Genomic DNA, 144,179 nt, shown 5'->3' with positions numbered 1-144,179 from the left:
TGGACTGAATATGGCGGTGCTGATTATGACAAAAGTGAGTCCTGAGAAGTGTAAGGAGTTCAAAAAGACTATACTGGGATGTGCCAGAGAGGCATGGGCTTTGGGGACAATAAGTGTTTAGTGAGGAAATTCCTGGAGAGTGGTGAATGCAAATTCCACCACTCCAGTTATGCAAAACCCCAGCCTTTTGAAGCTATATCCTGAGGTGAGGGCCATTGACTGGTGATTACCTGTTCCCAGAGACAGGAGATCAAAGGCCCAAGCTGTATAAAGAAAAGAACTACAAGAATGATCTGAAATCTGGAAAACCTGCCTTACACTGAGAGACATAAGAAGCTCCATCTATTTAGTTTATCCAATAGACGGTTATGAGGTGACCTGCTATCAGGAGTGGTGGAAGCTCCCTAAAAGTGTGTGGGGGGGGCACCACCACTCCTTCCTCCTAAGGCCCTGCCCCCTTACCCCAGTGCTCACCCTTAAGGATGGCAAAAAGTGGGGGGTCCATGGCCCCCTGACTCCCTCATTCCGGCACCCCTGCCTGATATTCCCCATATGTAAAAGGGGAGAAGATTTCTGATAGTATAAGACTCTTTAATTTAGCATATTATTTGGAGTCGTGACTTGGAGTGGCTTGAATGCAGATTTGCCAGCTGGTTGAAGAAATGCAGCTCTTTCTGGGCTGGAGTCACAAAAGAACTTCAGTATCTAGTTGGCACTTTGGATGCCTATGTCCCACCCTGAGCAATGCAGTTAGACTGACCTAACCCCCCAGTGTAGATTCTTCCATTGACCTAGCTACTGCCTCTCAGGGATGCGGATTATCTATGCCAACAGGAGAACCCTTGCCCATGTCGTAGGTAGTTTCTACACTGAAGTGCTAGAGCAACACAGCTGCAGCTATGTTGTTAAAGCATTTCAAGTATAGACAAGCCCTGTGGTGCCTATATCTGTGAGAAGGGTAGGCCTTAGCACACATCTCTTACTCTGGCACCTCCTACTGGTTACCTTGGATGAGAAGCCTCCTAGGACGCTGGCTTTTATGAATCCCATTCTCAAGTGCCTCTTTCTCCCCATTCATTGTAGAGGGAACCTAGGGCCAAACCCAGGCTTTGTATATCCCAGTGATTTTCTAGGCACCTAAAAGTATGGTGTGGTGATGCTTAGGTTTCTTTTTAATCTAGCTCCTTGTCCTTCCACTGGGCAGAGTGGTGTTTTCAAGAAAATTTAGTTAGCTGGAGGTAGTTGATGCAATGGTTCAATAAGTGTGCCAAATACTTTTTGTTTTCATATCAGCAAAGGACAACATTAGGGAAGCAGTTTTCAAAAGAGGGTTGTTTAAATTTAGGCTCCTAAATCCATATTTTGGCTCCTAAATTAGTGGTCTGATTTTTCAAAATTGCTGAATACCCAGGACCTGCCAAACACTGCACTTCTGAAAATCAGGCCACTTACTTAGAAGCCAAAATATGGATTTAGGAGCCTAACTTTAGGGTCCCATTCTGAAAATAATGGTCAGAGATGTTCAAGTATTTTTCTATATGTGTGTGTGTATAACTTCTTAGCCCTATTAAAGCTACACTATACCCATTGAAGATAAATAATAATAACAATAAATATATACAATTACATAGCAAGTGGTATTAGAGAAACTCAGAATGCTTTACTAACAGTCATTAATTAATTAAGCCTCAAAACTGCCCTGTGGTGTAGGTGAATAGAAATATGACAGCACACATTTGCCAAAAAGGATTTGACATATACAAACTGGGCGTGTGATTCCCTGCTCGCATGTACATACTCGCATGAGCTCTCATCTGAGCTAGCATGCTAAAAATAGTAGTGTAACCATGGCTTGGGCAGCAGCAGCAGCTTGTGGGCCGCCATCCCAAGTACAGACCTGTCTGAACCCCGTGAGTGCATACTCGGGGAGGCTAGCCTGTGCTGCTGCAGCCTGTGGTACCATAGCTACACTACTATTTTTAGCATGCTTGCTCAGATGAGAGCTAGCACCGGTATGCGTATGTGAACTTGAAATCACGCCCCACCTCATAGTGCAGATGTAACCATATTGACTTTCTCCTGGCAGTAGGGGGGATTCCACTGAATTTAATGGAGGGTTTGCCATTGTCTCAAAGTGAGTGATTAGGAACTCAGTGGAATCATGTTCTATTATAATTGGTAGTACACATGAAAAGCACATTTTATAAACCTTTTATCTTAGAATAACAGTACTTTTGTCCTATATACTTGATATGCTACTGAATCACAAACTAAATGTGTCAGCTATTGTCAGGATTTCTGCTGTGTCCTTTTTACAGGAACATGTTTGTTTGTGTGTTTGTTTGTTTTACCAACAAAGAGCACTTGTGAAGGGTTGACACCCTCAACAGCCTTTTCAGAAGTTAAGTTTGATATGACAACTTTCCTGACATTTCACCCTCTTTGAGTATGCACATAGGAAACAACCATTTATTTAGCCCTGTCTTAAAGGTTTATATGCCCTATAATCTAAACCTCTGAAAGACCTGGTGGAAAATACAGATTTCTCCTTTAATATTCTTAGACACCCAAGTTTGCAGTCCTTGAAGACCCAAAGCTCCCAGCTATTTCAGTGGGAGTTCAGGATGTGTAAGGAGTGCCAGTGTCCCAATTTTGCACTAATCTGCCTGACACTGGCCTACACGGAGCTCACTGCACAATGGGCCTGGGTATGTATCTGGTGTGAATTTGACTCAGAAAACATGCTGGTGTGTGGTACTCAATTTGTGCCTCCGTCAAATAAAAGTTGCTTCTTAGTTTTATAAATAGTCTTTGTTTTAGAATATTATTTTGTATTTCAATATGGATCGTTACTATTTTACTTACATGCCGATGCAGGAAAATGTCTGTATGACAGAAACATTCACTAATATTTTAATGGACCAACATTTTTAAAACCATGTATGTCTCTTGTTTTCTAAACTGGAATCTCAGTCCTGTAAAATCTTCAGAATGTGCTTAATTTGATGCACTGCGAATAGTCACATTGATTATAGTGACCACTCACAAGATGACATTCACATTCAGTTCAGTGGGCACAGGATTTTATCTAAAATGCATCAAGTTAAACATGTGAATAAATCTTCTCCGGATTGGGCCTTAACTATCAAATTCAATTAAGGCTAATATGTTAAAATAATCAGAATAAAAGTCTGTTAATTCTCTCTCCCTTGCCGTTTGTTCAGAAAAGTTTCTAGATACCTGTCTATGACAAAATTCATTACAAATCAACGTTTTCTTGTAAGACATTTTTGTGTGTGAGTTTTCAATTATATTTTTGCATTTTGTAAAACTGTTCTGAAGAAGAAAAAATCATATTGATGCTTTGCTCCTTTAATTTACCACTCACACCCAAAGACCATTTTGTTATCCAAGGATCCCATTCTCCTGCTTCAGCGTATGAATAACTTCTGTTTACTTCAGGAATTACTTGTACCTTACAAGGTAGAAGATTATGATCCCATATTCAGAGGAAACAGAAAAACACCCTACACAGTAAATAGCTGTTTTTCAAAGAGATTACACCTTGTGTCCCTTTGTAATGGTCCATGGTCCTGAATCCAGAAAGCACTTAAACATAGTTCTGGATAGGTATACTTTCCTGAATCAGGGAGTATAAGATTCTCTATTTCTCTCTCTAACAGGGTGACCTGACTCATTAAGGGCCAGAGGACTCAGCCCTGTTCATTTACCTCCACCCCTCTATCCCTGTGCAGGATTCGATTTAAGAGGAAGGAAACCTAGCAGTGGGTGCAAGTAGAATATACAGGCTGTTCTGTGGTGGGCAGGATCCCACCTGGAGGATTCTGGGGGTAGCTACAGAGAGGGTTAGTACCGGGAAGTGCAGCTCCAATATACTAGCACTACCAGGGAACATGCAACGGCTGGTGACCAGAGCTAGCACAGAGGCACAGGTCTTCTGTGCAGAAGGTTTTAGCTTGCTGCCAGTCTATGGGAATTTGCGAGTTTTAGAGTAGGCTTGATGGCTTATTTCACAGTAGGGCAACTACTACCATCTGAACCCAATGATAAGAGCAATACTTTCCTGATATCCCCCAGGCAAGGGGATGATCTGGGACCCTCATGATCACACTTACCTGTCTTTGTTTGTCAGAGAGGCTTTGTAATTGGGGACAAATACATTAGGAAGGTTTTTATTTTTTAACTAATAAATGTTGTGAAAACAGTTGTAAAATAAAATAATAGTTTAAAAAATCCATTGATTGTTTCTTTATGACCATGACATTTCCCCTTTCTTGTTTATATCTAATAAATTGTCAGGATGACTACTTTTGCTACAGATATGAGGGCTAACTACGTGCTGCATGTGAAATCAGATTATAAATCTTTTTCAAGAGCTGCAAAATAAATGACAACCTTGCGTTTACAACAGCTGCTGTGGTTGAATAAACCATGAACTTTATGTTACCAGGCGAGTATCTCTGCTGAGGCTCTAGGCACATCTCAAAGATGTAGGATATTAAAATATAATTTGTTTTTTTTATTAACCATGGTATTCTACTGAATAAATTAAAAGTAACTTTTGATGGATACTGTAGTGTTTTGCTGTGCTTTAAGTTGTGTCCTATGTTTCTGGTAGATTGACAGGCTCAGATATGACATGGTTTCCATGCATTTCAAAGGGTTGGAAAGCTTCTTGTTTGCTCTATGAAAAAATGATTAAATGATTCCGAATCGGAGGATGTTATGTCTGCTTGTTTTCTGAGACTGCAGTACCCCATTCCTGGTTCACCTTTTCACACAACAGATAATCCACAGAATGATGGGGAGATTTGCATAAGGAGGCCGAAAAGAGGACTTGCTCAGTGAGTGAGAAAATGTTTGGTCTGCTGATGATGCAACTTCTACACTTAAATCAGTGAGAGAAAGATACTGATCATCCCAGGGAAAGCATATTTGTATTTTTATTTGTGCGTGATAACTGCACTTCACTTCTAAAAATATTCATAGCTGATGGATAAGGAAGATGAGGAAATGATTTGAGAAGGAGAATAAAGAGTGAAGAAGAGATCCCAGGGGAAGAAGATGCCTGTATTGTGTAGCTCATGAAAATGTTTCCTGAGTAGTAATCCAATGGGCAAATATCCAAAGGGATTTTACCAAGTCAGTAATGTTTGACATATTTATTTTTTTAGATGTATAAAAATCTCTTTAGGTCTGAATATCCATCTCATAAATTAAAATACACAGTAAAAAGTACAATGTACAAAACTACTCATACATAAATAAAATGTCCATCAAACCCTTTAGACCCTTACCCAAAAGTATTTGCATAAATTCTGCCTACTCTTTTGACTGATTCTTCCAGGCCTTCAACACAATCTAAATCCTTCTGGATTAAATTGCAGCCACTTCAAGCCCAAATGCATTACAGACACTGCATTTTTTGTTCCACAATTCTGATCAGGTTTGATCTGATGGAGAAAGAGCTGGTGTCACTATACTGAATTCAGCTCAGCCCATGTCTCCTCTGGAATACTTGGAATGAGACCATGTCTACACTACAAAGTTAAGTTGACTTCATGTAAGTCGACATCATACCTCCGATTTAAGTAAGTTGATCTTGCATGTCCACACTGCGCTCATTGTGTCGGCAGAGTGCATTCTCACTAGCAGGGCTTGCATCGACGCACTGCACATTGCAGAGTACCTTCATGAAAGCTGCCTAGAGATCTCCATGGAGGATTCCAGGGCCATCCCCATGCACATAAACAGTCTTTTTCGGAGAGCACCCTCTGCATAGCTGGAGTGGCTACCGATACCCACTACACCTACGTTTTTGTTCAGATTAAACATAAAAAATAAAAGCATGTAACCCCTACAGTTTGACTGGAAATGTGTACTCACCAGAGGTGCCTTCCCCAGCATCACGCTCCGCCACCAACTGGTCCTGTAAAAGGATGGGCTCCAGGATTAAAAACAGTTCTTGGCTGTCAGGGAGAATGGATCCTCTGCTTGCCTGTCTCACATTCTCCTCCTTCTCCTCCTCTTCCTCGTCAACAATGTTCTCCTCGTTGTTGCTCGAGATTTAAGTACCCATTGTTTATAAGGAAAACTTTGGACCAGATCCCAAGGATGTTATTCAAGCTTTCCTCAGTCCTCACTTGGCAAACTCCCATCAACATTAGAGCAGCTTGCTTGAGTAGGAACTGAGTAAAACCAGAATTAGTGAACTCAGAATTTTGTTCTGAGTTTGCTTTGGAATACTGAATATTCCAGCACCTGTGAAATACCTTAGTAGAAACTGCCCGTATGAGACATGGCAAGGACTCAATTTGAGACTTTCTTGCACAAAATCCTGGTATTAGTAGGCATGGTTTTCTACCCTGCTTGGAAATGGAACAGAGTACACACACACTACCTTACTTAAATCTTAACTTACCCTGTTCCATGATTTTTGCAGAGCATAAACCCCAGCTTAAACTTTTTTTCAGAAGCTTGATTGTTCAAAGGGTATCCCTAAAGAGCCTATCTGTCTTTTTTCCTATTTCAGAATGACTCAGCAATAAATACATTGCACCTTCATGAGGGATGCAACACCTGGATAACAGGTTGACTCTCTATGCTGGATCCTAGCTAGTTAGTATAGGTGACTCCCTGCTCATTGTGCTGGCATTTGTGGATCCCTTTCTTAGGCACCTAAATCTGCCATGCATTGTATAGGGAGACCGGGTGCCTAACTCAGGGCTGTGGAGCCTACTAGGCAGCTGAGCACCTAAAAGCCTTATGTTTATTAATATGTATACAGTGTCAGTATTAGTCACTCTTATCTGACAAACATTCTGCTCAGAGGGGGAGAATAATGTCTATGTGCTCTTATTCAAGTTCAGCATTAAGATTAATTGCAGCTGTGCACTTTTTAGTCCACTTCTACACTTCCTCGGTTCTCTATGGGCTTCCTTTCATACAAAGCCATAGTTTCTCTGTTTTATGTCTGATTCCCTTTCATATTGAACCAGAAAAGCAAATTCATATGCTGTACTATAAAGTAAAAAGGGTCTTGGAATTATTATTATTTTCAATATAGTACAAATGTTTGCTTTGTGTGCTATACCGTAAACTCTTTTAGAGATTTTTCTGGTTTTATTGGCCATATCTGCTACCCTTTTCATTCCTTCTGTATAATGTACATTATACAGAAATTTCTCTCCTCACCCTCAACGTTATCGAAAAGACTTATTTTTGTAGATTCATCAAAAGATTTATTTCCTCCACAAATTTCTTTTTGGAAAAGTAAAGTCGGTGTTTGCTTTGAAAATGGAAAAAGGAAGAAAATTCACAGTTTTCCCCAGATGACAGATTTTATAGTCCTCTGTTTTGGGGCAGAGTAGCAAAATTTCACACTTAGTCAAAATGCAAAGGTCCTTTCAAACCATCTTTATTCGCATGCATATTAAGTATATACATGAAATAAAAATAGTTCAAAGAATGAGAATAATGAGCTCTTTGTACTGAAATAATAGTAAAACAGGTGAATTTTAAAATGTATTAAAAACCTGTTTGTTATGCACTCAGGGGTAGCTTTCCCATAAGTCCTGAGGACAAGGCAGCAGACCAACAACTAGATTGTGACTCAGTGATACCATTGGGTATCTTTTCTCATATCCTTTCCCATAAGGAAGTTGTCCAGAATAAATGCTGAAGAGTTAGTACAGCCTCAGGCCTCAATAATTTTCCACTGGCTTTTCTATGAAGTTTGGAAGATGGGAGGAAAGGAGCATGTCTTCATCCGCCTTGCCACCTACTTCATGGAATGCTCATCTGAGGTACCAAATCTAGGGATACAGTGTTACTGAGGCTGCAGATCCCTTTCAGCACAGGTGGGTTGGCGAAATCTGTGCAGATGAAACCTTCCAAGTTTCTTTGACTAGATACTCATTTGGGCCCTTGAGTCCTCCCAATGTTTATATTACATAGAACAATTCATATGACATAGGGCAATCAGAAATGAGTTTGTGACATAACCAATGACTAAGGCTAGACTTTGTAAGAAATCTTGGTCTTTGGGACTCACTGAAAACAACTTTTGGCAGTATAGAAAAATCCAACAGAATTTAATGGAAATGTTAACTTTTCATTATATTTTTTTTTAACCCATCCCATAGAATTGCATAGAGGTATATATCCCTGCTATTCTTTTAATCTAAATTCTATGGAACTTTTCCATAAAGGGGAAAGCCAACCTAGAGAGGATTATAAGAAATGAATTCTCTTATAAAGAAAACAGGAGAATTATTCTCCATATCAGCTATCAGAAGAAAACACCTTGCCCTTTAACCATAGGGTGAGAACCTCAGCTGATGTAAATCAGCATAGCTCCAGTGAGGCCATAATCTATAAATGGTACCAGGAAGGTGGCAGCAATATGTCTGAATGCAGAAAGCTGAGGGTATTGCATTCATTCTTTATAGAATGAGAGGTGAAGAGGTCTAGCCTATCAAACTTTGAACCAGATATATTCATCCTTCTAGCCTCAGTTCCTAACTATAAATTCAATCCTAGGTGTCTTAAATTCAGCCCTATATCTATGCAAGAGTAAATCTCTGACAATTAGGCAGCAAAGAGATTGCCACAACAGGATCCAAATAAAAGGCTTTTGGATTTTATCCATGCAACAAAGAAATGCAAAATTCAGACTACAGACTTTGAAATTAGCAATATCTCAGGCTCATAGTTATAAACTGGAACCAGGATCACAGGTTTAATTGAAGGGCAGAAGAGCAAGACTTTCATATCATACATCATTATGTACATTAGCATTTGTATCAGTGCACTGTTCAGCCACATGAGGGCAGTAAACTATTGCCATATGATGACATTGCTGTTTAAAGGAAAGATTCCTTTTTTAGTAATGTATAAAATAGTTGCTTATGTTTAATATGCATCACTAGCCATAATTTTTATGTTCTAATCTAATCACTACTAATCATATCATAAATTTTACATTGTTGCACCCAGACTGTTCAGTAAATGTTTACAAATAGTTAATACTTTTACAGATATCAGTATCTGTTTGGAAACAATTCACTAGGACAGCACGGGGCTGAAAACATTGGATAATTTGTTTGCAGTGAATAATCTAACCACCTTTAATATTGTTATTTTTCATTTTAACCAACTAAAAATTGGTTCCAGAAGTAGTATGTAGATATTAATAAAATAATTGTCAGAATGGAATCTCCTGGAGAACCATATGAAAATGCATCAGAGATCATTCAGTAGCAACATGTAATATTAATAATTATTATGGGCCCTATTTGAACTGTGGGATAATTGTCAAAAAATTGCAACTGAGTTGAAGACAAGCCATGGGCAATTGTGAAAAAGTTATAATGGACCTTATTATTTGTGGTAATAAAGTCCATTATTACTTTTCTATGATTTTCTGCCGTTGGCTGCATGGGGCTGAGAGTGGGGGCTCCTGCTGTCAGCATCCCAGGGCTGAGAGCAGGGAGCCGAGGCTGACAGAGGCCACCTGGAGTTGACAGGTGGGTGTCTCGCTCTCCGCTCTGGAGTGGCCGGGGCTCCCACTATCAGCCCCAGGCACAGTGGGCCTCCTGCTTTCAAAATTGTGGCGGAAGCCTAATATTGTGGATTCCACAATTTCCGCAATATCACAAGTTAAGTAGGGCCTTCATAATAATAATAATTAATAAATATTGCAGTGCTTATTGGAGCATTTGGAGCAATCCCTAAGGGCACGAATGAGCAGCTCAAGTTAAGAGTGCAAGACTACATGATCAGAGACCTCTGGAAGACAGTGTTCTTAGGCACTGGAAGAATTTTAAGGAAAGTCAAAGGAGAAAGAGCACTAAAATGCAGGAATTCTGTGGAAGGTTTTCCAAAACTTCTGACTACCCAAACCTCTGGCATTGGTTCATGATCAGGATTTATTGGTGACTCACAGGGATAAGTTTTAGACAGTAACTTTCCCCTTTGTTTCTCAGAATGATTAGCAGCACCAGTCCTGCAAACCTCAGATGCCACCAAAACAAGGTTCATTAGACAGAGAAATTCTAAATAATTCAAGTTTCATGTAATAAAGTCAAACCCTGAAGAACATTCACACTATGTCTGAAGTAGGAAATAGGGACATTTGATTAAATGTGGTAAAAATACTCGTGATTTGTTCTGTCTCCCACTGAAGTCAGTAACAAAACTGCAAATGTCTTCAAGGCCCCAAATCAGTACATCTTTCAGATGAGGATCTTGGCATACTTTCCGACAATGTATTAGTCATGGATCTCTTTGATGATTATCCATTGGGGAGTGTGATGCTTACCGCACACTACAGAAACCTTTAAATGGCAAAGTGAAAACAGGACTAGGTCATTAGTTCATTCTTCTCATATGTTGTATCATATGCTAGATTCTAAAAGCTGACAATTTAAGACATGCCTGCACCCAGACTTATTATTAAGCAGCTATATTTCTCTGGGTGATGAAATGATCTGAGAAAGAATTTAAAGTTAATTATTTCTGAATAAAATACAGCCTCCTCTATTAAAAAAAGAAGAAAAGAAAAGAAAAGAAAAGAAAAGAAAAGAAAAGAACAAACAGACCCAGATTTCTGCGCCCTTCCACAAAAAAGTGTTGCTTAGCAGCATCATAATTTTAATGTGATTAAATATCCTAATTATTTTGTTTTAATGAATAAAATTAAGCTAAAATGTATAAATACACACATTAAAGTGATTCATTTGTCACTGATGTTTTATCGACGGAATTGTTTTGTACTTAAATAGTCATGTGTGGAGAATGCTTGGTGAGGAATTTGATACTTGTGTTTTTCTTCAACTTGTCTCCATGTATAAAGTGGAACAAATTCTGCACTCAGGGCCTGATTCTTCACAATTTTACATTTCAGTAATTCTTCTACTCATGTAAGTAGGCCTATTTACAATGGCACTGGACTTTTACGTCTAATACATATTATCATTTATACTATGATTGTTCCCAAAGACCCAGTTCAAGATCTGAGTTGCATTGTGCTAGGTCCTGAGCAATGTAAAGGGGCACATAATCCCCACCTGAAAGACTTTATAATCCAAGGCCCATCATGGAATGGACAAAACAGCCACAAATACCTTGTAGTGTAGGTCCGCATAAGCACAGAGGTCTGCACTAATGTATCCAGCTGCAGTGTCAGAACCTAAGAAGACAAGCAACATATAAAGGATGAAGGAAAGAGAGAGAAAATCAAATATCTGCAAATACAAATTTGAATATACTTGTATTATAAATTTGCTACTTTTAATTTGGACTTGTAGCTACCTAAGTAAATAGATATCAATATTTTAATATAAAGTATGTATTACCATATGCTGTTTTAAAATAATAATTATTGGTAATTATTAGTATATAATTCCTTTGAAACTCTGTATTTGACTATTATAATGCTCATATTTTTTATTACTACGTTCCCTGATTTTCATTCAGTGGTGCTAGTTTATGACTACAAGAGTTCTGGGAACTTGGAGGCGTATAAATCTTATCCAAACATTGGATTAGTAGTATGTTTGTAGTGCCCTTGGCTTTGTACAATCTTACCTCTGAGTACAATTTGTACTATGCAATATAGCTTACACAGTGTTCTAAGGAAATAATGAGATAGTCATGGTATATACAAAAATTGTCCTAGTGCAAAGCACTGTGGTACAAACTTTATTGAAGGAAAGAAACAAGAAGAAAAGAGGATTAATAAGGCAAACAGAACAACAGTTAGATGACCAAAAAAAATAGAAAATAAAAATTAAACACTGTCTTCCTGTCTTCCCATGCAGCTTGATTTAGCCATCATAGGCTCAAGAGAAAGACAGAGACAAGATTTTTTCCACTTTCAAAGGGTATTCCTTTGAGTCACAGTAGGGATTTTGTTTTTATGCAGCAGTTTCTCTCTTACACAGAAACTTCACCTTTCTTTAAATTGTGGCTCCCCACAGGATCCATATTAAGTACCCCAACGTAGGGAGACTACATATCTAGTTTCAGAGTAACAGCCGTGTTAGTCTGTATTCGTAAAAAGAAAAAAGAAAAGGAGTACTTGTGGCACCTTAGAGACTAACCAGTTTATTTGAGCATGAGCTTTCGTGAGCTACAGCTCACTTCATCGGATGCATAGCATATCGTGGAAACTGCAGAAGACATTATATACACACAGAGACCATGAAACAAAACTTCCTCCCACCCCACTGTCCTGCTGCTAACAGCTTATCTAAAGTGATCATCAAGTGATCATCAAGGAAGTGCTGGAAATGACCCACCTTGATTATCATGCGCATTATAAAGAGAGGTTTCAAAGAGGGATGGGCTATTACCAGCAGGAGAGTATGTGTATGTGTGTCTGTGTGTGTGTGTGTGGGGGGGGAAGAGTGAGAAAACATTGATTTGTGCTGGAAATGGCCTTCCTTGATGATCACTTGATGATCACTTTAGATAAGTTGTTAGCAGCAGGACAGTGGGGTGGGAGGAAGTTTTGTTTCATGGTCTCTGTGTGTATATAATGTCTTCTGCAGTTTCCACGATATGCTATGCATCCGATGAAGTGAGCTGTAGCTCACGAAAGCTCATGCTCAAATAAACTGGTTAGTCTCTAAGGTGCCACAAGTACTCCTTTTCTTTTTTCTTTTTACATATCTAGTGCCATTAAGCTTATTTATCGCTGGTTGTGAATAAGTGGAGGAGAAAATTTCTACACACTTAGATTCCCGAATCCCTATTTAGGCAATTGAGTAAGTAGCCTGTTATTCAAATATACTGAGCACTCAAAGTTCCCAATAAAGTTAGTTGGAGTTGTGAGTGTATATATATCTGATAGAAGAACTAAGACTTATAGCATATGGGTCTGTAACACCTGCTGGGGCTACCCGGAGCTGTCAGCCACTGTGTTACCTCTCTGCCTCAGCCAGAGGGAGTTTTGCTGGCTATTAGACAATGTGTCAGCTCCCAGCCACACCAGTCTCTCTTTCTCACCCGCTGACTTCTTATGGCTCTCCCAGCCCTAGCCTTGCCTAGCCTTGCCTACCACTGTGTATTCACAGATTATATTAATTTTGCTGCTCTGTTAAAGAGTCAGTACATCACAGTTTATTAATTTAATGGGGATAAATACACCCTTCCCTTCAAACAGTACTGAATTGGCTTATAGTAAGAGTAAAACAAGTTTATTAACAAAAGAGCATGGACTGAGTGATACCAAGTAAAAGAGAGAAAGATAGAGATGGTTACAAGCAAATAAAAGTGAAAACACACATATACAAGTATAAAACTCAGTCTAGCAAGGCACAGTTTCTTTTACACACAGTTTCCTTTCCAGCTTTTTATGGCCAGCCTGGCCAGAACCCATCAAATTGCTTGTTCTTTGTCTTCTTAAGGTGAAGGATAAAGATGGAGTCTCTCTCTTTGTTCCTTACGTCCCCAAAGGGACGTCTTTGTCTTACAAGTCAGAAAGGCCTCTTGGGGGTTCAGTCTCATGTGACTTTCTGTGGTGCACCATTATAGTTTTATTTACAGCTAATAGGTAAATTGAGGTTAAACAGACATTCTTTGACCAGGACAGGCCTGTTTATCACCTTTACCTAGGCTAGACTGTCTTGTCTTAAACATGTTCTAGTAACATCATACAGAGGGAATTCATAACTTCATACATAATGTTAATACATGTGTTTTGCAACTCTATTAATAACCAGTGGGTTATTAGCTTTCAGAGGATACCTCACAAGGCATATTTTGTACAAATATTACTGAAGCAGTATGTAGTAAGTATGTCAGGCCTGACGAGAGTTGCTGTCACAGAGTAATGAACCACAAATGGGCCTCTGTGTCCATTGTCCTTTAATATTTTTAAGTGCTGTATTTTGTGTCATACAGAAAGGCGAACGTGGAGATGTAGTGATAGTTCTTAAAGGAGGTAGAACCCAATCCTACAATTGATCAGGACTCAAAGCTCCCCTTGACTTCACTGAGAGCTCTTCATGTAAACTGATTGCACTGGGCACACAGAACATGTGCAATTTGCTTTTCAGACCCAGTTATACCCTTCTTTTCATTCTCAACCCATTTCTTAAATGTAATGCTTCCTCAGTTACATCTAGCACCGCAGAAAAGGAATAGGACTTTATAGGTAATAGGGAACCAATATTTAGTTTGCATAATATAAATGAGAGCCATTTCAAAATGCATAAGGTATAGACGGTCTCTGACATCTAAATTTCAATGATATCCACAATAGTATACCAAATACTGTGGTTATCACAATGGAAATGCCAATGAAGTTCACTTTGTGAACAATGTTTAAATTAAGTGATGTTAAAAAGTTTTTTTTTTTTAAAGCTGAAACTAGTGTTTCTTATAGGACATGCATAATTAAGGAAGCAGGAATAAATCAATGTATATGTATCAGACACAAGCACTAAACTTACAAGATGGCAAATACAGTAGACGAATGTATGGTGCTTTGTGCTTCAGGCTAGATATGTTTGACCCAATGCTGTACCTAACCAATTCAAAATAATTTCTTTTTAATGTTACTAAAATAGCACTTTGCACCATAATGTAACTTACTTTATTTACAATAGTAAGCTGTTGATCCTTTCTTTGATGGTGACTAATGTGGCAACACTCACCCTTTCACAGCAAGAGATTCTGAGACTGAGAAGTGAGAAAAAAGGGGCTAATGCACACCAATGAAAGCTGGTCCCAATAGCTTGGCGATAAAGTATTTTGACAGAATAGTTCAAAAGTCACATTGATGTAATTTTTCATTGCACATTTTATGTTTTATAACCCATCAACAAAAAGATAGAAATCTTTAAACCTATACATGATAAATTACTTTCAAGATATATAGTTAATCATCCAGTAAACTTTGAACTGTTTAATATATGTATGGATTAAGCAATGCAAGCCTTCAGGAAAACTTTCAAACCAATGAATTCTAAATTGGGTGGAAAGGAAAGTGCAAAGAAAATGATTGCATCCAAAGTACTGTTTCCCTCTGTGGAAAGTCTCTGCAATACCTTTTAAAAGCTTTTTTTGCTCTTTCCCCCCTGAGTTTCATTTAATTTTTAGTTCTCACACCAAAAACAAACGAACAAACAAACAACAAACAAACAAACAAATAAACTGATTTCAAGACTAATACAAAAGCTAAGGGAGAAGCAGCAATGGAAAAAATAGATTAAAAAATCCATTCACCAGAATTTACAAATAAAAAAGTAGTGGTCAGATTGGGCTTTTAAGACCCAGTCCTATGAGGGGGATGATGCAAACGAGTGTTGTGTCACAGGCCAATTGTAGGTAGCATCATCTCAAAGGCACAGTGCCTCCTGTAGCTCCTTGCCATGTGAGTGATGGGGTACAACACTGATCCCCTCTACATCTAACCAGCTATTTCAACCATTGTGGAGGAGGGAGTGGGGCTACACTCTTTGCTGGGGCTAGCACCCCTGTGGGCACTACGTGGTATTAAGGAAACCACAGGGAATGTTAGTCTGATAGCACTTGCACCTTTGCTCCCATTTATTCAGGCATACATTAGCCAGGCTTAGTCTGGCCCTTAGATTAATCATAAAGATAAAATTTTAAAAGCCCCAATGCAGTGTTTAAAAAAGTTGCCAGATTGACAGCATTAGAGACTGTAGTGCTCTGTTTATCCCTACTATAATTACAGGAGACGCAGCAGTAGTACAAGCTTCCCACCACCAAGCTACCTCAATCCTAACCCCTGTGTAGGGGAGAGAGGGTAATTCAGTCACTAAAGCTAATCTGCCTTGGTCTCTCTGATGAAATTTGTGGTAGTTTTAGCTTTGTGATCCAGATATCTGTCCCTGGGAATTGGACTCAGACTGCCAACTCACTTAACACATGATGCTGGTCAGGAGAAGGCAACTGGAAAATGAATGACTCTGTATCCCATGATCAATCCCTTTGTTAGAATGAAGAGTGCAAAACCACAGAGTGGGAGGAAATATTTCAGTGGATACAATGGGCATAACTAGGAAACACTATACAAATGGGTGATTTTCTCCTGGGGGAAGTGGTGAAAGCTAGTTAAAGCAAACCCTGAAGCCATGTGTATGTATGTGTGAGTGCAAGAGAGAAAGAGAAAGACTACTGCTCTCAGTCAGCATTCCCAAATTCATCATATGGTTATTTGAGATAGGTACTGAGTTTTTGGGTCAAGATTTGTCCAGTAAAGACTAAACTTAGAAGTAGCTGTGAGAAACTTGCTTACATATGAAGATCAGAAAAGAGACATAGAATACAAACACTCATTTATGGTGCAACAACATCTTGAATGAGATTCCATAGTGCAGCTCTAAGAGTTGTAGCACAAAGTTTGCAGCCCAGATGGCACGGGACAGGAGAGAAGCTGCAGAGGAGCTGCTGCACCAGCCCTACACCACATGGGGATTCACCTCTCTGGGGACTTCTCAGGTGACTGGATAAGCAGTCGTTATGGTTGCATTGTACTGCTAGAGTGACAGAAAGCAGCCAGAATGGATACCAGGATCTGGTCTTTCCTTTTGTTTCACCCGTCTCAAAGAAGAAAGACATTGTAGATGAATTTCCTTTACCAAAGGCTGATTTTCTAAAATGATGTTTTTGGCTCACATCTTAGTCCTTTTGGAGACAGTATGCTACCTTATCCTTGCACGACTCTGCAGTTGCACCCTGGAAAGGGTGCTTATCCTGATCCTCACCTAGCGTTGTCAAATAATCCATCTGTGCAGAGGTTCTGCATCAGTGATTAATGACATATGCCATTAGCACTCTAACACAGAGCAAAATTTATTTCAGAAGTGAAAACAGTATCTTCTGTGGCTCTGGAACATGTGTTTTACTTGTGAGATCTTTGGGTTATCAATTGTCTGTATGAGAGCTAACTATTCCAGTGAGGAATCTGGGAAACATGCTGTTATGATATGGAAACTTCTGTGGTCTGGGCCTCATTGGCTATAGTCATTGCATGATATCCATAAAATTCCACAGGATCAAAATCTGTTCATGTTTTTTGCTGACTGGGGGGTGATGCTGCAGATATATATTACCATCAGACTTATCTGAGTTAAGAAGTGTAATATCCAGCTCACCTAGACATACCTGTGTTAGCTCTGCTCAAGCTAGCATGCTAAAATAGCAATGTAGTTGGGGTAAAGCATTCTGTGGTTTGAGCTAGCCACCTGAGTATCAGAGTAACAGCCGTGTTAGTCTGTATTCGCAAAAAGAAAAGGAGTACTTGTGGCACCTTAGAGACTAACCAATTTATTTGAGCATAAGCTTTCGTGAGCTACAGCTCACTTCATGGGATGCATACGTACCAACACCGATCGCTCTCAGGTGTGTACTCGGGCAGCTAGCCTGAGCCGCTGCCTTTGCTGTCCCAGCTACACTGCAAGTGGGTATGCATACATAAGCTGGGAATCACACCTCCCAGGTCAAATGTAGGTGCACCAATAGTGCTTCTACATGATTGGGCCCCAGAATACACAATTAATCTACAATAGAGTGAGGAGTTATTTTTGCTTAAAAAAGAGTGGCGGATAAAGAGCACATTCTGTGGCATATATAACAAATGGAAAGTTAACAATGTCATACAATTCATACATGCAGATGTTGTGTACTGCTTGAAAATAAAATAATAATAGAAAAAAACTGATAGATTAATTCTCCTAAAAGTATCACCTAGAAACCAATTTGTGTATTTGGAAGTCAAAGTTTGATTAATAACTGTGGTGTCTCTTTCTGTGCTTTGAAAAGCACCTATAGCTATAAAACCTAAAGTTCAAGTAATTTTGACAGTTCATGGTTCTTTTAATTACTCAAAGAGATTGTATGGTTTCTTTGTTAAATCCATACTTTTGGTAAATTGCTTAGTACTGAGATCTGAAAAATGTGTGCTGATCTATTTTTATTGTCAGTATGTTAGTTTTTCAGGCCCTTGATTTAAAAAAACAACACAATATATCATTATTTCATTCTTGTTTTCAAATGGTCAGACTTACATAATGTATAGTGTGCTATAAAGAATAAGGAATTGTTCTCAGAGAAAGTCTCCAATTTCCTTTCAGAGCATTTTTGAAGAATTTCTTTCTACAACAATTTCACGTCTGTTGAGGTACCCTTGATTTTTCTATTCTAACTTTGCTTTCAATTTAACAGAATTTGACAAAAGCAAAATGTAACTTGAAAGCAGAGGCTGTTTAGCAAAGGCATATGCTAATGTGAACTTCCATTTTTGATTGGAATAGCAGCCATTTTTGAAAACGTGCTGTCACCTAGCAACCAACATAGATAGCTACACTGAACACACACAACACACAATTGCAAAAATATATACATCTGGTGTTTAGATTTCATATGCCACTTTCAAACAAAGGCATTACATAGTACTGCCAGTATTCCATAATCAATAGACAGTTGTGTTTAAGAAGAGGCTAAAAGCAAATAATATTAATACACTGTACTTATATAGCCTAGATCAAAGGGTCTGAAAGAGCATTTGGTCCTTGAACAGCCTTCCAGTAGGAGTAGTGGGGGCAAGAAAGCTTAATGCATTTAGAAAAGGGATTATATGATGTGATTGTCTGCTTTCGCAGGGGACTGGACTCCATGCCCCAGGAGGTCCCTTCCACTCCTATGTTCTTATGTTCTTAGCATCCCAAATATTTATGAACTAAACTTTACCTCACTCCTATGAGGGAAACTGAAGAAGAAAAAATTATCACAAAATGGAGGTATAAAGTCTGTCATTTGAATCCATATTTAGGCACCAGAATGAAGGTCTGTCTGATCTAGTCTATTGCAGTCTACAGGAGTTTTTCTTTGAATTCAATGGGCTTTAGATTGGCTCCTAAGTGGTCTGATTTTCAAATGTGTGAAGCACTCAGAGTCCTACTGAGTCATTGGGACCTTGACTTTGATGGAAGGAAGTGGTTGGCAAAAAGCACCTTAGAGCATTAGACTCATAGAGGTACTTAAATGTGCGCTAATGAGCCTAAAGTTAGCCGTCAAAATTTGAAAACTTTAGACTTACTCTGTAAAAGGATGCCTGAAACCTAAGTGTTTTCAAAAAAATAGCTCAACAGTTGTCCCACTGATGTGACCATATCTTCCTGTTTTTATTTAGCTTTGTTCCCAGACCTTTTCTATTTCCTACCCCCTGAGTCCTCGTCTATAAACAGCTTTTGCAGCAATTTCACTAGTTTGGTTAGTGTGTCATTTTAGATAAATCAGGACAATCCCTATTGTGGATGCACTTATACCACTATATAACTTAAAGTATAAGGCCCAAGGTACTCAGGTGCCTAACCCCAGATTCAGGCACCTAAATCCCAGTTTTAGGCTCCACTGCAATTCACAAAATTCCTGCTCAGCTGCACTGAATGCTGTTGGCACCTAAACTCAATCGGTGCCTAAATGTTTTCAGTAAAAGTTACCTAAGAACCTATGTTCCTGCCTCTGGGCATTCACTTTGCTGCTTGACTCTGGACATCCAGATGCCTATCTTCTGCCCAAGCCTCAGAGTGATCCTGGGGAAGATAGGTGTTTGTCCTCCTAACTCGCATGTTGGGCCCAATCCAATAGGCAGACTCAGAGGTTGCCCACCGGACTGAGGCCCATTCAAAATCAGGCATCAGGAGGAAGAGGAAGAAGTGCTGGTAGTTCTGCCCACCTTGTAACTTTTAGTCCAATGGTTAGAGAACTCACCTGGGATGTGAGAGACCCAGGTTGAATTGTCACCTCTGCCTTAAAGGCAGAAAACAGGGTTAAGTACCAGAGGGGGCACCTACATCTTTCCACAGAAAATAACTGGTGGAGATGCCTATTTTATAATTTCTATCTTGACATGGGAAACAAAGGTTCAGTCCCCCCCTTGCCCCCCCCCTCCGCTCTGTCTGGGGAGAGGAGGGGAATTTGAACAGGGATATCCCATACTTCTCAGGAGAATGCTCTAAGCACTGAGCTATGGGATATAGTGAGACTAGGGGATGGGGCGATTGAAGCTGTTCCACTGTGGCTAAATAATTAAATAGTAGGGGTTCCTACTCTCAGTATAGAGAGACATTTTAATTCTTTTGCTGGCCAGGTGACTCTATTTATACACAGTGGAACAGCTTCAACAGGAGAGACTGAGGTAGCATTGTATCAGGATATCCCATAGCTCAGTGGTTAGAGTATACACATAGGCCATGGGAGACCCCTGTTCAAATCCTTCCTTTCCCCCTTTGGTAAAGAGTCGGGGAATTGAACCTACACATCCCAGGTTCTCTAACCAGTGGAATAAAAGTTATAAGATAGACACCTTCACCAGCTGTTTTGTGTGGAGTGAGGCAGATACTTGACTCATTCTCACAAGAAACAACTTAGCTATCTGGCTCCAGGAGATGGGTTTCCAGGTTGAGGATCACAAGCAGAGATAGACTCCTCCTGGCAACCCAGACCTAGGGGCTTATTTCTGAGAGGAGGCGGAGCTTAGGACACCTCTCTCTTCTCTGCATCTCTCATTGGTCAGTTTGGGTGGCTCCCTGCCTAGCATACTGGATTTATGGATTCCATTCTCAGGAGTCTCTCTGTCCCCATTCATTGTATATGGATCCAAAGCACGTAACTCCAGCTTTTTGGATCACAGTGTTATACCTGTGATTTCCTGGGCACCTAAAAGTTAGGTGCTGTGATGCTCATCATTGCAATGCCTAAGTCCCCTTGTGGATCATTTATAGCAGTATTTGTGTATCCATTCTAGGGGGTTATGGTGCTTTATTGGTTTCTAAACTGATATAGTTAAAGGGGTACAAAAACTGTCCCATCTATTTTGAAATAATAAATAAAATAGCATTAGCATTTCATTTTAAGTGTCTTGTAATTGTGCATTCATTAGCTATTTTTTGTAGTTTTACTGGTCACGATGAGATCATTGATATTCACGTGGATGTAATATATAATAGATGTTACATTTTAATTCAGAATTCATACAAAATAATTAAACATAAATTAATATTGAAATTCAAGTCAACAAAATCTTTAAAAGAAAGTCTGAAGGAGAGTTAATGTATATTAATTGCTCCATGAAAACAGTGGCACAGAGGAAGCCATTCACAGTACATGCAATGAATGTATTGCGTGTCCCAGAAAAAACTGGTTGCTCATGGGCCAGATCCAGCCTGATTCCATCCGGCCCCCGAATGAGCATGGAATGTGCCATTTTAAAATGGGGTCCTCCATACAGCATGACTTCATCTCACCATACGTTTGAGGTCACACTGTATGGAGGATGCCATTTTAAAGTGGCATCCTTCATGCTCATTTGGAGCTCTTGCACTCTCCATATGGGGGATGCCATTTTGTGGAGCATCAGGAATGCAAGTGGATAATTGAATACACAAGGCATGAACTAGAGGGAGGGAGGGACCAAATTAAGCAAGAGTCAGTCAGTAGTGGCCACTGGCCAAGTGCCATTAAACTTATACACAGGAGAAAATAGAAATGTATAGAGCACACTATAGAGAGATTATATGGACACTATAATTGCCATTTTAAACAAAGCCTTCAGATAGCTACATGCATAATTAATTTATTTGAAACTTTACTGTTTTCTAAAACAAAAAAATCTATTTAAATATTTAAGGTACTTAAAACAGAATGTCTCCCCTGCTGTTTCCACTTCATTAGCACTCCTGACTATTTTCCTATTTTGAAGTGTATCCTTGAAAATTGCCTCTTTTTTATATAAAGAAAAGGAGTACTTGTGGCACCTTAGAGACTAACCAATTTATTTGAGCATAAGCTTTTGCGAGCTACAGCTCACTTCATCGGATGCTGTCATAAATATAAAGGGAAGGGTAAACCCCTTTAAAATCCCTCCTGGCCAGAGGAAATCTCCTCTCACCTGTAAAGGGTTAAGAAGCTAAAGGTAACCTCGCTGGCACCTGACCAAAATGACCAATGAGGAGACAAGATACTTTCAAAAGCTGGGAGGAGGGAGAGAAACAAAGGGTATGTGTGTCTATCTATATTCTGTCTTTGCCGGGGATAGACCAGGAATGAAGCCTTAGAACTTTTAGTAAGTAATCTAGCTAGGTACGTGTTAGATTATGATTTCTTTAAATGGCTGAGAAAAGAATTGTGCTGAATAGAATAACTATTTCTGTCTGTGTATCTTTTTTGTAACTTAAGGTTTTTGCCTAGAGGGGTTCTCTATGTTTTGAATCTAATTACCCTGTAAGGTATTTACCATCCTGATTTTACAGGGGGGATTTTTTTTTATTTCTATTTACTTCTATTTCTATTAAAAGTCTTTTTGTAAGAAAACTGAATGCTTTTTCATTGTTCTCAGATCCAAGGGTTTGGGTCTGTGGTCACCTATGCAAATTGGTGAGGCTTTTTATCCAACATTTCCCTGGAAAGGGGGGGTGCAAGTGTTGGGAGGATTGTTCATTGTTCTTAAGATCCAAGGGTCTGGGTCTGTAGTCACCTAGGCAAATTGGTGAGGCTTTTTACCAAACCTTGCCCAGGAAGTGGGGTGCAAGGTTTTGGGAAGTATTTTGGGGGGAAGGACGTGTCCAAACAGCTCTTCCCCAGTAACCAGTATTTGTTTGGTGGTGGTAGTGGCCAATCCAAGGACAAAAGGGTGGAATATTTTGTACCTTGGGGAAGTTTTGTCCTAAGCTGGTAAAGATAAGCTTAGGAGGTTTTTTATGCAGGTCCCCACATCTGTACCCTAGAGTTCAGAGTGGGGGAGGAACCTTGACAGATGCATACTGTGGAAACTGCAGAAGACTGTATGCAGTTTCCACAGTATGCATCCGATGAAGTGAGCTGTAGCTCACGAAAGCTTATGCTCAAATAAATTGGTTAGTCTCTAAGGTACCACAAGTGCTCCTTTTCTTTTTGCGAATACAGACTAACACGGCTGTTACTCTGAAACCTCTTTTTTATATGTTTCTCTTTCACGTTTTTCTGTTCTGTACCCTATATTCTCACACCAGCTGCTGCTTAAATTTGCAACACAATATTTCTCTGTAAAAGCTTAAGGCATAGATTCAAGTTTCAATATAGGCTGCGGTATAAAGCTCAGTTTGGAATAATGAAAGTCTCATTAATGGCCAAAAAGAAAAAAAGAAAAGAAAAGAAAAAAAGCATGTAAAAGTAAAGAGAATACCAAAGATGCCCAGGCAGGGGATGGCAGTGATCACAGTACCTGCGTTTTCCTCAGCAATGCTATTTTACTGCTGGAACCTAGCCAGAGAGAACTCCTGCTGCAAGTGTAGAATGGAATATACAAGGCATACAAGTGTATGATTGAATAGAACAGAGTTAGCAGCTTCAACTCTTCATTAAGATGGAAAGTTTAGTGAAAAAAATGTTAATTAATTCATTTAGCGCAAGAGACTAAAGAGACAGAATAATGGATTTTCAATTGCAGTAGAAATGTTAAGTAATGACATAGTTGTATATTCTCAGTTTTCATTTTTATAGACTACTAGTATTTACCAAAACTAATGTATTTGGTTCACTAATTGCTATGTGTACATTTAGACAGGGCTGGCCTTACCATGAGGCGAACTGCAGCGGCCACCTCATGTGCCAGACTGTGTGTGTGGGGAGGTGGCGGGGGGTGGGGGTGCCACGAGGACCCAGAGTGTAGAAAATTGTGTCTGTCGCTGGTGCATATGTATTCTCTCTGCTCTAGATGCACAGAGATGGTGGAGTGCTGTGCTGGAGGAAGGAGGGCACAAGAGTCATAACAGGCAGGCAGGAGAAAAGGTAAGAGGGAATATCAGAAAGCAGCAGGAGCTGCAGGGAGAGAGAGGAGGAGGAGCCTCTTATGTACCTCTGTAGCACCCCCAGAAGCCTGGACTGATTAACACCAGCTCTCAGGGAGCTTCCAGTTTCCTGCTGCTTCCCTGAACCCACTGGAGGAGAACAGGCAGTCAACTGAAGTAGTAGGAGCCAGTTAGGCCCTTAAGACGCTGATATCTTCCCTCACTCAGGCCCTGCTACCAGCCTGCTTATTTGTCCCCTTCAATTGGGTGTTGAGAACCACTATAGCTGGCACAGAACAGCAGTCATGAGTGAAAGAAGAAAACGCCCTTCTGGGGAAGCATTAGAAAAAGAAAGCAAGCAAAGGAAGCTTTTCTATTTAAGCAGGAAGGAGCTCTCCTGAGATACATAGACACAAATGTTCACAGCCCTAGTGAGGATGTGAGTGGTGAGGAGATGCCTGATCTTCCAGTTAGTCAGAGTGCAGGTGACCTAGCAGCTACTGCAGCATCCATATCTCCATCTCAAATGGATGTAACCATGCACGTTCCTGAAGAAAAGTGTAGATCAGAGAAGAGTGTGGTGGAGGCACAAGAAACCACTGTTTCTGAGTTTAGTTCCTTAAGTCTTGATGATCCAGGACTGGGGACCCACTTGAGCAGTAGCCTGAGGGACTTCCTTCTACTGCATGGGCCACAGCAAGTGAAAAACTTCATGTTCCCCAAAGACAATGAAAATAGAAGTTTCCATCCAACACATTACTGGTGTGAAATCCCCAATGGTGACAAAGTGGAGAGGCCATGGCTTATGTACTCAAAACCCCAGAATGCTGCATACTGTTTTTGTTGCAAACTCTTCCAGTCTAATGTTCCAGCCACACTGGGTTCTACAGGAACAAAGGACTGGAAAAATCTGGCTAGAAATCTGGCATGCCATGAGAAGGCAGCAAATCACCAGAGAGCATTCCATAGGTGGAAAGAACTTGAGATGAGACTAAGGTTAAAGGCCACCATAGATGATCAGCCTCAAGAGAAGATTGCATCAGAGTCTCTTTACTGGAAAAATGTTCTGAAAGGGCTCATTGACATTTTGAGAATGCTTGCTACCCAAACCTAGCACCGTGTGGCACTTCAGATCAGCTGTATGTGCCAAACAATGGAAACTTCCTTAAAATTAGGGAGCTGATGGCTGAGTTTGATGCTGTACTCCAGGAGCATCTAAGAAGAGTGACCACCCAAGAAATGTACACACACCACTACCTTGGAAAAATAATTCAAAATGAGATCATACAATTACTGGCAACAAAAGTCAAACAGAAGATTGTGGCAGATCTGAAGTCAGCAAAATATTACTCTGTTATTCTGGACTGCACACCTGACATCAGCCATATGGAACAAATTACTTTAATGGTGCATTTGGTAACAACAACAGAACCTAGTGAAAATATCCCTGCAGTGGTGACTGTGAGAGAACATTTTCTAGAATTTATTGACATTGATGATACTACAGGAGCTGGTCTGACAAATGTGCTTCTTAAAAAGCTGAAAGATACGGGAATTGCGATAGCTGACATGAGAGGTCAGAGCTACGATAATGGTGCCAAGATGAGAGGAAAGAACAGAGGAGTGCAGATACGGATCCAAGAGTTAAACCCCGAACTTTTTTTGTCCCGGGCAGTTCTCATTCATTGAACTTGGTGGTCAGTGATGCAGCATCAGCTTCTATTGAGGCGTCTGAATTTTTTAATGTAATTCAAAGCATCTATTATTTTTCTCTGCATCAACTCATCGATGGCAAATTTAGAAGCAACATCGGGGAACATCCTCTCGGACACTGAGACCACTGAGTGCCACATGATGGGAAAGTTGAGTGGAGGTGATAAAGCCTATCAAACAACAAATTGGGAAGATAGATGATGCCATAGTTGCCATTATGGAGGATAATGCTATGACAGGAACTGTTTGTGGGAGAACAGTGGCAGAGGGAAATGGAATCACCAGAAACATACATAACTTCAAATCTCTGTGTGGTTTAATGTTGTGGCATGACATACTGTTTGAAATAAATATTGTAAGCAAGAGACTCCAAGGTGTTGACCTTGATATGTCTGGAGCAATGGAAAAACTGGACAAAGCAAAGTCATACCTACAGTCTTACCGGTCAGATGAGGGATTTCAAAATGTTCTGAAGAGTGCACAGAAGTTGGCAGAGGAACTTCACACTGAAGCTATTTCCCCAGCCATTCAAGAATACAAGAGTCACTGAAGAAGAAGGCATTTTGATTACAAGGCACGGGATAATCCCATAAGAGACCCCAAACAACAATTCAAAGTTGAATTCTTTAACCAGGTGCGAGATTGTGCAATACAATCAGTTGAAGAAAGTTTCATGCAGCTCAAGGAACACAGCAGCATATTTAGGATGTTGTATGATATTCCAAAACTCCTCACTCTACCTGAAGAAAACCTACACAAGCAATGCAGAGCACTAGAGACAGTGTTGACACGTGATGACATGTGCGATATTGATGCGAGTGATTTAGGTGATGAACTGAAAACCCTTTCAAGATACATTTCAGCAGGATCAGCTCCACAGGCTGTTCTGGAATATATATGCACAAATAAGATGACCACCCTCTTTCCAAATGCTTTTGTTGCTCTGCGCATATTTCTAACACTTCCTGTAACAGTGGAGAACGCAGTTGCCAGTGGAGAATGCAGCTTCTCCAAGCTGAAGTTAATAAAAACACATCTATGCTCCACAATGACATGGTCAGCCTTGCAACCATCTCCATAGAGCATGAGCTGGCCCAGACTGTGGACCTTCAGGAAGCAGTTCAAATCTTTGCAACCAAGAAGGCACAGAAAGCACAACTTTGATTATTCAAACAGATAAAAATTCCAGTGTTTACTATGCAGATAAGAAAAGTTACATTTGTTGTTCAGGCGTTTGAAAGTTAAGTGTTACTTAAAATTTTTGAACAAGGCATTTTAAGTTGTTAGTTCTCTTTTATTGGGGTGGTAGCAGAGCAATACCATGAGAGGAGTAGAACAGGAAGAGGCAGAATTGAGACCTTTCAAAGTTTTGGCCCAAGCAAGGGGGCATGGGTGCGTCATTTGAGCTCCCCGCCTCAGGTGCCAAAATGTTGTGGGCTGGCCCTGGCCACGAGTAAAGAAATGTTTTACTAATAACATGAGAACCCTAAAATGGTCTTGTCAGATAGTTGTAATAACATATGGATCATAAAAATCTGTATAGTATCATACACTTCTCATCCCCTATTTTCTCACCGCAATGCGTACCATGAATATTTCTGCTGCATTCCCCTCCCTAGCCATGTTTTAAAAATGTATGTGCTATGTACCATGGAGAATGACTTGGAACTGATGTATATGAGCTCCAAACATGCCAGCTGGCCATGTCTTTGAATACCGTTTACCTATGGCTGCACTGGCTTTTCACTTGAGTGTTTATTAAGAAAGATTAATATAATGCTTCTAATTTACTTTTACTTTTCAATAAAAAGGCAAATAAATTATACACATAAACTCATGGGTAAGCAATATTGTCTTATAACTTGGCAGATTCAAATTTTAAAAATGAAATTTAATTAAAGAAACCCCTTATGTCATATGCTGATCAGACAAGAAATTTGATTAACAGAAGAGTTATATGTTGCCAGGATGCAGCCAAACAGTCTCATGAGTCCTTTTTTTTCCTGAATCCAAAAAGAACTGGTTCCAGGATGGAACTATCTGTTGTAGTTTTAATTATATACTTTTTTTAAAAAAAGCAGGCAAATAACCAACCAAAATAATGAAAGTAAATAGTTATCTCAAGTCCTTGAGGTCCTTGGCTACCTCTAAGCATCTTTCAGGTATGTCCGCCCTGTGGCCAAAATGAAGGTTGGTTCATTGTTGCAACTTCGGTGTAATTAATCTCCCCACTCCTTTTTCAATCCTTCACAAGTTGTTGTCGGCATTTGGAAATGTGAGTGCCAGATCATGTCTGGCTCTTGCATGTGCACAAAGAGTAGAACATAGGACGATGTGGAAGGCTATCTCCCTCATGTATGCCACACAAAGTTCACACACAATAGCAATCTTTGTGTTCTGGGAAATGGAAGAACTGCCCTTTCCTAGTGCCACATTGTGTGAAAGTCACACCAAAAGGGGCACAAAAATGAAATGGGCTTTGTCTCTTCCCTCTCCGCACTTGGTCATAGATCTGGCAGTGTGAACCCACAGGAGAAGGCAGTATCTGCACCCATCCCCTTGGATGTTTTTTTCAAAGACTTCTTTTAGTCATTGCCATCAGCAGTGTGAGGCTATTCAGCATGGCCATGAGCAGTGTGATCTCTACAACCCCACTGTAGCCTGTGTCCATATGGCATAATATGGCTTTTATGGAGTCAAATTCTGCCCTCAGTTATACCTGTGCTTTCCCATTGATATAAATGTGATTACTGGAAATGTTGCATAAATGAATAGTCAATATAGGGTGAAATGCACTGCAGTGCAGAGGAGTCACACAAAGCTCTATGGACTACTGAAACCCTATGTAAAATGACACAAAATTAGAGCCTGGATTGAGCTCTTTGCAAATTAATCAATTTAATAGATTATGCCTCAACATATCTCTTGATCTGAAGCAATTGAAACAAACAGTCAGAACAACAACCCTGTTGATGTTCTCTTTCACTTCAGTTTAGGAATCACCTAGTGAGTGTCATTCTGAATTCTACATTTTTAATCCTAAAGAATACTAACAATTTCTGCTTCATTTATTAATTTGTTTAATTTTAATAATGTTTCTATATAGAGCTGAGCTACAACAGGTTACTGAAATTGAACCTTCATTGAATATCAACTGAAAAAAACAAAAGCAAACCAATTCTTAGAGTTATTAAATTGACCCTTTATTCAATAGGTTACATGGTCTTTTGATCACAACGATGGAAATGCAGATATTTCTTAAAGCATTAGAAGTCTCCAAGATTTTTAAATGAAGGGTCAAATCCATCTGCTGCCACACAATACATTTTGAATGGGACCAACATTGTGGTTTGTAGAGGAAGTGTGGATTCCAGTTCCTATAGCCAACTTTTTGTTCCCTTGTTAACGAAACTGCCAGCATAGCTCTGACTGAGAATAAGGTTGTGGAAACTATATCTCCAATCTTACAAACTTTTGCATTGGGTACAGTTAATTATGAACATAAGTATTTGTAGGGTTGGGGCCTATCAGTTTACTTGACAGTTCAGTGAGTAAGCAGAAGGCTAGGAAGGGTATAGGCTAAGCTCACTGCCGTGAAAAAATCAGTAATGTAAGTAGAGATGCATATGCCAGAGGTACCTTTGTCATGGTCTGATACTTAATGCACACAACTGGGACTCTACAGATCTGGGTACAATGCCCAGTTCTGTTAATTGTTTCCTGTGTAGCCTTAAGAATATTGCTTCCCGTCTCTGAATATTCATTTTTTTACTCTGAAAAATGGGGATAATAATGTAACTCTCAGGGTTTAATTAATTAACATGTACAAAACACTTGCAGATTCTCAGACAGAAGCCAATATAGAAATGGAAAGTATTATTACACTATATTTCCATGATTAGATTACAAAAAGCAAATATTACAATAATTAACTTTGCCTTATGAATTGTATGTATTTTATCATTTATATATGACTAGTTTAAATTCTCCCTGTTAAAATCAATACATCTGGGTTTTAGAGAGGCTGAAAAAAATCCACCCCTCTGTCCATCTCAAAGGTTAAAATATCATGAAGTGGTATTTGACATGGTTGACTACAGAGTTATGAACATGAGTATGCATCACAAAATCTGGGGCTCTTGAAAGCATGAGGGGATCCGGTATTCATTGTGTATGATTAGTGATTCACTTGGGCCTAATCTGCATTTTTAAATGAAAATGAACTTTATAAAGAAATGTTTCCTGTTGGCTTTGAGGGAGAAAAAGAATCTACATCTGTGCTATATTTACAAATCTTTACATCAGCTAACAAGAAACACTATATCAACTAGTAAGACAAGCTGTTAATTTGTAATGTAATTAAAAATGCATATTTTGCAGTAGCTCAAAACTGTAAGCTTGTTTAATGAAATTTAAATGGCATATTTATTTTGCAACTTCAGATATGATATTAATAAACTACTTGATTTAGACCTCATTTGCATAGTAAGTGAATATAATTAAAATCAAACCTTCATTAAAAGATCACAGGGAAATATTTAATCTGCAGCATATTTGCAGGGAAACAACCAACAGAAATTATATCAGGAATAACTCAAACCGCAGCAGCAACTGTACATTGGACTAACTATGTTCATATTGTACATATGTTGAATTGTGTCCACAGTAATAAATCATTTGTAACGATTTTGGCACCATCTGAATATAATTTTGTTTTAATCTTGTTTGTATTCCTTTTTATCTGGTTTTCATAAACATCCCTGTGACTGAAGCTTATACAAATATTGATAAAAAAACAAATTTTGGATCTTCAACTGAGACACATTTAATCATGAGTCTGAATTAATTTCATAATAAAAAATTCATGTCGGGCAAAAATGAGAGCAATTTGTAATAGCTGTGTCATCCAGTCAGGGAACAGAAATAAGAGCATGTAACATATGTGACCAACCACACAACTCAAATAGCAAATCTTGAATATTGATTACACAACATACACAGTGATCAGCTGGCAAGTAATACATAGGCTGTGTCCACCCAAAACATCAAAAAGTACTGCCAACCCCAAATGTTCATGAGTCATGCCCCACAAATCAGGAGATAGAGTGCCTCTGTTTGATCGTTTAGATTCATGGCTTTAGGCTTTACTCTGCAACCATGGGGGTTGCAAGTCTACATGAAATAAAAAGATAAAAAAGTTGAAATTGTTATATAATCATGACTCCATGCACTTGTAATTTATGAAAAATACCATAGATAGTGACACTTGCAATAAAATTGTGAGTTGGTAACTCTGACATACCAAATTTCTAATGGTGATAAAATGTATAAAAGTCTTGCAGCCACCATGTGAGGAGGGGGAAAAGGGTATATTTGCTAAATAAATAGTTAATTGCAAAGCATTCTGCCAGATCTAATGAACAGTGAAGTGGAATGATATACACTGATCTGTGAGCAGAGGTATTAATGAAATTCTATCAGTCTTGCTTATGAGTCAGGCATGGCCAATAAATACTGAAAAACCACTCCCCCACCTCTAAAAGGGATGGTTCTGTATTATGAGCTACAGTGCACCTAGGTCTGCAAGGGGGAGAAAGATGTCTCTCACCTTCCCTGTGTTCCTGTGTAGGGACCTTGTGCTTCTACTTTGTGAACTCTGAGCTGGGGGGAAGGCAAGGCAAAGTTGGAGCTATGGCAGAACTGGGCTAACATGGGGCAAGGGGTCCTAACATGCAGACAGAAGTCACAGCTTGTAGTGCAGCACACGCTTACCAATTGCTAGCAGCTGTGCAAATCCATTAACATGCCCTATCAGGTAGGCAGGGCCTTCCTCAAAAACTGTGCCTCCCTGAGCCAATGAGATTGTTCAGCTCCTTCTCACTCCCACCTCACTCCAATAAAACCTACTGTTTAATAACACAGACTAGTTGTTTATTGCCTCTGCCAGATTCAAGGAAGATTTGGATAGGCTTGAACTTCCAGTCTCCTGCAGGCATTTTGGATCTGTGCTTCTCCAGCAAAATCACTGGGGACAGGTCTGATCCGAGTCCAAGAGTCTTACTATCTTCAAAGTTTTGGGTTGTTCAAATTTGCAATTTTGATTTGTGCTTATCTCTAGCATCAAGTATAATATCAGCATGGATAGCTAGCCAATTGCCTACAAGTGAGTTTTATCTAGTGGTTTAATTTCCTTCTCTTGTAGTCTTGCTATCAAATTTCCTTTTGAAATACAGTAGAAGCTTACATATATCAGATTAAATGGATTTATTTCAATTGCAATACCATTTGGCACTGTGTAAATTATTATTGAAAAGCACTAAAAGAAATATAGTCCAATAGCACCACTATACTTAAGTGTCTGTCAGCAATTCTATTATAAACCCTCTATTTGATGTTTTCTTAACGACATGAGCTTGAAAGATGAAACTCAGGGGTGTTAGCCCAGATTTGCTTTTGTAAAATCAGAGAGGAAAAAAGGGGATAATTGGTAAATTGATCTAGCTATTAATGATTCAGATATAGTAAAATTATAAAATGCAGAATACTAAATCTGTTCTCAGAAGACACTACCAGCAAAGACAAAATGTATCATTGTTTTAGCCCACTAGAATCCATTATCAGAACAGGTTTCAGTGAAGATAATGGGAAATCAGAAAGTGTTCAGAAACCAATCAGACTGACTCTATAGTTCCATATTAAGATTTGCATAGAAAGGCCCCACACTTGCAAACACTTCCACACGTGCTTAGCTTTAGTCCCCAATGGGTCTACTCACTGTAGTAAAATTAAGCACATGTGTAAGTGTTTGCAGGATAAAGAATGTAGTGAGAGGGAAGATTCAGAAAGTTCAGTTATTGCATATGAATTTCTAGATGCTTACACAAATTCTGAATCATGGCTTCTTTTGACTCTGAAGTCAACCATTTAAAAATTATTGGTCATATCTAGATGGTAAAATAAGATTAATTTATTTTGCCATAATAGTAGCCATTATTTCACGTATATAAAGTTTACAAGAGTAAGGGTTTCCCCCTTTTTGCCTACAGATATTATAGGAGCAGCTACTGAAAGTCATCATGCTAGGTGTGTTCCCTTAAGGTTCTCCTCCTTACAGCTACTAACACCTGTTACAAGGTGAAGATTTTGCTCTTTTTGGGTTAAACACTCAGATTTCTTGCTTATAGTTTTGAGCCCCAAACTGACCATAAAAAGGGGAACTATTTTTTATTATGTAGCGGATGAATTATAAAAAAAAATCCCAGGAGCCAAGAACTAAAATCACACACACACAGAGTGTCAGATACTCAGTTTGGTTTACCTTTATGATTTATTGGTAAATAATTATTTCCAATTCCATGTGCCTTTTCCAATTAATATTCATGAAAGTTTAAAATACATTTTGTTTGTACATTTTCATCTGACACTGTTAATTATCTAACATGACACATGTCATGCTTTGCATCCTCCAGAGTCAATCTGTCTCTGACTAACATTTGTGAAGTAGTGGCATTATATCATTTCAGTTCTTACTAGCTTACTATCTGACAGGGTGCTTACTTTATTTCAGCAAAACAAACAGAAACACACACAGAGACACAAATTCATGCACTAGCTGCACAACAAAGGTGACAAAAGGATGTAGTTAGAAAAAACAATGAGGGACGTCCAATTTCTGTGTGCATATGAAGCTCTGGATATTTTGGAGTCTGTCTTTTATTGTTCTAACTTCATATCATAAATGCTGGTCAAGATTTTCAAAAGTGATAAGTGGTTTTGGGTGCCTGACTTGAGACAACCTAAGAGGGATCTGATTTCCAGGGAGCAGGTAATTAGACCTTTCTAAAAAAACCCTATAAGGAGTCTTAAGTTGGGCACCCCAAAATTGAAGTGCCTACAATAACTAGTTGTATATAAAAATATTGGCCACTATTTTGGTCAAACTGTAAGTTACATTTTGACTCCCAAACATCCTCACTTTCACTGAATTTGATGGTTGCAGTGAACATTTACCTAGAAATAATGATACATCTGTGATTGAGCTATCCATCTGCCTTGTTTCCACAGTAGTTTCTGAGTTGTTGTTGAGGCGGAAGTATATTTTTAATTAAACCCTGTTAGCACCTAGTACTACTGTACTGACCAGATCAGTACACTCTTAGTCTTAAATGAAAATAATAACATGTAGCATAGACATAATGCTTTCATCATCAAATTTTAGAGAGTAAGCTCTTTGGGGCATGGACTGTGTCCTGTCTATGTTTTGTACTGTTCCCAGCAAATCATTCTGAAACATATTAATAAAGTAATCATACTTTGCATTGATATACTGTAACACTTTTCCATTTTCAAAATGACTAAGTAATCATCAATTAATTTTTCTTCACAAGACTATTCTAAGATAAGTATTATTAACCTTATTTCACAGAGGGAGAAATGTGTGCCGTGTATCTAATCAGGTAGCTTGAGACATTGAAACATATGGCACCATTTCAGTGAGTGTTAATTTTTTTCTTGGCAGTGTTGTACTCCACATATTTACAGATTCAGTTACGTTAATATTGGAATTTTAAGTGATCTCTTCTATTTGATGGTTTTCAAAACTATAAGCATATAGCTGATAATCTTTCTCTTGCAGAGGTTCTGGAAAAAAGTTGTTGCAACACAATTATCGACTCGCCTTAGTCTCTGTCACTTCTTGACTGCAATTCTGAATTGAAAGGGGAGTGTGCTACTGCAACTGCCCTTGAGAGAGTTTGTAATGACCTCCCTCTTCAGACTGTTAACAATGTCCTTTCATGGCTCATTTTACTCAATTTAATATCTTCTCTAGATATCATTGACCCTGGTATCATTTTACATCACTCTAAGCACCTTGTAGGCCTCCTTGGTTTTGTTCTGTCATGACTCACATCTTCATCTAACTTAAGCGATATTTCTTTGTTAATTAATTACGGTATGCATCCTATTTTCCTGTTCCAGTTTGCTTTAGGGTTTTAGATTATGATCTGTGCTATTCATTGCTCTCACGCTCCTATTTCCTCATATTTTCATTATGGTTAACTCATTAGTGCTGTGCTTATGGTACCACAATTTTCTCCTGCATTCTCTTTTGATGCCTCTTTAAGGTCCTTCAGTTTTACTATTTTGCTGCATAGACATTCAGAACTGAAGATATTTTTAAATTAATCCTAATCTGATGTTTATGACTGTCATAGAACTTTCTTAAGAAAAAAATTTCAGTGCCATTTGGTATCTGTAATCAGAAACACCGCATTAGTTTTTGTTTCTCTTCTTTGCATTCACTTTCTTAATTAGTGAACAGAACATTGGTAAGTGTGGGCTTGGATTCCTGTGTCACAAAAAGGGTACATTTTGTCATAGTGGGAATATAGCAAGGTTGTTGTTCATACATCCACCATTGGATGTTATCAGAATGGATTATGTTTCCATGACATCCAGATTCTGTTTCTTAATTGGTATGGCTTTTTCTTCGAATTTTTCTGTTTTTCAGATGACCTCTCAATTATGCAGATGGGTGCCTTTGTTCATGGATTTCCTGCTGTTACAAAACTCAGTCACTACTGAAGCAGGAAAATCCTGTGGTTGGTGCTTGGCTGTGTTTTTCTGAGGTCCAGTCACACTGATTCATACTCCTTTGCCCTCTCTCCCACAGGTGCTTCCACACAGCATTTCCCCCATCCAGTAGCACTGCCTGTTACTACAACGGTAAGGTGAAACCCTGTGAAGCATGGGGAGAGAAAGGAGCACAATAGTAAGAGCAGTAAAAGAAGCAGGCCTTGTAGGGAAAACTCCTTCAGATCTGAAGCAAGCCTGCTTGGGAAGGCATGGCTGAAAGGAGTTAGAATAGGAGGAGAGGAGTTCAGCTGGCTTGCGGTGCCTTGGGGAGCCTGACTAATTGGTCATAATATTAGCCACAGGAATAACCATGCTGATTATCTTGCCATTATCTAAATCACTGATGAATATATTGAAAGAACTGGACCCAGAACTGATCCTTGAGGGACCCCACTTGATATGCCTTTTCAGCCTGACTGGAATGGCACATTTCTGCATTATCGCTTGACAAATTTCAATTTCTCCTTATATATCTCTGCCCATACTGTTAGAGTCTCAGCAATATTCTACCTAAGTCTTCTAGGTGATCTGCATCTGTTTTCAGCATGATGATGATATCATCTAAAAAGGACTGAGTTCCATGGATTTGTTTTATAACACCTGCTCCATGGCACATTTCCATATCACACAAGTTGATGCTACTTCAAAGTGCAGCAACTGAAACAGTCCCTAATGGATATTCACTGTGAGTAATGCACAAGAGTAAGGACTTATTTGCATAAATAAGATGCACTGAAATCACCTTCATGAACTCCTACACACTTGCTAATGTAGTGCAAAAGTCCTTACAATGTGACACATTTTGCCTATTTTTAAAATAGGATTAATCATTAATGTAAAATCATCCCAAATCCTTACATTCTTCTTGACAGGTACATCTGGGGAGCTTCCCACTCACTGTGATCTACCACACTTATCATTCTTTCACAGTTTTATACTTCCAGTTCTAGTTCAACTTTTGACGTGAAAACATATGGAATTTGGATGGCATCTTTCTTCTAGTCTTGAATATCTTTTAATTTGTCTGGATTGGTATCAAAAACGGAAGCATGCTTTTCCAGAAGTTTTGTTGTCAGTCTTCTGTTCAATACATATTATATTGTTATACTATATTATCATAACAATACAAGATTATTTAGAATATTCTAAATTATATATTCTAAATTGTAGTATTACAAATTATATATTGTAATGGTGTTCTAATGTCATGTCAGTTTAACTTAACCTGTGGTCACTTGCATTTTGATATTTGTTTTCAGTTGCAATATGCACTGGCTTTATTTCTTCTCTTCTTTCCAAACATAAACCTTAATATACACAAGTGAGAGAGTGCTAAATAACAAGGTTGTTGAAACTTTCCCCAACCCAAAACAAGCCACTTTTATTTCCCCAGGGAAACAGTAAAAATATATATATAGCCTGTATTAAACAAAACATAAACTATATAATGTAATATATATATTACATCATAAGAATTTTTTGTCCTGACCATAAAAGGTTGATATTCTTGAAAATGAAAATGGCAGTAGTTCCATGGAGTAACCTGACAAGGTGGCTTCCCTCTTGCTCTTGTTGTGTTTGCTTTCGTCTGTCTTTTTAAAAGAAATTATTTTCCATTCCACATTATCAGTCTATATGAGGTGTATAGCCTACTGAACTTTAGAGGTCATGGCATTTCTCAGGTTTAACAACATCACCTAAACAGTCCTCAAATCAGCCTTTGCCTCCTTATTTGATGCTGTCCACACTGGGTAATGCCACTAGGAACAAGGGAGAAACTGAATCAACAACTGATCCTCCCTTCCCATCCAGCCAGATTTCAGTTGACTTGGATGCTGCCTGTCAAAGGAAAGACACCCATCTTGTCCTGAAGATGACTTCCCTCACATACCTTCTCTTTTATTTATGTTGTCTGATTGGGTTTGGTGGAGGAAATTGATTTGAAAAAAACCCACACCAGCTTTTGAGTAAGCTGAGAATGGTTTGGTTCACATTTTTATCACTGAAGAAAAAGGCTACCAGAGACAAGCTGGGTTTTGTAACTTTTTCCTCCTTAGTTATGTAGATAAGAATAGAAGCTTTAACATTATATCTGATGAAGAAGTCAAAAAGTTAAATCCTGGCATTTAAGTACTGGCTGTGGGGAGCACAAAACTTGTAATTAACCACAACAGATGGTTATCTTTTGCTATTTGCTATAGTATTACCATAAGAAAACTTCTGTGGTCTTTCAATATATTGTTCCCTGTCATCACAGTAATCCATGTGTCTAATAAACCAAGCCATTATGTTTAGGCCCAGACTTACCCCTGTTGTGTTCACTAATTAAGGAAGTGTTAAACCATATTGCCTATCCAGGAATCCCATTTTAATTCCCAATTCCAGGCATCTTGAGGCTTCCTTGGATAGAAACAGCAGTATGAGACAACACACACACAAACAGTTTTCTCCTCCTCTCCAAGACCTCACACACATGAAATGACTCCACAGAGTCCACTAGCTATTGCCACTCCTTTCTCCTTCCCATACTGGCTGCACAGTGCTTCCTCACCTCAGCTCTTCCCACACTGCCTCTGATTCTGCCATTTTGGGAGGAGTTGGGGCCAGGGCAGCCTAAATTGGTGGCAGATGGGAGAAACATAAAGAGTACCAATAAGTGTATTGCCCACCTCGGCTAGCTGTCAAAAACAAGTGGGAGGCCAGGGAGCTGAAATAAGGCCATGAACTAGCATCTCCATCCAAAAGCTGGATTTGGCACAGATCTGAATATCCTAAAGAGGCAATCTTTAACAATACAAGGGACGAAGGAACTACAATGTTTGATACCACTTTTTTCAATGAACATACAATTTCCCTTCTTTTGATTGTGTATATTAATGTAATTAGTTTTTAGTAATATGTATTTAATTGCCATAGCTGCTGTCTTGTGTTTTCCTTTCTTCTTTCCCCCATACACGTTCTTAATTTTCCATAAACAATACTTACACTTTATTGTTGTAGAAATCCAGCCATCTCGTCTCTTCACTGTTATAGATTTTTCCCCTCCTAAGTCTTTCCCTAATTTTTATTATTTCTTTCCTATTTCTCCTCCATTGTATTTTTCATATCCCCACTAGCCCCATCCTGGCTCATCACTTCGCAAAGGCAGTTGAAAAATTGAAGAGGATTCAGAGAAGAACTGATTGAGGTCTGGATAACATGCCTTACAATGAGAGACTAAGAGACTTATCCATAGCCCATTAATGTTAATGGGAGCCTTTCCACTGACTTCCATGGACTTCGGATCAGGCCCTAAAGGAAATCAATCTATTTAGCTTATTGAAGAGAAGTTTAAGAGGAAACTTGATTATGGTCTACAAGTACCTAGAGAGGTAGAAGAGATCTGATGTTACAGGGGTCTGTTTTAGCAGATGAAGACATAAATTCCAGCAACTGGAAGTTCAAGTTAAAAATATTGATACTGGAAATAAGCCATATTTTAAAGCACAAAGATAATTTAACAGTGTTTGTCTAACCTGCTCTTAAAAATCTCCAGTGATGGAGTTTCCACAACCTCCCTAAGCAATTTATTCCAGTGCTTAACCACCCTGTCAGTTAGAAAGCTTTTCCTAATATCCAACCTAAACTGCCCTTGTTGCAATTTAAGCCCACAAGAACAATTCCCCCCTCCTCCTTGTAACAACTTTTTATGTACTTGAAACCTGTTATCATGTCCCCCCTCAATCTTTTCTTCCCCAGACTTAACAAACACAATTTTTTCAATCTCCCCTCATAGGTCATGTTTTCTAAACCTTTAATTTTATGGCTCTCCTTTGGAGTTTCTCCAATTTGTCCACATCTTTCCCAAAGTGTGGTGCCCAGAACTGGACACAATATTCCAGGTGAGCTCCAATCAGCACAGAGTAGAGAGGAAGAATTACTTCTCATGTCTTGCTTACAACACTCCTGCTAATACAGCCCAGAATGATGTTTGCTTTTTTGCAACAGTGTTACACTGTTGTTTCATGTTTACCTTGTGATCCACTATGACCCCCAGAACCCTTTCCACAGTACTCCTTTCTAAGCGGTGATTTCCCATTTTGTATGTGTGCAATTGATTGTTCCTTCCTATGTGGAGTACTTTTCATTTGTCCTTATTGAACTTCATCCTATTTATTTCAGACCATTTCTCCAGTTTGTCCAGATCATTTTGAGTTTTAATTCTATCCCCGAAAGCACTTGCAACCCCTCCCAGCTTGGTATCATCCACAAACTTTATAAGTGTGCGCTCTATGCCAGGGGTACCCAAACTTGGTTCACAGCTTGTTCAGGGTAAGCCCCTGGAGGGCCACGAGATTCTTTGTTTACCTGCGGACACTCAGGTAAACAAAGTGTCTTGCGGCCCGCCAGGGGCTTACCCTGAACAAGCCACGAACCAAGTTTGGGAACCCCGATCTAGATAAGAGTCCCTACATTTGGTTCAGATCGTGAAGAATTTTCACCAGTATTTGCTGGAACAATTTTTTACCTTAGTGTTGGACTCTCAGCTTCTGATATCTGTATTCATCCCCAGAAAAGGTATTCCTTTGCTGACCACCACGCATTCACTATGCTGCACTGTGTCCCTCAGTGTAACAGCAAAAAACATCAATTTATAAAAAGTCCACTTTTTTGTTAAAAATTCAGTAATTTTAACAAGTGTTTGTATTATTCTTAATGAAGTTTTTTTTTAAAAAAAAATAGTACGGTATATAGATGCCTCACAATGCATCATATTCCCAAGGAAGACATACAGATGTTAGATGTTTTGGTTTTCCCACAAACATTCATACAATTTATAAATGTTTTTCTTCACAAAAAGGTACCAGAAAAAAAAAAAAACCTTGTGAATATCTGTTAGCGCAAAAGGTTTATGCCACAATTGAAATGTCTTTGATTTCCCTGCTCCTGCTTGTAAAAGATTCAGTCATCTAGTGAGGGAAACAAACAAAATCATGTGACTTAATCACAGAATGAATAATGAGAATAGTCAAAGAGAATAGTCAGTAATGCTCATAAGCTTAAATATGTTAATATAAAGTATTTGTCAATCATTTCTGAATAATGAACATATTGTAAAAATCCAAATCTGTGGAATTAATTAGAAAAAAATGGGCTACCTTTTTCAAATTATTTGCTATGAATAGTTCACCCATTAACTCACTCTACCTCTATATTGAAGCTGATAAAGAATGCAAAAAAAATCACCCATAGTTTTGAAACACAAGGATAAACACCTATTTTTTCATGTTCTGTGTGTATATAAATCTCCTTACTGTAATTTGCTTACTGAATGCATCCGATGAAGTGAGCTGTAGCTTGCGAAAGCTTATGCTCAAATAAATTGGTTAGTCTCTAAGGTGCCACTAGTACTCCTTTTCTTTTGGTGAAAACAGACTAACATGGCTGCTACTCTGAAACAAGGATAAACATTACTGTCATTGAATGAATTGCACCAAACCAGTACTCCTAGCTGAGGTTAGAGTGTTTTTCTTGAATTTTTATTCTAAAAAAAACCCTATCCTTTAATTGCATTGAATATAGCTTTAATTCACAGTTCAATATGCTGTTCCATAAATTCTTTTACCACTGACGTTTTCCTCTTTAGTGTAGTCCTTACTTGTCTCTGCATTGCTTACAATATAATGATTCATTTTTGTTCTTTTATCAATTGTTATAGACTTACAATGCTTTAAGGAATGGCTGATAAGAATAGGAAGCATAGCCTGTTTTAATTTTCCCTTTAAATAACAGAACGTGACATTATCTTAAATATAATCTTGGAAATGTACAGTGTAGTAGTAAAATGGATCTATTTTTTCAGTACAGGCACTCTATTGGAATATTATATGGAGACAAATTGGTAAACTAAATCTAATCTCCTCCTGAGAATTGAAATCTTCACCTTGTAGGCAGCGTAAAATGTTGCCACAGAATTTTAATAGGAAGTGATGATTTTTTTCAGAAATTCCTAAGATAGAGCAGCACAAACCACTCAAAGTTCAGCCATCTGTAGCACTACTCCTTGAAAAATTCTTCTACTGTCAGCAGATGTGAGTTAATCAATTTGTGATTTGTGCAGCAGTTATTGTTTGTAAGCTACAAATCTCCAATCTAGTAAAACACTTAAGCACATGCTTAACTCTTCACATGTGAATAGCTTCATGAAGTCAATAGGAAAACTCATATGCAGGAAGCGGTGGCATTTTCAAGGAGGCCTATAGGAGTTAGGCACCTAGTTCCCATTGAAAGTCCATGGGATTTGTCTGTCTAGCTCCTTTTGGACCTGGGAAGATCCTAGCCCACATTCTTTGATGGATTCTGACCTAAATTTGATAGTCTCAGTTGACAGTCAATGTACTGGATTTTTAAACTAGTAATCACAGTATCACAGAAGTGTAGAGCTGGAAGGGACCCTGAGAGGTCATCTAGTCCTTCCCATCCATGCTGAGGTAAGACAAAGTAAACCTAGAAACTTCCTGACAGGTATTTATCTAACCTGCTCTTAAAAAAAACAGTGATGGGGATTCCACAACCTTGCCTGGTAACCTAATCCAGTACTTAACGAATGAACACAAATAGGTGGAAATACCTTTTGACAATGCCTGAAAGTATTTAAATAAAAGGTCTTATAGTTTAACTAAAGACATGAAAAGACAAATGAAGAGTGAGCAGAAAGAATGGTTTGTGGAAGAGGACAAGGGCTACGTATAGAAGATTATGAGTTCTGCATGCATCCTTTTGTATTTTTTAAATATTTTTTAAGTGTGAATTTGTCAGAGTGGTATGAAAAGTCCCTTTAGCAGAACTGGTTGAAAAATGGGAACATTTTTTGTGAACACTTTTGTGAAGAACAATCTTTTTTAGTCAAAATTTTGATGAACATTTTCATGAAAAAATTAAATTTAAAAGCTTTAGAGCAGCTCCACCCATTAGCAAATACAGTTGTCACTAAAAATCAGCCATGGAATTTCTTCTGAGTTAATTGTATTGTTTCCTCAAAATATGGTAAAACATAATGCATAAGACCACAATAAGGCCAAATATCATAGCATGTTAAATGCTGCTTCCCCTGGTTAGAATGAAGAGAAGGAAGTGGTAATGCTACAGTGCTATAAATGACAACAATGTTTTGTGAATGCCTTCTTTTGAGAAACAAAACACCACAAATTTATGGTTAAGAGAAAAAAAAATCAGTAAAAGTCTTTGGATTATAGCCATAGAACAGGAGTCGGCAACCTTCAGTACGTGGCCATCAGGGTAATCCACTGGAGGGCCATGAGACATTTTGTTTACATTGACTGTCAGCAGACACAATGCCCCGCAGCTCCCAGTGGCTGTGGTTTGCTGTTCCCGGACAATGGGAGCTGTGGGAAGCCGCGGGTCACAGGGACTTGCTCGCCACCGCTTCCTGCAGCTCCCATTGGCCGGGAATGGCGAACCACAGCCACTACGAGCTGTGTGGGGCCGTACCTGCAGATGGTCAATGTAAACAAAATGTCTCTTGGCCCACCAGCAGATTACCCTGATGGGCCACATGCTGAAGGTTGCCGACCCCTGCCATAGAAACTGATTGGGATCCTTGCTTGAGGATGGTTTTAGTAATCGCTAAAAGATTGTTTTATAAAAATATTTAGGAAATTACAAATAAAGAAAAGAAAATGTGGCATTGGCTACATATATTTTTTCCTTGAAAGAAAATTTAATTGAAACTGTAGGCATTTCGGAACTCAGAGGTACTGCACACACACACAGCCTCATGGAAAAATATCAAGTATAGAGGAGGGGTTAAGGCAAAGCAAGGGATGAGAAGTTTGCTTGTGGGGAAGGAGAAAGGTGAATGTACAACAAACTAGTCAGATCCCTATTGTCACAGTTTCAGGGTAACTGCACGTGTATTTCCCCTCTGTGGTTCCTCCAGGACACTTAAGGTTTCAGACTCCCAGAGAAGAGACACATGTCTTTCTCCCGCCTGACTGTGGGTGTTAGGCTCCACAGGCACCTGCCATATACTGATGTCACCAGCATGCTTAAAGGCCAGTGTTTGTTCTTTGCTTTCTCTCTGAGAACAGTGGCAGAGTTTTTAAAGTGACCACACTGCTTTTCTAAAGCAAAGTACATTTATTCTTGGGGGGTGGGAATTACAGAGAAAACAAACAAACAAAAGCAATAAATGGCTTTAAATTCACACTAACCATACAAGAAATCACCCATAATGTTTATGGAGTCCTAGTAGCCCAAAGTTTTTCCAGCTTTTCAGCAAGGGTTGGGTTCCCGCCCTGCTCCCTTTTCAGTTCCTGGATGAGCTGTGGTAACCCTTCCCTCTTGGAGTTGAATACAATCCCTGGCCCACAATAATACATAAAACAGTCATAAACGTATTGCAGCATGGTCCCCAAAGATACTGTATGTGACTGCCATACCGGTCACACATATGACTGTACATTTCCTCCAGCTAAACTCAGGGAATTAATTTGTCACAATCGAGCTCTTGTTAAGAGACTGAAGAGAGTCTTAATCTCTGGCTTCTCGGCATATGTTATGATGGAGACAGCATTGTTCAGGGGGCCATTGCAGTAAAATTAAACAAGTAACATGTTATGCCGGGGAAATTAATAAACATTGTTAATGTGAATGATGCTATTACTTTGGCATGATCTTAGAAACTTAAAAATAGCCAGTGTTGAAGATAGATTCCTAATTCCAAAAAAAGGTTAATGAGACTTACAAAATTAATAGGTGTAGAGCTTTAAAATGCAGCACTTTGAAAGTATAAATATTCCAAGAAAACCAGCAATTGTCAGATATCTTTCTTGATTTATATTTTAGGAAGAGACAGATGAGTGTCAGCACACAGATTCCAGATATGTAATGCCCCAGAGAGTGTTATATACTGGCTCAAAAGCCATTAGAACAATTGAAAAGAAAGTATGCTAGATTTAGTACCTTGGTTTGTGCAGATCTAAATGTCTCTTTAAACTATGAAGAAGCAGATACACAATGCCCACTCCTGAAAAACTGCAGTGACGTTCACATTTTAGAAAAGACACCATAGTCATCAGAATTCTGAGCCTGCATTAAATGAGTGGTTTACTTAGGCAGTCAAGCTGTTCTCCTGTAGCAAAGCTTTTCAGTATGTCCAAAGTACTGCACTCTGGAGAGAAGTATTTGATGGAGAGATGTGCAAAAGGTAATTTCTGAAATAAAATTTAATGCACATATTTAGTCCATTTCATTTTGAGCAATTTTGTACCCCCAGGATTTTGCTTTTTCTGAACAGTTCATACAAGAGTTAATTTTTATATCTGATCATTTAAAAGTGCAAAAATCAAAAGGCTTGTTTTATATCAAATGTGCTTACACAATTTCAAGCAAAAGCATAAGGGGGAAAGAAGAGAGTGTTGGAGAGACAATCAGAAACACTCACAGGAAAACACACACACACACACATATATATATACATACACACATATATATATATATATATATACACACTACCTTTCTTGCCTTTATAAAATCAGTCCAAGTGTGTTCTTCTTGGGCACCTATACGCACTGGGCATGGTTCTCCATCAGCTTACACCTTGTGTAGCTATTTACCCCTAGGTACATTGTTTGAGAAATGCTACTGTTACCCTGGATTTGAGGAGTGTGTGTACCCCAGAATGTGATCAAGCTAATTGCAACCATATTATGTGCATTCAGCCATCATAATAGTAATAGTAAAATAGAACACCACATGCTAGAGGGTTAAATTAAAAGCAGTTTTTTTGGAGGCAAAGTCCAAACAAGCTGGAAGTTTCTGCTAATCAGGATGGGAGGAGGGGAAAGAAAAGTCAACAACTGAGACTGAAAACCTTGGTGGACAAGAACTTTGGATTTGTGTGCCTTTAATATAGAAGTATTGCTTTAAGACTGTTAGATATCTTTGTTGATAATTAGTGTATTGGAAGTTAGGAAAATACATAATTTAGCAGGGGTCACTGTGACCTATGTGTTTTGTAGAAATTAGTTATAAAAGACTAGCTAATAGAGTGTATTTTGGAGAAGTCCTCGGAAGCCATCTTGAGAGATGTTTTTCCTGACATCTTTACTCCTGGTGGGTGAGCAACTGGCCATTGCGAACCCGCTATTAATTACTCATTACCATTCCAAATTTTAGGTGAATATCTGGAATGTTCTAAACCTATTGCTTATGTCTAAGGCTACATTTTAATCACAGGTATTTTTAGTAAATGTCATGGATAGTCATGGGCAGTAAAAAAAATTCATGGCCTGTGAACTGTCCATGACTTGTACTATATACCCCTGACTAAATCTTGAGGGGAGGGGCAGCCCGGGGGTGCCATGGGTGCTCAGGGAGGGTGGCCCAGGGGGTGCTGCAGGTGCTGGAGGGGGAGAAGCCCGGGTCCTCTGCTGCTGCTGAGGTGGGGGGGTGGTGAGTGGAAGGGCAGCAGCGTGCAGCCCATGAATCCCACTGGTGCTGGGGAGGAGGGTTGGTGGGGCTGGCAGGCTCCACACCTCCCCAGAAGTGGCAACATCTCCCTCCCTCAGCTCCTAGGCAAAGGCATGGCGAGGCAGCTCAGCACACTGCCTCCACCCTGAGTACCAGCTCCCTGGGGACCGTGGTCAATGGGAGCTGCGGGTCAGTGCCTGCAAGAGGAGACAGCACACAGAGCCCCCTGGTCGTGCCTCCACCTAGCAGCCGAGGGGAGCCCCCCAAAGTAAGCACTGCCCACAGCCATCACCCTCTCTCGCACCCCAACCTCCAGCCCTGAGCCCCCTCCCATACCCAAAGTCCTGCTGCTTCTGGGGGAGGAGGGCATGGTGGCCCAAGACTGCCCTAGCAGTGTCCAGTGTGGCTGGCCCAAGGGCCACCTGAGCTACTCAGGTGGCCCCCAGACCAGCCACACTGGATGCTGAAGAAGTCACAGAGATCCCAGAAAGTCACAGAATCCATGACTTCCATGACCTCTGTGACAAACTCACAGTCTTACTTATGTCTAAACTGCAGTTTTAGATAGAGCACACTTACTTCCATTAATCTTTTATCAGATGGAATTGCTGTGTTCCCATTGATTTATTCCTGAGACTGACTGGAGCGAAACAACTAAGTTACCACTTCTGTGAGTTATGAAAACCCCGGGTAACACTAATAAATCAGAACAGTAGTGTTTTGTACCCACTTTGTCTACAAACATTTACACCCCTACATTTACAAAATATACAAGACAGTGGAGAATTAGGACTTGTGTTGGGAGGGCCTGATTTAACTCTTACTTGCAAATCAGTATTATTCATGAGTAATATGCTGAAACCAAAAGGATTCCACTGGTGCAAAAATGGCAAAATAGATCCTATTTCTGAACATTAGTTTGTATCTCAAAGGCTATGAGAGAGATTCTGATTTCAGTCACAGTGGCGTAAATCCAATTCCATCAACTCAATAGAGTTATCCCAAATTAACATCAGTGTGTTTGAGATAAAAGTTTGACTATATAACTCATTCTACAAGATATGTTCTTTACTTTCCATAGATCTATTATGCACTTTGGACCAGAGTTTTAAAGTTAGGTACCTAAATACCTTTAAAAATCTGGCCTTTTACCCTTGTCCTAGGTTTTCTTTTACAAAATTATCAAAATTATCAGAAGTTCATCCCCATTGCATTGAAAATGAATTTCACTGTTTCAACAAAAAGTTGGCTGATATTTTTTCAGTCCTCACTTAAACAGAAGGTAGTTATTTTGCCAGATAAACAGGCTTGCCCTTAGCAAAAGCTTATGCTTCAACTCACAGTCAAGAGCACAAATATACTTATATATTTGTTCTCTGAGTTTGTTTCATGTATTTAGTAGGAATTGCTGTCCCAACAGGGATAGTTTAGAAGGAACTAAGGAAGTCTGGGCACCTCAGGAGACAGGCACTTAGAGTAAGTTATAAGAAATTTACAGATAAACAGGGCAGTCTGCTAAATCACCTTTACTTTAGCTAGCTGATGTGGTTTTCTTTAGGGAGACAGATTCATAAATAATTTTCTCTGTTTTGTTACTTTGGAGAGAGAGGGCCCTATTCTCCAGTCCTTTAAATTAATTTTGTGTTGCTGATGTGATGCAAAGTGAATTTAAATGGCTGCAGATTCCGCCAAGAAAATTCCCCCTGTGTAGGAGCAATCTCCATTACTGTAAAACTGACAGAGGTGGCATATCACTTCCTATGCCAGCCCCCTGCATTCTGTTCAGCTGAGACATAGTGGAGAATTGGGGCAAGACATTACAAGAAACCAAGAAGATGGTAAAGGCTGAATGAGAGCATATTGGATGAGGGGGGAGGCGTATGGAATTAAAGGTGAAAGAAATGTGCTCATCACTTCTAGAATGACAATTCTCTTATAATGCTCTACTTAAGTTAAGCTAAAAGGTACTGAGTTTGGTAATGTCATTGCTCCAGAACATTGATGCAAATACCTTCACCACTGCCTTCCAGCTTTAAGCCCTTTAGAACTATGGATTTATTATGATTTGCATGCTGAAATATCCAGGGTCAGATGCAGGCTCAGCTAGCTAACAAGGGGAGTGGAGCATGCCTAGATCTTCTCCTGTAGTAGCTTCCCTGTATTATTAATGTAGAAAGAGAAGACAGCACTGCCAGTCTCACCTTCCAGCTAGGGAATAGCATGGTTGTTCACCTTTTTTCCAGGGTCTTTATAAGGGATAGAAACATTCTCTACTTATAATGCCAAGTACCTCTTCTTACAACTACAGCAATAATTCAGTCAATACTGGAAATGCAAACCCCTGTACTGGCAACAGGAGAATAGGTGATGTGATTACATTCTTTCAGAAAAGACTAGTGACAATACAGATGACAGTCTCATGTGTATATTTGATTATGATAAGAAAGTAACTTTATACATAGATAATGAGGAGAGGACATTTATTCATATTTGCCAGTCTGTATGGAAGAAAAAGAAATGGGCCAATGTAATACAGTTTGCATCCAAAAAATATGTTAAAAGATCTTTAAGACTGTGAAGACAAGTTAAGAAATGCCAAAATTAAGGTTGCCTGTGCCACCTAAATTCAACCTTCCTTGCATGAATGCATGACATGATCATGATTTTAGAAACAGTTCCTTTTTCTGTTCCATTCTATTGTACCAGCTTTTTTAAAATTATACCCATCCACATAATACCTGAATGCCTAATAAACCTTAAGAGAGAAGTATGTGTATCAATCTTGAGTGGTTATAACACTCTCCCACATAGAAAGTTAGCTTGTCATATAGTTGTTGACATCACCACAAGTCCGAATGGTACTGTAACTCAGTCCATATATTTATGCAGAAGATAGCCTCTTGATTTCCACCTGGTCTCAAATTCCCCAGCCAGTCCAGAGCACCTGAGAACACAGTAGATATGATTTGCTTCAGGGTACTGTGTAATTATGTAGGCAATGATAAAATTAACATCACAGATCTGTATGGCTAAGGAGTGTGTGTACTGTTTCTTTAGGTCTATATTAGGAAGCCAGCAAGGGCTCAGAGGAGGCAGAATCCTTGCAGTGAAGCAGAGAGAGACAGAATTGTTCTAAGCACTAACTCTTTGTGTGATTGTTTACCATTGTCCTGTGACAGAGTGAGGTATGTTTCACTTGTTGAAGGCACCCTTGCTGCCTGAGGTTGCCTTGAGGGGAACATTAATGCAATCAACAGCACCTGGGATGGATTGGGACTGGTGTAATATCAAAGGACTCTCATGACTTACTGTTGGTACATCTGTGAGGAAATCAATATAATTAACCCTCCTGAAAAATGACATTCAGAAATTGCTCAGTGCCATTGAAGATAGCAGACTGGTTTATCCTTGAGGCAGTCCCATTTACTATATGAAAAGCTCATGTTGCCAGGAATCCAGAGCAGTTGTAACTTTGACTAGCACAGATAAAATGGCTCCCCTACAGTTTGTATGTGCTGCCCCAATCCCTTAGTAACTTTCCACAGAATTGGGGAATGATTAGAATTAAAGGTTTTTTTTTTTTTACCTATGAGGTACTTCCTTCTCTAATAAGTCCATCAACCCACATTTCCCTCACTTACAGGCTGTTTCTACTGAGACTGTTTGCAGGCTGTGGTCTGACTGCAGTGTCCCCTAGGGCCTTCTTCCCTTCTCTCCCTACTTTTTTCCTTTTCCTTCTCATCCTCATTCTCCTCAATATCCCTGGGTTAGTGTCTGAAGTTGCCCAGAATGTTTATAAACTCTACGCTGCCTCCACACAACCCCGCCCCTCCCAATGTCTTTCAGGCAAGCAATAGTGATTGACTCTTTTCCTCTCTCTGTTTCATCCACCATGGTTAGCAAAGGAAAGCAGTGGTTCTGCTACGTGTGGGCCTTTCATCCAAGGCAGGTTGTATGTTCTGGTACAGAATATCGCAGCCCTACTTTTGCTGCATTGCAGCTGTTTGAGAAAGCCATGACAGATGTATTCTTCTGGCCTTCCCTGACTCCTCCATGTACATATACTCCTCCTCCTATCCCAGCAGGGCAACTTTCTATGGCCACAACTCATGGGCACCCCGTTTGTGCCTTCCTTTGAAAATAACTTATGAGCCCAAAGTCCACTTGTGCCTCTTATAACAAGTGCTGAAATTTAGTTTACTAACCCCTGGCACGAGCGGGGAGAATGGGAAACAATGGTATGGGGGGAGAGGAACATGGAGAACAGATACAGCCCCTGGCTTGTGGCAGAGGTGGGAAGAAGGGGCATGTAGAGAACCTGGCATAAAGGGGAAGGGGGGAGCAGAGGGCACACAGAGCCCATGGCATGAGGCGGGTGGGTGGGAGATGGTTGAAGGGAATCACAGTGGGGTTGGGTGGTACATAGGGAGCTGGTGGGGGGTGGGGGGAACAAACTGAGGAATACGAGGAACCCCTGGTGTGTGCAATGAATTCAGCCTACACAAGCAAGAACATGTGCATTTCTATTGACAGCAATAATAATTTTTAGTACATTCATAATGAAAGCTGCTAAATTCTCTAAAAGATGTAGGGGTATCATTACCTTTAGCGAGGCTGAAAATAGAATTTGCATGTGTATATTCATTCCATTAGTACAAATCACGTTACGCTGGTTTGTGTAATTAATTTAAAAATACTTCAGCACTATTAATCACATTTACCTTTAGAGAAGATATTGTAATCCTTTTAACAATATTTTACAGCCTATATTGAAACCATTGATTTTGAACCGATAACATTGTACTGTATATGGTAATAGAATCAGTCCACAAGGGGTCTCCCTTGCCTTAATTTTCTGTACTTCCTTGTACAGTAGAGATCCAAAAGAGTATGATATTCTTTGGAACTATTCAATGCCTTATATATTTTAAATACATAAGTAATTCAGCAATAACTCCAAGAAAGACTAATGGGTAGGTCGTGTTAACCTGAAAGGGAGAACTGCAGCCTCATTTACCAGGGCAGCTCATGTATCTTGATGAATGAAAAGTGTTGACCTAATGTCAGCTTGCCACATAGCAGTTACAGAATTGGGCTGCTGTGAATTGGTAGATTTAAAATCTTACTATATGGAGACACTCATTTCAGACTAATCCTCTGTAGCTGGTTAGGTGAGGTTACTCTGATTAATTTAAGCCACACAGTTATTTGAGGTGTATGGAGCTTCTTTGCATCATTCTATAATCTGGAAAACAACAGTCACCACCAAAATGAAGTAAATAAACCCACTTCACGTTCACTTGAGCAGGACTGAGATTTCATCCCATTTAGAAACAGGTAAGTTGTACTTTCTGAGGAAGATACTGCATTGTTTCACTTCATAGAATTACTTAAGTGAGGAAACAAGTCTGCTACTTTTGGTCTTTCTGATGATTGTCTGTATGATAAACCTAAGCTTCCTGACGCCTGGTAGTTGCAGAGGAAGATGCTTTCATGGTAAATTTAGGTCCTAAGTCTGTTCATTATTTTTCCCTGGTCTTTTGTGTCACCATACAAAGAACCCTGCATTTCTCTTTAATGCACTATAAAGCAAAGTTTTCTTTTGGTTCACATTCTCATCTGATGAAGTGGGTTCTAGCCCACAAAAGCTTATGCCCAAATAAATGTGTTAGTCTCTAAGGTGCCACAAGGACTCCTCGTTGTTTTTGCTGATACAGACTAACACGGCTACCACTCTGAAACCTATTCTCATCATATTGCTCTATCTCCTAATTGTGTTAATGTTTCCCATCTACAATGTTAATTTTTAAAATCCATTAACATTTGGATTTTAGCATTTAGCAAAAGGAACTAACCAGGTTTTGGCCCAAACTTTTTCCTACCTTAAAAATTGCAGATTATTCTATAGTTTGTGATTATGTCTGAGCTGTTGCTTTTGCAAGAAATATTAATAAAAATGTCATTTTTATTGGCTCAGCAAAAACAAGTTTTGTGTTCTCTCATCTGCTTCTTCCATATTAGTTAACAAGCACTATCCCAGATTTGTGCTGACATTTTCAATGGTGCTGAGGCATAAACAAAGATGTTTGGTCATGCTACGGTGCTGCAAAAATTTTTACAACAGACACAGTTATATCAATTTCAGTTGCATTAGAGGATAAGCAGAAAAATGAATTTATTTTTGCTAAATGGAAAGAGGCAAAATCAGTAGTAGAAAAAAAAATCTTTGCGAGTTTCTGAGTGTGTAAATTTGGCTCCGATAGTGAACTTGCAACATGATTCTAAATCGCTGGCACTTCTTGAAAGGTGAACTTCTGTTTGAGTTGAAGCACTTCAAACAACTTACTTGTTGAGTCAGTGTTTGGACTGAGGCATCTATTTTTCCAAAAGCTCGTAGTGGTTTGAAGCTCCCCTGAGATTTTAAAGCCTGTGGTGTGTTTATAAAATGCTTGCAATAGAAGAAAAAATCTACTCTGATAACACCAGTTACTAGGCAAAGCCATGATCCAAAGGAAAATAAACACTGGGAAAGTGTGGCTAGTGTATTAAAATAAGTGTAGTCCATTTTATTGTCCCATAAAACAAATTAACTCTGACAACTACCTACTCTGTAGGTACATCAGTTAGAAATAGCAGTTTATAATTTCAGCGCTTAATATTCTGACTTTGTCCATATCAGTAATAGGACTGATAGAAATAGGATTTCTGCATTCTCTGCTTTACCCAGACAGATAGGGTCCAATCATGTACTGTTTACTCAGACAATATTTCCAATGCCCTCATTAGGAGTTTTGCTGGAACAAGGAGTTCAGGATCTTTCTTGCCTGATGTTTCTTTTCTTCTGGGTCAAATGGCCTTTGAGAAGTACATTATATCCACATTTTAAATTTGGGACTCTTCTGTGAAATTTATTCTGGTTAAGGACTAAATCTTGAAACCCATAATCATATAGTGAATCCCATTGTGGTCACTGAGGACTTCCCTACTAAAGGTTGCACAACTGGACCCTTAATTTGTATGAATTAAGAAAAATAGACAATATTAACAATGGTCTAATCAAAACAATACTTACTGTACTATTAAATTACAGTCCTTGGCTTTCTTCTATAATTTCACTGGTTTATAAATACTGTACATGTGATGCTCATATAGTGACTGATATAAAACATGACAAAACAAAGAATAAATGGTACTTAAATTGTTGCATTCGTATGCATCAATACTTGGTCAGAAAAATGCCTGGTGGCAAGACAGCAGTAACATAGATTCAGTTCAAGAACCTTGTACAGTTAAAGTGGGCAATGATATGACTTTTAACTATACAAGGTACCCCTGGGATTTCCCCATCACACATGCTATATAGGCCATCAGATTCTTTCATGACACATAATAAATTCTTGAGCAGCCTGTAGACAGCCCAAAAGTAGTTTTATAAATGGCTTAGTGAAAATGAAATATGCATGCCAATGGGAAATGGAAAAGATTGAGGGATTCCTGCTTTCACTTTTTCTGATAACTTTAATTACTGGCATAATTTGACACAGAGATGACAATGTGACTGAGTGTCCTGCTAATTTAGTAATTACAGTCTAAATTGATTTTATGTATTCAGTCATTGGGCTCTCTTTTGTGAGATCAGAGGCTCAGGCAAAATCTAGATAATTGGATAATTTACCTGCTGGGTGAATAACAGTGTAGGTTATAGATAGCAAATAAATAAATAAATAAATCAGTCAAGTGCTTGTTTGTTTGAAATATACATGTTTGGTGAGCTGATGCAGCAGTGTCGAGAGAACCACGCATATCTGTGTTCGGGTCTCTGTAACAGAAAGGCTTTTTGTGCTGAGACCTTAGCTGCCACCTCCACCCCCCTGACACTGTGCTGAGCCATTCAATTACTGAGGATTCAGTAGAGTATCACTTAGCTCCCTGCACAGAAGACCCACCCCGCAGAGCTCAGCTTTCTCCCTTACCCTGATGCAAAAATCTTACTTCCTTCCCCACCCCCTCTATATTCCCCTTCCCCCTCACAGCTCTGTGTTGCACTGCTGCCAGCCTGTCTCCCCAGCGTCAAGGGCGCTGGAGCTGTATGTGCTGAGCAGAGCTGGTGAGGCAGGCTGTCAGTGTCAGGGAGCTGAAAGACCTAGTGGAACTTGACAGCTCTGTCAGCCTCTCACTGGGGAGCTAAAACAGGTTATAATGAGTAAGGAGAGTAACTATTTCTGAGGTTTAAAGATTAGTGTTTAAAAAGTGGCGTCTGTCTGGGAATAGTCTGCTAGGTTTGCCAATCCTCTAGGATTGTCCTGGAGTCTCCAAGAATTAAAGATTCATCTTTAACTAAAGATTATGTCATGTGATGAAACCTCCAGGAATATGTATGTGACATTCCCCAGGGTACAACTGGACAGTTGAGCAGCTGTATCCTCTCATCCTTCCAACCTGGGGTGCCTTTCACACTGCTTTGCTGTGAAAACAACCACTCCTGGCTTGTTGACAAACAGCCTCTAGCATGCAAAAATCGTTCCCAGCTGAATGATATGAGTGCTTCTAACCAGCCACTCCTGAATTATATTACAGAGTGACACCAGCAAATCTCCAGTCCCAGACTTGTCCCCAGAAATGTGTCTTGTACTGCCGAGCAACTGCCTTCTCTGCAGCACAAGCTGATAGAAAGTCCATCCTTTCATTAATAGAAAATTATATGAACAAACCTTGTTATCTCAAATGGAGGCTTCAAAACACTTAAATCCAGACACACACTGGTTTAGATAAAACAATAACACAAGTTTATTAACTACAGAAAGATAGATTTTAAGTGATTACAAGTAATGAGGCATAAAAGTCAGAGTTGGTTACAAATTAAAAAAGGGTAAAATGCAAACTAATACCTAACTTAACAAGCTAAGTGAACTTGAAACAAAAAGGTTTTTTTCACCACATGTTCACAACAGTCTGGCTGGAATTCTTCAGCCAGGACCACTCCCCAATTCAGTGATGCTTCTTTTGTCTTCCAAATATTGTTGATGCCTTGATTAGAGATGAGGGAAAAGAGGTGATTTGTGTCCTCTCTTCCCCTTTCTTAGAGCATTTCTGTTCTTTGAGAATCATCTCCAGATGGGGTTCAGGTGACAGCAAGTCTGTTTTGAATGGGAACCCCCAGCAGTAATGTAAATTTCTCACTTATACCATTCCTCCTGCCAAAGAATGGCTGCTTACCCAAGTGATCGTCTATCTGATTATGCTGACACCTGGCTGAGGTGCTGTCTACACTTTTGTTTCTAAGAAACTGGTTTGGACTGCTACCCCAGAAATGGAATATGCTTTAGTAACATCATACAGTAGAGTCTTATAACTTTACATAAAACTGTTGCCACACATTTTACCCAGATAATAATGAGCCGTGAATTATGAGTTTTCAAATAACTGACAAGCTATACTTTGTACAAAATTTATCATAGTTTTGTAAAAGTGGTGAACATAAGTGTATAGTCTATCACAACATCCAAACAAAACTGACCACCCTATAGAGTGCATGTGTGTGAAGTTTGGACTTTCTAAGGACTGAGGACTTTTAAAGGTACTTAGGCACCTAAAGATGCCAATAGCTGCCTAATGCGATTTTCAACAGCTCCATTGGGCATTAGTGCCTAGGCACTTCTTTGAAAATCCCACTAGATACCTATCTGCATCTTTAGGCATATAAATACCTTTAAAAATATGGCCCTGGAACCCTTGGCCACTGGAATCCATTTCTGCTGACCCTATCATGTGACAAGGGACTTGTCTACTCTAGGAAGTTAATATGTTGCAAGCTCAGGTGTGAATTTACAGTGTATTAGCTACCATGCACTAACTCCCTGTGTGGACTTACTGCACACTAAGAGTCCTCTCAGGGAGTTTAGATTAGTACAATTTAAGGAGGCTAAACTAAAGTGCACAAAGGCACCTTTAGTGCGCAGTAAGAGTGTCCACGCGAAGAAGCTAGTGTGCTGTACATTCCCTCCCTAGCTTGTTGTGAACTAACTTCCCATGTAGATGAGCCGAAGGGTACTAACCTTTGTAACTTTCATCCATATCAAGGGACTGAGGCCAGGAAATAAAGTTCAGTCATCTACCAGTACTTCTATATGTCACATCCTTGCTCCATGGATGGTAGTTCTTAAATTATAGGAGCCTAAAAATGTGTTGCAATCTCAGGGAAAATTTCAACAAAGATTAATTTTTAAATATTCTTTCTGCCAAAGTTAGTAAATCTTTGATCATAAAATATAATTGAAAATTAAATTGTCCCCTGAAGAGTGAATGCATTAAATTTGGAGACTAAATGTAATCATTAAAATGTGAAATAGAGGGATTTTATTTCTGCTTTGAGTGAAAGTCTCAGTGCAGCCTTTACTGAAGAGCTGGTAAGGCACTCCCACAATATCAGTAATGTAAGTAGAGTAGACTGGCAGCATTTCTCCAGATACAGATACCTAAATAAAAATTCTGTTGACAGCAATGGGAATTTAAAACAGCAGGTGGATTAGCAATACTGTACTACTAAACAGTTAGGGACTGATTCTCAGCGGGGATAAATTGGTCTAGGTCTGTTGATGTCAATAGAGCTATGGACTTAAGTTAACAAAGATATTAGGCCATATTGTTCCATTGATACCTACATTCAACTTCCATTGATGTCAAAGTGTATTGTTCATGTGGATTAAAAAGCATAATATAGCTAAAGTTCATAGGTATTTGTATATATGTATACATTATTATGAATATTATGAGCAGATGGCAAATAGCTAATAAAATGCCATGGAACAGATAATTTTAGAGAAACCAAAAAAGACAAATCCACATACCATATGTGCGATCTGCACCATATACTGTGGGTTGTGTACAGCTTAGAAAAACCTGACAAGCAGCACAATGTCCGAAACATATAAAAGTTAGCTAGATACATGGAAATGGGAATTATTGGGAAGTGATAAAGGAAAAGCTATTGAAAACATTCCAATAATGTAAAGGTTAAAACTGTCATTTTCAATTTGATGCAGTGGTCTGACATAATGCCTCAGTATTTACAATCCTTTGGAGATGTATCTGACATGATTTGGCAGGTTACCCAAGAACCAAGAAATGTCATGCATGTGTTCTTTTCCTGTGTTTCAATATGTAGATTCCGGAAAACTGCATTTTAAACCTTAACAGATATACTACAAACAAACATCCCCTATGTCTGCTGCGGCTTAGGAAAGATGTTTGTGGGTCAAGAAGCTTCTAAACAACTGAGGCTGGCATAGTCTACAGTGAATATCCTATAAAAAGTTAGTACAAAACTGTAAACAGTATTGCTCACTAGGTGGATTTCTTTACTTGCAGTGAATGTGCAACACAAAATGAGGACAAACTATTTTTTGGCAGATGCTGCATGATGTTAACTCCAATATATGAGTGATGCAACTTTTCTACCTGACTTTTGGGCTCCTTCACTCCAGAACTATTCCGAAAAAAATTCCCATTTAATTAATGTGATTAAATTCTAACAGTTATATTGTTTTGCTTTCTTGATGTCTCCCAATAATTCACTAATGAAATGTACAAGAAATATTTTTTTTTTTAATTTGGAGTTAAAGTGTAGTGATAAACAAATATAAAATATATAAATAAATTCACAATTATAACATTTGTAAATTTGGGCCAAACGTAGAAGTCATTTTTACTTGAGTTGTGAAATCCATGCAGAATCGCAAAGTTAATGGCAGATCTTTGCATAACATAAATTTGTTAGTCTCTAAGGTGCCACAAGTACTCCTTTTCTTTTTGCATAACATAATATCTGTAAAACTCCTCCAATGCTTTACTACCCTTTCGTATCCAAGAAACCACATTTACAGCTCAGACTCGAGAAAGAGTTTGATTAGCTCAACTCAAACGTTTTCATTGCCAAATTTTCCATCTAGCACTAATCACAATATATGCATCACCAGGTGGCACTGTTACAGATAGTCTTCCATTAATGTGTAAGTGAGGGATAGTTTTGGATGGGGAGTGTTGGTTTTGCAAGGCTTTTGTGTAGGTCAACATAGGGAGAAAGGAAGCTGTGTGAGATCCAGGAGAGCTTGTTCTCTGCCTTCAGCTCTGGTTAAAGTCAACTCTTGAGACAACTGATCCTTGGTAACTGAGCACTGATGTTGGGTTGAGATTATTGGAAGAAGGGATTGACCTGAATGCTGTTTGACCATCCCACATTTCAGGACTGCATGTAAATAAAGCAAGTTACACTTAAAATATATCTAGTTTCCATGTCACCAATTTCTCCTCCACTGTGTAGCCGACTTGCAAACCCCCAGATCAGTTTCCATTGGGCAAAGGGGTGACACTGGTGTCAGTAGAAGACACAGCAGTATAATACAAACACTTCTTCCATGATGGATTATCTCAGACACTGAGGTTTCACAAGTAAGACAAAACAATTTATTCAGGCCAAAATTTAGGAGTTTTAGGCTTTTCAACCTTAGCTCATTGCTTACAAAACTGACATTAAAAAGAGTCCAAAAGTCCTATTATTTTTTTCATGGGCTATGCTGGTTGTGTTGGTAGGAGGACATGAAATGGTAAAACTTAATTTTGTTCTTAGGGGCAGAGTCATTTATTGGTGCAAATAAATAGAAATGGAAGAAGTAAAACTACATCCTGCACGAAACAGACCCCACCCCCACCCCCGCCACCACCGCAAATGCTGCATGCAGTTATTCCTATGTGTAGTTCAAGCTCTGAGGACTAGAGATAGGAGCAGGAGCTCCACTTGTAGTGGTAAAAAAACAAAAGCAAAAACACCTGACTTAAGTTATATTGAAAGTGGTCGCTTTTGATTCAAAATAAGAGTGTCCACACACACAGAGATGCACTGAAACAACTGAAGATTGATTATAATCGATCTAATTATTTCAGGTGCAATTTCAATGTAAACAATCCCCAAGTGAGTCAGTAATCAGATTTACAAAATTAATTAGTCACATCCCTATTGTGGAACCTTCTAGAACACCAATACTATGACTATTCCACTTGTTGTGGCTTTTAGTTTGGTAATAATATTTATTGAAGAAAAAATGCAATTTTTTCCAGTGTGGCTTCCTTTCCTTATTAAGAACTGTTTTATTCTCAGTCCTATATTCAGCATGAGAAGTGTGTGCAGTGAGGCTCAGTAATGGATTTTTGACTCCCTGTGTGAATGGACACATTCTCCGTCTGGCCAGGAGGAGGCTAATGATCTCCTCTGGGCCTGTGCTGCGCTAATGAGGCACACCTGCACAGCTTGTTCCTCCTGGAGAAGAAGGGGCTTAAAAAGGGAAGCTTAGTATAGGAAGAGTATGGTGACCAGGAAGTAGGCTGCTTGATGCAGAGACTGCTAGTAACAAAGGCAGGTCAGCTGAGGAGGAGATAGCGACAGAACACACCACTTCCAGAACTGCACTCGCTGACAGCCAAGCAACATGCCCCAGGAAGAAAGGTGAAGGGGCAATAGATTTTCAGAGTCTGAGCCACTGAAGCCCTATCCAGTGGCTATCTGAGAGGTTGACTCCTGTTCCAGCCAGATTCTCCTCTCTTGCAAAGGGAAGAGAGGAAGAAGAATCAGTCCTCTGCCAGGGAGCGATTGCCTCAGAGAACTCCCCCCAAGTGCAGCCACTAGGGGACTACAGAGGGTAAATGAAGGAGAGTGGGGCGTATGGGAGGTCTAAGAAGCCCTGACTCTGCCTATTATTACTTTCAGTTTCCATTTCTGGGGATAATTTTGTATTGTCTTGCTCGATTTCCTTCATTTCTTGAAAGATTAACTAACATCAAAGAGTTCAAAGTTTGTGCTAGATAACTCACCTTCCATCTCTGTTCCCTTTGGGGAGTGGGACTGTATATTCTGATCTATTTGAAACCGAGGAAGGTAGATTACAACTGTTACCCTGAAAAATGGATTTTGGGATGCTCCTATAATAACCAGCCTATTGCCCCCTACCTGAGCTATGAGTTTCCAAGATTGTTAAGAAAACACTAAAGGACATGAATATATTCACCAAGAGGTGAATATAGCTGGACTGCTTGGTAATAGTGACCACAATATAATTAAATTTAAAATCTCTGTGGAGGGGAAAACACCACAGCAGCTGAACACTGTAGCATTTAATTTTAGAAAGGGGAACTATACAAAAATGAGGAGGGTAGTTAAACCAAAATTAAAAGGTACAGCACCAAAAGTAAAATCCCTGCAAGCTGCATGGAAACTTTTTAAAGACACCATAATAGATGCTCAACTTAAATGTATACCCCAAATTAAAAAAAACATAATAAGAGAACCAAAAAAGAGCCACAATGGCTAAACAACAAAGTAAAAGAAGCAGTGAGAGGCAAAAAGGCATCCTTTAAAAAGTGGAAGCTAAATCCTAGTGAGGAAAATAGAAAGAAGCAAATAAACTCCAGCAAATGAAGTGTAAAAATATAATTAGGAAGGCCAAAAAAAGAATTTGAAGAACAGCTAGCTAAACTCAAAAAATAATAGCAAAATTTTTTTAAAGTACATCAGAAGCAGGAAGCCTGCTAAACAACCAGTGGACCAGTGGGGCCAGTGGACGATCCAGATGCTAAACGAGCAACCAAGGACGATATGGCCATTGCAGAGAAACTAACTGAATTCTTTGCATCGGTCTTCACAGTTGAGGATGTGAGGGAGCCATTCTTTTTAGGTGACAAATCTGAGGAACTGTCCCAGATTGAGGTGTCATTAGAGGAGGTTTGGAACAAACTGATAAAATAAACAGTAATAAGTCACCAGGACCAGATGGTATTCACCCAAGAGTTGTGAAGATATGCAAATGTCAAACTGAAGGACTACTAACTGTAGTCTGTAATCTATCATTTAAATCAGCTTCTGTACCAAATGACTGGAGGATAGGTAATGTGATGCCAATTTTTTAAAAGGGCTCCCGAGGTGATTCCAGCAATGAGAGGCTGGTAAGCCTGACTTCAGTACTGGGCAAATTGGCTGAAACTATAGTAAAGTGCTAGGTGATCTTCCCAGCAGTGTTGCAAAAAGTAGTTCTAGATGTGGTTCATGAAGGACATTTGGGATTTGTGAAGATGAAGGAACTTCTGTGTAGTTATGCTTGGTAGCTAGGACTGAACTCAGACATTGAACATCTTATGAAGGCGTGATCAGCCTGCACAGTGCATAGAACTACTGTTCCTGCGGCCTCTTTGAAACCAGTGGTCATAGATAAACCATGGCAGAGAATTGCAGTGGATATTACTGGCCCCTTCATTGCACTGCATGGCTACACACTGACTGTTATACTCACATTACCCCTTTGCATTCATAATTTCACAAGGCACCTCAGAGGAGCTCATTTCTTGCCTAACCACTTTATTTACTACGTTTGGCCTACCAGAGAGCCTTTTCCCACCCCCTCAGATAATGGGATGCCTTTTGTGTCAAGAGAGCTTGAAGGCTTTCTGCTGCGTACTGATACATTATACATCGATACATTATAAATCTGCTATGTACCATCCCCAAGGAAATGGGATAGTGGGAAAACTGCATGGGACTCTGAAGAAGCATGTAGCTTGCACAGTGGAGGATCATTGAGCTACACTCTTGCCTACTGCATTAAGTTGTGCTTTATATTCTATTCAGAGCATATCTCATGAAGGTATTGGAAAAACCCATTTCTAGCTGCTCTTCAACCAAACTATGAGGACTATGATTGACAGTCTACCTGCAGGTCTGTCTCTAGTATTTTGTGTGTTTTGGGGATGAGTGTTCTCGGGTGCTTTGCTCTTTGGTGGGGATCTCTGTGCTTCAATCCCCACGCGATTGACGAGAGATTTGGTGGTACTGGTGTAAAATAGGGCCTGGCGGTGCACCAAGTTTTTTCGTTTAGGCAACGTCTGTCTGCAGTGGCACAGCAGTACGACTGCTCCGCTAGCAGCTCTTTCTTGGCACGTTAAGGCTGCAGCTAGGGTACAGCAGCACTTCAGCATGAGCGGCAGAGTAAGGCCCAAAGTCAGACTGGCACACACCATGGGCACTTCCCTTCAGACCAGTGTGTTCAGCAGTCCTTTGTCAAACTGCCTCCTCAAGATCCAGTGTCAATCAGAGATCACAGCAGAACTGGGCATTCCTGAGCAACGCCAGTTCTTTGCCAGCTCTGATCATGTCAGCAGCCATCATTTGAAGGCCACTGTCCCTGATATCTGGACTGTAGCTCAGTCTTCCCCAGTTTGATGTCAAAGCCTCACTTGGGAGCATTTGCATTTCCCTGGCTCCCCCATCTAGACAGCAGACCAGCCATAGCGGCGCTCCAGAAAAGGCCTTTTCATCTTCCTTTGCAACACTGCTGTGCAGATGCCTCTCACCTAGAGTTTGGAGTCAGGAAACTCATTCATGTGGACATCTCTTACTCAGGCTGTGATGTCTGGGGCCAGATGTCTGGATCACTCCACCATCTCCTCAGGTTTCTATGAATGACATCTCATATCTGAGCCCTTGTCTATGGGAACACACTCAAAAATTAATTACCCTTTCAGCTAAATGGACAAGATTCAGAAAAGAGAGAGAGAAAACTTGAGTAAGTCTGTCTGAACCAGAACCCATTCTCCCTGCTCCTTGCCGGCAGTCAGCACAAGAGCCATTGCGGGACCTGTTTAAAGGAAAGGTATTGTATTGCAAAGGAAAACTGAACATTAATATCAACAAGCATGCCAAGTATTGAGGAAAAAATAGACTCCATCGCATGGATGCACATGAGCTAATGGCAGTCACCTGTCTTAAAATGGAGAGCATACCAGGGCACTTTCCATGAGATGTCTCAATCCCTTATTTGGACCATCACAATCAAAGGAGCACATGGATTGCTCCATCCATAATCTCCTATAGATGCATGGCAATACAAAGCAGGTTAAAAAAAAGCCATCATCTTGCCTTCTTTACCTCCTCCATGCACTACCAGGAGGTAGTAAGCTACTCTTCCCTATAGCCAGTGCCTAAATGGTGCAATATATCTCTTACTTTAGACTTGATGAGATTTTATTTACAAGAATATTGAGAACAGCAAAATGGTCACAAATACTCTACACCAACAAATATTTGTGAGAGAGTTCACACCAGAGAGCGCTCCCACAGCTGTTTTGTGGAGAGAGGTGAAAAAGGAAGGGAGGAGTGACATTGTAGAGAGGAAAGAGGAAATAATTGATACAGCAAATAAAATAACATGAGTGGTGGTAGTGTTGAGGAGGACAGAAGGTGCCATCATTGCCATCACCAGAGGAAGCAAAAGAGAAGAGTTTAGTTTGGTGCCCTTCATTGGGCTGAATTCGTGAAGTGTGAGCAGGCAGTAAAGATGGAGAATGATTTCTCCATCATACAGGTACGTGAAGTATAACTAGACTAGATGAAGCAACTCCGCCATATCTCCTGGTGTGCTGATGTTGATGGGAGAGTTTGTACCCCACCTTTTTCATCCTTTTGCTATTGAGACTCCTTTTTTATTTTAGCCACAATCAGAAAAAGGGAGTGATAAGCCAAATTATTAGCTGCAATTCTAATTATTAGACCAAATTGGAATGAAGCATCTTGTAAAGCACCCATAAATTGCCAGCATTTACGTTCTCAGCTGCCTTGAAGCAGTGGCCATTTGCAGTGCCTACTTTTAAAAAAATCTGTTTAACTAATGTGCATATCTTGCATATATACTATAAATGCTTTGCTTTACTTCCCTTCATCTAACACTGTGCCTGAAGTTTATTACTTTCTAGTGCAGAAGTGAAAGGTCATCACTCATAAGTAGGAAAAAAATTGAAATTGGTGACCCACTGACATGTAATTTAAATGGAAGCAGCGCAACCAACCTAATTTCACACATTGCTTTGTAAATAATTAATGAACTTTGTAGACATAGTGCACAAGCTTTTTATGACATTTTGTAAGACCTAAAATTTTTATTACCATGAGTCCAATAGTGCTGTAGTTGTAAACTGCTATTGTGAATGTTTTAAAACATACAACTGGTAGGACAGTAAATATAGGGATCTTTGCCCCACAGTACACATTGCCTTAATTAGTGTTGTAGTCTCAGGCATATCTAATTAGCTGACACATTCCACTTTTACAGCATAAAACTAAATAGCTGCTATATTTGTTCAGTACCTGACTTACTAGGCATAAAAAGATATAAAGACAGAAATTTTGGGGGGGGAACAGTTTAGAGCTAATAGACCTGTACAAATAATTCACAAGGAGTAATGTATGCAATTTATTCAGATTATTCTTCTGCCTCGAGATGATCTGTGGCCAGATCATGATTTTTGCAAATTTATTCTATTTATTTTTTTAAAAAGATATTTTGCCTCTATGGACTGATCATGATCATTGAAAGTTCAGACTCTATTTCTCAGTTGTAATTGGTTAGATAAATCACATGGTATTTTTTCTGTTCCCTGAATGGATGAGCTCAAAAACACTTCTGCAGCAAATACTTATGCATGTGAATTTAAAATACAGTTTCTGAGAATAGCCTCAAATAGGGCTTTGAAACACACTGTCTGCAAAAAAAAAATTGCTAACAAAAATGGATCCCTTGAATGTTTTCAGAGGATGAACTTCAAAGGGTGCAAAGCAAAATCATTTAAAAATAAATATTTGTGGCTAGGTGGGGTTTTTTTTGTTTTGTTTTGTTTTTGCATTATTTGCCCAGCTCTAATTAACAGCAAGAAGGCAGTTGATTTGTCTGCAGAGACTGTCAGAATTATTAGCATCTCTGTAAGCAGCAGTATAAAGCACTCTAATAAGACTCTACTTAATAATTAATAACATAGCAGAATACACTCAGTTGGGACATGCTAAAATGAGAACTGCTTAATCAAGATATCTACCAGATAATTAATTTAGACATAAGGGTACTGTGATGTGTCGGATTTGCTGCAGTTGGGTTCATGAACAATACCCTAGTGTCTCAGCTAGTGCACTCACATTTTGAATCCTGCTCAAAATAATCAAAGAGCTTTTCACAGGCTTGGTTTCAGCTGAGATGTTAGAGAGACTTTTCTTTCTGCTTGTGTCACAGTTCTGACAAACTAAACAGACAAAACTTGCCATGTCGGGGATTAACAGGGAATTCACACAGATTATGTACAACCAGGATATGGCAGAAAGCTGTAAAAGCTGTCTACCATTTTTCTCCAAGGAGGTTCTGACTCCTAGTAGCTTGCTGCTTGTCACTTGTCAGCCTAACTTTCCACAGCACCTCCTTACTGTATTCAGATGACGTGTTACTTAATTCATGTTATCTATCTTGCTACTCTGACAATCCCTCTATTTAAGATATTCAGGATATATCTACATTGCAATGTAAGCCTTGGGCTAGTAGAACTCGAGTTAGCAAACCCTGGGTTTGTTAACATAGGGCGTGAGCATCTACACTCATTTGTAACCCTAGGTTAGAAACTGTTGAATCCTGGGTCCCAATCCGGGTCTCCAGCATCTACACTACATGATGCAGGCCTGAGTCCAACCAACCAAGCATATCCCAGACTTTCTAGATCCCTCCCAACATATGGCTGCTTTAATCCTCTGTTCATGGTGCAGTGTGGGAAAACTTTACTTTCCATCAAAGTAGACTATCCAGAAGGCAAAGGAAGTTGGCCCATGGCATTGTGAGATACTATTGGTGGAGTCCCAGAGCATGAATTCAGTGGGACTGCATCTACACTGCAAAACAATAGGGCTTGACCTCTGGGTCCCATCTTGACTCAGGTTTGGACCCTCCACTCCTATGGAGTCCTGGAACCTGGAGTCCAAGCTCTGGATTAGCACAAAATATGTGTAGATGGAAGAGGATTTAGACTTGAGTCTGAGTTCGAACCATGGACTTGCATTGCAGGGTAGACATACCCTCAACTGCATTTTTTTTTACTTTATTTACCGAGACAATGTGGTAGGGCAGATCTACACAGAGAGTGCATTCATCAGATGTGCTGCATTGGTGCAGGTATGCCACTGCAGCTGCACCGCTGCAGCACATCTGATGAAGACGCTCCATACCGATGGGAGAGAGCTCTCCCATCAGCATAATAAAGCCCGCTCCATGAGCGGTGGCAGTTATGTCAGCAGGAGAGCCTATGCTGACACAAATTATAGTGTAGACATAGCCTTAATCCTTCCCACCCCAGTTCCTAGACAAGATTTATACATCTATTGACATTTACTGAATGGAACTGACTGCTGCTTTCGACAGTCAATGGGACTGCTCACATGCTTAAGCACCTTGTTGAAATGAAGCCTCAGACCTTAATTCAGCAAAGTATTTAAACACATTCTTAAATCCATCTCTATTCAGCAAATTACTGAAGCATGCACTTAGATCCCATTGATTTGAATGGATTGAAATGCCTGCCTAAAGTTAAGAATATGCTTAAGTGCTTTGCAGAATAGTAATGGACTTCTGAATTGACATTGATGAGGGTGGCAATTCATTTTAATCAACTTTTCTGTAAGTAATTAGGGTGGTGTTTAGGTCTCTAAATCTCATGCTGGTTCTCAATTTGCTCCTCCTCAGTTGTTCCTCAGCTGTCATATATGCAGAAAAGGCACATGCTGGGCATCATGTAGATAGGTTCAATCCCTACTCAAGTGTATATAGACGTGCATCCTACAAATTCCATATGGGGTTCATCCATTAAGGTGACAGGCTTGCTCCCATTCTATAGCTCTGGGCTGTAGTATTCTTCTAGAAATGATCTCCTTAGTTGGTCGTACATTTCCAACTTTATTGGGATGAAAGGTTGGCCACTGGAGGATCTTGTCAGAATGGATTCTACCATATAAGTTCAGCTTGGAAAACCACCTGAATTATTAACAACACCTGTTAGGATGTTAACTGTAGTATATAAAATTGATGTCAAAAGCCATTATTAAAAGATCATTTAAAATGAGTAATAAGATAGCTGCATTGACTTCACGATTTGTTAATTACTCATAATGCATATAGTAAAAAGATGTAAGTTTAGCAGTATTTGCAACATTAATATCAAATTAATATACACATCAAACAAAAATTATTTATAAAATTTAATAATGTGGCACCATTTCCCAGAGTACAGTAATATTTTCATATGTTTAACCAACATACACATCAGTGTTTGTGATCTAATTAGATGTAAATTAAGATACATGGTAGTCATTTTAATCATCAGATTACTATGAAAAAATAAAATTAACTTTCTAGTTTCCCATTAAATGAACTGAGCCAAAATTATTAGTGATTTTTATTAAAGTGTTGTACAATACATAGATACAAAAACAGTCCCTTCCCAAGAGAACTTAGTCATGAAGACAGTCACAGAAAGGCAAGGCAAACTGGGTCATTCAGAGAAACATATTATAAATGTATGTATGTATTGTATCACTTAATCTAATATTTTTATGTGGCATCTCACAGAAGAAATGAGCCCTTAGGAGAGGCTTGAAGGGTGGCAGATTGAATCTAGTAGATTGGTTGATGATTCCATTCACAGTGCTAACAGGACAGAAGATGTGAAGATGGGAGTTGTAGAAGAAAATGAATGGCTTCCCTCAGCACTGAACAAAGGAAGTGAAGAGAACATGACAGGACATGAGATACGACATATAGGCTGGGCCTGAGCTGTTCAGTGTCTTGAAAGGTTGGATGAGAAGCTTAAACTTGATAACTTGGACAAGGAAAAGGCAATAGAGTGTTTCAGAGAGGAAAGTCCATGGTCTGCTGAACGGACGGATAAGACAATGTATGTTTGTGACATTTTGGATAAATTAGAGGGGAGCAATATAGGCATCAATGAAGCTGGACTGAGAAAAAGGTACAATAACCACTGTGGCTGGGGGCTTGTCCTCCGCCTTCCAGTCCTGACTGGGGGTGTGTCTCTGTTCTGTGGGTCCAGGACCACAGCCTCCCCCACATCTTGCACCCAGTTGTCTTGGGTCTGTCAGCCATGCAGAGAGACTCTTGAAGCCCCACTGTCATTGCTGGGAAACTCTGCAGCCCTACCATCAGAGATGCCCTGACCCCAACCCCAACCCTACCGTCCTTAATTTCCAGCAACTGTCAACACAAAAATGGTTAAAAATAAAAAAATCTTAAACATAATTGATATTAAATTAGAAAAAAAATAAAAATTGAATTCTAATTCAAGCCTATATGCATGCTATCAAGATGTCAACTCTCCTCCTCTGCACTGCCTTCATTACCCATTTGCTACATTTTCAGACAAACACCTCTGTGGTTTCTTCCATGCTTCCCCTTATGCTTACATCCCAGAGTTGCCTCACTGTCCTCCTTCAGATCCTCCCCAAAACTCTCTGTGCCATGATGGCTTTGAAAAACTTGAGAGTGATTAGGCAGCTAGTGTGTGGTGAGCAGTACTTTTCACGCTAATCAGTATAATCTCATTGTTACCTTATGCTCACCTTTCTGGTTGCAGTACTGTTGTCTCTTTACATATAGTTTGGTTTGAAACTCTTCACAGGAGGGCCAATCTTTTGGGGCTTGTCTATACTGCACACTAAATCAGCACTGCTGTGATCAGTGCAGTAGCATCGATTTGGCAGGTCTGGTGAAGACACGATGAGTCAATGGCAGAGCACTCTCCCGTCGACTTCAGTACTCCTCTTCCCCAAGAAGTGTAAGGTAAGTCGACAAGAAAGCATCTCCCACTGACATAGCATGGTGTAGACACTGCATTAGGTCGATGTAAGCTACATAGCTCAGGGGTGTGTGATTTTTTTTCACACCCTTGAGCAATGTAACTTTGACTTAAGCAGCAGTGTAGACCAGGCCTTTGTTATTAGTTTTTAATGCCCTAAGCACAATGTGTCCCTGATCCATGACTGAGGATCCTAAGTGCTACTGCTATAGAAATAATAATCTAAACTTAAATATCACAAACAGAAAGTTAGATTTGCAGAATTGGACAGAGAAGGTGCAGGTGAGATTTGTGCGCAATCACAATGGTGATATGGTAATATAAACTATTTAAATAGAAATCAAGAGTGGCTGAGGTTGGCTTTGGGTAATGTCATAGATTCATACAGACAGACAGACAAGGGGGATGAGGTAATACCTTTTACTGAACCAACTTCTGTTGGTGAAAGAGAGGAAAAACTTGTTTCTCTTTCAGCAACAGAAGTTGGTCCAATAAAAGATATCACCCACCTTGTCTCTCTCATATCCTGGGATCAACATGGCTACAACAACACTGCAAACAGATACATTCAATTTAAGGACCCCTTATATCATCTAGTCTGACTGCCTGTATATCACAGGCCATTAAATTTCATCCAGTTACCCTGGTATTGAGCCCAATAACTTGGGCCTGTCTAAAGCATAACTTGTATTTGTCTAAAGCATCTCTTCCAGAAAAGCATCCAGCCTTGATCTGAAGACAGCAAGAATCTACCACTTTCCTTGGTAGCTTGTTTAAGTGATTAATCACCCTCACTGTAAAACATTTCTGCCTAATTTCTAATTTGAATGTGTCTGACTTCAACTTCCAGCCATTGGGTCTTGCGATGCCTTTCGCTGCTAGATTAAAGAGCCCTTTAGTACCCACTATTTTCTCCCTAGGAAGATACTTATACACTTTAATCAAATCACATCTCAGTCTTTTTTTCTGATAAGCTAAACAGATTCAGCTTTTTAAGGGCATGTCTACATTGTCCTGCACTTCAGACTACAGAGGTGTTAATAGCATTACACGGCAACTGTGCTTTAACTCCAGTGTGTGGACACTGTGGGTGCAAATTAAAAGGTTCTTAGTTTGCATTAATGTACTCCTCTTCAAACAATTACACTGTAAGACATTTTTCTTTGGCCCTGAAACCTACTACTCAAAGTTAGAATGAGCTGTTTTTAAAGTGAACTAAAATTGAAAGGTTACATTGTAACAAGGGATAACTCTGTTCTACCAAGATGGTGCCTTTCAAAGGACTCACAGAAGCATGGCCAACCTGAAAAAGAAGAGACATAGTCCACCACAAGACTTCAACTGACACCTTTAATCTCTGTTATGGCTCCAAGATAAATTGTTGATAGGTGCAAGATACAGGGATGACAGATATGGAAAACAGGATCCAGTAAATTGTTAAGAAACAAAGAAATCATTTTCATGTAAATGTCCTGAACAATAAAGAATGAAAAAATGCCAAAACATTAATATTTAAGTGTTTTTAAAACAGAGTGTTTTTCAAAGTTTTCCATGAGGTATCAGCTTGTCTTTAAGAAATAACTGGAAAGGCTCCAACTGAAATGTATTCCAGAAAAGTCAAATGAAATAAAAGGACAATAGAGGCCACTTTCGTTCAGCAGGAATATAAAAAGTAATATAAAGCTGAAGACTTCTAAACAATTTAAAGGATTTGCTAGTTGGGAATACTACTGCACAAAGCAAAATAACCAAAAGAAAGTTCCATACAAAATCACAAATAGAAAAAAAAAAATGACTGTCACCCTGCACAAACACAGTATACCAAGTAATAATGTTTTTCCAATACAGTGATAGTAAACAGAGTATATATATCCCTCTTATGTTGGTAAAACAGAAAGAAAGGATGAAGAATATGTAAATATAAATCAGAAACAAGGAACTGTAGAAAACTGATAAGGAAAGCAAAGGGATGCACGGAGAAATCTCTGGCCAGCAGATATAAGTTTAATAAAAAGGAGTTTAAAATTATATTAGGAACAAAAAGAATCCTGACAATTGGTCCATTACTAGAGAGAAATGCAGAAAAGGCAGAAGTGTCCAATAAATATTTCTGTTCTCCTTTTAGAGTAAAAAAGCAGATGTATTCATATCATATGATGCTGAAATAGTTTCCACTCAACCAGTAACTAAGGATGATGTTAAACAGCAGCTACTAAAGCATCAGGTCCAGATAGCTTACACCAAAGTGTTTTAAAAGAGCTGGCTGAGGAGCTTGCTGGACAACATGTTGGTTTTCAATAAGCCTTGAACACCAGGGAAGTTCCAGAAGAAAGCTAATGTTGTGCCAATATTTTAAAAAATGGTAAATGGGATGACCAGGTAGTTGTAGGCCTCTCAGTCTGACATTGGTCCCAAGAAACAATTTGGAAGAATTTACTAAGGGTTTTGAACAGTTTACCAAGGGTTGTTGTGGATTCTCCATCACTGACAGTTTTTAAATCAGGATTGGCAGCTGTTCTAAAATATATGCTTTAGGAATTATTTTGGGGAAGTTATATGGCCTGTGCTAGATAGTATGTCAGACTCGACAATCACAATGGTCCCTTCTGGCCTTAAAAATCTGTGAATCTATGAAAGATAATGGAGTGGCTGATATCGAACTTGATTAATCAAGAATTAAAGGAGAGTGAAATATTTAATGCCAATGAACATGGGTTTATGTGAAACGAACATCTTTTTGGATAAGGTTAAGAGTTTTGGTTTATAAAGTTAACCAGTGCTAATGTAATATACTTAGACTTCTGTAAGGCATTTAACATGGTTACACTGCACAACATTTTAATTAAAAAAACTAGAATGATATCCGGTTAACATGGCACACATTAAAAACTGACTGATAGATCTCAAAATGTAATTGGAAACAGGAAAACATCACTGACTAAGTGTGTTTCTAGTGTTGTCCCACAGGGATTGGTTCTTGGTCCTGTGGTATTTAGCATTTTTCTCAATGATTTGGAAGAAAGCATAAAATCATCACTGACACAGTTCGTAGATGACACAAAATGGGGGAGGGGTAAATAATGAATAAGACAGGTCATTGATACAGCACATTCTGGATCAGTTGCATGCAAGCAAACAATATGTGTTTTAATATGGCTAAATGTAAATGTATACATGTAGGAACAAAGATATAGGCCATATTTACAGGATGGGGTAAATCTATCCTGGCAAGCTGTGACTCTGAAAAAGATTTGTGGGTCATTGTGGATAACAACTGAATATGAGCTCGCAGTGGGACCCTGTAGCCAAAAGGGCTAATGCGATCGTTGGATGCATGTGGGGAATTCGAGGAGAAGTAGAGGTTATTTGACCTCTATATTTGACATAACAGGTGTTATGGCTGCTGGAATATTGTGTCCAGTTCTGGTGTCCACAATTCAAAAAGGATGCTGATAAATTGGAGAAGGTCAGAGAAGAGCTACGAGAATAATTAAAGGATTAGAAAACATGCCTCAGAGTGACAGACTCAAGGAATTCAATTTACTTAGTTTAAGACAGAGAAGGTTAATGGATGATTTGATCACAGTTTATAAGTACCTGCAGAGGGAAAATATTTGATAATGGGCTCTTCAGTCTAGCAGAGAGAGGTATAATATGGTCCAATGACTGGAAGCTGAAGCTAGACAAATTCAGATTGGAAAAAGTTGTAAATTCTTAACATTGAGGGTCAGAACTGTAACTAAGCATTTTAGTGTCCAGGGTGAGCAATCATATTTGCACCCCCTGGAAGAGATGCATGGGAGGGAATGTGGGGTCACATGTCCCCCAGTTTATGCCTCCCATTTAGCACAGAAGTTTTCAAGCTGTGGGGCACACCTCCCTAAGGGAATGCACCCCACAGTTTGAAAACCATCACCTCCTGCCAGGAGCTGGCAGATCGGAAGCTGGTGGAAGCCACCCGGCCCACTTGGGCCACAGCTGTCTGTGCTGTGGGAGCTGGGGCACTGACTGGCTGCCCGGAAGCCCTCCCTGCTCTGCTCACTGAACCAGGATGCCTCTGCATGGCTGGGTGTTCCCTAGGCAGAGTGGGAGGCACAGCTCTGAGCTGTGCTCTTGTCATGCTCTTGCCCTTGCCCCAAAGGAGCCTGGCACTGGTTGGCAACACCCCCTACAGCTGGTCCCTACCTATAGAGCCTGGTTGCCATGGGATGCTCCCATAGGTGTTCCCTGTAGTACCTTGGGCACCTGCCTCTCAGCAGCCTGATCACACCCCAGTCACCACCTGGGCACTTGCCATTGCAGCCAGGTCACTCTCTCCACACTCCCTGTACACAGAGCTGTACCACGCCTTGCTGACCTTGGCTGTCCTGCCCCAACCCCATAGCCTCCAGACTCAGGGTCACACAGCCCAAGCTATGAGCTTGGCCACCTGAGCCCAGTGCTTAGCCCAGGCACTGGGGGCAGGTGCCTGCTGGTAGTGCAAACTCACTCCTGCCAGCTCCGGGAACCAAGGCTGTGAGGATGGAGTGACCTCTAGGGTTACCATATTTCAAGTTCTCAAATAAAGGACACTTCTGGGGTGAGGGGGGAGGAGCTGGAGGGGCATTTGGGGGGGGTGCTGGATGGGTGGAGGGAACTGGAGGGGATACCTGTGGCGGGGATACCTGTGGCAGGGGTACCCATTGGAGGTGAGCTGCCCATGCTGGGGGGGGGATGGGATGGGATAATGGAGGAGCCCTAGCTGCTGCTGCTGCTGCTGCTGAGGGAATGCTGCATGTGGGGCTCTCACATCCTCCTCATCCCCTTCTCCAGCCCTGCCCTAGCCCCTCCTGCTTCCTTTCCCACTGCCTCTTCCCCCACAACAAGCACTCACCATTGTACAGAAAACAGGATGGAGGCCATGTAGGGCACCCAGTACCTGTAGAAATTGATGTGGAGTGGCAGTAGGACCCAGGAAAACCGCGCTGGAGAAGCAGCTCCATACCACTCCATCCACTCCTGACCCAGGCCTCTGTTGGAGGGGCAACACCTGCCCCGCACCGCAAATTATGCACATGGACTGCAGCCAGCGCTGCTGGGCCCAGTCCTGCCGGGGGAGCTGAAGAGGCTGACACTGCTGGGCGCGATCCTGCATTGCTTGATTTTTACTCCCCCACCGGCTCTGCGCCCTGGGCAGCTACTCCTCTCACCCCACCCTAGTTACAACCCTGCTGAGGGTAATTAACCATTGAAGCAATTTACCAAGGCTGTGGAGGATTCTTCATCACTGGCAATTTTTAAATCAAGGCTGGATTTTTCTAGAAGATTTGCTCTCGGAATTATTTTGGGGAAGTTTTTGACCTGTTATACAGGAGGTCAGATTAGATTATCACAATGGTCCTTTCTGGAATCTGTGAATCTATGAATCTATAAGAACTGGCAGATTTGTTAACTAGTTATTTTATATCTTTACAGAATAAAGAGGAAACTTCTCCAGTTTACAGGCATATTCTTTTTTCATTCCATGTATGAATGTCCTGTTAAAGTCAATACATTTTCAAAGTCAAAGTCCTAAAACTATGTAAGATTCACAAACAAATCTGAGAGGAAATGGTAGAAATTAGTGAAGAGCTATATTTAAAACCTCACTAAATATTACAAGTCATATTTGTGAGCATTGGAAAGTCACAAAACATAAGTAAAAGTGACATGAAGTTTTATCAAGTAAGTATTGTCTGGTTACATTAAATCAGCAATGGAGAAAGTACTGAAGACAATTTTACAGTTTAGTGAGAGAGCACTTTGGAAAACATAACTTGATTAGAGACAGTCAGTAGTTGTTATGCACAGAGGGTCATGCCCATGTAGCTTACTAGAGATTTTTGAAGATACAACTGTCATAGTAGAAATGTTAAATGCAGTGCACATTGTATACGGTACTTGGGCTTCCAAAATGATCTGATAACTTTTCACCTCAGAGATACCTTGCTAATGTAAAAAGTAATAAATAAATAATAAATTCTCTTGGACAAGAAGGAGACTCAAAATGTTAGGTAGCTCGAATTTCTTTCTTTTGCTCTTTTTTCTCTTGTATAAATTTATCATACACATCATATAGACTATGAATCATCATAGACATCCCTATAAGAAATGACTAGTCTATGAATCATCATAGACATCCCTATAAGAAATGAGTCAATAAGTTATTGAATCAAATAATCATTATGTATAAATAAAAATGAACAAATTTATGCTCCATTCTGCTGTGCACTAGCCATTGCTGAGTAACTGTGCAATCTATTGTTATGACCTCAGTCCTTCCTTTCCCTATGTCTTTGTTGTATTCTTTATTTGTATTTTGATGCACCCAGCACACAGATGCATAGAAAATTATTATTAATAATAAGTACTTTCCCAATCCTCTAAGCTTTCCAGTCTCCCTATCTGCAACTTTTTTTCCTCATTTATAATACAGTATATCAAGATATTAAAAACATGTTCAGTGATTTAAGACTATAGCAACAAAATATAGTGGCACAAATTAAAGTTTACTGAATACTTTAAACATAGACTTTTCATGGCTATACATAGTAAATGTTAAACATTTGAGGTGACATCCTCCCCTTCATTCCAGCCACTTTATGCTGGGTAAAAGAGCTGGAGTGGCATAAAGGAGTTCTAAAAGCTCCATATCCAGCTGGCGGAGTATTCCCCTAAAGCACACAGATGTAAGACTGCCTCCTGAGAACCCTGACAGGTTTCAGAGTAGCAGCCGTGTTAGTTTGTATCCGTAAAAAGAAAAGGAGTACTTGTGGCACCTTAGAGACTAACAAATTTATTTGAGCATAAGCTTTCATGAGCTACAGCTCACTTCATCGGATACATTCAGTGGAAAATATAGTGGGGAGATTTTATATACACAGAGAACACGAAACAATGGGTGTTACCATACACACTGTAACAAGAGTGATCTGGAAAGGTGAGCTATTACCAGTAGGAGAGCGGGGGCGGGAGGGGAACCTTTTGTAGTGATAATCAAGGTGGGCATTTCCAGCAGTTGACAAGGACAGTAGGAGGGGAAATAAACAAGGGGAAATAGTTTTACTTTGTGTAATGACACATCCACTCCCAGTCTTTATTCAAGCCTAAGTTAATTGTATCCAGTTTGCAAATTAATTCCAATTCAGCAGTCTCTCGTTGGACTCTGTTTTTGAAGGTTTTTTGTTGAAGAATTGCCACTTTTAGGTCTGTAATCGAGTGACCAAAGAGATTGAAGTGTTCTCCAATTGGTTTTTGAATGTTATAATTCTTGACGTCTGATTTGTGTCCATTGATTCTTTTATGTAGAGACCATCCAGTTTGGCCAATGTACATGGCAGAGGGGCATTGCTGCCATATATCACATTGGTAGATGCGCAGGTGAACGAGCCTCTGATAGTGTGGCTGATGTGATTAGGCCCTATCATGGTGTCCCCTGAATAGATATGGCGTTCTGTTATTTTCTTTGTTGGGCCTGTCCTGTAGTAGGTAACTTCTGGGTACTCTTCTGGCTCTGTCAATCTGTTTCTTCACTTCACCAGGTGGGTACTGTAGTTGTAAGAACGCTTGATAGAGATCTTGTAGGTGTTTGTCTCTCTCTGAGGGGTTGGAGCAAATGCGGTTGTATCGTAGAGCTTAGCTGTAGAAAATGGATCGTTTGGTGTGGTCTGGATGAAAGCTGGAGGCATGTAGGTAAGTATAGCGGTCAGTAGGTTTCCAGTATAGGGTGGTGTTTATGTGACCATCGCTTATTAGCACAGTAGTGTCCAGGAAGTGGGTCTCTTGTGTGGACTGGTGCAGGCTGAGGTTGATGGTGGGATGGAAATTGTTGAAATCATGGTGGAATTCCTCAAGGGCTTCTTTTCTATGCATCCAGATGATGAAGATGTCATCAATGTAGCGCAAGTAGAGTAGGGGCATTAGGGAACGAGAGCTGAGGAAGCATTGTTCTAAGTCAGCCATAAAAATGTTGGCATACTTTTTATGGATACAGACTAACACGGCTGCTACTCTGAAACCTGTCATTATGCAAGGCACTGCATTTAGCCGTATGGAGTGGAAATCTATCAACTTCATGAAAAAACTCATACAGATACAGACAGACATCATCTTCCTTTCCAAATGCAAACAGATGGACATCATACTAAAAGGACTGAAGGTACAAAATCCATTACAATCTACATATCACACAGATTATGCTGACAGCTTGTGCCACACACTCTCAAAGAAACTGCGGAACCACCTGATCAACATCCTCTAAAGCAAACAGGGAAAGATTAAGAATAAGCTCTCAAAACTGGATACTCTCACAAAGAAAATAACAGAATGCCACTAGCCATCACCTTCAGCCACGAACTAAAACCTCTCCAATGCATCATCAAGGATCTACAACCTATCCTGAAGGATGACCCATCACTCTCACAGATCTTGGGAGACAGGCCAGTCCTTGCTACAGACAGCCTGAAGCAAATACTCACCAGCAACCACACACCACACAACAAAAACACTAACCCAGGAACCTATCCTTGCAACAGAGCCCGTTGCCAACTGTGTCCACATATCTATTCAGGGGACACCATGATAGGGCCTAATCATATCAGCCACACTATCAGCGGCTCGTTCACCTGCACATCTACCAATGTGATATATGCCATCATGTGCCAGCAATGCCCCTGTCATAAATATAAAGAGAAGGTTAACCACCTTTAAATTGCTCCTGGCCAGAGGAGAAACCCTTTCACCTATAAAGGGTTAAGAAGCTAAAGACAACCTCGCTGGCACCTGACCAAAATGACCAATGAGGAGACAAGATACTTTCAAAGCTGCGGGGGGGAGGGGTGGAACAAAGCGTTCTCTCTGTCTGTGTTGCTTTCACCTTGACCAGAGCAGGAATGCAGGTCAGAATTCCTGTAAAGGGTTAATAAGCAATCTAATTAGATATGCGTTAGATTCTGTTTTGTTTAAATGGCTGATAAAATAAGTTGTGCTGAATGGAATGTATATTCCCGTTTTTTGTGTCGTTTTGTAACTTAAGGTTTTGCCTAGAGGGATTCTCTATGTTTTGAATCTGATTACCCTGTAAGGTATTTACCATCCTGATTTTACAGAGGTGATTCTTTTACTTTTTCTTTAATTAAAAGTCTCTTTTAAGAACCTGATTGCTTTTCCATTGTTCTTAAGATCCAAGGGTTTGGGTCTATGTTCACCTATGCAAATTGGTGAGGATTTTTATCAAGCCTTCCCCAGGAAATGGGGTGTACTGCTTGGGGAGATGTTTCCAAGTGGGCACTTCTCCTTTTCTTTGTGTAACACTTTGGTGGTGGCAGCGTTTAAGCTAAGCTGGTAAGAATAAGCTTAGAGGGTCTTTCATGCAGGTCCCCACATCTGTACCCTAGAGTTCAGAGTGGGATAGGAACCTTGACAGTCCCTCTGCCATGTACATTGGTCAAACTGGACAGTCTCTACGTAAAAGAATCAATGGACACAAATCAGTCATCAAGAATTATAACATTCAAAAACCAGTCGGAGAACACTTCAATCTCTTTGGTCACTCGATTACCGACCTAAAAGTGGCAATTCTTCAACAAAAAACCTTCAAAAACAGACTCCTATGAGAGACTGCTGAATGAGAAAAAGACCCTGGAGACATGGGCACAAAATTACAAATGAGATTAAACTGAAAGAGTGCATCTAGAATAAAAATTAATAATCCAAAACACAGACATCCAACAGCAAAGAAAAACCCATGAAGCAGAAATGCTGAAAGAGACCTAGGTGTGGTAGGAGACAACATTTCAAGCATATGTCTGCAATGTGAAAGAGCCAGTGTGACTTTGGACAATATGCAAAGGTATTATTTCCCATCACAGAAGTAAGAGTCCGTCTCTTCGGGGCAACTACAGCTGAAATTGTGCTTTCAATTCTGAGCATCACCTTACCAGAAAGATACTAACAGATGCATGGAATTTAGAGAACACACTGCACATTATCAGGAAGCTGGAGAGAATGAGTTTTGAGGAAAGACTAAAAAAGTGAAGTATATATAATTTGTATAAGAAAAGACTAAAGTACAATAGCAGACTACAAATATTTGAAGGGTGTAAACACCCACAAGAGACATTATTTTGGGTGATAAATGAACCTGCAGCAATTAGGATCAATGGTCTGAAACTAAGATAAGGAAAATGTAGAGTAAATATCATGAAGCATTTCCTGATAGAGAGATGGTTTTGGGTGTGGGATAACTTCCCAGGGAAAATCATAGAAACTGAATTGCTTGGAACTTTTATAACCAGTTTGAACAACACTCTAGAAAAGATCTTGCAGGGAACAGCCCTGGACTGTCAGAGAGATAGATTAGGTAATTTACTATATCTCTTCCATCTCTAACATCTATGATTTTGTGATTCAGTATGTATTTACCAGGCAGTGTTTTCAAAAGCAAAATGTCCCTGAAAATTAAGCACTACATATATCCATAAATGATGCAGGAATAAAACTTCCAAGTTTGTAGATTTTGATTTGGTGGTTTAGACAATACAATAACACAAAGATTAGTTGTAAAGAAGGCTATTAAGAAGACGAGCCAACAGTGAAATGTAATGCAGACAACTAGAAATAATAGCTCTGAAGCCTCAGACCCAGTGGGGGACCAGGGTATTAAACAGAAAAAAAAAGGAGAAAATCGTTTGATAGTTATTAGATGTAGAAAAATAGTTGAAACATTTGTTCCAGCCCAAGAGTTGGAGTAAATCAAAGCAAGGTATTACGTTTTCTATTTTAATACTAATTAGGCATTTAGCTACTGACCTGAGTAGGGTGCAATATGGAGTTACACAACTTCATACGCATCAGGGAGATTGGATCTGTCCTAAGTGGCTTGGTACACAGGAAACTGCTCAACCTGCAGCATTATTTAGGGGTGAAACCAGCAATTCTCAGCACAGCTGGCTTGCTTTGCAGACCCATGTGGAGGAAGGAGGTGGGGTCACAGCCTGACCTCAATGCTCTGGGATTTGGCAGAGAATCCCTTGAGAAGACTCTGCACTGGGTCAGATACAGGATCTGCGACTGTGACAGGCCCTTATGCAGCCTGCATGTGTGGTTGTGTGTATGGCCGGGGGGGGAGAGGCTGTGTATTTTCCCCCTCCTTTGCACACCTGCTGGATGATTTGGCATAATCTGATCCAGGAGCTCATAGCTTTGTATGGCAAACTTATTTTAAAATTGGGGCAAAAAATACTGTGGAAAAATTACCACTAGAGAATTTATTCATGCTACCCCACCCAGGCTGAAGAGCAGTTCTTTCACTACAGAGATGTTAAGTGTTTCACTTGAAGAATATCAACAGGAGCATGAGAAAATGAAGTCGTTCAGTCTCTGGAGATCATCACTCATGCGGTAGCTCTTCCCCTCGGTGTTCATTTCAGTAACATGAACCATGAAGAACTCATTTGGTACAAATGTAAATGTTACAAAATGTGCACTTCCCTGGGAATTCCATTGCAATGCAGCAGTGTACCATTACATAAATACATTAAATCTTGTGCTACCTGATGCCTGAAGACAAATGGAGCATGTACTACATGTGTGTGTGTAAAACCCCCAAAGTATTTAACTTCATTCAAGAAAAACTAAACATGTTAGAAAATAAAATAATTATTCTAGATTTTATCGTAGTATTTGAGTGATTTTTTCCCAGAGAGATTTGTGGTAATGCTGTATTTTATTGGCCAGCTATGAATGGTTATGGTGAAACAGCTATAGAAGTATATGTGCCATCTCATTACTAGATTGTAATTTTATTATAATTGTTGGAATGAGGTAATTATTTGATAGTTACAAGCAGAGGGCCTGATCCTGCAGTCATTTTTCAGGCAAAACTTCCATTGACTTCAGCCATATGAATATGAAACCAGATGGGCTGCAAATCATTAGGCTCAAAATGTTATAAGACACCACAATCACTCTGTGTGTAATGCATCAATGGTTTCCACTCACCATGGATTCTTTGGTTTGGTCCATTAAAACTGTTAGATTGTTGTATAGTATTCTACGTTCTTTGACCATTGTAAAATTAATTATCTTTTTCACTGTGTTAAGAGAAGGCTGATGATTTTAATTACATGTAGTGCTCTAAGGACTTTCCATTACAGTACATACAATTCAATGTTCAATTCATCTAAAGGAAGCTCTTGTTCTATCTTTGGTTTGGCAAAAATGACTTTGTTAATTCTATTACAATAAAAAAACCTGACAGCAAAATGTGGGACCAGATTGTCCCTAGCAAGGAAAAATCCACAAGAAGAACCCTGCTGGGCTGAAAATTCTATGAGGTTTCCACTGCAAGACTTTCCTCTGAATTCTTCCATGGAGGCAGCAGGGGGAGGGAATAAGGTTCCCCCAGAGGAATAAGCAAGACATTTGGCTCCCAAATATACTGGATTTTCCCAGATCCATGTAGATCTCATGGGATTCACCAAAGACCAGGAACCCTATGCTGCATCCTAGCACTCTGAGGTTTTCCCCTGGATTCAGCACAGTTCTAACTGCTTCTCCTAGAGCTCCTGATCCCAGGCAAAGGGGGATATCTGTTATGTATAGGTGCCGGATTAACTCATGAGCAGAGTCTTTACTAGGTTGACAGAGAGGAAGGAAGAGGTCGTGCTCAGAAGATGCTAGGGGTTTCACTCTCTTAACAAACTCATATTGGGGGATACTCAGGAAGGAAGGAGCATCTGCACTGCCAAGAGGCCCTACTTTGCTTCACAGGAGTGTGACATTGTGCTCTATATGATGTTATGAAAATATGCTAGTGAGTGTGAATATAATGCAACTGGAATATGCTTCATGCAAAAGGTCTCTTGTAAGGTATCATTACAAAGCCTATAATCTACTGAGTGTGTTCATCCTATTTATATGAATGTATCATTCTTGTATCTGAAACTAGCAATATAAAATATAACTCTGAGGTCCTATTGTAGTTATGCAAAGTGTGGGCCATTAATGGTGGTTTAGAATCTTGACGGCTCCCATCAACTAGGACAAATGACTGTAGAAGTCTCTGTTTACTTGCAAGCCTTCCTGTGAGTCAGGCCTGGAAGAATGAAGGCTTATGGTCTCACAGGACATGTGACCATGTCACCTGGTACTGGAATCCATCTTAAACCTGGTGCTTTTCCATTTAGAAGGAGGGGTGGGGACCCAAAGAGACAAAAGATTCCTGCCATGTGCCAAAGCTATATAAGGGGGTGGAACAGAACAAAGGGGACTGCAGTCATGAGAAGTCCCCTAGCTATCACCTGAGCTGGAACAAGGACTATACCAGGGGAAAGGATTGGGCCCAGATTAGAAAGGATTCTAGTCTGTGAAAGAAGCTTATGGAAACACCTCTGTGGGTGAGATTTCATCTGTAATCAGTTTCTTAATGTATTAGGCTTAGACTTGCGTGTTTTTATTTTATTTTGCTTGGTAATTTACTTTGTTCTTTCTGTTATTACTTGGAACCACTGAAATCCTACTTTTTATATTTAATTAAAATCACTTTTTGCCTATTAATTAACCCAGAGCAAGTATTAATACCTGGGGGAGCAAACCGCTGTGCATATCTCTCTCTATCGGTGTTATAGAACGCGAACAATTTATGAGTCTACCCTGTATAAGCTTTATATGGGGTAAAATGAATTTATTTTGGGTTTGGATCCCATTGGGAACTGGGTATCTGGGTGCTCGAGACAGGAGCATTTTCTAAGCCATTTTCAGTTAAGTCTGCAGTTTTGGGGGGGACATGGTTCAGACCCTGGGTCAGTGTTGGAGCAGACTGGCATGTCTGGCTGAATAAGACAGGTACTGAAGGCTCAAACTGGCAGGGAAAACAGGCTCAGAGGTAGTCTCAGCACATCAGGTGGCAGTACCAAGGGGGTCTCTGTGACCCAACCCGTCACAAGTAGGAAACCAGATTTTCCCCTTTATGTGCATTTAAATGCACACTTTGTAAGAGCCATGTTTCCTCACTGCTCATTTCAACTGTTTCCAAAGGAGGCAAGGGTTTCATCAATGTGCACTTAAGAGGCTCTTACTGCGTTCCCTGAACAAGGGAGTGATCAATTAAATTCATGCTGCACAGATACTGCAAACCTCGCCTTTGGCTCCATGGAATGCAGCCCCCTCCTTTGTCGAGCAGAACTACTTCCTGGGGGATTGTCAATGGCCTTAGTTGTGGTAACTAGATTTAACCCTCTTAGATTTGACATAGCACATGTTCTACAGTGTGAACACTGTCTGAGGATAAAAAACAAGGCAATTTGGCTGATTTTTTCTGTATGCTCATCTGCAGTCTACTGCAGAGTATAATTATCCTCAATGCACAAAGGGTTAAGAAGCCTAATGAAGAAGTGACCGATACTGTAATTTCAGAAGACACATCTTGCATGGTCATCTGAATGGGAGTGAATATGGAGCCGACATTTTATGTTATTGCCTGGTGTAAAGGTATTATAGCCTCTCATTAACCTGCTTCTCCGACCTGTAACTGTGCTGTCTCTCCTTCTCTTTCAGTAGGCAGCAGGCTATAGTGGTGAAGCAGTTTTATCTTTTTTTGTCAGAACACCTTGCAGCTGCTTAACTGTCAAATTTCCTTTAAAATAGAAGAAAGAAGGCTATGAGATTCTTGGCAATACCTACTCATGGAGTTTTCAGTCAGTAAAAACAAATCAACTGAAATGCACTCCTGTACATTGAGAATTAAAGTGTAACTGAACTCAGTTGTCTTTTACTGGCTATCACTTTTCATGAAAATGAGGGTCAGACTGTGTAAATTGCCTTTTTTTTTTTGGTTAAAATAAATATTTTATCTGTATGGTATGTTGTGACATTCAGAGTTCCCTGACTGCTCATTTTCTTTTCTATTTTTGAGCCAAACCATGATTCCCCATAATTCCCTCTCCAACGCAGGTGGTCTCCTATATTATCTTCAGCTGCATCAGGTCTAAATTCTTTAGGGGGAGAAAAGAACAATTGTTCCTCCTCCTAAAAAGGAATATGTGGAATTTTAGGAGGACTAGCTTCCCTTCCCTCAAGCCTGAGGGGAGAGGGGCTGGGGTGGCACACCTGTATGGCAACCACTACCTCTCAGAATGGTGTCAGGGTGGAAAGGAGTGATCATGGGGGATATTTGTACTATTTATTTAACCATATAGTAAGAAGCAAGGAAGGAGTGTGGATGAGTAAGACTCTAGACAGAAACTCTACAGAAAAGCAGAGCCAGAAGGAGGCAGAGCTCCTTTAGGGATAATACTGTTTTCCTTATTCTAATAAAGTTCCTTTTTCAGTGTGAGAAGAATGTGACTCTCTGGGATTTTTTTACCATTACTGCATGACACCCCAAAGGGAGCTGGGGGAGTCTGGAGAATAGGGGGAAAAACCTCAACAGAAGAAGATGTGACAGCAGGGAAGGGGAATAACCTGCATAAACAGGGGAATCTTGAGTAGGATTAGAAAAAAAATATTTTACCTCTGTGTTTGGCATTGATGTAACCACTGCTGGAATACTGTGTCCAGTTTTGGCCTGCACAATTCAAGAATTATTGATAAATTGGAGAAAGTTCAGAGAAGAGCCATGAGAATGATTAAAGGATTAAAAAGCATGCCTTATAGTGATATACTCGAGGAACTCAGTCTATTTACCTTAACAAAGAGGTGGTTAAGGGTTGACTTGATTACCTACCTAGTTACATGAGGAACAAATATTTGACGAAAAGGAGTACTTGTGGCACCTTAGAGACTAACCAATTTATTTGAGCATAAGCTTTTGTGAGCCACATCTGATGAAGTGAGCTGTAGCTCACGAAAGCTTACGCTCAAATAAATTGGTTAGTCTCTAAGGTGCCACAAGTACTCCTTTTCTTTTTGCGAATACAGACTAACACGGCTGTTACTCTGAAACTGAATATTTGACAATGGGCTTTTCAATCTAGCAGAGAAAGGGCTAACACAATCCAATGGCCGGAAGTTGAAGCTAAACAAATTCAGACTGAAATAAAGCATAATTTTTTTGACATCGATGGTAATTACCTATTGGAACAATTTACCAAGGATCAAGGTGGATTCTCCATCACTAGCAATTTTTAAATCAACATTGGATGTTTTTCTAAAAGATCTGTTCTAGGAATTATTTTGGGGAAGTTCAGTGGTCTGTCTTATACAGTAGGGAAGACTAGGTGATTACAAAGGTCTCTTCTGGCTTAAAATCTATGAAGTTCTGTGGGGAAGTTCAATGGGCTGGTTACTGAAACCCTTACACTACATTTGCCAGCTCCTCACTGCAGAACTGTCAGTGACCCTCCCCTCCAGGTGACTCCTCAACGGGCCACTGGGAGGATGGGAAAAGAGATAGTACCTATATGTCTTCTCTACCCCGGGACCAAACTTTCAGAGCAATCAATTCACCAGCCCCAGTCTGGTTGGTTAGGGAGACTCCATCTCTTTGGACTGAAAATAGGACAGTCAGTTGGGAAGTCCGAAGTATAAAGAAAACAACATACAAATAATATACATGCTTAAAAATATCAAGGCCACTTGTTTGCCGGACTCCTAAGAAAAGAGATGTCAGTGAGATGAAAAGCACTTTAAATACTTCAGTTTTTTAACCTTATTGATTAAATTCTATCTATTTGTTTTAAAGAGGTGATGCCACAGTATAGGGCCATAAATAAAAAAAAATTCTGTGAGGTATTTAAAACACTTGAGGTATGTCTCTATTTAGTATACAACTCGAAATATGGCTACAGAACAAAAGTAAAAAATGAATACAAACCACCTATTGGCATCTAGATTCATTCAAACATATCTACATGCCCTGAGGTTGAAGTCATTCTTCCTAATTTATAAAGCATAGCATGGAAGAGGGATGTTTACATTCATCCAGCTTCTGAAAGAAAACAGGGGAATATATGGGACGTGAAATACTAAATCATTTTTAAGGCTAGAAAGGAATATTTTGCAATATAAACTAATAAGGGGCAGCATGGAGGTGGTTCCTTGTTTGTCCATGGGGGAGGCAAGGTGCACTGTCTCGTTTCCTGGCAAAGCTTACTTCCTGCTTCATGCTAAGTCAGCAGCGCTGGTTGGAGCATCAGGGGAGTGTGACCAAGGTTGTCCCCTGCCAGTCCACTCCTCATCTCCTGTGTACCCACCTGCATGAGAAGGGGAATAGTGGTTTCACGGTGGCAGCTTCCTCCACACCCTTGCTTTGTGGCCCATGAAGTGGGTAGCTTACACAGGGGATTAAGGTGTTCCATTGCTGTCTTAAAGATGACACAAAGATGCCCTGGATTCAGCATTACCAAACCTTGTCCGAGCATGACTAGAACTTTGCCACTACATATATCCTTATCTTCCTAGAAAGTGTTTGGTTTAGATTTATAAACATTACACCCAATTAAATGAGGCTAACCTCAGCATAACCATGTTGATCTGACTAATTTAAAAAGGAGAAGGATTTTTCAGTAAAAGTGATTGTGTTTGCCCATTTTTATGTGCTTTTGAAAAGTTCTTCAAACTTCAGATTTATTTAGTACTGTAACATAAATCAGGAAGAGGATTTGTGCTACATTGTTACTGTCATTTTACATACTGTTGGGGGTCCCAACAGAGTGCAGTTCAAATGCTGTCTTGTCACTCAGGTTCCTTTATTTGGCATATAGCAAAGCTACGCTGCATTGATCAGACTCAAACGTAGGGTGTGTACATCACAGACCCAATATTACCAGAAGCCCTCTTTCTTTATATACACTTACACATCTTATTGCATTTACTACACTGCACGACACATTATGGGATCGGCTTAATTACATTGTGGGAAACAAGCCCTATACAACATGCTTTGCCCACTCACTGTCTGTGTTTGACCAACTCTTTACCTAATTTTAACATTCCCAATTTATCTTGTCCATTGTTATCTTGTTCTTTGTAAATGGTTCCCTAGGTTTTTCCTCCCATTACAGTAGCTAGTTCAGACATTCTGTCTCTTAGCTCACTGATCCACTTACCTATTTTAATTAGCACAGACATTCTGTTTTCAGCCTGCTGATCTGTTTACCACCCTAATCCTGTCTTCCAAGAAATGAGGCCTTCCCCATTTTTAATTACTCATGTTAAGCTAGGCCTACTTTACACTGCCTTTGTTTTTCTTTTTCATATTAACATTCATTCCACTCATCTCATATTCCTGTCCTTCTGTGATTTCTTTTTTAAGTTCACTACCCAGCAACACATTCCCAAGACCGCAGTATTTGAAATCATTTGAATCACCATTAATACTAGACTCAAAGTATGAACTGGGAGGTGCAAGTTCACCTTGTCTGGTATAGCCCACCAGGGTGTAATTTCATATTATAAGTTTCTCTGCTTTTAAGGCATTCTTCTGTAATTCTAACTTTTGCTTTTATTACATAATAAAAAACTTGGTACAAAATATAAAAAACAATTCCATTTATCACCACAGGAAATTTAGGTGTGAAACAGAACATAGGCCAATTAAAATAATATTTCCTGGCTCCGAACGAGAAGTTGTACTCTTCAGCCACCAAATAATAGTCGTTATCACTAGCATAGATAGCATAGATTTTACCAACTTTACTTTACCAATGTCCCAACATCTCAACTACTCTGTGCAATTTGGAGACCGTTCCTCCAGAGTGAACCCACATGCCAGCAACTCTGTCTGTAAGACATTACACCTGCACATCCAGGCACTGTCTTCCTCTGGGCTTCAGGGAGTGCTCAACTGCTCCCCCACCTCACCCCAGGCTCTGTCTCTTCCCTCACCCCGGGCCCTGCCGCACCCCTTCTCCCAAACTGCCACCCTTGCCCTGCCTCCTCCCACTTCCACTAGACCCCTTGCCTCTTCCTGCCCAGTTATATCCCCTCCCCTGAACATGCATCATCCCCGACCCTCCCCCCTTCCCTAAGCTCCTCCTGCACACCACGAAACAGCTGATTGCAGTGGGTGGGAGGCACTGGGATGGAGGGGGAGGAGTTGATTGACAGGGCCACTGGCACTGTCTGAGGCACTGTGCGGGGTGGGGTGGTGCTGGCTGCTTGCTGCAGCACCCACGGAGTTAGCGCCTATGTCTGCACGTGTAAGTGTCCCCCATGCGCAAACAACAGTACAAGTCTTGGGCTTTCCAGAGCTAGCTTTGTCTAACAACTGTATTTGAGGAGGGAAAACAAACTTCTTCCACATCATATGGGTTGCAGTGGTTTAATGTTATTGGACCTTTGTTAACGTTCTTACCCTGCACCAACTGGTGTCACCTCTCTTCTACCAATTTTTTTAACTTTTCTGTGGTGATAAAAGAGGGCAAGTTTTTTTGCTCCATATCATTTAAGTCCTCTTTTACTTTCTATAGCATGTAACTCCCACATACTCCACCGGTTGTTATTATTAGAAAAACTTTCATACTTTCATGTGCATTATATGCAGTGAAAATCTTTATTAATTATTCTTAGTAATGCTCATTCAGTGGTTGCATTCTTCGGTTAAAATGCTTGGTCATGTTCCCACAGTATTTCTATGTTAGCAACATATCAATTTCAAACAATTCCAGTACCAGTACCAATCCTATTAACGTTCTTTCAGTGCAGTTGCCGCTTATCTAAACAGTTTTACACATTCTACAGTATACATTTTTTGTCCAGAAAGTCTTTTCAACAGTTCTTAACCATGTTCCATTATATTTTACTCGGCACAATTCTTTAGGTAACTGCAGACCGGTAAAATTCAGTCACACTGACATATAAATATATTGAACATCTTTGTAAAATATTTCCTTATTAGGTCTTAACCCAAAACTATTTGGACCTGTTTCCAGTCTAGGACATTTTAATCTCTTTTTTTTATTTATTTACAAAACTGCCATATAGTTTTTGTTTTTACTTCCTTTGTAACATTTATTTTACACCACAGTTAAACAGATTTTTTTGGATAGGATTTCAATGGTTGAAGAAGGAAAATAAATATTGATACTATATATTATATGTATAATACATAATTAAACTGATATGGCTAATATAATGTTGTCCCATTGACTTCAGGGGTCCTACTGACTTGTGTAAAGATAAGCACATTCATGAGTACATGATAAGGGCCCCAGACTTAAATTTGCTGGTAAAGGACTGTGTGTTTTATTTGACTGCAATGAACTGTCTAAATTATAGAATTGCATAAACATATAAAAAAATCTACAAATATCCATTATTTAAATTAATTGGCTTTGTCTGAGTTTATGCCTCTCTCCCATGTCCTCTTTAAACTAATATTTCAGTTCTCTCAGAAACGTTCACTGAAAGAGAACATTGTAAGGGAATATCAGAGAATACTGGTGAAACATGAATTTTTAGCTCATAAATGTGAGCATTCATAACAAGAAATTTCATTCCAAGAGATATGCTGTTCCAGTCAGGGAACTCAGATTATTACACACATGAAAACTTCCTTTAATTTCAAATTATTTATTCTCAGTGACTAAAACCCAGAATAAAGCTATCAGCAAGAGATACATCATCAGGTCACACATCTCCTTTAAAATTCTTCCTTGGCTTGATGACATTCACTTGAGCCAGGGAGAATATGTACTCACCACACCCACACACTGGAGTGAGGCATGCTCACTGTACATATTCCCTTGAACTCAGCTGTAAAAAGTTAAATGCATGAAATTGAGTCAAAGTCTCTACTTCCTGTAAAGGAATGATCACAGGCAGCTTGGTCATTATGTAGTCACTAACAAGACAGAAATGCCTGCAGAAAAGACAAAAGTCTCTACAACTGCCCAGTTCAGAAAGCCCCAGAGCTTCTGTAAGGAAGCAGCCACAAAGGATGCTATCTGCTGGATAAAGGTCTATAGCTGAGGAAGAAAATCATGCTATTTTTTTTTGTATTTCCAGAAGAAAGTTAGGGGAAGGTAAATCACTTACCTGGCCTGTCAATATTCCTTGGGGCATCATGAATTTGGTTCTGTTGGGTATGCTTTGAATGTGTTTACACAGCACCCTTTTCATAGTCACCATTGATTTCAAATGTGCACTTATCTTTTAAGATAGATACTTCTGTCATCACTGTTTGGAATTAATACAATAATTATTACTTTATCACATGTTAACATTGATCTCTTTAGAAAAGCTAAAACCCCAACATAGCTTTGGGAGAAATAGATGTAAAGATATATAAATGTGAAATATATCTATTTCCTGTGTAACATAGTTCTCTCAGTTCCAAGATTATACTAGAAACTTTTCTTTATTGCTTGCAAACTGTTTATAGCATAAGAGCAGTGTGTAGATGTCACCTGAAGCAGTGTTTTAATTTTAAAAAAAACTTTAGACATGTAACACACAAAATAAAGCTCTTATTAAAACATTTTTTCTTAAATCAAAATCTAAGGGAAAGAAGTATCAATACTAGTATCCCATTGACAAAGATGGGTGTCAGCCCTAGACACCTTAGTTGTCTGTACACAAATGCAAAGAATATAGGAAATAAACAGGAAGAACTGGAAGTATTAGTACATAAGATATGATTATGATTTACTTGGCATCACTGAGACTTGGTGGGATAAATATTATGATTGGAATATTGGTATAGAGGGGTAAAGGTTGCTCAGGAAAGACAAAGAGGGGAAAAAGGAAGAAGTGTTACATTATACTTAAGAATAAATATACTTGTTCTGAAGTCCAAAAGGAGGTGAGAGGCAGACCAGTTGAAGGTCTCTGGGTGAAGATAAAAGAGAAAAAGCCAGGCATGATGTCATGGCAGAGGTCTACTATAGACCACTACAACAGGAGGAGGAGATGAATTAGTAATTTCTAGTACAAATAAAAATATCCAAAACACAAGACTCGGTAGTAATGGGTGACTTTACTCAAACATCTGTTGGAAAAGTAATACATGAAAACACAAAATGTCCAATAAGTTCTTGGAATGTATTAAGATAACTTCATGTTTCAGAAGATGGAGGTAGTAACTGGCAAATCTGAAGGGACAAGGCAATTTGGGTGAAAGTGGTCATGAATTGACAAATTTCATGACTCTCAGGAAAAGAAGAAGTGAGAGCAGCAGACTAAGGACAATGGCATCACAGAAACCTGATGGAGTGAGGACAATCAATGGGACACAATCATTCCAGGGTACAAAATATATCGGAAGGACAGAACAGGTCATGCGGGGCCGGGGAGGCGGGGAGGGGAAGGGTGGCACAAAATGTGAAATAAAATGTAGAATCAAATGAACTAAAAATCTTAAATGAATCCACATGTTCCATAAAATCTCTATGGATAGTAATTCCATGCTCTAATAAGAATATAACAGTAGGGATCTATTACTGACTACCTGACCAGGACAGGGATAGTGACGATGAAATGCTAAGGGAGATTAGAAAGGCTATCAAAATAAAAAACTTAATAATAATGGGGGATTTCAATTATCCCCATATTGACTAGGTACATGTCACCTCAGGACAAAATGCAAAGACACAATTTATTGATACTTTAAATGACTGCTTCTTGGAGCAGCTGGTACAGGAACCCACAAGGGGAGAGGCAACTCTCTATCTAGTCCTGAGTGGAGCGCAGGATCTGGTCCAAGAGGTCCAAGGACCACTTGGAAATAGTGACCATAATTTAATAACATTTAACATTCCTGTGGTGGGAAGAACACCTCAACAACCCAACACTGTGACATTTAATTTCAGAAAGGGGAACCATGCAAAAATGAGGAGGTTAGTTAAACAGAAATTAAAAGGTATGGTGACTAGAGTGAAATCCCTGCAAGCTGCATGGACACCATAATAGAGGCTGAACTTAAATTTATACCCCAAATTAAAAAAAAAAAAACAGTAAAAGAACTAAAAAAGAGCCACCTTGGCTTAACAACCATGTAAAAGAAGCAGTGAGAGATAAAAAGACATCTTTTAAAAAGTGGAAGTCAAATCCTAGTGAGGTAAATAGAAAGGAGCATAAACACTGCCAAATTAAATGTAAAAACATAATAAGAAAAGTGAAAAAGGAGTTTGAAGAACAGCTAGCCAAAACTCAAAAGGTAATAACAAAATGTTTTTTAAGTACATCAGAAGCAGGACGCCTGCTAAACAACCAGTGGGGCCCCTGGACGATCGAGATACAAAAGGATCACTTAAAGATGATAAAATCATCATGGAGAAACTAATGAATTCTTAGCTTCAGTCTTCATGGCTGAGGATGTTAGGGAGATTCCCAAACTGAGCTGTCTTTTGTATGTGACAAATCTGAGGAACTGTCACAGATTGAAGCGTCACTAGAGGAGGTTTTGGAATTAATTGAGAAACTTAACAGTAACAAGTCACCGGGACCAGATAGCATTCACCCAAGAGTTCTGAAAGAACTCAAATGTGAAATTGTGGAACTATTAACTATGGTTTGTAACTTGTCGTTTAAATCAGCTACTGTACCCAATGACTGGAAGGATAGCTAATGTAATGCCAATATTTAAGAAGGGCTCTAGAGGTGATTCTGGCAAATACAGGCCAGTAAGTCTAATGTCAGTACCGGGCAAATGAGTTGAAACAATAGTAAATAATAAAATTGTCAGACACATAGAAGAGCATAAATTGTTGCGCAAACGTCAACATGGTTTCTGTAAAGGAAGATCATGTCTTACTAATCTATTAGAGTTCTTTGTGGGGGTCAACAAACATGTGGACAAGGGGGACTCCAGTGGACGTAGTGTACTTAGATTTCCAGAAAGCCTTTGACAAGGTCCCTCACCAAAGGCTCTTACATAAATTAAGTTGTCATGGGATAAGAGGGAAGATCCTTTCATGGATTGAGAACTGGTTAAAAGACAGGGGAAAAAGGGTAGGAATAAATGGTAAATTTTCAGAATGGAGAGGGGTAACTAGTGGTGTTCCTCAAGGGTCAGTCCTAGGACCAATCCTATTCAAGCTATTCATAGATGATCTGGAGAAAGGGGTAAACAGCGAGGTGGCAAAGTTTGCAGAGGATACTAAACTGCTCAAGATAGTTAAGACCAAAGCAGACTGTGAAGAACTTCAAAAAGATCTCACAAAACTAAGGGATTGGGCAACAAAATGGCAAATGAAATTTAATGTGGATAAATGTAAAGTAATGCACATTGGAAAAAATAACCCCAATTATTCATACAATATGCTGGAGGCTAATTTAGCTACAACTAATCAGGAGAAAGATCTTGGAGTCATCCTGGATAGTTCTTTGAAGACGTCCATGCAGTGTGCAGCGGCAGTCAAAAAAGCAAATGGGATGTTAGGAATCATTAAAAAAGGGATGGAGAATAAGACAGAGAATGTCTTATTGCCCTTATATAAATCCATGGTGTACCCACATCTTGAATACTGCATGCAGATGTGGTCCCCTCATCTCAAAAAAGATATACTGGCATTAGAAAAGGTTCAGAAAAGAGCAACTAAAATGATTAGGGATTTAGAACGGGTCCCATATGAGGAGAGATTAAAGAGGCTAGGACTTTTCAGCTTGGAAAAGAGGAGACTAAGGGGGGATATGATAGAGGTATATAAAATCATGAGTGGTGTGGAGAAAGTGAATAAGGAAAAGTTATTTACTTGTTCCCATAATATAAGAACTAGGGGCCACCAAATGAAATTAATGGGTAGCAGGTTTAAAACAAATAAAATGAAGTTCTTATTCACTCAGTGCACAGTCAACCTGTGGAACTCCTTGCCTGAGGAGTTTGTGAAGGCTAGGACTATAACTGGGTTTAAAAGAGAGCTGGATAAATTCATGGAGGTTAAGTCCATTAATGGCTATTAGCTAGGATAGGCAAGGAATTGTGTCCCTAGCCTCTGTTTGTCAGAGGGTGGAGATGGATGGCAGGAGAGAGATCACTAGATCATTACCTGTTAGGTTCACTCCCTCTGGGGCACCTGGCATTGGCCACTGTCGGCAGACAGGATACTGGGCTGGATGGACCTTTGATCTGTCCCAGTATGGCTGTTCTTATATTCTTATGCCTTCAAAAAAGCAGACTTTAACAAACTCAGAGAACTGGTAAGTAAGATCCCATGGGAATAAAACCAAATGAAAGAAAGTAGTTCAGGAGAACTGGCAGTTTCTTAAAAGACAATATTAAAGGCACAAAAGAAAACTATCTCGATGTGAAAGCAAGATAGGAAGAATAGTGAGAGACCAATATGATTCCATCAGGAGTTCTTTAACGACTGGAAAATCAGAAAGGACTCCTACAAAATATAGAAACTTGGACAAATTGCTAAGGATGAATACAAGAGAATAGCATGGCCATGCAGGGGAAAAATCAGAAAGGCTAAGGCCTTGTCTACATTAGGGAAGGAGATCAATCTTAGTTACGCAACTTCAGCTATGTGAATAACGTAGCTGAAGTTGACATACTTAGTTCTACTTACTGTGGGGTCCACACTATGCTATGTCAACTGGAGACGCTTTCCCATTGACTACCCTTGCACTTCTCATTCAGGTGAAGTACAGGAGTTGATGAGAGAGTGATCTGCAGTTGATTTAGTGGGTCTCTACTAGACCCACTAAATCAACCGCCAATGCATCGATCACCACACGTAAGTGTAGACAAGCCCTAAGACACAAAATGAATTACACTTATTAAGGAACATAAAAGGCAATAAAAGAGGTTTTATTAAGAGCATGAGAAAGATAGGAAAGTGTAGGTTCACCAGTTATTGAGACTGGAGAGCTAACAACCAATGACATCAATCTTAACTTAAAAGGTTGATTGTGACCAGATACTTAACACAATCAATGTTAATAACGGGGGGATGGGGGTGGAAGGAACATAAGCCAGAGTAGGGAAAGAGGTAAAGAATATTTGCATAAGTTGGATGCATTCAAGTCAGCAGGGCCTGAAGAAATTCATCCTAGAGTACTTAAAGAGCTATTTGAAGCAATTTCAGAACCATTAGTGATGATCTTTGAGAACTCATCAAGGACGAGTGAGATCCCAGAAGATTGGAGAACAGCAAATATTGTACCATAGAATCATAGAATATCAGGGTTGGAAGGGACCTAAACCCTTGCTCAAAGCAGGACCAATCCCCAACTAAATCATCCCAGCCACGGCTTTGTCAAGCCAGGCCTTAAAAACCTCAAAGGAAGTATATTCCACCACCTCCCTATGTAGCCCATTCCAGTGCTTCACCACCCTCCTAATGAAAACATTTTTCCTAATATCCAACGTAAACGTCCCCCACTGCAACTTGAGACCATTACTTCTTATTCGGTCATCTGCTACCACGGAGAAGAGTCTAGATACATCCACTTTGGAACCCTGTCATAAATATAAAGGGAAGGGTAACCATCTTTCTGTATACAGAACTATAAAATCCCTCCTGGCCAGAGGCAAAACCCTTTCACCTGTAAAGGGTTAAGAAGTTAAGATAACCTTGCTGGCACCTGACCAAAATGATCAATGAGGAGACAAGTTACTTTCAAAGCTGGAGCGGGGGGGAGAGGGGTGGGAACAAAGGGTCTGTCTGTCTGTGTGATGCTTTTGCCAGGAACAGAACAGGAATGGAGTATTAGAACTTGTTAGTAAGTAATCTAGCTAGAAATGCGTTAGATTTCCTTTTGTTTAAGTGGGTGAGAAAATACGTTGTGCTGAAAAGAATGGATATTCCTGTTTTTGTGTCTTTTTGTAACTTAAAGTTTTGCCTAAAAGGATTCTCTATGTTTGAATCTGATTACCCTGTAAGATATTTACCATCCTAATTTTACAGAGGTGATTCTTTTACTTTTTCTTTAATTAAAATTCGTCTTTTAAGATCTTGATTGCTTTTTCATTGTTCTTAAGATCCAAGGGTTTGGGTCTGTGTTCACCTGTACCAATTGGTGAGGATTATTATCAAGGCTTCCCCAGGAAAAGGGGGTGTAGGGTTTGGGGGGATATTTGGGGGGGAAGACATCTCCAAGTGGGCTCTTTCCCTATTCTTTGTTTAACACTCTTGGTGGTGGCAGCATAGGACAAGGCAAAGTTTGTACCTTCAGGAAGTTTTTAACCTAAGCTGGTAAGAATAAGCTTAGGGGGTCTTTCATGCTGGTCCCCACATCTGTACCCTAGAGTTCAGAGTGGGGAAGGAACCTTGACAACCCCCTTTCAGGTACTTGAAAGCTGCTATCAAATCCCCCATTCTTCTTGTCTGCAGACTAAATAATGCCAGTTCTCTCAGCCTCTCCGCATAAGTCATGGTCTGCAGCCCCCTAATCATTTTTGTTGCCCTCCGCTGGACTCTTACCAATTTTTCCACATCCTTCTTGCAGGGTTGGGCCCATTGACATTGACAGGGATACTGGCCTAGTAGATGGGGGGAGCAGTAGATATGATAAATCTTCATTTTATTAAGGCTTTTGACACAGTCCCACATGATATTCTCTTAAGAAAGCTATGAAAATGTGGTCTCATTGAAATTACTAAAAGGTGGGTGCACAACTGGTGAAAAACTACTCAAAGAGGAGTTATCAGTGGTTCACTGTCAAACTGGGAGGTTGTATTTATTGGGACCCTGTACGGTTCTGTCCTGGGTCTGGTACTATTCCAGGGATTGGCAACCTTTGGCACACAGCCCACCAAGGTAAGCCCCCTGGTGGGCCAGCCAGTTTGTTTACCTGCCACATCTGCAGGTTCATCTGATCGCAGCTCCCACTGGCCGTGGTTCACCGCTCCAGGCCAATGGGGGCTGCGGGAAGTGGCGCAGGCCGAGGGACGTGCTGGCTGCCACTTCCTGCAGCCCCCATTGGCCTGGAACTTGGTCCTGACTCAGCACTGGGGGCCAGATTAGATATGACCTCTTGAATTCCCTTCCAACCCTACACATATATGATTCTATGATTCTATATTTACTCTAGAAATATATATTGTCCTTTCATTTTTTCAAACCACAATACGCTTTTTCAGATCTTCTGAGCATTAGGGTCCATAAAAAAGAGCATTTTTAATGCTGGTATAATATTGTTGCCTCTTTTCATAACAGCAGTGTTCCATTTTGACATTGTTGCCCCTCTGCTGAGCAGTAGCAGATGCTGGGGCCTTGCAGGTCAGTTTCTTGGTAAGGGATAAATCAGTAACATGGCGTCTCTGTATAATAAGGGCTTGTCTTCATGGAGTGTTAGTCAACACTACAAAGATGTAAAATCCAGTGATCATGAGCATGTTGCACACTAATTAGGCTGTCTGGAGCCTGCTTGTACATACTAAAAGTTCCTAGTTTGTTTTAATGTAGTACTCTTAGGGGTCCACATGGACCAGTTAGTACATAATGTATGTGTGCACTAGAATGTACACCCCTCTGGTGCAGTCTAAAGCATTGTGTGGACAAGCCCTAAGTGTAAACTGCTTTGTTTACATATATACATGAGTTCTGAAATGAGATGTCAAACAGCATGCAGGGCAATCCTTTCTTTGAGAAGTCTCAGCCCAACACAAGTCTCAGCCCAGTTCCCAAGGGCAACTCTACCCCAAGGACTGACTCTATCAGAGACCAAAATAAAGAGCAAACTGCTACTAAAACAGCATTTTATACAGAGCCTATCACTGAAACTAATACCACCACAAGCATTTACTAAAAAATTCTTTGCATATGACAAAAAGAAATTTGAAGACTATGTGCCTCTTGGTGACTCCTGCTCTACCCATATGCACTGAGTGGAAATACTGGATAATCCCTTTAAAACTATCAATGCACAAATCTGAAAGTAAATGTATGCTAAAAGAAAAGGAGTACTTGTGGCACCTTAGAGACTAACAGATTTATTTGAGCATGAGCTTTCATGAGCTACAACTCACTTCATCGGATGCACCTCATGAAAGCTTATGCTCAAATACATTTGTTAGTCTCTAAGGTGCCACAAATACTCCTTTTCTTTCTGAGAATACAGACTAACACGGCTGCTACTCTGAAATGTATGCTAAGGAAGGGAAGTAGTTGAGTCAGAGAAGGGGAATTGACAAGTGGAATATAGATGGGGTGGTAAATGGCTTGACTGCTTATTTTTTTGCTTATTATGGTAGACTTTGGTATGATCTTCAGTCTAGCAACCATAATGAAAACTTAACAACATATCTGTATGAGAATTTCCTACCATTTTAATAAGCTTGTATCAATGCCGATGTAGGTTCACATGAATATCAGTTAATGCTGATATGTATTATCCCCTGCCTGTCCCCTTGCAAAATTCCAATATATCTCGGGACAAACTCTATAGCCTCATTTCCAAACCTTCAGTTCTCTCCCATGTCTGACCCTGATATCTCCCATGTGCCTAGACTGTCCTCATGCATCCCCTGCTCCCCTCAGCTGTGCCTTGTTCCAGGGATTGTCCTCATGCATCCCCTGTTCTCCTCAACCCCACTCACACACCACCACCACTTCCTTCTATCCCTCATTTTCTCTGGACTGTGTCCTAAGAAGGGTGTTTCCAATGAGTTAATGCACCCAAGAGCTGAGGCAGCAGCATTCAAGGAGCCAAACATCTCTCCAATGAAGCATAGACACCTGAAGGTCTTGGAATTGCTGCCTCACCTTACTGGGGAGCTAAGGCAGCTTCAGAGAAGGCTGCCTTTAAGTACTAATGCCTCAGTGCAGTATCTGTAGGTGCTGCATCACTCAAGCCAACCCCAACAGCAATTGCCACATTCTCCCTGCCCTCCACACACACAAACCTCCCCCCCCCCATTCTTCCCCTTTTTAGGCAATTGCACATCCCTGCAAAATGCTTTCCCTACCCAAGGCCCCATCTTACATCACCATATCCATCCCAATAACTGCTCGGTCTGTCTGCTCCCCTCAGCTCTATTCCTACTTCCCTGCTTGCCCCTCACCAGGACATCCAATAATCTCTCCCATAGCTGCCCTAGCCTGGCTACATGGTTCACTAGGGTCTAGGAAGCTTAATGTAGCTGCAGCAGCAGTTTCTTCCTTCTTCAGTGCCTGGTATGGTGCAGTCATGGACAGCCAATGAGCAATTCTCAACTTTTATTCCATATTCACTACCTACTGGATTTCAAGTTAGTCACAACTGGTATAATGGGTGGCAGACATATCAGAGACCAAGATGGTCTTTGATTTGAGCTGACCACAAGAGATGAAGGAGCTATTCAATGAGGTAATTTGGTGGTGTTCAATGAATGCTGGTATGATTTATAGCAATCAATAAGCTTCTTCTGCTCTCTGACTACTACCACTGCACTGTTGCACCTGAGTCGTAGCAGACAGGCCCAGGACGGTATAGGATATATAGATTGAATTCAGCTCTCAAACCTAGGGGTGACTCCAAGGCCACATTAGCACTGCTCTGTGAAGAAACGTGCACCACTGCTATCTATGCTATACCTGTTCTATGGATAAAGAGAGTATTTATGTCTCCAAGGTTGTTAATCCAAGAACTAAAATTAATTTGTTCTAATGAGATAGGATTAATGTCTTTATCATAAATAACATTTTCTATAATCCCTGTTTTAAGGTCCTACATGCCTAATGTAAATCATTCCTACAAACAAGTGCCAAATTTATGTGGAATAAAGTCTGTAATGGGGGACTTTTGAAAGTCATGCATGGAGTTCTCTTTACATTCTAGTTTTACAGTATTGCAGTTATTTTTGCAGCCAGAATCTTGTCTATCTAATGGAAGTCCACAACTAATGTCTCCCTCTAAACATGTTTTCTCTCCCTGGGGGAAAGTGATCCATAAAATACTTGTCAAGGTTACACCAATAAAACCCTAAGCTACTGTCCAAAATTTATGAGAAGAGGCCAAAGTATCAAACTAGAGTCATTAGGATTGTAGCTCTTTATCATATTTACTCATGAACACCATGAAATTAAAGAGAATGACAAAAAAATAAGAGGCAGACATATCTTAACAGAAATCAGGTATATCTTTTTACTATAGGTCATTCTCCATTTAGATATTTTTACTGCACAGAGTGGTCACTTATTTTGTTGCTCTTTTGACTGTTAGATTGACAGTTGACATTTGGTTGCCGGTTTGCTGACATTAGACATGGTTTCCCATTTAACAATGTGGACTGCATGAAGGTAATCATCTTTCACCCCAGAGAAAGTAGCCTCTAAACCAAAGACTTGCATAAACATTATTCAAATGTTATCAGGATCCAGCCTGGGATCAACTGCCTTGGTGCTGCGAACACTGTTCCTTGGTAATGGTGTACTCAGTTGCAGAGTGCTGTGAACCGGCATGGACAAGAAGCTAGCATAGACAACTTGGATATGCAGCTGAAACACACCATGAGAATCATCATGGGAACTTTAAAACCAAAGCCTCTACTGTAGCAAACTTTGAACGTCCAGTTATCCACTGAGCTGTATCCACAGGATGAGAACTTAAAGACACTGAAGACTACCCAGAACTTCCCATCTGACAGGTTATGGATAACCGACCCCTACAATCCCCAAAATCATGACAACCACTATGGACCATATGTCACCACCTCATGTGTCTGGATCCGACCAGGGAATGGCAAAAGGTCTGGACGTCATCTACCATTCTAGACAAGCACATTACTACTGACCCAACAAGCCAGCCTCCCAGTTTCAACCTGCCACACAGACTTTGGACCATATTGAACTGCATCTGAACAAACCATGGATGATGCAGCTACTTGATGCAAAAGTGGAAAATCAAAGACTCCCTTTCATGCGACCGTGGTGAGAATGATCAAACACATCATAACACATTGCCCGAAATATAGGTGAATTGGACGGTATGAACAGTGTTACAGAGGAGGCCTTGAAATGGCTTATGGACCTACAACTGCATCTATAGAATGTTGCTATGCAGATACCATATGAGAGAGAGAGAGAGAGAGAGAGAGAGAGAGACTGCACAGAGTTCACTTGAGTTTCTAAACAGGGTCCTAGTTATAGACTGACTCCAGAGGATTCAGAGAAATTTAATGATTCTAATATTGCCTACAAGCATGCCATTACAAACTTTAATCTTCTCAGATATCACAAACTAAGCTATGTTTGGCCTGATACTTGTATGAGAGATTCTCAAGGAAAACTTAGAATGTTCCCGCAGGAGGTGGACACAGCGTTCCATCAAGGTGCTTCAAGGAACAGTGTGCCACTAGAGTAGCCATCCCTGAAGTAAAACAAGGAGTTAATCTTAGGTTTTGACAATTTATACTTATTAGCTATTCTTTTTTCCAAAAGTAAGGGTTCTAGTCCTGGTGTCCAAGTCAAATTCCTGCCTAGGTAACTTCATTTGGTCTACCTTAAGTCCCTCATGATTTCAAATGGACATGGGATTCTTTGCTCCCTGTACTATAATGCTATGTAGTGTTGTTTTGCACTGTTAGCTTCCATGTTTCACTGTAAAATCCCTAATTTTTGTTTATATATTTTGTTAAGTACTTTGGCTTTGCAACAAGATATGATATTGTTATAGTTTATTTAACGATTATTATTCAGCCTGTTCAGTCATTTTCACTAAGCAAAACAACAAAACAAAACCCTTTATGTATGTCACTAAATGCACAGTGCTTTGTTGAAAACAGCTCACATTTGTTTTGTCACACACAACACTATTGTCTATAATTATGTGCAAATTACTGTAAAATTCTCAAGCATGTGGCTTAATGTACTTGCTGTCAGAATTGTTTTGCTTTTAAACATCTGAGCCAAGTGATTCTACGTATAACAAACCCTTTCAGCAAAAGCAGGAAACAGAGTATGAGAGAATTTTATTTAACAAAGTATTTTAAAATAAAAAAAGTTTTTATCTTGCTTGTTAAAGTAAAGTGAGAAGTTTTCTATTAACTAGGCTGGGAAGCCTTAGGGGATCGCTGAAAGCTTTTTAATTGCATATTTAAGTAGAAATTTGCTAGAGAGCTGGTGTTTAGCTTTACTGAAGCTCATGGGTCCTGACAAAATGTCTGCTTCTAACTCATTTTGTCTCTTTAGAAAATTTTCCTAAAAATTGGATTGAACAGAATAAGCTTTAATTTTATCATTGTTCACTTTAGTGGCATTATATCTATTTTACAGGAAAATGAAAATATCATGACACCTTAAAAGTACTGACTTTCAAGTAAAAATAAAAATGCTAAAACAGCAATCTTCAAAGTGTCGAACAATTTACTGTTTGTCTGAGTTGCTCACTGGGTGGAGGACGATTACAGAATGATGGAAAAGGAGGATTAGGTTTGGCTGCTACTGGTACACCATTTACAAAAGCTGCAGCTACCTAGCAAGCATTGGCTGAAAGTAGTGAAAAATACATGCATACATTTTTATTTTATATTCTGGGTAAAACAATGCTGACAACTCTGCACACTGTTGTCTGGAAAATCTGTATTTGCTCTATAGGTAGAAAAAAATGTGACAAGTGCATTATTTCTTCCACCAGTGCTCAGCTGTCCCATTTGTACCAAAAAGTCATTGGACAGAAGTTTGCTGGAAATGTAGGTTGCTTCAGCAGCACCAGCTTTCCCTGAGGTTATTTAATTGACATAGAAGGGCAGCCCCAACTAAAACTGACAACATTTTGAATCTCGGCTTTGCTGGTATGAATGCACATTGCTTCTGGATGGATAAAAATGCTTCAGAAACAAGAATAAAATGGGAAAATAAACAGATTTTAAAATAATACAAAATGATTTCTTATTGAAAAATAAAATCTTTTACGGGGAAAAAAAAGGAGAATCTATTCTATTGTTTTCTGAAACAGGCCAGATTTTTGCAATGTCTAACATATATGCAAATTTATTTATCGAAATTCCCATATTCATGTACTAAAAAAGGCATATATACACACAAAAAGTACTGAAAATATGTAAGCAGTCTGGTAGTACAGCTAATTAAACTGTACATACAAGTAAATACCTGCTTACACTCAAAAGAAAACTCCAGTGAATTGGCAGAGTAGCTCAAAGACCACAAGAATATTGTCTTTCAATGTCAATTCCCTGACAAATTACCTCCTAGACTCCAATTTTCAATTTACTGTTTCTGAAAGTCAATTAAAAGAAGGTGACAAGCTGACTCCAACAGAATCATATATCCTCTAATCAACTAGTCCACTTCAGACTTGGTTATGGCAAGATCTATTCTCATTAATTACCTACAAAGATAATGAAGAAAATAATCAAACAATCAGTTGGTAAGCACCTAGAAGATAATAAGGTGATAAGTAACAGTCAATATGGATTTGTCAGAACAAATCAAGTCAAACCAACCTAATAACCTTCTTTGACAGGGGAACAAGCCTTGTGGATGGGGGAAGCAGTAGTTGTGATATAGCTTGACTTTAGTAAGGCTTTTGTTACTTCTCACATGACCTTCCCATAAATAAAATAAAGAAATATAGCCTAGATGAACTGACAATTGTTTTGGAAAACCATACTCAGAGAGTTGCTATCACAGAGTTACTCACAGTCAAGCTGGAAGGACATGTTGATTAGGATCCTGCAGGGATCTGTCCTGACTCTGGTTCTATTCAATGGCTTCATAAATGTTTTGGATAATGAAATAGAGAGTACACTTATAAAGTTTGCAGACAGTACCACTCTGGAAGGGGTTGCAAGTGCTTTGGAGGACAGGATTACAAATCAAAATGATCTTGACAAACTGGAAAAATGGTCTGAAATAAGGAGGATAAAATTCAATAAGGACAAATGCAAAATACTACACTTAGGAAGGAATAATTAATTGACCAAACACAAAATGGGAAATTAATGCCTCAAAAGGAGTACTGCAGAAAAGGATCTGGGGGCTTATGGCTGATCACAAACTAAATATGACTCAACTATGTAATACTGTTGCAAAAAAAGTGAACTTCATTCTGGGATGTATTAGCAACAGTGTTGTAAGCAAGACACAAGAAGTAATTCTTCTCTTCTGCTCAGCATTGATAAGGCCTTGGTTTGAGTACTGTGTCTACTTCTGAGCACCACACTTTAGGAAAGATGTGAACAAATTGGAGAAAGTCCAGAGGAGAGCAACAGAAATTATTAAAGATCTAGAAAACATGGCCTCTGAGGAAAGATTGGAAAAACAAACAAACACCTGGGTTTGTTTAGTTTGGAGGAGAGAAGACTGAGGTGGGACATAACAGTCTTTGAGTCTGTAAAAGGTTGCTATAAAGAGGAGGGTGATAAATTATTCTCCTTAACGACTAAGGACAGGACAAGAAATAATGGACATAAATTTCAGCAAGGGAGATTTAGATTAGACATTAGGAAAAACTTCATTACTGTAAGGGTAGTTAAGCTCTGGGACAAATTTACCTAGGGAGGTTGTGAAATCTCTGTCATTGGAGGTTTTTAAGAAAAGGTTAGATAAACTCCTGTAAGGGATTGTCTATATAATACTTAGTCCTGCCTCAGTCCAGGGAACTGGACTACATTTCTATGATTCTATGATATCCTCAGGTCAGCATCCTTGTGGATACTATTATATATCAGCAGTGTTCTGTGCTGTTGATCATAAAGTATGCAGAATTAATTGCAGGACTGATAGAGGTGTACTGATGTACTTTAAGGTGGCTTCATTCACTCCTTTTGGTAAGAACTCGAAGGGTTATGGTGAGAAGAGTCATTATTCTTCCACTCTGAGGACTCTCCCATGTGGTATTTTACATGGTTCAGTCCTATCAGTTTTCTTCTATGTACATATGAAACACAATGAGGGAGACTGTGAGGTGCAATGAGCCTCAGTATTCTATTGATGCTGAGTTCTGTGTTTCCATATGAAACACAAACTGGGCTGACCCACTGTTAACCCGGTGCCTGGCAGAGATTGAGTCTTGAGGGAAGGCTAGCTGGTTTAGGATCTATCCTAATAAAACAGAAATTATGCTGACTGGAAAGAAAAACTCTTTGAAGAAGAGGTTGTTGGCTGGGAGGGCACCTCCTGCTAAGGGTATCTGCCAATGGATTGTAAAGGCTATTCACAGTCCCGGGGTCTTCCTGGAATCATTGTTGATCTTGAGTTCCCAGAGAGCCATAGTGACTGGAAAAAATTATATCTTCAGTTGTCCAAGAGGTTGTGCTCTTCTCAAATGTACCCTTGTCCACTGTTCTTCCCACCGTTTCCCCTCAATGCTAGGCTGCTACAACACTGTCTATATAACACAATCTATTATTTATTTATTTGCATATACAGTGCCAATAGTGTGTTTGATGCATTACAGACAGGAGCTGTAAGAAGATAAAGACCCAGATTATCTGATCCTTCTGAGTGGCATTTGGAGAAGAGAGGACAATAGAGTGTATTTATTGTATCTTTGTGTTCCTCCAGTCATTGGACCATCCAGTGGCTCTAATGCAAGTACAACTGCCAGCATTCCCCAAGGAACCATTCCAGCACCCAGGGATCAGCCAGGTGCAGCAATATCCATGCCATACACCCTTTTTTCTGGCTATGTCCCCTATATGAGGTTGTGAGAGAGGTGAAAAGTCTCTGCAGTAGTCCTTTGTCACCTAGAGTGTCACCCTATTTAGGGGTAACCTTGAGTCGTAAGGGGGGAGCTGGATGCTTTTCACCATTAGAGAAGACAAAGAATCAGGCTGAAGGTCTTTGTCTCAAATAGTTCACAATCCAGATAGGTGCTATGAATTATGTAGGGTGAGATATAATTAAAAGCAATATGATCAAATAATGAAATTTTGCTCACGACACCTTAGTGCTACACTTTTAAAAATAGCTTTAGTAACCTAATTAGTTGACAGTTCTCTGAACTGAGGTCTAGCATGTACAGGCTATTGTGAGAAGTACCTTTCACGGAGAAGGAGAGGGTGAAGGCCTGATATATTGAATCAAGGACTCGGAGAGCCCCTGGTGTTCCAGTTGTATGGGTATAGAGTGGTGATGTTCAAATTCACCAGCCAGGGATGGAAAAAAAACATCCAAGCTACAGATGTCTTCTGATCCTTTTCTCCAGGACTTGCTTTATTTCCAAAACAAAAACTCAAAACCAGAACAAATCAGATCAAACTAGTGGATACAAGCCACCTGCATCTTTTTCTGCTTCAGGCCCTCCTAAACTTAATTAATTTGCTTAACTAAGTCAAGGTAAAAGTGATGACAGGGCAGTTTTAGTTTTCAAATTAGCAGGTTGAGTTACAGACTATGGGGGAACCTGGCTACTATGGAGAGACCAACACTAGGGTATCCTTGACTCTGGATCTCCACTCTCTCCTGCCTCTGTCTAAGAGGCAGGAAACCTTATAACTGGCTTCTTGTTGGTAACATGCTTGGTTCTAGTCATGTGTATGAAACTACAGATTCCAGGTTTAAAAGGGTGTACTGGAATGTATGCAAGTGTCCCAAGGATCAGTGGCCTGTTACAATGTGGCTCAGATACAAGAATGGGTGAAAGATGCAAACAGGATATTTATTTATTAAGCTTGGGTGGAATTAAAGGGGGATAAGAGGAGCAAAAAGACGATAACAGCAGAGAGGTAGGAAGAACCTAGGTTGTACAGGTGACAAGAAGACCAGGGCAAGGAGCTGAAATCTGATGTGGAAGGTGAGGGGAAAACTGTGAAGTGATCTGAAGAAGGGGTACACACAGTGAAATTAACAGAACAAAAAAAACCCAAACAAACAATCCCCCCCCCCAACCCACATTATATCTATGTGGCCTGCTGTGCTATGATTCTCATTGCAATTCTGGTTATAACTGAAGGTGCTGGCTATAATCCATAAATCTCCTACATGGTATATTTGTCTATTAAATCCTTTTTGTACACCACCAGTACACATGCATTGAGCAGGAATAGTTAGGTTGCCAGTCTTTTCAGGGTGGAACTAAAAGGAGCCAGGAGCAGGGCTTTCTCACCAGTGGGAACTTCCTCTGAAAATCTGTGTGAGCCTGATCCACAGCTAAGGATCAGGCCCACTGTTCCAGTACTGTAGAAACATTCTAACTTATTGTTGAGAGTTTAGATATTATATTACTAATGGATTGTAATACTGCAACAAAGACCAAGAAGATGCAGAGGATTTTGGTTGAACTGCATCTTCTATGCTTTTTCAGTGCCTTTACTGTCTTTTTATCCTGTAATACAGTAATGAGATTTGCACAGAGCCATTTGTTCTTGATACATCCTGTGTCTTTGACAGTCAGGAGAACTTGTTTATATCTTTCTTTCTGGAGCTGCCCTAAGAATTGTGCATGTAGTTTTTGCTTGTTTTATTTATAACCACTCTTGACCCTTCCATAATACTTCAGTGAAGAAATTGGTGTCTGGGCCTGTCAAGGTTCCTTCCCCACTCTGAACTCTAGGGTACAGATGTGAGGACCTGCATGAAAAACCCCCTAAGCTTGTTTTTACCAGCTTAGGTTAAAACTTCCCCACGGTACAAACTATTTTTTCTTTTGTCCCTGGACTTTATTGCTGCCACTACCAAGCGTCTAACAAATATAACAGGGAAAGAGCCCACTTGGAAACATCTTTTCCCCGCAAATCCCCCCAAGCCCTACACCCCCTTTCCTGGGGGAAGGCTTGATAAAAATCCTCACCAGTTTGCATAGGTGAACACAGACCCAAATCCTTGGATCTTAAGAACAAGGAAAAAGCAATCAGGTTCTTAAAAGAAGAATTTTAATTAAAGAAAAAGTAAAAGAATCACCTCTGTAAAATCAGGATGGTAAATACCTTACAGGGTAATCAGATTCAAAACATAGAGAATCCTTCTGGGCAAAACCTTAAGTTACAAAAAGACACAAAAACAAGAATATACATTCCATTGAGCACAACTTATTTTATCAGCCATTTAAACAAAACAGAATCTAACGCATATCTAACTAGATTGCTTATTAACCCTTTACAGGAGTTCTGACCTGCATTCCTGTTCTGGTCCTGGCAAAAGACAACACAGACAGAGAGAAGCCTTTGTTTCCCCCCCCCCCTCCAGCTTTTGAAAGTATCTTGTCTCCTCATTTGTCATTTTGGTCAGGTGCCAGCGTGGTTGTCTTAGCTTCTTAACCCTTTAAAGGTGAAAGGGTTTTTCCTCTGGCCAGGAGGGATTTAAAGGTGTTTACCCTTCCCTTTGTATTTATGACAGGGACCATCTACATATTTATGGATTTTCAAATACTAAATTTCAGGCAAAAATTTCTGTGATGGCTGTGGAGCTGCTTTCTAATAATTTATAAATACTTAATGTTAACCTTGTTATTGGGTTGTTTACTGTATAACTGTAATGTGTTAAATATTGGGGTGTTTGCTGTGTGAATAAGTTGGTTTAGTTTAATAATGGAAATGTAAGGAAAACAAGAAGAATGATTCAAGGTAAGCCACCCCCAGTAAACACTTCAAGTTTTCAAGAGACAATGCCTAAGGTATTAGCTGTGAAAATCCTACCTCCATGCTCTAGCCAAGTTACTAAACTTGTTTTGCTACATGGGGCCAATGCTGTGAGCCAGCAGATCAAACAGACTATAAACACTTAAATGTCTTCGCAAAAAGAAAAGGAGTACTTGTGGCACCTTAGAGACTAACCAATTTATTTGAGCATGTCTCTCTCTGTCAAGGGAGAGCTGTTCAGGCTGACACCCAGGGCCTGCTGAAGTGTGCAAAGAAGCTAGATCACCATCACATGATGCTCAGGCTTTAAGTAAGATTGACGTATGTAGACTTGCTTATTGTTTTAAAATCCTTTTTCTCTTATGATATGCTTGTTTTCCTACTATTAAGATTAGACAATACTTTGGTTTAAGAAGGCTGTCTTGTCACTGTATTAACTTGTCACTGACTCCTAGATGTGGATTCTGTGAAAGTTATTCTCCCTACCTTCCCAGACTTTTTCTTTTGTTTTATAAGATTACACATACATGTATATGACAGTGATAATGATCTTACATTCATGTAGATCTTCTTCCTGAACAATGCCAAAGTGCTTTACAAGCAGATATGCAAACACCACACAGGATCACTTTAGCCACTACCAAAATACAGCCGTCTCTTCAGTAAAATGTGGTTACTGTTTACAACACACTATCAATATGTCACAGGTATTTAGGACAGGAAATGAAGAATGATTCCTTATGCAAATGAAACTCCATAGGGAGAAGGCTCAATTCTGGAGGGGGCTGAGAGTCCTAAACTCCCACTGACTTCCCTGGGGATTGAGGGCACTCAGCACCTTGAAGGAGCAAGCCAAAAGTAATTTCAGTTGTCAGTTGTTGGTTACATATGTGTTCTCTCAATGTGCTGTGCTGGCTCTGCGCAGATAGCTTATCCAGAAAATCTCGACAGAACTGCCTCAAAACACCACACACTTGGTTCAGTAGTGTAGGCACTCAGCCAGATTTATTGTCAATGAAACATGATAATAGAACCCCACGGACTCTACAGGGATACTAAGACATGTATGCCCGCTACAATGGACCAGCTCAGTGAGTGGCTGGTCTTCCTGCTCCACCCTTGGCCAGACAAAGACACCCATTCTGTGAGCCCTCTTTTATACACTGATAGAAACAAGTTATGTATTGCCCCTCTGACATGGTTAGTTACCAGCTTTTACCTTGTACATGTTGGGTCAATGAAAACATCTCTATCCATACCTTGTCATACTGACCTTATCTTTAGGAGGGATCTGTTTGTCCCTGTATCATCTTCAGGGAGTGTACACCATATCTTGGTAGCGGGGTGTTCTGGCACGATCCTTCTGAAATGTGTTTATGCAAGCATCCAGTGCCTAGCACTTCTTAGGAGTGTTTGTGTTTTTGCAACACTAGCCACGTTCTTGACAAGTTCATGTCCTGGACAGTGAACCTGAAAGAAGGCATGTTTTGTAATAGGGCCTGGCTTTTGCTGATAGCCTGTCTCTTGCTAACTTTGCTTTATATAGGCAGGGCCTGACTTTAGTTCAGGCCTTAGGCCTCACACCAGGCTCCTTGTACCATGCTTCATGTCTCAGGCTTTCTCTTTCTACTACAATTTCCTAACCTTAAAATTGTCCTTCAGGAGGCAGAAGATTTACTTTTGTAGTGCAAAAGTGTGCTTGGTGCTTAATAGACAGCATAAAGAAAAAGTCCTAGCAGTGAAGATTTTACAATCCAGTTACAAATAGCTTTGAAGGATGCATCTTCTGTGCAAGTCCCAAAGAGTAAAGGTCGGGACACACTAGGAAAGATTCAGAAAAAAAATAAAATATGGCAGCACACAGGGTAAAATCATGAGTTTATATTAGAAAACATGGAAACCTCTCTATCTGACTGGAAAAGAAAAATGCAATGGGAGAGGAGAGAGATATAGGGTCTGATCAAAGATTTGTGGAAATAAATCAGAATCTCTCCATTGATTTTTCTGGGCTTTGGAACAGGCCTATAGTTACCTTTTTGCTTAGATGCTAACCTAATAATTTGCTCTTTGTTTTACTCCCTCAACCCCTCCAGTTCCACATTTACTAACAGACCACTTTAGCACTACCTGCTTGATCAATATTTTCCTTGATAGTTGGAAAAATAAGACTTGCACAACTCAGCATATTAGGTTCCATACTCTCTTTGATCTCTACATTAAAAAATAGACCAAGGAAAAACACAACTGATATTCACCTATCAGTTAGGTGAATGCTAAATGCTCAAGACCCAGCTACTACATTCCTGATTTTGTCTTAAATAGCTTTATACTGATGATACACTAAGAATGTTTAATGCTTGTAAAACTGGTTGAAGTTTTAACTTTATTCTAAAGAGCTTAAACAGCTCCGAGATATTACTCTTGTTCAAATTTTTTCATCCTAAATGTTCTTTCTATGGCTTTATGTTAATTACAATCTAATATTGTTACCAAAAGCACAAGGTAGCTTAGAGATTAAAAAAAATATTCAAACAAACGGTCCCTGCCCAATTCATTTGTTTATTTTTAAAGACAGCATCTCTCACTTCTGGAAGAAGGGCTGTGATCTCTATAGGGCCCAATCCTGAAAGTTTCTGCACATGTCCTCAACTCCAATTAACTTCGGTGTGAGTGGAGGACAGTCTGCTATTGAAAGCCATTTGTCACTTGCAGTTGCTATTGTCAAATTATTTAGGAAAAAAGAGACTTTATCTTAATCTGGATACAGCTTAGATCAAAACATTCTGGATAGTGGGAGAAGTGTCTGATTCCATTTTCCCCCTCTGAATCCATATGACAAGTTTAAATAGCCTAAGGGTAGGTCTATAGTATAATTTCCAGATCCTGTGTAGACAGACCCTTAGTCTAGCTGTCAGGTTTCTCACAGATACAATCCTGACAGCAGAGTTCTGTACAAAGATTGTATGTGACTACATTGTGTGATCAATAATTTTTGGGTGCGGTGGAGAAATAAATATAAGTAGAGGGTGGAACACAAAACTGAAGATTAATGGCAAAATATTTTCCAGCTATGTTTGAATTATCTTTCCATTAAATACTGCATTAACTTGCCTAAAGAGCATCCCTCGGGTTTAATTTCAGGTTTAAGCCAGGAGAGGTATTTTATAATATCACCCCACTAAACTTATGACACTAACCTTGTGTTTGGCTAAACCTCTAAAAATTAAAACCTTACATTAATCAGAGCTTTATGTTTTACATTAGGAAGGAAATAATAGAAAAATATTGGTATCAAAAGCTTTGAATATTTTACTGTTCTACCAGGCAGTGCTCATGTGCTCACAATGCTGATAAAGAATTATCGGTTCGATAAGCAGTAGGAAACAGATTCTCAGACTAGAAGACCTTTCCTACAGGAGAGATTTAGCTTCATTATTTTTGAAATATGACCTTCCCAGCAGCATTTCTAATTATACTTCCAAATTAGAACAAATATACTCTCAAAACCAGACTCATCGGCATTGGCTGTACTACCCCCATCATACAGAAAAAGTGAGTATACCTTATAATATAATACTACAGAAAACTGTACATTGTAGAGAAATATAGATATTACTGAATCCTAAAAATAAATGTTATGCTACTCTGTTAGAAAGTAACACTGGCTATTAAATGCAGATTGATTATAGTATTAGACCTGAAAATAAGATGTAAAATCTGTTAGAAATCCCAGTTCAGTAACACACAGGATATTTTTACTCTTCTCCCCATTTCCATGTGTCAATACAATATCAGCAAAATGAAAATACCCATATTGTTCACAAGTTACCAAATATATGAAGCTCTCTGTTGTCAGATTCCTTTGGGTGAAAGGGGGAAACTGGCCTATACAACTGTACATTGTGTGGTACAGCGTTGGATCCTGCAACAAATAGCATTTGAGATCTAGAGTCCATAGAAAGAGGGGGTCTGAACTGAGCAGTGAGTCAGAGACAGAGCAGCGTGTGTGGCAGATCATTAGTGAACCACCTTCATCCTCCAGTGGAAGATCAAGGACTCAGTGTCAGGAGGAAGACAATTCATCCCTAGGGGGTTGGAATGGGAAATCTATCCTGCATAACTGAAATGATGGAAAATCCTGAAGTGAGAGGTTGAAAATTATTGTGAGGAGGAGGGTAAAATCTCCAAGCCCCATTTATAATCATCCCGTATTTTGTGGTATAACTAGGATCTGAACTTTTTTAATGGGGGAGAACAGCTCAGGAATTTTGTTCACATGGGTAGAGAATTGGGCAGAGATTCAGGATTGCTGGGTTCACTTCCTCGCTGTGTCTCTGATTTTTTTGTGCGAAGTTGGGCAAGTCATTTGGCTTCTGTGGGTTTTCCTATCCAGAAAATGACTGAAACAGTACTGGTTTTATCTACCTCACATGGATGTGAAAGAATGTATCTAAAATGCTTTGCGATCAGCAAACAAAAGTGCAATTTTTTTTAATGTTGCACAATTAGGATGCATGATATGCATGACTAAATGGCTAAAATTTTCGAATGTGCCTAAGTCTCTTGGTACACAGGATCCTATACATCCAAGTGACTTCTTAAAAATGGAACATTGGCTCCTAAACCACTTAGGCAATTTTGAAAAAAAATCCTTCACTATCTAAAACTGTGCATCTAGTAATATAAGTCATAGCGTCAGTAACATAGATATGTTTGTTATACACTTTCATTCTAAGCAGCTCTTTGTCAGAGCTTATAATTTCCAAAATAAATCCCCAAACCTTTCAACTAAATTTTCCCATGCTTATTTTCAACCTAAAGGTGAATTTTTGGAAAGTTCAGTAAAATGTACGTTTGCCACTTGGTGTTATCTGAGCATGACAGTTTGTTTTTACACTTTCAAAAAATTATTATGATGCCTTTTCCTCCCTCCTCAGATAGACAGTTTCATTTTAAATATTCAAACTCGATATATACTGTATGTAGTCATCAATAAGGAATGAATGTTTTGAAAGATTTTTAAAAAATAGCAGAGAAATAAAAAAGTTATAATTAAGTGTTGTCATAAATATAAAGAAAAGGGTAAACACCTTTAAATCCCTCCTGACCAGAGGAAAAACCCTTTCACCTGTAAAAGGTTAAGAAGCTAAGATAACCTCACTGGCACCTGACCAAAATGACCAATGAGGAGAAAAGATACTTTCAAAGCTGGAGGGGGGGAGCGGGGGAAACAAAGGGTTCTCTCAGTCTGTGTGTTGCTTTTGCCGGGACCAGAGCAGGAATGCAGGTCAGAACTTCTGTAAAAAGTCAGTAAGCAATCTAGTTAGATATGCGTTAGATTCTGTTTTGTTTAAATGGCTGATAAAATAAGTTGTGCTCAGTGGAATGTATATTCTTGTTTTTGTGTCTTTTTGTAACTTAAGGTTTTGCCCAGAGGGATTCTCTATGTTTTGAATCTGATTACCCTATAAGGTATTTACCATCCTGATTTTACAGAGGTGATTCTTTTACTTTTTCTTTAATTAAAATTCTTCTTTTAAGAACCTGATTGCTTTTTTCCTTGTTCTTAAGATCCAAGGGTTTGGGTCTGTGTTTACCTATGCAAATTGGTGAGGATTTTTATCAAGCCTTCCCCAGGAAAGGGGGTGTAGGGCTTGGGGGGATTTTGGGTGGAAACATGTTTCCAAGTGGGCTCTTTCCCTGTTATATTTGTTAGACGCTTGGTGATGGCAGCAATAAAGTCCAGAGACAAAAGGAAAAATAGTTTGTACCTTGGGGAAGTTTTAACCTAAGCTGGTAAAAATAAGCTTAGGGGGTTTTCCATGCAGGTCCTCACATCCGTACCCTAGAGTTCAGAGTGGGGAAGGAACCATGACAAGTGTAAACAGAGCTTTGTACATACACACAACATATTGGGTCTGATTTTCAAACATTGTTTTCTTTTTGTGGTGGGAATGGTCTATTTAAAAATAAGGTTCAATTTGTAAAAATCCTATACTGATGCAATGTTATTGAGGACAATTCACATGTACAAAAGGAGAGGAAACAAAACATATGTCTCTGACAACAATTGTAACTTGGTTACATTGGTGGTGTATTAAGATATAAAAGCATTCATAATACCTGGTAAGGGAAAATTTTACATATGTGCCAAGGAGCATATATATTGGTTGCTGAGTCAACTACTGCTTTCAATGGGTTGACATTTGCTTAGATAGTTTCTTGACCACAATATTGTATCAAGTTTTCTTCTTGTAAGGGTGGGTTGTTTAATAAAATAAACTAATTAAACAGTCATAAAACCATCCTAAAGCATTTTTACGGTCAAGCTATTTGAAAAAAAATAATGTTCATGTTATGTGACTAATTTGTTGTTTGGACTTTGATATAAAAATGGGCCAAATCCTAGTAGTTGGCAAGGTCATTAGCAAAGAATTTAAGGGCACAGTTAAGATACCCATAACTCTTTTAATTGGGCTCAGTTTGTCTCCCAGCAAGCTAAACCAGTAGTCATTAGACAGATATGACCATTTGGGTTGCATCTAGAAAGTGGCTAGTTCATTAACTGAAATGCAAACTGGAGCTTAGTCTGTCTAGTGAATGTCATAGCATTTAAAAAATTACATTCACATAACAATTAGCATCTATTTTATTTTCAAAGTAAGGAATTAAGAGAAAAGTTTAGATTAACTGGAACAAGAAAAATAAATCATAATTTTTAAAATATATTGATAGCATATTGAGAGCTGTAGGGAGACTGTGTTACTTATATAAACATCTTAATACATTTCTTTTTGCTGCAGTTAAATTTCAGAATGCTACATTTGTTTTGACTTCTCTTTGGTGGTTACAAATTCTATTGAAAGCAGGGAGCGGCAACCTTTGGCTTGCAGCCCGTAAGGGAAATCCGCTGATGGACTGGGACAGTTTGTTTACCTCCAGTATCCACAGGTTTGGCCGACCGCAGCTCCCACTGGCCGGAGTTCACTGTTCCAGGCCAATGGGGGCTGCGGGAAGCGGCGTGGGCTGAGGGATGTGCTGGCCACTGCTTCCTGCAGCCCCCATTGTCCTGGAACGGTGAACCACGGCCAGTGGGAGCTGCAATCGGCCAAACCTGTGGACACTGCAGGTAAACAAACTGTCCCGGCCTGCCAGCAGATTTCCCTGACAGGCCGCGTGCAAAAGCTTACCAATCCCTGGTTTAAAATATCAAAAGATCTGTCGGCCTGATGTTCTAAACGTAGTAATATATGCTGTCATAAGTTGGATCAGAATTCAAATTTCAGTATGGCAGTTGGTATGTGGCAGAATAATGGAGATACTATGTTAATAATGTCTCAAAACTGGGCCCAGGTGTACAGTACACTTATAGCTGGGCTGAGTTTCAAATTTGTCAAACGTAGGAACAGGTGAACTTCATGCACTTTTTACATAGGTTAAGTTTTGTTATGACTGGCTGGACGGAAGTGAGGAGGCATTGCAGCTCTGCTTGCTATTTGAAGTTTTACTGTTGTAATTATCCAAAAGAAGTTATATCACCATCCTCTCATGCTAGTTAGGCCTTTGGGGGGAATGAGCTAGAAATACATGGGTACCATTTGAATTTGGGCCATTATCATCTCATATTTAGTTATTATTTACCATGTTCTTTGTGATGCTTCTTGTGATGGGTTCAGTCACAGAAACCCCTTTGGGACTGTCACCTAATGTGCTGAGACTACTTCTGAGCCCGTTTTCTCTGCCAGTTTGGGCCTCCAGAACCCTGCCTTGTTGAGCCAGACCCGCTAGCCTGCTGCAACACAGACCCAGGGTCTGAACCACGCCCCCAAAAGCTGCAGACTTAACTGAAAACAGCTTAAGAAGTGCTCCTGTCTCCAGCACCCAGACACCCAGCTCCTAATGGGATCCAAACCCCAAATGAATCCATTTTACTCTGTATAAAGCTTATACAGGATAAACTAATAAATTGTCCGCTCTCTATTACACTGATAGAGAGATATGCACAGCTGTTTGCTCCCCCAGATATTAATTATTTACTCTGGGTTAATTAATAAGCAAAAGTGATTTTATGAATATAAAAAATAGGATTTAAGTGGTTCCAAATAATAATAGACACAACAAAGTAAGTTACCAAGCAAAATAAAACAAAACATGCAAGTCTAAGCCTAATACATTAAGAAACTGATTACAGATGAAATTTCATCCCCAGAAATGTTCCAATAATCTTCTTTCACAGACTGCACTCCTTCCTAGTCTGGGTCGAGCAATCACTCATCCCCCCCGTAGTTACCGTCCTTTGTTCCATTTTCTTTCAGGCATCTCTTGGGGGTGGAGAGGCCTTCTCTTGAGCCAGCTGAAGATAAAATGGAGGGGTTTCCAGGGCCTTTTATATTCTTTCTCTTGTGGGCAGAAACCCCTTTGTTCTCCTCTGCAAAATCACAGCAACAAGATGAAGTCTGTAGCCACCTGTGCAAGTCACATGTCCATGAATGATTCCGTTTTTTGCAGGCCGACATCATTGTTTACATGTTAGTTTGAATGTTCCCAGGAAAGCTCAGATGTGGATTGGCGTCTCCCAAAATCTGTTGTCAGTTAAGTGTTTATTGATTGGGCACTTACTGAGAATAGTTCTTTCTCAAGAAGCTGACCAAATGCTTGACTGAGGCTACTTAGAATCAAACACATTGAGATACAAGTACACAGCCAATATTCATAACTTCAAATACAAAAATGATACACACATACAGACAGCATAATCATAACCAGCAAACTACAAGCTTTCCATAGACACCCCACTTGACCTCCTCTGTACAAGACCTAGTGCAGCTATAGGACCGTGGTTGCAACAATGATCTATACAGTCACAGTTCATGTCAATAAAATCACACTTCTCATTCCAGTATTAGTATTTTCACATCAACACTACATTGTAGTAGTCTATTTTGAAATGGTACCCACCACAGGGGGTCATAGTGTGGTGGATGTAGTGAGGAGCCAAAATAATAAATAAATGACAGCTTAATTTCTCCAGCCCTGGGGGCCCCAGACCCTGAGTTCTCTGTATCCTTTGACAGGTCACTTGATGATTACCTGTTCTGATCATTCCCTCTGAAGTACCTGGCATTGGCCACTGTCAGAAGACAGGATACTGGGCTAGATGAACGTTTGGCTTGACCCAGTGTGGCCATTCTTATGTTGGTCCTACACTGACAGTATAAAGCATGATGGGCAAGATTTTCAAAGGTAATTGGTACCTAAAAATGCATATAGGCACTTAGTGGGATTTTCTAAAGTTCCTAAGCAGGTTAGGTGCCTATGACCCATCTTTAGGCACCTAAGTACCTTTGAAAATCTTGCCCAATAAACTGCATAGCAGTTATTGGAGAAGTCTCATGCTACAGTTACACATCATCTTAAAAGAAGACTAGTTTAAAAAAATACCTGATTCACAAACATTTTGAAAAGTAAAACCACTAAGTTGGGTTTGCTATAGTTCATGGGACCATATCATTTGTTACTCATGAGCATTGACAGTTACTGAGATTTCATGAAAATATTTCCAAATTCCAGAAGTTTCATGAATTCTAGCACTGATATCTATGCTTCTAACTACGTACAGCAGGAGTATGTTTATTGGATAGTCATGGTCTGTTATTAAGTAGTCTCCTTTTTAAAATGTTTCAGTCACCTAATCAGGTAGCAGAAAAAAATGCTTAAGTGAACAGCCCACACTGTAAAAGCAGCAAAGAGTCCTGTGGCACCTTATAGACTAACAGATGTATTGGAGCATAAGCTTTCGTGGGTGAATACCCACTTCATCAGATGCATGTAGTGGAAATTTCCAGAGGCAGGTATAAATATGCAAGCGAGAATCAGGCTAAGGATAACAAGGTTAGTTCAATCAGGGAGGATGAGGCCCTCTTCTAGCAGCTGAGGTGTGAACACCAAGGGAGGAGAAACTGCGTTTGTAGTTGGCTAGCCATTCACAGTCTTTGTTTAATCCTGAGCTGATGGTGTCAACTTTGCAAATGAACTGAAGCTCAGCAGTTTCTCTTTGAAGTCTGGTCCTGAAGGGATTTTTTGCTGCAGGATGGCTACCTTTAAATCTGCTATTGTGAGTCCAGGGAGATTGAAGTGTTCTCCTACAGGTTTTTGTGTATTGCCATTCCTAATATCTGATTTGTGTCTATTTATCCTTTTACGTAGGGACTGTCCAGTTTGGCCGATTTACATAGCAGAGGGGCATTGCTGGCACATGATGGCATATATTACATTGGTGGATGTGTAGGTAAATGAACCAGTGATGGTTCACCCACAGTGTTTGCAAAGAATCCATAGATTAAAAATGCTTCATCCAGACAATTGAGTGAACACTTATGAATGACAAAGATGTTCAAAGAACAAGAACAGTTTGTGAGAGATTTGCTAACCAAAAGAGGAGCTATATTTGTAACAAGAATATTTGTAATGAATGAATTGTTCAGCCAGCTCTGATAGATGGGCTCCTTGCTACTGCAAAGCAAAAACTACTATAGAGTGTGTAAACTGATTTTCTTTTCTTTAGTTGACCTTCCAATAACTGAAGATCACATCTGAGAGCAAAATGTGGTCTGAAAAATAAGCATGGCTCTTGAATTCTCATCAGGTTTTCTGCTCCACAAACAAATGCAATTTAATTACCTCATTTTAAAGCCTAAGATTAAAAGTTGATGATAATACACATCGATATAAACAGAACATTCAGCTACTTAACAAACATGTAAATTAATTAACTATTAGTTCCCTCTTAAGAAATTGCTTCTTAAAATCTGTTACTAGCAGTTAACAGCTGGCATGTTAACAAATAGGCAAAGAAAGTTCCAAGGACAAATATAATAGTATAAAAAAACAGCAACTAACTCTAGCAAAGACAAATTTTCAGAAGATTGTTGATGGTATGAGGGGTAACAAGCACTATACAAAACAGGTGCATTTTATAAGGAATATCAAAGTATGACTAAACAGTTGCATTAAAAATAAGTTTTTTTCAGAAAGAAAGAAAGAAAGAAAGAAAGAAAGAAAGAAAGAAAGAAAGAAAGAAAGAAAGAAAGAAAGAAAGAAAGAAAGAAAGAAAGAAATCTATTAGAGTTCAAATATCTTCTAATGCAAACATTTATATTTAAGTTAACTGCAGAATCTAGGACCATTTTTAAAGTTCCCAGTATAAATATTCAGCTATTTTACACACACAAAAAGATGATTATTGGTTTCCTTGAATGGCAAGTAGTAATTATATTAATATGGATGCTGTCAAAAGGGGGATTTGCTGACAGTAATTTCAGCAATGAAATCACAGCATGTTGTATTGAATGAACAGTGAAGCAAAGTGAATTAAAACTTGGTATATTGAATTCACAGTTTGGTGCATCTTTGTGAGTATAAGAAAATGTGTTTTATTTAAAATTAGAAATGCAGGAATGGGTTTCAAAGTGCACACGAAAAGCAGAATAAAGTGAAAGTAAACTTTGATGCTATGCGTACAGAAGTGTCTGATTTTGTTTTTGCTCTGTTTTCTGGGTTTTTTTATGTAGGAAAAGCTTTAAAACTGAACTATTTAAAATATTCAAAAGCAATGATATTACAGTCATGGAGTAAAGTCATTTTAAAAGAAAAGTGCACATGCCTATGGAAAAATTAAAGTTTAATTCCTATTTTGTTTCACATTTTTCTTAGAATGTAAATCAGAATAGCTTTTGGATACACTGAGAACGTAAACATAAATCTGATAAGTGAAAATGGATCTTGCCTAGCACAATCTCCTGTTAGATTCCAAATCAAATTCTGTCTTGAATTTTACCCATGAAATCCAATGGACAGACTTTAGCCCTCTTGTGGGCTAAAAGATTCCCCAAAGACTAGAACACTTGGATGTACACATGATTAGATACTCATTTATAAATTTCATGCCATGGTTTTTGTTTGCTTATTTTTTTATTCTATTGTTTTCAACAAGCACCTCTAGAGGGGAAATTCCAGCATGTCCCTCAGTGCATGTGTCTGTCAAGTCTTCAGTAGATCACAAATCTGTACTGGGAAGAGTAACATAGCATAAGACCAGTTTGTGCCTGGCCATAACAGGAGGGAACAGTAAGTGTAGGAGGGCGCAAGGAGCATTGTCTCCCCATATGCAGGCCTCATAAGGAAGAGACATTACTGCAGTCCCTACCTATTCTCATACAGTTCCCCTAAATGCATGGGGAAGAGTGTGAGGGAGGGAGGTAAAGATATCACATTGGCCCCACCTTCACAAGAGCTGAGAGAGCTAGACCAGCACGTTGTAGGGCACAGACTAAGGACGGATGGCTTCATGGTTAAGGGCTAGACTAGTTCTCAGAGATGTTGGTTCATTTCCCATCTCTACCTTAGAGGTCCTATGTGACCTTGGACAAGTTAATGTATCTCTTTGTGATCTCTGATGCAGACATTCTCTCTTACTATGAATATGCACAGTGCCTAGTATGATGAGATTGGGGGCTGTAGATAATTAATAATCATAGTGTACTGGGGAGCTTTTGAGGCATAATGTCTTCCAGTTTCCCCCTAGGGTTGGGTAGTTCTGCACTGCAGGTCACTGTATGTGTGGCCCTAAGAGACACAGTGTAGCCCAGAGTAACTGTCTTCAATAACAAGCAGTTGGTATGCATTGCAATATTTTGTTTGAAGGCAGCAGCATCAGTAATAAAAATAACCAGAGCTTGAACGTATTTATATAGCATCTTTCATCATGAAGGGTACTAATGGCCTTTCAAACTATATGCCTTATATAAAAATGATTTCATCTATCACTGAAATGCAGCTGCCTCTGGGGCAAAACATGGTACAATATCTATTTAACAGCACACAGAAATCTTATAAAATAGTTAGGAAAACTACTGGTGGAGTTTAGGTGGGCAGAATTCATTTAGAAGTTGTCAAGGACTCTTAGACTAAAACATCTATTATTGCAAAAAGTACCAAGGGATTCTTAATTTGCTTAGAGCCAATTTTACATTTCATCTGGTTTAGAAACTAGTAAAACTGAATAAAAAAAAAGTATTTTGCTTTTTCTATTTTATGCATTTTTATTTAAAAACTCAATTATGTAAGTAGTTGCAATGAGGTTATGATGTCACCAAACAGTGGAAATACCAGCAGTGATGAGGCAAACTTCAGGGTTTTGTGCCCAACCCCTGCCTAGGTACACAGTCATTCAATTTACCATTAACCATACCTTAGACAGCATGGCCAACAAAAACTGGAAAAAAAAGAAAGAGAAAAAAAGGTTGGAGAATCTAGACTTCAAAATGTGGGAGTTTCCCTTTAAATGGTAATAATTCTGAAGCGACATGCAATTTGTTACCTCACTGACAGGCTCAGCAGAGAGGTGCACCACAGAGAGCTGTCATGTGAGGAACTACTGAATAAAAGGAAGAAGCCATGCATTGTCTTCAAATGGGACTATTCAGATGTTTAAAGTTAAATATGTACTTAAGGGGCTTTGCTGGAGCAGAGCCTAAGCTAGTGTCTCACTGAGATGAATGGTAGGAGAAGTTGTAGAGTTGCTGTGAGAACACAAAGGGAGTGAGAGAGCTGTCTGCAGGAGAGGTAAAGCTTGGAGCAGGCTTGTTAAATGATCTAACCAGAGACATCTGGTGCAGGGAGGGATCTTCAAGTAGCTGGTTTCTTATAAGAGAACTGAAGCAGTTCTCTGAGAGAGCTGTCTCTGGGGAGTCAGGATCCTGAGCAGACAGCTGCAAGATGAACGTCAGGGTCACATCCTAAGAATTCATAAAAAAGGACTCTCTGAAGGAAACCTTTTGCTCACCCAGGCTCTGAGGTAAGAGCCATACCTTGGACAGATTTGGGGAACTTTCTGTTTTATTTTTGGTTTATTTGTCTGAATAAACCCAGACCCCAATAAGGAAGGTGATCAGAAAAAACACGTGTGTGAAATCTCTGTAAAAGGGCCTGGAAGAGGGGGAATAAAGGGCAGGGCAGTGCATAGGCATCCTGGCCACAAGAAGGTGCATGGGGGTGGCCATCTTGTTTAGTCCCCAGTTTTGTTAGGCATCTGTTATTTATTTCTAAAAGGCTACAACAACTGGTGGCTGACCATTCCTGCATTAGAAACTTAAGGCCAGATCCTCAGCTGATGTAAACTGGCATATCTCCACTGAAGTAATTGGTGCTACTCTGATTTACTCCAGCTGAGGAGATCTCATGAATGCTTCGATTCTGTTGAAAAACACAACAAAAACTACCAGAGAGACCCCTACACCATTTGGTCTACAGCCCCTTGGTATGCTGTGATAAGGTCTACAAATGACATACAAAATACAGACAGAGGGTTGTGATCAACCTGTCTCCAGGCAGCCAAACTAGCCATGCCCCAGCTCAGTGTGAGAAATGCCAATTATTGAGGAACACACCCAGACCCAGCAAGATGACATCTGAAGGTATGTCTGCATTAGAGACTGTGCATATGTCCATGTGCACGTTTGTGCCATAATCCCCATAATGGCCATGTCTAAACCCCAGAAGCACGTGTCTGAACGTGAGTACAGGGTGAGTAATCTAACATGCCTGAGAGGTGTGGGTATGCAGAGGCCTTAGGCTGTAGCACTACCCTGTATCTGCCAGTGTGCAATATGGATGGGGGCAAGGGAGTACCAAGTCTCAAGTTTGAATAGTCCTCCCCCAATATCTGAACACCCCCAGAAGATCCTGCAGGACTCCTGCAATCACACCCTCCATTGGCATCTGAAATCCCTTGCAGCAGGACCTGCCTGAGCATCCAGGAAGGGAACAATGAACTTGCGGAAGTCCCCAAAGCCCACCAAGCTTTCCCACCAAACCCTATGTGGGAGAGGTCCCTGGTTGTTCCCAGGAACAATTTCCCCCCGACGCTCTTGTCAGGGAGAGTGGGAGGGGAAGGGCAAGGAGATGAGCTCTGAGACATTGACATTTGGCCATTGTTCATAGATTCAGTCCTGTTATGTTTTCTTGATTTACATGGATATTTTAAAAATTATTTCTTCCAATAATACTCTTAATAAATGTTACAGTTTCCTTGACTTGTATGTGGACCCTCCTGCCTAAGTATGATGATTATGAGAACAGTGTTGGCCATGCTGGCATCCAGATGGGTACGTAGGCAGTGCCAACTAACTCTCAGCCTATGAATTCTGCAACTAATGAATTTTCTTTTTCATTGCTGTCATAGTATGGTTTCATGAGTCAAGTTAGGGGAGGGTATGTGGGGTTCCCCAAAGAACTATTGGCACAGACACACCCTAGAGAACCATATAATTTTTGAAGAAGTCCCTTCTTCCCCTCAATCTCTTCAGCACCGTGGCATCATGAAACTTTCCGGTGCTTCCCACTTTCATATCTTCTGCCTCTGTGATCCACTCACTCTTTGCAGAATGAGTGAATGGTACCCTTTTTGGCTCACGTACTTTGCCCATCAAAAACTAGACAAGTGTTATACAAATGTCTTTTACAGCATATTTACGTGCCAAAGGCTACTTTGCTACAGTAAAGTAGTTTTTGCTTTGCAGTAGCAAGGAGCCCATCTACTAGAGCTGGCTGAACAATTCATTCATTACAAATATTCTTGTTACAATTTCGTTTTGTTTTTTTTTATTTTGCACAGGAGAACAAAGGGGGTTTCCACCCACAAGAGAGAGAATTTCAGGCCAATGGGGGCAGCAGAAAGTGGCAGCCAGCACATCCCTGGGTCCATGCCACTTCCCACAGCTCCCATTGGCCTGGAACGGCGAACCACAGCCAGTGGGAGCTGCAATCAGCCAAACCTGCGGACACTGCAGGTAAACAAACCGTCCTGGCCCACCAGCGGATTTCCCTGACGGGCCATGTGCCAAATGTTGCCAATCCCTGATATAGAAGTATTCAAAACTCCCGTTTCCATCCCTTAGTCACAAGACTATATAGTAGACTATATTTCTTCCCAGAGCAGTTTTTCCTCCTTGAATGGTAAATTACTAAAAGTAAAATATGATCTTGAAATTAACTTTAACTTGAAAAACTTCTTCACTTTTCAGCAGTTTACTCTATATTAGTGGTTCACAGGCAACAACAACATAACATTTGACTAATATTGCTTCTCCATTTTTAACTGGCTATCATGGCAAAGTTCTGTCCACTCCTTTTATTTTGATAGAGAAGTTCTAAAAGTGGTTATCTTGGAGGTGCCCAAGATTGCATGGAGGTTTGCTGTAAATGGATGAATGGATTATATTGTTTTTTCCCTCTGAAACGTAAAGGCTTGTTCTCTTTTCTCTTTTTTTTTTTTTTTTAACCTCTGCATCAGATTCTACCAGAGCAAAGGAACTCTACAGATGTATACTGTTTTCCTCTTGGGATGTGACACTCTGGGAAGCAGAATGAATGGGAATTGTGTGCATGTGAGTGCGTTTGTGCAGAAGAACATAAAACAACTGCACAGGCAGAGTTATCTTTCGAAGGAAGCAGATGATTTGCACTGAGATGGATGTTTGCTTCTCTAAACCAGGTGCTCATAATATGGTATGACAATGGTATGCTGAAGTTGCTAATGTTACACTAATTCTGAGGGTCAAAATTCGCATTATTGGAACAAAATGTATATTTGTCATACAGATGAATTATGTTACAGTCATAGGTTTCAGAGTGGTAGCCATGTTAGTCTGTATCAGCAAAAACAACAAGGAGTCCTTGTGGCACCTTAAAGACTAACACACTTATTTGGGTATAAGCTTTTGTGGGCTAAAACCCACTTCATCAGAGGCATGGAGTGGAAAATACAGTAGCAGATATATATACACAGTATATGAAAAGGTGGAAGTTGCCTTACCAAGTGGTGGGTCAGTGCTAACAAGACAATTCAATTAACAGTAGAATACCAAGGGAGAGAGAAATCACTTTTGTAGTGGTAATGAGGGTGGCCCATTTCAAACAGTTGACAAGAAGGGGTAAGTAACAGTATGGGGAAATTAGTTTGTGTAATGGCCCATCCACTCCCAGTCTTTATTCAGGCCTAATTTGATGGTGTCCAGTTTGCAAATTAATTCCAGTTCTGCAATTTCTCATTGGAGTCTGTTTTTGTTGTTGAAGAATTGCCACTTTTAAGTCTGGTCTTGAGTGACAAGGGAGATTGAAGTTTTCTCCAACTGGTTTTTGAATGTTCTAATTCCTGATGTCACATTTGTGTGCATTTATTTTTTTGCGTCATAGTTAGTATATGTCAGGCTTTTGGACATCTAATTCTAGGTACAGGGCAGATCAACAACTATAGCATAATAGTATGATTTTTGGCAGTATTTTGCTTCTGCCTTGGCAAGGGGATTCTGTTGCATCCTGGCAGATGATGACTTAGACTCAGTAATTCATGCCTTTGTCACATCCTGGCTGGATTGCAGCCAGGCCTGCTGACGGGGGGTGGGGAGGACAAAGAGGGCCATTGCCCAGGGGCATGGGTGATTTAAAAGGGCCCGGGAGCACCCGGCCACCACCGGCAGTGCAGCGGGACATAGCCCCAGCCTAGAACCCGCACTCCCCCGTGCACCCAAACTCCCTCCCAGAGCCCATACTCCCTTCCTTCCGCACCCAAACTCCCTCCCAGAGTCTATGCCCCCTCCTGCACCGCAATGACCTGCCCCAGCCTGGTGAAAGTGAGCGAGCGATGGGGGAGTGGGGATGGAGTAAGCAGGATGAGGGGACTTGGCAAAGGGGCGGGACAGGGGCATGGTCTCAGTGAAGGGGTGGGGTAGAGGGCAGGGCAAGGGTCTTTGGGTTTGCGCGATTAGACAGTTGGCAACCCTACCGGGTGGGCATGTAGAAGCCCTGGCCATGCTGGAAGAGGGTGCCCAGCAACACAGCTGGCAGCTCGCTGGGCACTAGGCTGCATAGATGCAGCACCACCCAAATGTCAGGAGGTCCGTGTCCATGCAGCGCAGCTTGTGCGTGAGTGGGGGCCCATTGACTGTTCTGCCTTGGGGCCCGGAATTGCTGTCAGCGGGCCTGATTGCAGCAATGCATATACTTGGGCATTATGTAATTGGCCATCAGGAAACTCCTGCTAGTACAGAAAGCTACAGCATATCTCCTCAGCAACAGGGGCTACTAGGAGTATGTCGCACCTGTCCTCCAGTCTCTGCATTTGTTTCCCATTGACTATCAAGTAACGTTCAAGATCTCTGTTGTTATTTCAAGCTGCTAAATGGTCTGTGTCCAGGATATCTGAAAGATTGCCTGAGGCTCTAGGGAACATTGTGAGCAGCTCTCCTCTCCAGGCATAATGCAGCTTTCCATATCAAGGATAAAGCTTGTGTGTGTGCAGCAGCAGAATTTTCTCTGGAGTTTATCTATGGTGTTAGAGCTAACTCTCACAAGATCTAACCTCCGACCTCACCACTTTTCATTCCAAGTGCAAGGTGCAGTGCTTTGATCTTGCCTACTCTAATACACACACAACACAGTAGGCATCAGGATAAATACAAACATCTTTTTAAAACCTCACATAACTTTCCCATTGGAGTGAAACGAAAATGAAAGAGAATCACACATCACAGCTGTGAGTCATGTTGTTTTTACATTTCTGAAAGGTGCTCAGATGCTAAAGTGATGACACTAGAATAAGAATCTGAATAGAATACTTTACTTTGAGTCTGGGTTCTCTTGACCTAAGTAGGATTGGGCTATTACTTGCATGGCATGGTAGACTGACATGGAGCACAGGGATGCTACAGGAAATGATGATGATGACTCTAAAAATGGTATTCTTCCCACAGAGTAAAGAACTGAACAATTGCTACTTCATGGCATTAAAAGGCCTTGTGCTGCTAGAAGTGCTGTCTTTCAGAAGATATGTAAAACAAAGCATTAGATCACCTGTGGCTATTAAATACCCCACTTTTTCTCTTTTTGAAAGAGAGAATTTTACTCTTTATATCTTGGCCATAAATTCCAGCTCAGGTAATTGTTTTCTGTCTACAAAATCACCCCTGCAGTTGCAATTAGATGTAGTATTCTTTTTCACTCTCTATCTTAAACTATGTTAGAGTACACTGTTAAACACCTGCTGAGTCCCACACCTCAGGTGGTTACATTTCAATGTTGGGTGAAGTGACCTCTCTATATCACTCATATACCTCACAGGACAGGCATAATTAATTAATAGCTGGAAAGCACTTTGAGATCCTCAAGTGCAACACATACCAGTACTGTTTTCTGGTATGATAACAGTGGGTGACTGGGCAACAAAATGACAGATGAAATTCAATGCTGCTAAATGAAAATTAAAGCACATTGGAAAATATAATCCTAACTATACATACAAAATGATGGGGTCTAAATTAGCTGTTACCATTCAAGAAAGAGATCTTGGAGTCATTGTGAATAATTCTCTGAAGACATATGCTCAGTGTGCAGTGGGAGTCAAAAAGGTTAAAAGAAAGTTGGGAACCAATAGGAAAGGATAGATAATAAGACAGTGAATATTATAATGCCACTATATACATTGAATACTGAGTGCCGTTGTGGTTGCCCCATCTCAAAAAAGATATATTATAAATGGATAAAGTGCAGAAAAAGGCAACAAAAATGATCAAGGGCATGGAACAGCTTCCATATGAGGAGAGATCAAAAAGACTGGGACTGTTCATCTTGGAAAAGAGATGATTAAGGGGGGTTATACTACAGGTCTGTACAATCATGACTGGTGTGGAGAAAGTGAATAAGGAAGTGTTATTTACCATTTACCCCTTCATGGAACACAAGAACCAGGGGTCACCCAATGAAATTAATAGGTAGCAGGATTAAAACAAAATGAAATACTTCTTCACACAATGCACAGTCAACCAGTGGAACATGTTGGCAGAGGATGTTGTGAAGGCCAAAAGTATAACTGGGTTCAAAAAAGAATTAGAAGTTCAGAGGGGATAGGTCCATCAATGGCTATAGCCAACTTGCTCTGGGTGTCCTTAAGCTTCTAACTGCCAGGTGCTGGGACGAGATTACAAGGGATGGATCACTTGATAATTGCCCTGTTCTGTTCGCTCTCTTTGAAGCATCTGGCAACTGTTGGAAAAGGGGATACTGGACTAGATGGACCATGAGTCTGACCCATTCAAAAATTTGTATGTGAAATATAACTGACTAAACTTGAAAAAAAAACACATATGAAGTATGAGGGCATGATGTCTGTGTCCAGGTTTAATTTTGTCACACAGGATAATATTGATTAGAGGAAAAAAAGCCCTTGAAATTTTGCAAAATCCAGGCCACCCCTCATTCTGTAAATCTCTAATATTGATGACTAAATTATCTGGAAATTAAACTAATCTAAACTTTTAAGCGCCCTTATTGCCAGGTATGTAGGTGTAAGAAAACACAGTTGTGTTGGATCTAGGAGGAATTGGTTTCATTCTCTTTCCAATAACAATAGATATTTAGAGAAAATTTAGAAGAGCTGAGATAACACAGATGCTCTTCTAAATGTGAAAAACTTGATTGGACTGACATGGGGCTAATCAATATAAATGCAAAATCCATTAAGGAGAAGAGTGTGCTTAAGGAGAAAAGACAAAAGATGGAATGGAAAGCATAAACTGACAAGATGGCAGTTGTGTGCTGGAATCTGTCACTTGGAGAGTATTTTTCCAAGATATCAAAAAGGTAATAGCTATATACTTGCCTTCAAAATCTTTGGACTCAAGAACAACAAGAATTACTTAGTAAGCCTGCACACTGGCCATATGGATCAATGAAATGTGTAAACACCTATATGCTCATTGTACTTCAGTCTAGTGGGGTTTTGTTTTGTTTTTGTGTGTGTATTTAGGGGTATGCATATATCATTCCCCAGTTAGTGGTCCTGAATTTCTTTAGAATAGTTTCAGCCATGATCCAAATAAAAATGTAATTTTCTTTAGGGCCAGATTGTATACCCACTCTTGTCTACAGAAACAGGATTAAACCCTCTACAGGAGGGTTTACAGGATTAAATAATGTAATTTAACAATGATGCGCTAGTAAAAGTGCTCCCAGACCCACTAATAAAATTTGGCCAAATATATTAATTTATCTTTATTTTTAAGGATGATAGGTAAAATTCAGACTTGGTGTAAATAGGTGTAAGTTTACTGAGCACAATAGAATTGCACCAGGTTTAAATTTGTCCCACAGTCTCCTGGCAGAATGTAGGACCAGCTACAGAGTATGTTTGCTTAGCTCTGTGATAGGAGAAGCAGGGAAAAACAAAACAGATAATATTACTATGCATGTAACTCCCTTAGCATCTATAAAGTATACCTCTTGAGAGTGATGTGCAAATATAATAAGCAATCTTTTCTTGTACTGAAAGAACATTTTTTTTTCTCCCTGATTGGGTGACATCAAAAGTCTTTTGAGATATCTGAATGAACATTTCTCATAGGATACTAGTGTGAATCGCACATAAAAAATCATAGTTAAGGTAAAGTTATTGCTGCAGGCACAGATCCGTGCCTTCAGTGTTTATTTCCTTTCAAGAACATTACAGGTTTTGGGTTTTTTTTTAAATTACAAATTGGGAAATTCAAAGCTAAGGCTAATCTTACATGAATACCAAATATTAGACAGTATGTACATTTTCACAGGTAAGATGCCCAAATGACCTTATCCCAGGGAGATTCCCAAAACTCTATTCTCACTCTACAATCAAACAGATAAAACCAATACACTTAATTTGCAGTGTCTCCAACTCCCTTTCTCAGGTTAGGATTGCCAAAAATTGAAAAATTGTTTTAATTGTAACTATGACTTTTGTGTGTGTCTTTATTTACTAACTATTAGTCAGAATAACTATGACCGTTTGGGTTTTGCAATGATTATGATGAGTCTGAATAACTTCATTTTTGGTGGAAAAAAATCTCTCTATTGACAAGCTGCCTCTAGTGATTAGATAGCATTTTGGGGGTCAACGGGCTAGATTCACAAATAAACCAAAGTGCCTAGAAAACCAATGAGAAGTGAAGCTGGATCTTGCACAGCCATTGGGCTAAAGGCTATGAGAGAGCTCCTTCTTCTTGGCCTATTTGTGCAAACTCACCTATAGGGACCTGATCTGGTAGACAAGGTGGAGCACACTTACCAGATCAGGCCCCTCAGGTGAGTCATGGGGAGGAAAGCCTAACTTAACCCACTTCATAAATCACTCTGGGGCTTAGGCATCCCTTGCCTGATTTGGGACAGTAGTGTTCATGCTCATAGGTAGAAACATAGGTGCCCAGGGAACTTTCACAGTAAAAGTGTAGTGCTAAACAAGTGTAGATGTCTACAGGAATTGGGAGTGGGGGGCAGTCGAGCCAGGGTTTTGTGAATCCCAATGGGGCCTGATTCTCTGATTCAGGCCCCTAAAGTGGAAATTAGATGCCTAAGTCCTTTTGTGACTCTAGCTTCAGCTCTTCAAGGTAAAGGATAAGGCCCAGGTTCTCTGCTCACCATTGCAATGCCTAAGTGATTTAATAACCTACAACTTCTTAGGTATGTAGGTCATAAATGACCTTAGCAAAAGTTAAACAAAATAATTATGAGCATGTCATGAATTCATTAATGAACTATTAAAATATGTTTCAATTTTATAGATCTATAGAAAGCTATGCAGACTAACACTTAGGGCTTGTCTGCACTGGCACTTGACAGCACTGCAACTTTTACGCTCAGGGTTGTGAAAAAACACCCCCTTGAGCGCTGCAAGTTTCAGTGCTGTAAAGTGCAAGTGTAGACAGTGCACCAGTGCTGGGAGCCGCACTGGTAGCTATTCCCCTCCTAGAGGTGGGGTTTTTTATTGCTTTTTTTATAGCGACTACACAGCCACGTTAAAGCGCTGCCGTGGCCAGCGCTTTAACATTGCTGGTGAAGACGTGCTCTTTGTTTTAGCCTTCTCTAGAGTAAATATTTGATATTTCAATAAAACAGAATTTGGTACACCCACATATATAGAGATTTAACATTATTTTTTTCCTCATAAACATAATGAGAAAATAAATATCCATTGGACTATGGAATATTCTTTTGTGGGTCTCATTCAGTTTCTCCCATTGAAACTCTTCCACTCTGTATAAAAATGTGTGTGTGTGTGTATGTATGTGTGTATATATATATACATACATATATATACACACACACACACATCAGGCCAGCATCACCACAAACATCATTCTGTAGTGTACTGGATAGGGCACCTGTCTTAGAGGTGAAAAAATCCTGTTCAAATCCCTTTGCTTCCTGGGGTGTGAGTGTAGTTGAACTAGGATCTGCCATATCCTTTGTGAGTTCCCTAATCACTTGGCTAAAGGGAATAACTGAGTCAGTGTTGTTCTCCTCCTTGTCTTTCCCCTACAATCATAGGCTTTTTTATGTGAAGATAGGCATGTGCTGCTGTTGTGCTTTCAAGCAGCAGCTTAGGCACCTGATTCCAGCAGAGAGTTAGGCACCTCCTTCCAGCCTGGACTTAGGTACCTAACTACTTGAGAGGGGCAGAGCTTAGGACGGTTTTATTAATTTAGATGGAACACGTGGGCCTCAAGTGTTATTATAATCCACTCACTATTCAAGATGGTTAAACAAGATCTAGGGTTTGGTATACAGAGATCTCACCTGCTTAGTACCATGGTAAACCCACCATTAAAATCCTTTGAAAGTTTTGTAAACGGTACCAAAAAGAAGGAAAAATAGTAAAAGCATTTGAAATGTAAAATATTAAGTAAGGCTTTCATTTGAACAACATTTCTTGCCTCCTTTCCTTTAGCTGAGAGAGTTTTAGAAGGAAAAATACCATTGTTTGACAGTCTCTTTGGTGCTCTCAAAGATAGATAATAACTGTCTTACTGATGTTTGGGATTCAGTTGGAGCTGGTTGGGGTGGATCCCTGTCTCTGAGCTGATCTGGTTAGGACATCCTTCAGGATTAGGAAGAAGAAGGTCTGGGGTCCCAGGACACAAATGGGGTGGCAGCCATGATGGCAAAGTTTGGTTCAATACTCTGCTCTTCTGTATTCCCCCCCCACCCAAAATTTCTTTCTTTATGGATCCAAAAGGGTGAAATAGCACATCCCATCATCATTTCATCCACCAATTAGGCCTAATATCTGACACACCAATTTCAGTTCATTAATTTCCAGTTCTACATCTTCTGGTTTAACATAGTTCTTGAACCATACCAGTAAGACCTTTTGTTTAGACTAATTCAATCTTTCTGCATCTCTTCCCATCAACATTTGTTATTATTGATTACTGTGACATCTTATGAGCTTTTACCTACTTTTTACAGTTGAGCTCAAAATTAGAGTAAATTTGTAGGCCCAATTATCACAACAGGACCCACTCCTCTCAAACATTTGTTATTAGCTAGCTTAGGCAGCTCCCAGCCTTGTGAACTGGCTTTTGTGGAGCCCATTCTTAGGTGACTATCTCTTACCAAGCATGTTTTAGGGAAAAAAATGGTTACCTACCTCTAGTAACTGTTGTTCTTTGAGATGTGTTGCTCATGTCCATTCCAATAGGCATATGTGTGTGCTGCATGCATGATCATTGGAAGGTTTTTTCCCTAGTGGTACCCATCAGGTTGACTGTGGAGCCCCCTGGAGTGATGCTTTCATGGTGGTCTATATAGGTCAGTTCCTTCTTGCTGGAATACTCCAACAGAAGGGAGGTGGGTGGGATTTGGAATGGACATGAGCAACACATCTCGAAGAACAACAGTTACGAGAGGTAGGTTTTCCTTTTTTCGAATGATTGCTCATGTGCATTCCAATAGGTGATTCCCAAGCAGTTTCCCCAGAGGAGGGGTCAGAGTTCATCTGGTTTCTGAGTGCAGGACTGCCCTGCCAAAGGCTGCATTGTCCCTCCCCTGTTGGGTGATGGTGACGTGAAGGTGTGGATGGAAGACCACATCACTGCCTTGCATATGTCCTGAATAGGGACCTGCGCAATGAATGCTTTGGATGAAGCCTGTGCTCTTGTGGCGTGTGCCATTAACAGAGGGCTAGAATCTTTCCTAGGTCATAGAACGTTCTGATGCAGAATGTGATCCACGATGAAATGCGCTGGGATGGGATGGAAAGCCCCTTCATTCTCTCTGCAATTGCAATAAAGAGCTGTGGTGACTTACAGAATGGCTTTGTGTGCTTAATGTTGAAGGCTAGGGGACACCTGACACCCAGGGAATGGAGCATTCACTCTCTGTTACTGGCATGTGGCTTAGGGAAGAACACAGGTAAAAATATGTCATGGTTCACATGAAACTGGGAGATTACCTTTAGTAGAAACATGGGGTGAGGGCATAGCTGCACTTTGTCTTTATAAAAGACCATATAGGGAGGTTTGGAAGTCAGTGCTCTGAGCTTGGAGACCCTTCTGGCCAAGGCTATGGCCAACAGAAAGGCCACCTTCCAGGAAAGGTAGGACAGAGGGCAGGTCGCCATTGGCTCGAAAGGGGGCCTCATGAGCATGGACAGGGCCAAGTTGATGTCCCACTGAGGAATGGGCTGCCACACCTGGGGATAAAGGCTGTCCAAGCCCTTGAGAACTGGCCCACCATGGGATTGCGAAGACTGACCTACCTTCTGCCCTTGGATGGAAGGTTGAAATGGCAGCCAGGTGCACTTTGGTAGATGATATTACCAACTCCTGCTGCGTCATGTACAGTAGGTAGCCCAAAACATAGGGAATTGACACTTGCTGTAGAGGCTTACCCTTCTGCAGAGATCAGATGGAAAACCACTTCCACTTCACCAGGTACATGGCACAAGTGGAGGGTTTCCTACTTCCCAGCAGAATGTCCGTAACTGAGTCCGAACACTGGAGCTCTAGCAAGTTCAGCCATGGAGTTTCCACTCCATGAGGTGGAGGGACTCCAGGTTGTGGTGTTGTAGATGGTCGTGGTCCTGTTTGATGAGGACCGGGCACACGGGAAGGGCTACTGGTCTGTCCACTGATAGGTTCAACAGCATGGTGAACCAGTGCTGGTGGGGTCACGCTGGCACTATGAGGAAGCCCTGTCCCAGAATGCCATGAGGAGTACTTTGTGTATAAGAGGGAATGGTGGGAACCTGTACAGCAGGTGACTCATCCATGAAAGGTGAAAAGCATCTGCAGTGGAGCCCAGGCTATGGGTCAGAAAGAAGCAGAACCACGGGCACTTCCTGTTGCTCCACATTGCGAACAGGTCTATGAGGGAAAGCACCACCTCTGGAAAATCGAGAGACTCATGTCCGCCTTGAGGGACCATTTGTGACTGTGGAATGAGCAGCTGAGGTGATTGGCTAGCTCGTTTTGTGCTCCTGGAAGGTATGACGCCTCTAGGTGTATCGAGTGGGTGATGCAACAGTCCCACAGCCCAAGGGCTTCCTGGTACAGGGGAGAGGAGCGAGCAGCACCCTGTTTGTTTATATAGAACATCGCTGTGGTGTTGTCCGTCAGCACTGGCACACGTGCCCTGAAGGTAGGCCTGGAACATTTGGCATGCCAGATGAACCTCCCTCAGCTCTCTTACATTGATGCGTAGCGATAGTTATGCATGAGACCATCAGTCTTGGGTTCTGATGTTGCCCAGGTGTACTCCCCACCCCAGCACCAAGGCGTTCGTGACCAGTGATAGTGTAGGTTGAGATTTGGCAAAGGGTACTCCCACACAAACAACTTGTGGCTATAGTCACCAGCAGAGAGACTCAAGGGGGGAGGGTAACTATTCTGTCCAGTGGGTCCCTGCTGGGCCTGTACACTTGTGCCAACCATGCTTGGAGTGGCTGAAGATGCAAGGGACCACATATGTGAAAGCTGCCCCAGCAATTTCATGCAATTTCTGGCCATTGTTGTGGGGACTTGGCAAAGGTTCTCAATGATGTCCCTGAGGGCTTGGAAGCACTGCTAGGGGAGGAATACCCTGGCTTGCGTGGATTCCAAGAAAGCCCCTATGAATTCTATTCTCTGCATCGGGATTAGTGTGGATTTGGGCATGTTCAGTATGAGGGCCAGCCTGAGGAAGGTGGCATGAGCAAGAGACACATGTTCAGCAACCTGTGCCTGTGACTTGGCTTTGATGGGCCAGTCGTCCAGGTACAGGAAAACTTGCATCTGATGTTTGCAGAGGAAGGCTGCCATGATCATCATGCTCTTTGTGAATACCTGGGGGCCATCAAAAGCCCAAACAGGAGCACCCTGAACTAGTAGTGCTGGCCGCTGACCACAAAGTGCAGAAACTGTCTGTGGGCCGTGTCAAGGTTCCTCCCCCACTCTGAACTCTAGGGCACAGATGTGGGGACCTGCATGAAAACCTCCTAAGCTTACTTTCACCAGCTTAGGTTAAAACTTCCCCAAAGTACAAATTAATTTTATCCTTTGCCCCTGAATTTCCACTGCCACCACCAAACTTTAACTGGGTTTACTGGGAAATGTCATTTGGACACGTCTTTCCCCCCCAAAATCTTCCCAACCCTTGCACCCCACTTCCTGGGGAAGGTTTGGTAAAAATCCTCACCAATTTGCATAGGTGACCACAGACCCAAACCCTTGGATCTTAGAACAATGAAAAAGCATTCAGTTTTCTTACAAGAAGACTTTTAATAGAAGTAAAGGAATCACCTCTGTAAAATCAGGATGGTATATACCTTACAGGATAATTGGATTCAAAAACATAGAGAATCCCTCTAGGCAAAACCTTAAGTTACAAAAAAGACACACAGACAGGAATAGTCATTCTATTCAGCACAGTTCTTTTCTCAGCCATTTAAAGAAATCATAATCTAACCCATACCTAGCTAGATTACTTACAAAAAGTTCTAAGACTCCATTCCTGTTCTATCCCCAGCAAAAGCAGCATACAGACAGACTCAGACCCTTTGTTTCTCTCCCTCCTCCCAGTTTTTGAAAGTATCTTGTCTCCTCATTGGTCATTTTGATCAGGTGCCAGCGAAGTTACCTTTAGCTTCTTAACCCTTTACAGGTGAGAGGATTTTTCCTCTGGCCAGGAGGGATTTTAAAGGTGTTTACCCTTCCCTTCATATTTATGACAGGCTGGAATAATAGAAATATGAAAGTACGCATCTTTCAAGTCAAGGGCAGCATATCAGTCCCCTGGATCCAGGGAAGGAATGATGGAGGCCAGGGAGACCAAGCAAAACTTCACTTTCTTTATGAATGTGTTGAGGTCTCGCAGATCCAGGATAGGTCAGAGCCCACCGTTGGCCTTGGGGATGAGGAAATACCGGGAGTAGAATCCCTTACCCCTGAACTCCTGAGGAACCTCCTCTATCGTCCCTAGAGTGAGGAGCGATTGCACCTCCGGCAGGAGGAGTTGCTCATGAGAAGGATCCCTGAATAAGGACGGGGAAGGAGGGTGGGAGGGAACAGAATTGGATAGAATATCCTACGTCCACTGTGCTCAGAACCCAGTGATCTGATGTAATCTGGGACCAAGCATGGTAGAAGTGGGACAGTTGATTCATAAAGGTGGGGGTAAGCATACAAGCTCAATACTGGTGCTCCATCCTTGGGATCACCTTCAAAAGTTAGTCTTCAGACCAGGGGGCTATTTGGAAGAATCCTGGCTTTGGCCAGAGGACTGCGATGGGAGCCTCCTATTATTCCTGTCCCTTCTCCTGGATGAGTCCCACCTCGGGGGCCTGGAGTAGAAGCGGGAAGGGGGCAGAGGCTTAAATGGCTTTCTCTGAGGTTCAGGAATCTGAATACCCAAAGACTTTAGGGTCACCCGTGAGTCCTTAAGACTGTGCAAGCGGGAGTCTGTATTTTTGGCAAACAATCCTGCACAGTCAAAGGGCAGGTCCTGGGTTGTGTTCTGGACCTCTGATGGTATCCCTAACACCTGCAGCCACTTGCTGCATCTCATTGTAATGGTGGTGACCATAGTCTGAGCCACCGAGTCTGCCGAGTTTAACACAGCCTGGAGGGAGGTTCTTGAGATCACCCTTCCATCCTCTAGAAGTGCATTAAACTCCATGCATGAGTCAGCTGGAAGCAACTCCTGAAACTTTGCCAATGTACTCCAGGAATTAAAAGCATAGTGGCTGAGTACTGCTTGCTGGTTGGCAACTCGAAGCTGGAGCCCCCCGGTTGAGTAGACCTTCCGGCCAAAAAGGTCCAGCTTCTTAGTGTCCCATGACTTTGTAGAGGGGCCCGGCTCCCCCTGCCGCTCTTATGATTTGCCGCATCAATCACTAGAGTCCCCAGTTGGGGGTGGGCGAATAGGGGTTTATACCCTTTCTGCGGCACAAAGTACCTCCTCTCCACCCGTTTAGCGGTGGGTGGTTTTGAGGCAGAGGTCTGCCAGAGCACCTTAGTGGTGTTCTGGATAGTGCTTGTCAGGGGCAATAAGGTCCTGCACTGCCTCAAAGGTATCCGACGTGGAGGGGAGATCGAGTTTTTCCTCCAATTCCTCCTGAGGAATAATAGGGGAGTCCACCAGCACCAGACTTGACAGACCTCCCGCACCGAGACTGGGGCGCTGCACTCCGATGATGCCGATGACGTTTCTGGTACCAGCTGATTTCGGCGGGCCGACTCGATTAGGAGGAGCTTCAAATAATAGTCCTGCTCTCTCTTAGTCCTGGGTCTAAAGCTCCTGCAAATTGAGCACTTGTCTGTCTGATGACCTTCTCCGAGACACTTAAGACAAGCAACATGTGGATTGCCTCTGGGCATAGGTTTTATTTCTCACATGCCTTAAATCCCTATGACCGAAGCATGCCGTGGTGCCTGGGGAAAACTAGGAGGAGACCCCCCCCCCCAAAGTAAGCTTAACTAACTATAAAACTACAGCCTATTGTAACTACAACTCTATAAAATTATTTACAACTAAGAAAAGGGGAACCACTAGGTAGGCACTTGTGAATGCAAGAGACTGAACTGCTCCAATGACCGTCACTGGCGGTAAGAAGGAACTGAGCAGGTGGAGGGTCAGCAGGGACCTTATATACACTGCCATGAAGGCGCCACTCCAGGAGCCTCCACAGATGACCTGACAGGTACCAATAGGGGAAAAACTTTCCGATGATTGTGCATGCAGTGTGTGTATGCACCTATTGGAATGCACATGAGCAATCACTCAAAGAAGAACCTAAATACCTAACTCAGTGTTTCTGAATTCCATTGGGTGACTAAGGCTCAGATCCTTAAAGTTATTTAGATGCTTAACTCCCATAAACTTCAGTGAAAGTTAGATGTTGCAGTACTAATCTTTGCCACACCCAACTTTTAGGCATGTAGGCTGAGAACCTCAAACTTCCTATGGATCTGCATCATGATAGCTATCCTTATGAGGATAAGATTAAAGAAGCAACAAACATATTTTCTCTTCCAATTTATATCAGTGAAAGAGTTAGGGGAATTTGCTAATTGAACTGCTCTTTTATGAGTTTTGTAAAGAATTTCGGTGCCGGATGATGGGGCGGGAGGGTGGGGAGGAAATAAGGTCTATCAAGTGGAAAACTCACTATAGTATTTTAAAGGAAAATGGTGATTATTCATCTTTAAGTTTGAATGTCAACATAAACTTTTCAATCTTCCCTCTCACAGTTTATTTTATCACTAGACGCTCTGGATAGAATTATAGTCTTGTAATTCCCACTAGCCCATGTATTACGTGTCTTTGAATGGTTCGTAAATAAACTTCCTACAAAATGCAGGAGCACACAGGTATCTAAATGCTAAACAAAAGATATATAAAGTACTATTTATCTATCCTATCAAACAGACCATACAAATGTTGCTTCTATTTAGCTTTAGTTCCTGGGTAACAAAATTAGAGCATAGAAAGTATAGGAAGCTTGAACTCCTAAATATCTCTTATTTTTTATATAAATTTAGCTGGCAAATTCTTCCAGGACTGGACTTTATTCAGTACCATTTTTTTCATAGTGTTGATCTGTAGAATTCAAACTAGATTTTTTTAACTTCTATAACACCTTTGTATCTTTCCCTTTGTGGAATGAAAGACAACTCTGTATTCTGGGGGAAAAAAATCCAGTTTAATGACTTTGAGGTTGGTTAAAGTTTATGTTAGGTGTCACTTTTGAACTACTGTCAATAAAAGCTGTGGGCCTGATTCACCAGTCAATTGAATTAAAATATTATAAATCAACAGCATTATACCAGGCTAAAACTGATGTAATATAATGTGGAATCAGAAAATTTTTGTAATAAAGTATCGATAAGACTTCTAGTAGATTTATTGCAGACTTATTCAAAAAATAAAAGTTTGTTAATGTGTTGTGATAAATCTATACTAATATACATGAAAGGTTGTTCCAACATTAAAATGGAAACAACCCTCAAAATGTAAAATACTGTATTTAATTAGTTTTTCTACAAAATCAGTTCTTACTATTTTACTGATTATTTTTAAAGTGACATACTGAATTTTGATCTTTTAGAATTTGCTTGTCAAGCATGTCAAGTAAGCAGTAAATTATTCAGCATAAAGTATGATTTACAAGGTTATTCTCTGGGATATTTCTCTGACCACTCTCATTGGATGTAATTTATTAACTTTTTTTTTAACCAACCTGCCCAAAACAATTTATTAGAAGTACTTATAAGTACAAAAGTCAAGAATGAAATGTTGTAGAATAATTGTGAAGATTTCACATCTTACATGAGGGTAGTTAGAAGAAAAATGTGCATTTAAAAAAATGACCTTATCTTTTCACTTTGGATATTTTCTCAAAATTATTCAAAGTGATGATAGTTCTTTCTACATTTACAATCTCCTCTGTTCCTGTGCTTCAATTAAAATATAACATTTTACTTTTCTATTCTTTTTTTTTTATAAACTCACCTACCTTCAATTCTGAAAACACTCTTGCCAACTGTTCATATCTAGTGTATGAATTTTGAACAAGGTTCCTGAAAGTCTTAAACTCAATTTTAAATTTGATATTTTTTGATATTTTAAACGTTCTTACTATTCTTAATGTTTTTTAACCAGCATCTGGGTTTAGACTATTATGAACACGTGTTGACTGTAGGCCCAGTCCCTCTCTCAGTGAAATCAATGAGTTTTTTGTCATTGTTTTCAGTGGGTTCAGGATCAGGCCCTGAATAACTCCAAGATACTGTATATTAGGACACAATAAAATGGAACATGTCTAAATGTTATGTTTGTATGTGCTCTATAATGCTGTTTCAGAAGTAGTATTAAAAAATACACCAGGACAGATTCTTAGCTGGTATAAATTGGCATAAGTCTATTGGTGATGCCAGTTTACACCACTGGAGAATCTGCCCCCCCCCCCAAAAAAAAAATTAAGTCTACCGGAGCAATTCTAGCACTATTTATTAATAATGATGCTTGTTAAATACTCCACATTGATAGTCCTGAAGACTGTAATCCTCCGTTAAATTTTTTTGTGTAAAATGTCAAGGTGGAGCATAGGCGTTTGCAGTACAAGCTTCCTCATAATTCTCTAAAAATGTTCCTCTGAATCTTGATTTAGGGAGACCACCTCTGGGAATTAGAGGACAGCTTAATGTCTATGAACTATACTCCGGCTTTGGCTTGCCTTCTAGCTATTACCCCAAACGTGCCAAGATATACGTACATACTCAACTTCACGCATTGTGCGTAGCCCTAGTTAAGCATGTGCATAAATCTTTGCAGGATTGGGACCAAGTTTGTCTGTCTCAGTTTCCATACAGTACTGATTACCAAGTTATCTGAGAACTTGTGACAAGGACCCCAGCAACTGTGAAATCTGGTAGCAAAGGTGGTTTGAATGCCTGTCCTCGTCTAAGCAACTGAGACATTGCATGATACAGCACTGCAAAGCATAGCTATCTGATAATAATGATCTAAGGCCTGGGTTGGATTTGAATAGGTGAACTAGATCATAAAGGATTCATAACCCTCTGCTAATCTCCTGAGTAATCCAGCTCTTTAAGAAGGCAGGGGAAGATAAATTTTCATCCATCACAAACCTTCAAAACATTCAAAATCACAGTACTGCAAACTGCAGTACCAGACTCTGTAGCTACCTCAAGAACAACAGTACTATTAAAATAGCGACTTTTCTTAATTAAAGATTATTCTTAATGCAAATGAAAGACTATCCACCAGGGTGTCCCAGTTAAGAACATTCTACTATATTGTGTTCTACATCACTTATTGATGAAAAAGAATATTAACATCAGAGAGAGAGTAATTCTGAAGGGCATATTTTACTGAACATGGTTTGTATTCTATTAGGGCCCAATCCTGGCATAAGTATCTTGTGTGGATTGATCGGAGACTTGAGGCCTGAGAATAAATTCTGTTTTTGCCTCTACTGAGTTTTGCATTAAAAGTGCTGGGTTCTCTGTGAATGTGCAGAAGAATCTGCAGACACTTTGCCGTGATATGACTATGCATATGTTTCTCTTACAGGCATATCTATTCTTTAAACTCTCCTTAATAAATAGGTTTTTATGAAGTGCTGTGCTGATTGTGACCAAAGCATATGCTAATAACCCTAAAGACCTGATTCAAAACCCATTAAAGTCCATGGAAACACTCCCCTGGACTTCAGTTGGCTTAAGATCAGGCCCTACACAAGGACAATGTAAGCCAGAAAGAGATGAATGTATCCTACTGATTGCTGAAATTCACATAATTTAGCTAAGTAACATGAAGATAAACTCTATTGAGTTCTGCTGACAGATTCTTTTTAAATATTATTTCGTTTGACAATTATTAAACCATCTCAGATTCACAGACAATATTGTGTTTATCACCGAAATACTATCAAACTACAGAAAATGCTGTGAAAACTCAACACAAAAAGCAACCAAGTCGGGCTGAAAATTAACCGATCCAAAAGGAAATTTATGCGGTCTGATACCTTGCCAAAAGCCAAAATAATAATAAAGGGAGAACAAATAGAAGAAATTGAGCAATATGTCTATTTGGGCCAAGAAATTAGCATGTGTCACAATCAGGAAGGTGAACTCTTGCAAAGAAAGAAAGCAGGCTGAGGCATATTCAATTCTATCAAGGATGTCCTCAAAGTAAAAATAGACAAGGCAACACACGCCAGTCTCTTCAACTCAACAGTACTGCCAGCAATGTTGTATGGCAGCAACACATGGGTGCTGACTAAGACAGAGGAACAGCAACTATCTGTCATGGAGAGGGCGATGGAAAGAAGAATTCTTGGAATTTCAATCCGCGACCGAGTCCCCAGTGAAATGATCAGACAGTAGAGTGGAGTGCAGGACATCGTTGTTGAGAGTAGGCATAGTAAAATGTGATGGGCTGGGAGGCTGACTGACAGTCAATGGACTGCAGCTATCAGCGAGTGGTACCCACAGGAACTGAAATGACCACTTGGCCAACCTCCAAAGAGATGGGAAGATTTTATCGTGAAAAGACATGGCCGTACATGGAGAAAGAAGGCCAGGACATGAGAAGAATGGAAGACGTGTTGTGATCGGCACTATCTATGTAAGGGCTGAAAGACTGATCAAGCAAGGTGATTTGTCTTGATGTCAAGGTGAAGGTGACAATTAGTTCTCGTCTTGTCTCTGAATTTCTACTATTTTCTACTTTGACTGTCTAGTTCCTGAATTTGAACTTGTATCTGTCTTGTCTAGTTTTAATTCTAAAACAATATACAATAAAGAATTAAATTTATTAAAGATAAATCATTTTGATTATATTGACAACACACTTCATCAGCTATTTGGGAAGAGGAGACTCTCAGTCTTTTTATAGAAAAGCGATAAATTCAATTACGTTGCTTCTTTTACATACCTTTTTATAATCATAGTTTATAAATAATAAAAAATTATGTTGTACTCCATTTCCTACATTCTTCCTAAAACTACATAGAATATTTCTTATTGCAAAGAATAATCTGGAAGATTTCCAAATCGGTATGACTTTTTCTTTTTAAGTGCATACAAAATGAAACAGGCTAACAGAGGGTTAAAAGCATGAAGGCAATTGTCGCTGGATAAAGCCACTGCAGGTGGGCAGCATAACTGGGTGTTAATTGGGTAGCATGTGGACATAAACAGATGTCACAGAGAGTGTGTGTGAGGTTACTGTGGATGAAGGAACAGCATGAATACAGAGGTCAGGCCAACATAAAATCAAAACAAGTTACACTTTTCTGCTGTATTCTTTAGAATTTGTCATGAAGAAGTCTGTTGAATATTATTTAACTCCTTTAGTTCTTCCAGAATTCGAATCAGCAGCATATCTCATTATTTTTATAAAGTGAAAAAAGCAAGCCAAACAACTTTCTCTTAATTTAAGACTACAAGATTATGGCTCTATTTTTTCTGTGCCATTGTTCCAACACAAAAACACTACCTGGGGTGTGTGTGTGTGGGGGGGGGAGGCGGAATTATACACAACAAATCACCAAGATCTGATTGAGTTCACTGCTTGAATATAAACAGCACAGTCTGAAGGTATATCTACACTAGCAAACTGCACGTGTCCATGTTTGTGGTTGTGCCATAATCCCCTTATTGTCCATATCTAAACCTGCAGAAGCATGTGTCAGAAAGCGAGTAGAGGGCAAGTAAGCAAGCATGCCTGAGGGAAGCATATGGCAACCCCCATCTTTTCGTGTTCTCTGTATATATATATATATATATATATCTTCCTACTGTATTATCCACTCCATGCATCTGATGAAGTGGGTTTTAGCCCATGAAAGCTTATGCCCAAATAAATTTGTTTGTCTCTAAGGTGCCACAAGTACTCCTTGTTATTTTTGCTGATACAGATTAACACGGCTACTGCTCTGAAACCTGTCTTTTTTCTGCCTGACCCGTAACCAATCTATAAAGGCTCCTGTCCCCCCATTTTCCCTAATAATAGTGAGCTGCGCTGACCACACCAGAACTTCTTTCCACTGCAAACTTTGCAGACCAGTCCAGGTGAACATGGATCCTGCTCTGAGAGCAGCTGTCTAGCTTGCCAATCACACCAGGGTGCTGATCAGTGTGTGGTAGGAGTGTACCATCCTCCACAACTTCACCAAGAGCAGCACAGGCATTCTCCTGTACTAGTGGTATGGACCGGAAAAATGAGGACCATTGTGAGTTCCTCAGAGTTTGGTAGGATTGGGCTCTTCAGAGGAAGACACAATGGTGAACTGGTTCTTGGAGCAGGAGCACACCACAGGGAACAGGAGCATGACTTAATGCAGTGGCTCATAGAACTGGTGGCCGAATGAGTTTGGGGTCTGCCTGTTGCCATGGCCACTGCATTTCTCCAGGATCTGGCACCACATCCTCCTCCAGTGGTTGCCCAGGGTGCTGCGGAAGAGGAGGAATCGATATTACTGAGTGACTGGGAGAAGCCTGGAGGACTCCTGGGATCACACACTTCACTGGAAACTGAAACCCCTCACAGGGGAACCCCACTGAGTGTCTTGGATGGGAATAATGAGCCTG

Source organism: Natator depressus, chromosome 1 (assembly GCF_965152275.1).
Source record: "Natator depressus isolate rNatDep1 chromosome 1, rNatDep2.hap1, whole genome shotgun sequence".
Classification (NCBI taxonomy): Eukaryota; Metazoa; Chordata; order Testudines; family Cheloniidae; genus Natator; species Natator depressus.
The sequence above is the reverse complement of the archived record's forward strand: the minus strand, read 5'-3'. Positions refer to the sequence as shown.